Raw genomic sequence first — 126,835 nt, forward strand, 5'->3', positions numbered from 1 at the left:
CATCTGTATTAGAACCTTCTTCTTGGATTGATGGATTAGTGCATGGTAAATGGTGCCACTCCTCCTTTGGCTCCGAAATCTGCAGCTCAAACCTGCAAAGATGGAAATAAGCAATTTTACATGAGTTGGTTGCCTCGCTGCAGGTTCTGTTGGCAGCAAGAGGAGTTATTTGGGGAAAGCTATACATCAGGGGGTCCAGGACTCTGCTGGGTGCTGAAGGATGTCCTGCAGCCCCTGAACCCAAGCTGGCAGCTCCACACCCTGGTGCAGAGCATCTCTTCCAGGAGAGCAGCATCCCACAGTCCTGGGCAGGGTATGTGGTGGCACTGCCCAGCCTGGTGCCATGCCAGGGGGGTGCTCCTGCTGTTCCCACTGCACAGAGGGACCAGGACTGGGCTCCAGATGGGGCTAAAAGGGGAAGTTCAACATCAGCTGAGCTATCCCAAATTCTGCTGTTTCGGGGTGAAACTTCAGTTATCCAGCTACAGCCTCTCCAAACACTGGGCCTACAGGTGCCCCTGGGAGGCTGTCACCTCCTGGGCTCCATAACAGGAGAGATGAGCTCTGACCACAGATCCTGATCCACAGGGACACCTCCCAGCACTGTTGGCTTGGGCTGCTGGGGGAGCATAACCTCCCACAATACAGTCCAGATCTCTGCTAAAAAGCCATTATTGATGTTTTTACCTGTCACAAATAAGGATCACCTGGTTCTCCCATCACCATATGAGGGACCATCCTGGTTCCCTCTAGGCTGTGTGTGTGCTGGGGTCTTGTCTGTGTGTCTGTGCATAGTTTATAATGCCTCCTAGAGGAACAATGGCAAAGCCAGGAGGCTTTGAGGAACAGTGGCAAAAGCCAGGAGGGCACGGATGACAAAGCCATTTCTCTCTCAAAAGGATGCACCTAAGCAGATGATTCAGCTCCCATCCAGAATCCATGAGCTCAAAGCCAGCTGTTCCTCAGGATTGCTGGCACGTGGCAGGAGGGTGGGAGGTAACACCAGCTGTGATGGGCTGGCACTGGCGCTGCTCCCCTTCAGCCCTGGCATGTTCTCAGGGTGAGAGCCAGCCTAGTGGAGGCACAAAGATGTAAATGTGGGGACAGGTTTTGCTGCGTGAAGTCACAGCTGAGAGGGGATTGTTCAGGCACCCATGGATCCCAGTGTCATCGTCCCAGTGATGCTCCCAGGGGCACTCTTCTATGTTGTGCAGGGGAAAGGATAAAAGGGCAGCAATGGGAGCAGGTTCAGCCTGCTGGAAATGATCCCTGCCCAATGTGTTCTTGTCCCCCAGTGAGCAGGGGGGACTGAGCATCCCTGTCCCAGAGCCTCCATGAGTACTGGAGCAGGAGGGGGCAGCCAACACCCACCTTGCTCAGAGAGCAGTCCTGAGCCCCCACAATAACTGTGTGGGATCTGCCAGCCCATTTGGCCATGGCCTGGCCCTCTTGGTGTTCATGGGTGTCACTTGTTTGGCCAACCAGAGGCCATGGGGTGAACCTGGCTTGCCATGGCCAACATCCCCCAGGACTGATGGCTCCTCATGCATGCAGTGCTGGTCCAAGTCCAAACATCAGCACGGGGCTCTGGGTGAGCGTGTGAGCCCGAGGGGCTGCTGGGGACACGGCAGAGGCCTTGTCCCCATTGCCTGCAGGCAGAGCTGCTGTGGCCACATGCCAGTGACCAAGCACGCACAGTGTGAGAAAAAGCCTGGGAAAATCCCTCAGACAAGCAAATGAAGATGGGCAGAAACACTTTCTGCACTAATTGAACTGCTGTAACAAGCAAATAGAGCACCAGGAGAGGAGGGCAGTAGCTGGACAGTGCCTGGCACATTGCCCTTTTGGGGGCATGCTCTGGTTCTGATGGTGGTGAGGAAGGAGACAGATGGTCCGTGCAGCTCTTGTGAGTCCCTGTGTCCCCTCTCCTCTCAGTTTTGTTTTTACTTCCAATATTGAAAGTTCTTGTGATTTTTCACATGTCCACCAGCGTCTGCCACTTCCCACAACATCACAGGGCCAACATCAGGTGACCACACAGGGATGAAAACCCTTCCTTCTTTCATTCTTTATTTCGCTACCAAGCCTGCAGCCCTCGTGATTTCCGAGCTAACCCAAAGCCGTGACCCCAGAGCGTTGGCCAGAGCTGTGTTCTGAAGACACCGTGAGCAGGGAAGAGGGAGGGAGGCTTTGGCTGGAGCTCATTTCTGCGCTCTTTATTGAATGCAGCGGTGGGATGGGAGCTGTGCAGCGCAGGGCGGTGCAGAGCAGCGTGAGGCCAGTGCAGGGGAGGCGCAGGGGCAGTAAAGGGGCAGTACAGGGGCAGCGAAGGGACAGTGCAGGGACAGTCCGGTCCGGTCCGGTCCGGTCCAGTCCACTCCGGTCCGGTCCGGCGCTCTCCGGCCTCGCACGCGCCTTCCCGCGGCCGGTGCGTGAAGGTCCCGCAGGTGGCCCGGGGCGCTCTCGCACGTGACCGCGTCACACGCCGGGGCCCTGCCCCGCCCCCTCCGCGGGATCCCGCCCAATGAGCTGGCGGGCGCGCGGCGTGTCTGCATCGTGATTGGTCAGAGCGGGCGTCAGTCCGCTGGAGGGGCGTGGCGTGGCGGAGGACCCGAGTTCGGGGGGCCGGAGGTGGGAGAGTGACGGGACAGTGACGGGACGGGACTGGACAGAGCTGGACTGGACTGAACTGGACTGGACTGGACTAGACTAGGTTAGACCAGACCGAACTAAACTTAACTAAACTAAACTAAGCTAAACTAAGCCAAGCCGTTTCAGCACGGTGGGGGTCCTGGGGCGGCGGGCGGCCGGGGCTGCGCTCAGGGGAGCGGGCGGTGCGCACCGCGGGGCTGGAGCCGGCGGGGACCCGCACACGGCAGCGGCGGTGCCGCACCGGGAGCCCCTCGCGGTGCGGGTGGGTGCTGGCAGCCCTCGGGCCCGGTGGGGACACAAGGCTGGGCCCTGTCAGACGCACTGAGTTTCACAGTTTTGGTGAAGCGACGGGAAATTGAAAGTTGTTACTCCATAGGGAGTGACCTTCGGCCGGGGCTGCTCTGTAACTCGGGGCTTTCCAGCCCCGCACACACCCGCGGTACAGCTGGACAGGCCCTGTCTGGTAACCAAGGTCTGGTAACCAAGCCCTGCCCCAGAGCGGCAGAGCTTCGGCCTCCAGAGGGCTGGGGACCTGTGAGGGAGCTCAGGGTGGCACCGTGTGCCCGCAGGCATGGCCGGCAGCAGCCAGGAGCGCAGCCTGCGGGAGGAGCTGACCTGTGCCATCTGCTGCGAGCTGTTCAGCGAGCCCGTCATGCTGGACTGCATGCACCACTACTGCCGGGGCTGCATCGTGCGCTACTGGGACAGCTGCGCCCGCGGCCCCTCGTGCCCGCAGTGCCGCCGCAGCTGCCCCGGCCGCGCCTTCCGCACCCACTACCTGCTGGCCGGCCTGGTGGACAAGGTGCGGCGCTGCGGCTCCCGGGAGCACCGGCACAGGATGCAGGTGAGTGTCTCCTGCCAGGAAGTGCAAGTGAGTGCCTCCTGCCTGAAGGTGCAGGTGAGTGCCTCCTGCCAGGAGATGCAGGTGAGTGCCTCCTGCCAGGAGATGCAGATCAGTGTGTCCTGCCAGGAAGTGCAGGTGAGTGGCTCCTGCCAGGCTGGGGACAAGGGGACAGGTGCCAGATGAGCCCTGTGCAGCCACCACCCCTCCTGTCACAGGCACTTCCCCCAGTGTGAAGCCTCATCTGGCCAAAGTGCACCGATGTTTATGTCTCTTTCCCTCTTTCCTCACAGCTGTCTGTCTTATTTTTCTTTATTTTTCTTTATTTTTCTTTATTTTTCTTTATTTTTCTTTATTTTTTTTCTTTCTTTTCTTTTGCATTTGTTTCCCTCACTGCTATGTCTGATTCCGACCACAGCTTTGTGATTTCTCATTTAAGGATGTGTTCCCTAAGTGAGAGGGGGCTGAGGGCTGCTTGTGCCAGGTGCTGTGCTTGAGGGGACAGTCCCTTCACAGCACACAGCATTTAAAGCTTGTGCAAACAGATATCCCAGGCTGGAGCTCCCAGTCTTAAAAATAAATTGGATTCATCACATGCACAGATGCTTAATTTTCAAGGCTGTGCATCAGGTGCTTGCTTCTCCTTACAGCCCTTATATGAGATCCTGTTGTATTCTCCTCCTGATGCTGACCGTAGGAATTGGGACTCTCCTGAATCAGAGGAGAGTGCTGAAATGGCCTCCTTACCTTCTTCTCCTTGTTCCTGCAGAAGCACCTGGAAGATGCTTTGCAGGCCCGTCAGAAGGAGCTGGAGAAGTTGCTGCAGAGGAAGCGTGTGGTGCAGGAGGACATCTGCAGCCTGACGGTAACACCCTGTGGGAGCTGCTCCTCAGGCAGCTTCTGGGCAGAGTTCACAGAGGATGTGTGTGTCTTCAGCTGAGGTCTAGCTCAGCTTCCTGTAAAAATCTAGATGAGTAACAGTGGGGATCTGCACAAGCTCCTTTGCATGAAGGCCCAAGCTCATCACTGCTGGATATGCAGCAGAGGTTTTGGGAGGAGCATTAGCACTCATTAAATGCAATGTTTGCAAAGTACATTGGTGCAGCAGAGCTGAGACATGGTGAGTGGTGAGAGCTGTGGGCAGCCTGCTCTGGCCCTACTGTGCTGCCTCTTTGGGACAGCATTAACTCCTGGCAGATCTAAAATCCTCTCATGTCAGAAGGGATGGCAGCAAAGCTGAAGGAACTGGGTCACTGGCAGGGGTGGCACTGCAAGAGGGTGGCCTTGTCACAAGGGCAGTGTTGGGATTCTCTGCAAAGCTCTGAGGTGAATGAGGAGCCTCAGTGCTCTCCATGGGCACTTTGAGAGGGACCAGGCTCCCTGTTGGTACAGATCCATGAAGTGAGAGCAGCCACAGGCTGACTGTGCTGCTTTCTTGGGTGGCATAATAGTGTTAAAACCAAGGAAGGGGAGTTAAAGGAAAATGGAAGTAGTTCAAAGATGAGTTAAAACTGAGAGGGGAAAAAACCCCTGTCTTCTGACTGGAGCCTCTGGTCCCTCAGCCTGCTCCATTTCAAACCTCTGTCTTCTTGCCAGATGTGGAATAGACCTTTGAGATTAATGAAGAAGTATTAGCACATAAGCATGTGTTTTCCTGTTGCTGTGCAAGAGCCAAGAGGTGTCTCAAGAGTAAAGGAGCAAATCACTGATATGAACAGGGAGGCCCTGCACCTTCTCTGTGCCTCTGGTGTGTCAGCACAAACACCTGCTAGAGCAAGAGGAGGCTGGTGAAGCTTCAGATCCCTTAAGGAGATGGGTTTCCTGTGAGGAGAAAGGGATGTGCACTTCAGGAAGCACTCCTCGAGAAAGTAATGAGGGCTAAGGTTGCACTTGGAGATTAAAAGCTTAAAAATCTAAGGAAAACAAAAAGTCGTTGGCTGTCTCTTGTAAACAGGCAGGAAGGCAGTGAGAACACAACAAGGTTGGCTGGTGAGTAAACAACTGGAAAAAGTGACCTCTGGATAGAGCTGAATGGGATTTTATCAGCCTTAATGACAGAGATTAGGTTGTGCAGCTTGCCCATCAGGCAGCTCTGCTCAGGGCCTGGAATGATGTGAAATAAATGCAAACTGACCCGAACAGCTGAGTCTGCAGCTCCACAAAATTTAAAGAGCACCAGTCTTGCCCACAGGCAAATTCCTGGTGATGTGGGAGAAGGCTGTGGCTACATGTGGGGATTTGTAGTTACAGTGACCACACCTTTGGTGGAGCTGTTTTTTTGTGTTTGTTGGTTTATTTTCCTTTGGCTCTGCAGCCTTGCAGGTTGTCCTTGTGTCCTGTTCTCCATCCAAAAACTCATTGCTATGTCTAAACCTCAAATTTCCAGGGCTCTGTAAGCAGAGGAACAGGCACAGCCATCCTGTGCCCCTCTTTGTGTATTCTATCTGTTGGCCTCACATTCTGTCTCTTCCCTCTGCTCAGAAAGTGTCTGGGGAGCTGAACTTCAAGATTCGGGCTGAGTTTGCTCGCCTTCATCAGATCCTGGAGGAAGAGGAGAGAGCTGTGCTGGCAGGGCTGGGTGAGCAGGAGGAGCAGTCCCTGGCCCAGCTGCACAGGCAGGTTGGCCAGCTGGAGGAGGGGATGGCAGTGCTGCAGAGGGACATCGAGCACGTCAGGCAGACCCTGAGCAAGATGGAAGATGTGTCACTGCTGGAGGTGAGGTGCTTTGCTGACTCTGGCAGGGGGCTGAGAGATATTTCAGGAGCTCAAATTGGGATGGGGGTGTCTTAAATGACAGCGCTAGGCTGTACCACACAGTTATTCTCACTGCCATCCCTCTGGATTATCTACCCCATCCCCTGGATACTGGAGATTTTAGCCACAAGGGATACAGTGACATCAGATGTGGTGGGTCTTAGGAGCCTTCCTCATTCTCCATCCAAGTGCCCAAACAGTTTTCTCCAGGCTGCAGTTTCTGGTAGCTTGGTTTCCTCTCTCTGTGCTGTGTGGCAGCAGGAGGCAGGACAAGGAACTTATTTGTGCAGCTGCATGAATTAGAGTGACTGCTAATTCTCTCTGCTTTCCCTGCAGGTGGAGAGCCTGGATATCAGGTACGTGTGTGGCATGAAAGAAGCTGATTCCCTTTTCAGGAGCTTATCTTAGTCCCTGGCTGGGACCACATGGGAGAGGCACTTTATCTCAAGTTTTAAAAACCACAAAGTGTTCAGGAAGTTGCTGGTGCTGTGCAAGGTGGAGGTTGGTCCCCAGCACACACTGGATGCTCTTCCTGGGGAGCCTCCTATGTGTTGGCATGGCTAGAAGTGTGGGTAGATGAGAGAGTGGAATGGGTGCAAGAGCCATGTGTGCTGCAAAAGGGAACAGACTTTGGGTGCTTCATCTTCCCCCTGCCCTTCCTCAGCTTCTTACTACTCATGAGGTTGCCAAAGTGACCCTGAGGTGCAGGTTTGTCTGAAGTGGGAGTAGTTGAGGGCCAGAACTGCCATAGGGGGGTGTGTCCCTGTCCCCTCCCTCCCTGGGATGCAGCCTGACTCCACAGGCCTGGCCAGGAGTCCTGTTGGGTGTGCTGGATGTGAGTTTGCCAGGAATCACTGCTCCACAAGCAGTGCTGCTGCCTCTGTCTTGGACACCTCTGCCCTGAGCCACTCACTGCACTGGGGGCAGAGCAAGCAGAGACATTTGTGTCCTGTCTTTACCGAATCTGTCACCTGCAGCACTGTCCTGCAGCCCTGCCCGTGCTTTCCCTGCCTGCACTGGCAGTGCCTCAGCAGAGGGATGACCCTGCCTGCCTCTCTCTGCCCCAGGCCCTCGGTGAGTGTTGAGACCCAGCCTGCCCTGGACCTGCAGCACTACAGGGACAGCCACAGTGGCCCCTTGCAGTACATCTTCTGGAGGCAGATGCTGCGTTCCATCTGCCCTGGTGAGCACGTCCTGGGAGGGATGGCTGTAGTGGGACAGGGATGCTCTGCACAGGGAGTGTACAGCTGGTAACATGTCACACTTGATGTCTCTGCAGCTCCTGCCCCGCTCACCTTTGACCCTGAGTCAGCCCACCCCAACCTGGTCCTGTCCAGGGATCTGACAGCAGTGACAGAGAGGGACCGAGCCCAGCCTGTCCCCGCCAGCCCTCGGCGCTTCCGCCAGTGCGTCAACGTGCTGGGCTCGCAGGCCTTCGACCGTGGCCAGCACTACTGGGAGGTCTGGGTGGGCAGCAAAACCAAGTGGGACCTGGGGGTGGCTGCTGAGGCCGTGGACAGGGCAGCCAAGGTCAGGCTGTGCCCAGAGAACGGCTACTGGACGCTGCGCCTGCGGAACAGGACCGAGTACTGGGCCAGCGCCAGCCCCTGGGTGCGCCTGGCTCCCCGCCGGCCCCCGCGCAAAGTGGGCGTCTTCCTGGACTGCCAGGAGGGCACCGTGGCCTTCTTTGATGCTGGGGACATGTCCCACCTCTTCACCTTCCACCAGGTCTCTGCAGAGAGATACTGCCCCTTCTTCAGCACCTGCTTCAGTGACGGGAGGGACAACGGGGAGCCCATGCGCCTCTGTCACCTGGCGCTGTGAGGGACGAGGGTGGGCTGGGGACACCAACCTGGCTCCTGCCCAGGGCTGTGCTGAGGGCCAGCTCTGCACACACAAGCCTGAGGGTGTTGGAGGAGCTATTTTGGTTTGGTTTGGGAGGAAGGAGGGGATGAGTCTTTTCCCAGGTCCTGTCTGCCTTCCTTTCCCTGTGCCGTGGCTGTGGTTGCCACAAGGCATTCACAGGGGTTCCTGGCACCCCTAGCAGAACAACCTCCCCTTCCTGAGCCCAGCACAGTTCAGTAACAGCAGCCATGGGGCTGCAGGGCAGGGGGCTGTGAGTTGCTGGCACCTTCTGTCTCTCTGTGCTCCCACCCATCAGCCCCTGGAGGAGGGCAGCGGTCCCGGGCACCATTGGGTGCCTCTCAACCCCGCATCCCGACCATCCATCCATGCTCTGCTGGAAGGGCTTCCCGGGGCAGGGCTGCGGGCCGGCAGCAGAGGGAGCTCGGTGCACAGCCTGGGGACTGCAGCGCGGCTCCTACACCTCGCTTGCTATTAAAGCTCATTAGAAAGCCTCTGGTGCCTGCTGGGGCTGCTCAGGGCTTGTCTGCTGGGGGTTTCTGCTGCCCTGGGGGGTGGCACAGCCTGGGGCACCCAGAGCCCTGCTCCAGCCCTGGCTCTCCTGTGCCTGCAGCACAGGAGGCTCAAGCAGCCGCTGCTCCCATACATCTCCTTGGAGTGCTCCCTGCACATCTCACAGTGGCTTTTCACCATTTGCTGTTTGAGAACAGGGGAGAAAGGCTCTGAGCCTAGCCCTGATCTTGGGCTACAGCGTTTTAAGATTTGGCCATTTCTGGCCTGGCTGGGTCTTAAGGATTTTTACATGTGGAAAATGCCAAGTCCCAATTCTTCCCAAATTCAGCAGGAATGTGGCTCTTTTTTCCTGTCAGCCCCCTGTGGCCCTGCTGGCAGTGCTGCTCCTGCAGGAGGGAGGGCAGGGTCCCTGGGGGGGCAGGTCCAGGGGTTTGGCTGCTGTGGTTGTGGCCAGGAGGTGCTGGCAGTGTCTCTGCCTCACGAGTCAGCAGAGGTGCTGGGATGGATCCAAGCCTGGCTGGTGGAATGGTGGGTGGGAGGGAGGATGGCAGTGCCTGGGATGGGTGGAAATGTCATGTTTTTCTCACCCAAATCCATTCCAGGCTCAAAGCAGAGGCCAGAGCTCCCCAATACTGTGCAGTCCCAGTGCTGGCTGGAGCCAGACACCTCTGGCAGAGGCTCAGTTTTCTGTGGCATGGGAAGGGCCAAGGTGTGAGGCTTTCCAGCTCCCACAGCTGGCCACAGGGACACTCCCTTCACTGGCCATCTGCCTGCCCAGCAGGGATGGCACAGGGGCCCTGTGGTGTCACAAGGGCTGTTTCCTCTCCTGCACAGCCCTGCTGCAGTGTGCCAGGGCTGGGGGTGCCTGCGGCCTGTGCCAGGGCAGGAGAGGAAGGCAGAGGTGAGGATGTCCTGTGCAGGACTCAGGCAGATGTGTCCTGTGCAGGAGGGCTGAGCACAGCCCAGGGCTGCTCCCAGTGCTTGGGAAACCTCTGCTCTGCAGCCTTGCTCATGGGTCGGGTGTGGAGGGGATGCTGGGGGTTTGTGCTCCCTCCTGGCCCCTGGCTGGCCTTTAGCCAGTGAGTGCTGAGCCCATAGGCTGGACTCAGCCTCCTCCCAGCTCTCATCTCCTCCTCTCACTGCCCCACAGCCTCAGCTGCAATGAGAGTGGAGAAGAAAGAGCTGTTGGCTTGGAAATGATGCTGCAAGCAGGGCTGTGTTACCCCCTGCAAGGGAGCCTCTGGAAAGGCGAGGCTGGTCCCTTCACAGCACGGAAAGCTGAAACCCATCAGCTCCCCAGCCTGCCCCAAGCTGCAGCCAGGTCTGGCTGGGCAGCAGCAGGCAGTGTCCCTGAGCTGTGACAGGCACTGCCAGGGTGAGCACAGCCAGGCTTTGCTGTGTGCCAGCTCCCACTGCCCAGTGCTGCTGTATGCTCTGTGCTGCATGGGCCAGCGTTATGGCACTGCCAGCCTGTGCCACTGCCCTGTGCTGCATGGGCCAGTGTGTGCCACTGCCAATGGGTGCCACTGCCCTGTGCTGCATGGGCCAGTGTGATGGCACTGCCATCATGTGCCACTGCCACTGCTGACGCCTCCCACACCATCCCCGTGCCCAAGGCCGAGCTGGAGAGCAGCCAAACCCACTTGTCCCAAATGCTCCTGAGGGAGCACATCCCTTCTTCTCCTGCTGGGCTGTGTGTGGTGGCCGTGATGTGGCTGCTCCCAGGCAGAGCCACATTTTGGGGTGTAATGTCCTCGCCTGGCCCTGCTGGTGCGGCAGGGCTGGGGAGGCAGAGCAGCTCCTACATGCAGGGAAAATGCTGCTCTGGGCTGCCAGTGTTAGCCCAGCGAGGAAATGCAGTCTAGATGCTGCCTGAAAAACACATTTCTCTGACAAATCAGAGCACTGTGGAGTAGGAACCATAGGCATGAATGCAGTGACTACCTGAGCTTGGCCTGGGTTCAGGCAGGAGGGGATAGGGATGGGAGAGTGGTCATGATGGGGTTAAAGCACCTCTCACCCCAGCATCCAGACTCTGCACCTGCCAGGACTGGCTCACACCCATCTTCTCCCAGGTTCAGGCTGTGTTTTTCTTGTGGGTTACCTCATTGCTTTGTCCCTGGGTGTTCCCAGAGCCACCCCAGTGTCCCTTTCCCATAGTTATGCTAGGGCTGGGCAGTGTCCAGCAGCTCCTGCCTTGGCAGCCTTCTGTGATCTGTGTGTGTCTTTATCCAGTGCTTTGGGGAAGCCTTTGCTTCCTCGGGTCCCCCTACGTGCTGGAATGGGGACAAGATTTTAAATTAAGATCCTTTTGTTTCCCAGGGCCACAACAATGGAAAGGTCCCATCGGTCCCACAGTCGCCCTGCGTTTGTGATGGAAAATTCCCCGCCGTGGCGGGGCTCGCCGTGCCCGCTGTCCTCCTGCCTTCACTGCCGTTAGATGGCAGCATGGACGGGCTGGCCCGCGCCGTGCCGCCTTCGGGCTGCGGAGGATGCAGGGTGCCAAAATCCCTTGATTTTGGGGTGTCAGGAGATGTCTTTCCCCTCAACCGCGGGTCAGACCCTCTGCTCCTCCCGCACTCAGCGTCTCCAGGCACTCTCTGGCTGTGCACTTCGGCCAGCAGCTCAGTGGTGCCATGTGATTCATTCACTGTCCACCCCCAGCTCCTCACCGCTCCCCTCTCAGGGGCACTGACCCCGGTGCTGTCCCCAGCGTGGGGCACTGCGTGGCTGCACCTCTGATCACAGCGCCTGACACTGGGGAGGGGTCTGATCACACAACTTCAGCTCTTCACTCCTTGGTGCTGGACAGTGACACCCTTCTGTGACATTCCAGCTCTCCCTTGTCATGGCAAATGTTGGAAGTTCTCCCCAAACTTGTAGGGCTTGTACACCCACCTGGGATGAAGGGACATGGCCACTTTCTGCTCTGCTGAGATCCAGGAGAGATGTGATCCAAGATGAGTGTGCTGAAGAATGATGGAGCTGGCACTCTGGGTTTAAAGCTCACTAATCAGGATGGGGAGAGTCGGGTAAAATAAATTCTGTGACTTAGAGTCCCTCTGAGGGTTCCAGGAGAGGGACAGGGTGATTTCTTCTGCAGGTTTGGCAACGTGAGCAGTTGAGTACACCAGAATTTTTCCTGCCTTTTTGAAGCCATGAGCACATGGCTTTCATTCAGGTTCTTTCTTCACTGCCTACAAGTGAGCCTAATGAACAATCCTCGGGGCGCAGCGCAGGGCTGTGTTAATGTATCCGTCCAGCGCTCGTTGGGTGCACGGGCAGCAGGCCAGGGCTGAGCCGGCTGTGCCCCTGCGCTCCCAGAGCTCTGCCATCGCCTCCGTCTGTGCCGCGTTCGCAGCCGGTTCGCTCCGAGCCAGCGCCGCTGTCGCTGGCGGTGGCAGCGCTGTGGGGGCAGCGCCGCTCGTCTGCCAGCGCCACGGGCGGGGGGGGTTCGGTGGGTACCCCAGAGAACCGTGCGGGGTTCGGTGGGTACCCCCAGGGAACCATGCGGGGTTCGGTGTGTACCCCGGAGAACCGTGCGGGGTTCAGTGTGTACCCCCAGAGCACCATGCGGGTGCAGGGTTTAGTGTGCACCCCCAGAGCACCGTGCGGGGTTCGGTGTGTACCCCCAGAGCACTGAGCGGGGGCCGCACCGAGCGGTGCCGAGGGACAGCGTGGCTGCTCCACGCTGCTGGCACTGCACACGCATGGACGGCGTGAGTGGGGGACTCTGCTGCACCCCCGCTGAACAAGGGTGCGAGTGTGAGCACACCCAAGTCCGTGTGTGTCTCTGTGTGCCCCGGGGAGTGCGGGAGGAGGGGGTTCAAGGGGTGTGTGCGGGATTGTGTGCCGGGGTGTGTGCGTACAGGTGTGAGGTGTGGAGCTGAGGGGGTGCACAGGCATGAAGGGGTGCGTGCAGGCAGGTGCGAGATGCGTTCCATCGCATGAGGCGCGTGTGTGCTGTTGTTGAGAGCGTGTTCGTGTGCATTCCCTCTGCTCCGAGAGGCCGGGATGTGCCCCCAGGCACAGACAAGAAACAGGCGGTGTGTGGGCATTCTCACACAAGTGCAGGGGGACACACGGAGTGCACACAGGTGTGAAAATACACGCAGGTGTGGGGGTGTCTATGTGCCCATTGGTCAGGGATGATGCAGAGCCACGCACACGGGTGGGGAACACACTTTTCCCCTTGATGCAGGGGGTGCAGACTCACACACACAGGTGGAGACACCCAGGTGCGAAGGGATGCGCGCACCCCCTCTGGTGCGGGGAGCGCGGATTGCCCGTCGGTGCCCGGAGCCGCAGGTGCGCTCCCCCCAGCCCCCTCTGCCTCCCCGCCCGCCCCTCCCCGTCCCGCCCCGCCCGCCCGGCGCCCCGAGGCTCGGCGGAGGGCGGCGGGCGGCCCGGGCGGGCGGAGGAAAAGGAAGCGGCCCCGGTGCTCCCCGCCCGCCGCCGCCGCGCATCGCCGCAGCTGGGGCGCGGCGGGAGCAGAGCTCGGGCGCGGGGCGCTCGCACCGCTCCGCATCGCACGGACCTGCCGGCAGCCCCGGAGATGAGGAGAGTTTGCACGCTGCCCCTCTGGCTCTGGCTCGGCATTGTCTCGGAGGCAGGTGAGCTGCCGGGGCTGCGGGCTGCCCTGCCCGCTCTGATGCCCGCTCCGCACCTGCGGCCGCGCCGGGCACGGGGCTGCTCCGGCGGGACGGGACGGAACGGGACGGGACCGGGACTCGGCGCCTCCGCCCGCGTGTTCCCCAGACCCCGCAGGGACCCGCTGTGCCCGCCGCGGCTTCCCTCGCCCAGGACCGGGATGTGCCGTGCCCTGGCGCTGCCCGTCCCGGGCTCCCCCATCCCCGGCGGGGACCGGCGCTCCCGGTCCCGGCGACCCCAATCCCCGACGGGGAGCGGCTCAGTCCGCCCCGGGGTGCCCGGTCTCCCACCGGCCCTGCCCGCGCCATCCCCAGCCCGGGACGCACCGCGGTGCCCGCCTGGGTGTCCCCGACGGCGGTGACAGCGTACCCGCAGCGACGGGACGGGGCGGGGGGACCCTGCCGCGGTCCCTGGGGTGCGCGGCCGCGGGGAGCCCACGCCGTGCTCCTGCCGCGGATGTCGCGCTGCGAGCGGGGAGAAGCCCCACGGGACCCTCGCGGGAGGGATGCCGCTGAGCGGGGACGCGCCCGGCTGGAGGGCAGGCTGGAGGCCAGTCCCGGCTCTGTTTATTTATTGTTTCACCCACCGAACCATTAATTTGTGTGTGCCGGGGAGGAAGGCGCGAGGAGGAGGCGGGGGTCCGTGCGAGGCTGTCCAGCCTGCCTGTCCCTGCTCTGGTCCGCCTCGGAAGTCACCGAGGCAGACCCCAGTGAAATGCTTTCCCTTCCCATTGCACTTCTGTGGCAAAAGGCTGTTGGGGAGGGAGTGCAGAACCGCGGCAGACATGAGGCTGCAATGCCCTTCTAGCAAGCAGAGCCCGTGAGATGGGGCAGAGCTGGGTGGGCACTGCCAGGGCAGTGGGGACAGGACACCCCACCAGATACCCCCAGAGGAGCTCTTGCTTGCACAATTAAAGCATTTATAGCCCAGATCAGAGCAAGACTGAAAGAAAGTTAATAATGGTGGAAGGTTGCAACGTGGGGATGAATTTTGGGAGCATAAGTAGAATTTTCTGTAGCATCAGCTCAGTGACTCGCTATCACCAGTGGCATTTGCTGCTCTCGTTGAAGTGAGCTCACAGGAGAGCGGCAGGTGTGGCATGAATAGCATCACCAGCAGTGCCACTGTCAACCTGCTCTGCCCAAAACGCTGCTGATGGCTCTGGTGTCCTGGGGCCAAAGGACACAACGGGTGGCCGGAGCTCAGGGGATGCTCACAGAGGCTGGGCAGAAAGGAACCTGCTGCTGGTGGCATTGCAGCAGGAGCAACTGTTCAAAGCTCTCTTGTTAGCAATTTGTAAAGCACAGTGTAGCTGCTCTTGGGTTCTTTCATCTCCTGGAGGTGCAGGAGCAGTGCCTGGGAGGCTCTGGCCAGCGCAGCTGTGCGGCCTCGTCAGCGCAGGGCTGAGCAGAGCTTTGAAGCTCTCGGTGCTGCCTGATTAGTGCAGCGATGAAGGGCGATGTGGAGCTCAACTGGGGGATGGTACCATGGGGATTTTCTTCCCCTCCTTCCATCCTATCAGTGATGGAATTTGTCAGTGTGTAAAGGACCCACAAATTTCTCATTAACCATAATCCCAATGGGCTGCAAATATTTGCTCCCCTTGGAAGCAGGGATGTGTGTGTGAGACTGCTCCACCTGTGAAGGATGAAATAATCATCTCAGGATCATGAAAGGTCTGCTCTGGCACCACTGTTCTGGTGCCTGTTTAAATGGGCCAGCATTAGAGACTGCTGTGTGTAAGAGCACAAAGCTCTTACACATTCCAGCTCCATGGTGCTCCCAGGATGGAGTGGAGCTGGGGAGCTGCCCTGTGCAGGCAGTGAGATGGGGACAGAGGGTCAGCCCCAGCATTCTAGATCATCTTGGCCTCTCAGGTAACCCTTTGTGAATGGTGAGGAGACCATGTGCTCCATGAGCCACCATCTTCTGGACACAGAGCAGTGCTGAGCCCCACACAGCCAAACAACCCCGCTGGGGACACTTCCAAGGGTGTCTGGCCGTGGTGTGAGGGAGGGGCCCGTGCTTGTGTAGGACCGGAGCCCATTGCCTTGGCTGCTGCTGCCTGCTCCCCTCCCGGGTCACACCGAGTCCGGCCGGGGCTCGGACAGCCCCCGCTGGCCGTGCCAGCAGCAACAGTTGCCTGTGCAGCTGGGATTTGAAGCAGTTGCTTTATTGCAAGTAATAAACGTGGGCCATTTCAGCAACACCCTCTCATTCAACAGCCCTGACTGCACAGCAGCCCCAGCAGGCTCAGCCACGGCGATGAGCCAGGGCCTCCGAGGGCAGTGGGTGTGTGCAGGGATGCAGCCTGCGGTCCCTGGGGGCTGCCAGGGAGGGGACAGCCACGGCTCCTGTGCCCTGCTGTCTGCTTAAGGATGATTTCGCATGAGTGAGCTGCAGCTACCGCCCTGGGATTTGGCTTGGGCACGTGAGGCCGCGGCTCAGTGCCTGCACAAACACCCACCAGGGCGTCACTGAGCTCACACTGACGTCTGGTCAGAGGGACACTCCTCCAGCAGCACAGTGTCCCCAGCCAGCGCAGGCAGGGTGGCCGGGGTTTCCTCCAGTGTATCCCGTTCCACTCCGCTGCCTGTGTCCCATGGGCTGCTCCCTGCAGGATCGCTGTCCCCAGGGTTTCTCTTGGCCCTGCGTTGCTGCGGTGCTTTCCGGGGCAGGCGTGGGAAGGGCAGGTGCTCCCAGCCAGCCAGGAGGGAACAGGCTGTTCCCAGCATCCCGAGGCAGTTCCTGGAGAAAGAAGGGGAGAGCGGGATCCCACGGGAACGGCAGCAGGAGGGAGGGGACTGTGGCCAGGGAGCAGTTTCTCTAAAACCATAGGGGACACCCACCATGCTCAGGAGGTTGCCTTGCAGAGCAGGAGGGGGCTCTTGGTGGGTCCCCAGGTCTGTCCAGCTCTCAGCAGCCTTGGGGAGCAAGCTGAGCCCTGGGGATAGCACCTATCTCACCCACCTTTCTCTCAGCCACTCCAGCTGGCACATCAGAGGTGACTTTGCCATTCAACGTGCTGGACTGAAACAGCCCAAAAGGATGGGTGCAAGGCAGGGGACTCCTCACTCCCAGTTTGGGGGGGGGGCTGTACATTTAAACCAGGTCGGGGGGGAAAGCTGCAACAAGCTGGGGGTGATGGGGAGGTCCTGCAGATGCAGGGAGAAGCAGAAAGCCCTGTGATGGCCGGAGCGCACAGGCTGCACTGCCCAGGGAAGGTGAGGAGCCAGCAGGGCTGGTGGTTTCCATGTGAGGAACGACTAAAGCTGCAGGGTTCTTCCGCTGGAATTGACAGGCTGGGGCATAGTGCCTGAGGGCTGCAAAATCACAGCTTGCCTGGAGAAGGCAGCTCCTGGTGGATTCCTGTGTTGGGAGGCTGGTGGATTGTTGTGTGCTGCTGAGCAGCAGTGGAGCTCACCTTCACAGGGCCTTGTGGCTGTGAGATGTTTGCCTGGGTCTGCAGGCAGTTGTGCAGGGAAAAATATGGCTTTGCAGTGGGTTTGCAAGGAGAAAATCCATGGTTCAAGCTGAAAGCCCCCCTTTCCCACCTTGGACTGTGAGCCAGAGGTGCCCAGTGCCGTGTTTTGCCTTGATCTGCCCCAGCTTCTCCTGCAGCTCCCGCAAATCTCCAGCTGGGCGAGGGGCAGCAGCCAGGTACATGTCCCACTCCTGCTGTGTGCTGTGGGGGGATCATGACCTCCTGGTGCATGCCACGGTTTTCCAGGGAGACCAGAGCCGAGCCTTGCCCTGGGCCAGAGCTTTTGTCCTTCATTAGGAAAAGAAATACTGCTGCAGCTGCACTGGCATCTAGTGACTGGTTAAATGAATTCCAGGGGTTTTATTGCCTCTGGCTGTCCCAGACCTTTGTTTCTCATTTCACGTTGTTAAAAGAGGGGGTTAGCCAGGTCCCAGGGGGGCTTTTTCTCTTTGGTCAGAACAGTTCTGATGTTTTCGGCGCAGCGTTATTGCCCATCTGCGGTGCCTCATTGTTAAGGCAGAATAGTGGAAGCGGAGGTGGCCTGTGGTCAAGTCGGCGAGGAGGCACAAGCCCTGAGCCCAGCGTGGCCGCTCCTTTTGTCCAGCAAATCGCTCCATCTCTAGGTGCAAGTTCAGCAGAAGGAGGGTGAAAAACCCGGCCCTGCAGCAGCCGGTGCTGAAACTCCCACTAAGTTTTATAAGCTGAGGATATTAAGTGGGGAGTCTTGGAGTCTCTCCTGGAGTCGTTTCCCTGCTGAGGTAGCAGAAACAGGTCTCAGCCAGTGACTTGTATTTCACCTTACAAGTTCTCCCACGAGTGAATTGTTTTTCTTGCTGTGTTTCTGCCCCCTCCTTCCAGGGCGAGGATTCCTTGCACGGCCTCTGCGGCCAAACCTGGAGGTGCCGTGGGACGGACGTCATGTGCTAATGAGGGAGGATCGGTTTAGGGGGTCAGGAAAGGCTCTTTCTGGGCAAACAGGGAGGACACAGTGATGGGGGAAGGCAAACTTAAGTGCTATGGTCTCCTGTATCTGAGCACATAATAACAAGGCAGATGCTGCTCCCCTGCCTGGGTTCTATGCAGTGAAAGACAGCAAAGACTCCAGAGCTGTTGACAGGAAAGACCAGGAGAAAGGGGCAAGTGGATTGCAGACTGTCCTGGTCCCTGTTAGTGATGGGCACAGCCCTGGAGCGAGCAGAGAGAAAAATGAGATAAAATTTTACCTGTGCACTGGTTACAACTCCTGGTGGAGCCTGGAAAACTCCAGTTCTGTTTCAGAGGAATTGGTGAAAGAATAAGCTTGACTCTTCTCCTGGTGTAGGTGCAGGCAAAGAGGGAAGTGATGGAGCAGCTCACCGATGTTTCTGGGACCCGTTGTCTCTGTGTGAGGTGTAGCTGCCCACCCATGTGCAGGTGTGGAGGGGTTAAGCCTTCTCCTGGCTGGGAAAATGCCAGCCAGTGCACCGAGTGTGCCCGCCATGGTCTGCAGTGCCAGCAACAGTGACACAGCGCCCAGGCTCCGTCCCACCATGGCCACACCGCCCTGCCTGGTGAGACCACCTGCTCAGCAGGCTCTGGGGGCCAGGGTATCCCCAGGGAAGGGTTAAGCAAAGAGGAGCTGTGCCAATGCCAGGCTGGGTGTCCAGGTTCTCCCTTGGTGGAGGTCAGTGGTGGTTCATGGGAAAGGAAAAATTGGCAGCTGGGCCGGATGTCCCTGCATTTCCCCTCTTCCTGCAGCCGCCTGAACGATGTTCCTTATTTAGCTTTCCTGACGGACAGGAGGAATCTGATGGCGGAAACTGTCACTGCCTGATAACAGTTCAGGGACCCCTTTATGATGGGCGGCACGGCAGGGAACAGGGCAGCGCTGCCCTGGCTGGGAGGGGACAGCCAGGGCTGCCCTTTGCTCCGGGTTCTTGGGGACGGCCAGGCAGGGTGGGAAGGGCACTCACAGCCTTTCCCTTTATGCTGCTCTGTGTACAAACCTTCCCAGGGCTACCAAAAAGACTCTCAAGACCAAGAAGTGATGGTGTGTGTCTATACATCTGTAATATTGGCTATTTTATCTCTTTTTGGTGAGGCATCTGAGCTGGTGGAAAGGGCCATGGATGGGCAGAGGGGAGGCATGGAGGAAAGCCACCCTGCCAAGGTCTGAGGTCAGGTACTTTGTACTCACTGGCAATGAGGATGTGAAGGGCAGCCAGGGCTGGGATGCTCCAGCAGGAGCTGGGAATGATGACCAGTGCCACAAGCTGAGCACCCACATCAGTACTGGGCGCAGAGCCCATAAGGAGTGTGCAGCAGAAGCAGATGAACACAGCAAAGGAGATGCTCCTCCATATTTTGTCCCCAGCTTTTTCTCCATGGAAGATGGCATCTTCTCAGTGTCTGAGCCATTCTCTCATATGTGCCCATGGTGACCAGCCTCAAAACCACAAAAGTCCTGAAACACATCTTGTATGTCAATGAATCCATTGATTTTTGCCTTGCATCTGTGGGGGCCACCAGGCTGCTGCCATACCAGTAGCAGCATTGTTTCCATGGCAATTAATGTACTTTAAAAGGGCAGAATGTACAGCAAGACTATTTACTCAAAAGCACACCCTAAGCACAGCAGCCCTTGCCACTGGCCAGGGCATTGTGCTCTCAGTCTGTGGAATGCCCAGGTTGGCATTGCTGTGTTTTGCCTTGGGATGCAGGACATGGTGAGCTGGTTCAGCCAAGGCTGGATGGCACAGAGCTCCCACAGACCTGTCCAAAGGCTGTGCCACAGCCTGGCACCTTGACACCACCATTCCTCTGCTGCTCAGAGTTCTGTGTTCCCTACAGTGGTTAGAGCTGCACACTCCAAAGTGAGCCTCTGTTTCACTCTTAGCTGAGGAATGCTAAAAATCTCACTGCAAGATGCAAAACCTCAGCAGGAACTCACAGGGGTTGTGTCAGTTCTCCCTGAGCCATCTGCTGTCTGACCAGGTCACCCACATGAGCATCCATGAGTTCAAGACTGAGGTTTGGATCATCAAGCCATGGTGGTACCTCAGCACCAAATGCTTCTCACTTCAGCTGAGCTCAAATCCCTTTTGTGGTTGTTTTCTGTCACCAGCAGCACAGGCAGGGAGACTGGTGCAAAGGGAATTGCTGTATCTGACCCTGTGTGCTCCTGCGCTGCTCTGCCAGTGTCACACGTGTGTGCAAGGCTGGTGGACATGGCAAGGAAGCAGGAGCTCCTGCTCCAAACCCCAGTGCACATTTCAGAGGGTGATGCCGAAGATGGAATACCCTTGGGGAATGACAAGGATTTGCATCCTCCTGGCTGTTTCGAGGCAGAAAAAGCAGCAAAACTCATTTTGCAAGTTATTTGTTTAAAGTTATATGTGTTTCTTATGGTGTCACTTTCTAGCATGTGTCATTGCAGTGAGATGAGTTAACTTCCTGCTGCACTTTCCTGGGCAGGAGTCATCTCACCCATTCCCTCATATAAAAGTTTGGTGCAGAGCCCAAGGCATTTGCTCTATGCTCAGCAGGGGGAAGAAAGACTTTTTTGGAGATGCTCCAGCCTGTCCTCAAGGTGGCATTGAAAGAATTGGGGAGGTGATGGCACAGCCAGCTCCTACCCTGCACAATGTCTGCCTGCATCCATGGTCCCAAGACTGGCTCTGTGCCTCAGCCAGGTTGTATTTAACCCCACAATTTCTCCCTCTTCCTCACTGGCCAGCCCAGCTCCCTCCACCTCAGCTGCATGAGGGGACTGGCATGGTCTGGCTGAGGGTAAAATGAAAGAGCAACAGCAAAACAACTGACAGCCCCAGCCTCTAGAGACAAGGCCAGGAGGAGACTGGGAGGCAGTGGGATCGTGTGGAGGGAGCAGTAGACAAAGGAAGGAAGTTTTTATTACTGGGCCAAATCCTGAACTCCTTCAGTTGTATTTAGGCCAATATCTCAGTGACTTCAGTGGAGCTTGGTCTGAGTAAAGAGAGAAGGAAGAGCTTTAGAATCTGGCCCCTGAGTTATTGTGTCACGTGGGAAGTTTATAAAGAATTTGCAAGCTCACGGTGCCTTTGCTGAGCAGCTGGTGGTAGGCAGCGAGCAGTGCCCCTGGCAGCTTCCCCTGGTCACTGTCCCCTTCCTCTCTGGGTCCTTCCCCATCCTGCAGCAGGTTCTCCATGCCAGCTGCTGGCAGGGCAAGTTGGGTTTTGGCAAACCTTGCAGGGCACAATGAGGCGCCCCGAGCTGGGCAGTGGCTCCACAGCTTTATGAAGGGCTGTCTGCACCTTCACAAGACTCACAAGTCCCATGGAGGGTTTTGGAGTCATCATCCTTCTGAGTTACAGAGGCACTTGAGCTCTCCATGTAGCAGGGAAATCTGTAAAAGGTTTACTGGTTTTATTTATTCCACAAAAAACCACAGGGCCATGTAGCAGAACCAGGAAATTCCTCCACAAATTTCTCAAATTGTTTGGGGGCACCATGTATGTGTCTGCACAGACACATGTGTGTGCTGACAGTGAGGTTTGGCTCCAGGTTTAACTCCCCATCTGTAACTTGTTTTCCCCATTTCTGAAGTACTGATGTCCACTGAGATGGATGTTAGATATAGTGACCTAAAAAAATAAATACTGACATAAGTGCGGGTCAAGCCAGTAGTTTCCATGAATGACAGTAAATCTTGACATTTACTGAGGCAGGAAAGCTGGGCACAAACAGTGGATTATACTCAGATTTGGAAACTGCCAGCTCAGAGTGATGGCAGCAAGTGAAATGGCACCCAGCAGAGGTGACGGCATCCAGCGCCCACAGAAATCCATCACTCACACCCTGCCTCGTCCCAGCCCCAGCAGAGTCCCCAGAGGGGCATAACTGGGTCTGAGTGGCCATCAATCCCCTCCCCACACTGCAGCCTGGCCCTCCCTCGGGAAGCAAAGGGCAGAGGTTTAACAGCATGTCTGAGAGTGTGGCAGCCAGCTGCACAGTGGGATGCTCCCACAGGAGGGGCACACATCCACACCAAGGAGATCACTCACCCCTGGGCAAGCAGTGCATGGTCCTTGTGCTGGGATGAAGCACAGGGGAAGAAACTGCCTTGCTTCCAAAAGGAGTTACCTGGCCATGCCTTGTGAAGCAGTTTAGTTAGGAGTGTGCATCTGGGCCTGGTGCCTCCTCACGGGGTTTGTTGGCTGTTGCCAAACTGTCAGACTTGGCAGATGCTGGGCTGTAAGTGCTGGCTCTGGCAGTACTGCTGATGCTGGGATGGGATCAGGGCATATCCTGGTCTTTCATCTCCTCTCTGTGCCATGGCATCCCAGAGTGCAAGGGAAGGGCAGCTGCAGCACATCCTGCAGTGCCCTGTTCAGACCCAGGATGTGTCCCCTTGCGTGACAGTGTTGAAGCTGCATTCTCCTGACCATGTCTGCTCACTCCTGTGCTACAAGGACTGACAGGGGCACCACTGTTAGTGCTGCACTGGGTGTAGCATGGTGTTCACAGTCTAAACATGGGGATGGAGTCTGATGTTCCTCAAAGCCCCTGTATTGCAGGGATCCAGGAACCTTTCCAATGACACCAGTCACACCAGGATTGCGTCCAGCCCAAGATGAAATCCCTGCTGCCAAGGTGCCTGTGCTGCCCAATCATGCCCCTCCACAACATCCAGCATTTCACAATATTTATGGCTGTTCCTCACCCTTGGCTGCTTAGACAAATAAAGCTTGATGTAGTCTGAGGCTGTTAATCCCTGGCTCTCCAGCCTCCCAGCAATAACAAGGAGTGGGTGGCATTTGAAAGAATGCACTGGGGGAGAGGGGGAGAGCTGGGATCTATTTTTTATATGGAGGGGGAAATCCAAGCCTGCCTTCATTGAAGATAAGAGACGTGGCTGGGCTGAGCTCTGGCTCAGAGGTTTTAGTGGTGATAGAAGGCAGGAGACTTCGCACAGTGTTGGCCCCACCGTAACCTTTGCCAAAAGAAAAACACTTCTTAATACAATAGTGATTAAAAAAAAAAAAAAGAAAAATAAACAGGACCCCACATGAACTTAGGAAACCTGTTCTGGCATAAAGAGAGATGTGTATGATGAAATAAACCTGAGTGGCACTTGGAAGGACTCTGGCCTCCAGACACACATTTCTGGGAGTGGGGAAGGGCCAGTGTCTGTCCTGGCCCCTTTGTTCCAGTATGGTGCCAAAAACAACCCTACTCCCAAACAGCTTCTCCTGCATTTGTGGACCAAGCCAATGTGTCTTTCCTTCATCCACACTTTGAATTCCCAGGGGGGCTGGAGAGGCCATCACCAGCCTCACCCCACGGCTCTGAGCATCAAGTGCCTCACGGTGACCAAAGAGGGAGAGCCGAGGAAGTGGCGTGTTGTTTCCTTAGCACCATTTCCCTGTTGGTGCTGGTGCTCCTTGGCTGGAAGTCATTAGCATGTGTAAACGCTTCCTCCCCAGCGCGTCCGCTTGCGTGCTCTTCCCACTGCGCTGCGTGGCAAGGGAAGCACCTTGGAGCAGGAAAACAACAGTCAGCCTCTGCCACTAACAGAGAGTAACTGCATGTTTATGCAACTTGGTCACCCTGGGTGTGAGCTATTTTTAAAAAGCAGAAGAAGGAGGTTTAGCTCATTGGCCTTCAAAGAGCGTCAGAGTCCTCTAGTGCCATTTAGGCTGGGCCTTTCATTGTAGGAATTGTGCTGTGATATACAAAGTGTGACATTTCCAGCTCAGCCTTTCTTGGAAGGGAATTAAGTTAGTTTCATAGCTGCACAAGGGGTGTTATGTGGAGGTGGAGAGAGAAATCTGTGCAGATGTTAAACAGCCAGCTAATCTCAAGTGACGCGAATGCCCCAATGCACTTTGGCTCTCAGAGATGATGATTATCATCTCCTGCTGCAGCGGGTCCTGGCTTGTGGTCACAGCTCTGTGCCAAGAGAAACTGAGAGCGTGTGCATCTGTGACTTGCCATCAACGCCCTGGACAGCCCCACAGGGCCAGGCTTTCTTCCACTGCCCCGAGTCTCTGCATCTTCAAGTCTCTTTGCCCAGCAAGGAGCAGATGGGATCACTGACCCAGGGCTGAGGTGTAGCCCAGCAAAGTCCTGTGTGTGTTGAGAGCTTTGCTGTGCTCTTTAGAGCCCATCCCTCCTGGGGATTCTGCAGAGAACAGAGTAAGATTTCATTAGCCACATCAGGAAAAACTCTGGGTTTGGGCAGCTCTGACTGCTTTCAGGAATGGCAGAAAGCCAAGCTGAGCTGTGCAGCAGAGGGTTGAAATTTCTTATCTCCAGCGTGCTGTAGGTGCTTTTACCCCAGGGATCCCACCTCCCGTCCTGCTCGCACCGAGGGCTCTCAGATCTGCAGCGAGCGCTCAGAACTCCTCCGTCAGCGCTCACTGCTTGTGTCTGACCTCGTACCTGAGCCTTCCTTCCTCTGCCGCTACCTCTGATGACTAATTCTGCTTTGAAGAGTGTGTGCTGTGATCTTCCTGGCCCTCCTCGTGCCCACCCCACCCAGGGTCGTGCCGATGCTCATGTGTGCGTGTGCAGGTGTGCACGGAGAGGCTGCGCAGGGAGGAGGGCTCGTGCTCCCCAGGCAGCAACTCTCTCTATGCTCCTGATCACTCTTCCTTTTGCTTTATTATTATTATTTTTAGATTATACTCTGTGCTTGAAGCCCCCTCTTTGATAACCAGGAAGTTTAAATTCCTCCTGCATTTTGCTTGTGCTTCCTACTTTCTACACCCATCCTCATCTAACGTAGATTTTTCATGTTGCATTGACTCTGGGCTAAATTAATTTTCTTTGTTCCTTGTGTACCTTTAATTAGAAAGAATAAGGATTCCTCATTTCTTGCACCAGTAAACATTTTTCCAAGCCAGAGCAGTCCAGTTTCTGCTGCCCTTCCCTCGGTGGCTCAGGCAGGGATGGAGGTACATGGAAGCTGTATGACAGCCTTCCAGGGAGCCTAGAGCAGATGGGGAGTTGAATGCAGGTTTTCCAAGGCCAAGATAATAATCTAATTGCAAAATTATTTTTTCCCCCACTTACCCTGTTTATCAATCAGCTTCACTTGCACCTCACAGCTGCAGATCAGCTTGAGGGTGGGTTGTGCTGCAGAGGACAGGCACTGCCAGCTCCAGGGCAGCTGTTTGGTTTGAGGGCTCTGAGTTGATTTCAGTTCACAGCTAAGCAGCAAACACCTGGATGCAGACTCCAGGGACATGAAGATAGAGGAGCAGGTCTTTTCCACTTGGTACATTGTCTCCTAGCACAGCTGCAGGGTTTGCAGACCCCTGAAAGAGCCCAGCACAGTCAGTCTGGCACAGCAGGCTGGGCATGAGGCAGGCTGGGCACAAGGCAGGCAGGCCATCCAAGGCTTTGCTCACATGGGGGAAACCTGCCCTGGGTGGCACACAGGGTTTTTTCAGTGTCCTGCTTAGTTTGTCCATAATCCAACAGTCTTGGGAAGAGTTAAACTTCAAAGGCCAGCAATTAGGCCCACACACATCAAGGAAAAAGCGAACCTGTGACTTGTTTTTTTCTTTCCAAATGCTACTGCCCTTTTCTCTCCGTGCTCAGTGCCGACCCTCGGGCTCTGTCTGACTTCCCGGTCAGCTGCCTCTGCCTCCCCATCTCCCAGCGAGAGTTGGATGCTGAGGCCTCGCATCGCTTGAACTCCATCTTCCCCCAACAGCACACCTGCAGTTTGCTTCAGCAGGAGTTCACCTGAGCCTCTGGAAATGACTCATGATGGAGCTGTAGTTGATGATGTTGAATCTAAAGGTCTCTCTTTCTCAGGCTTTTCCCTTTGCGCTCATGCAGCAAAGTCCAGGTGCTGTGGGTAGAAGCCTTTTCCCAGGGGCTGAAACTGGTCTTGGCTTTGCCTGGACTGCCAGTAGCACCAGCATGGGCAGCTGGAGCTGTGGAAAAGGGGATGTTGCCCTGGCATGGACAGGAAGATCCTGGATGTACCCACTCTGTTGTGGCAGTGGGTGGTTTAGAGACTGCTGGACCTGGATGTCCAGGATCATGGTGTATAAGAGCTGGTAGTGACTTCTCTTCTGGGAGCTATCTCTCTTTGGGAATCTCTCTGTGGAGATTCTAGTGGAAAAATCTACAATTTAACTGAATTGCATGGAGAGGCGCTTGGTCATCTGCCTCATAACTCCACAGGTACAGTGTAAGAAGCAGTGGATTGTAATTTCATTCGATCTTTTCCCTTTAGTCATTGATGGGCTGCCATTTCTTCTCTATGACCAAAGATGTGTCCTTAGGGTTCCATGGGTTTGTACCCACTGCTGCCAGAGGTACCTCAGCCCAGCAAAGCCCCTGGGCTTGCACTTGATAGTCACAGGGTGGGATTAATCTGCAATGGTCAGGCAACTCCTGAGCAATCCCAAAGAGATGAACTGGAGGGAGCAGCAGTACCAGCCTTTCCCAAGGCACTCACACAAAGATCCCAGACCCCCAGGGCCCCCAGGGGATGTTTCTAGCCCACCTTGGCCATGCTTTTGTGCTGGCATTACCTTATGCCAAGTAGTGGACTTCGACCAACACTTGCTTCACGCAAGCTGTGGACCATCCTTTGCATCCCTTCAAGTCAGAGATGTAATGAACAGTGTTAATTGCTGATATCAGTCCCCTAAAGCCATCTGATCCCTCTGCTCCTTCTACACCACGTTAATCACACCCTGCTGGGGCAGAGAATGTGAGCAGGGCGAGATTTTGAAAGAAGTAAATTAAAACAGGAAGAGAAGCAACCTGACAGTCCTTAAGATGTGGGAGGATAATTTTAATTGAGTTTTGCAAGGGTTTAGCCGTGCAGTTAATAGGGGCCACTGGAAGAGGGCTGGTTATGTATGCAAAGCAGGACAGCTCGCCCAGCGCTCCTGCAGAGACACGGCGGTGGCAGAGTGGGAGCTGCCACAGGCTTTTGGGTAGGTCTGAGGATTTCTGCCCCTTAGGGAGTGAATCCTGCGGACAGAATAGGTCCTGTTCCTGTCCGAAGGCGCTGGGCTCCCCCTCCCCTCCCTGCGCATCCCGCTGAGCCGGAGCTGCCCTCTGTAATGTCAGGGAGAGGAAGCAATCCTTGGCTTGTTAGTTTCTACAAGGAAATAAAACACACAGATGGCTCGAGCATCCTCTATCTCAAAGGCAGGAAAAGGATTCTCCAGGCAGGAGCAGGCAGCCAACAAACGCGCAGCGATCCAGGGAATGGAGGACCAAACAAAGCAGCGCCTGGCCAGGCCTGGCCGCAGCAGAAAGGGTGGGCCGGCGGCCACCGGGGGGAAGCCAGCCCTCTGATGTGCCGGAGCATCCCTCGCCGGAGCGAGGGCAGCAAACAGGCGCTCCCCTGGGGCCCGGGGAGGCTGCTGACAGCAGAGATCCTGGAGGAGGTCTGCAGGGTGGCCCCGGCTGACCCGCTGCCCCCGGCCGGACATGTGGCTACCTGACACGGGCTAACTTTGGCTCAGGACGGAGCCTCTCGGGGAGGATGGAGTGGGGAGCGAGCGCGGGGGGGCGCGGGCAGGGAGAGGAAAGACGGCAGGAGACAGAAATGCAAACATGGCCTGACAGCCGTGGGGCAGGGGGAGGGGAGGAGGAAAAAGCAGGGTAAACCTGGCAGGATGGAGCAGGAAACCGGGCTGGAGCGAGCAGGGCGATGGTGAGATAGTGCTTCCTGCCAGGGAGAGCGGCAGACAGATAAACGCTCCCAGACAGGCGCTCGCTGACCCCGCTTTGGGATGCTGTGGGATGACGTGGGGCAGGGCCCTGGGGCACTGCAGAGTCCAAAACCAGGTGAGAGCATGGTCAAGCACTGGGTGTAGCCGTGCTCTGCTGCCCAGGGCAGCTGGCTCGGAAATGCCCTGATATAAATCTCTGCCTGGAGGCACCAAGGGACGGGGGATACACGGGTAACTGCTCCTCAGGACAGCCCATCTCTCCTGAAAGTGGTTTCTGCTTTTGAGCTGCTCTGTTTCCCTTCCCTGACGGACACCCAGCTTGGAAGATGAAATGTTGAAGGAGCCCAGAGACCATGTGCCTTTTTTTGCCTCATTACCCATTAGTGCAGGTGGTTACAAGATACCAGAAAAGAACCAATTAATTAAAGTTTATCACTCATGAGAGGCTAAAGAGACCTGTTGGGGTGCATGCAGTGAGGCCAAACAGATTTTCAGACTGAGGCCTCTTTGGCCAGAGCCACAGGCCCTGGGTGTGCAGCTGTGCCAGGGGCTGGGGAAGCAGGGAATGCCCAGCCTCAGGGTGTTGCTGCTCTGGCTGTGGCTTCTGAGATGATGTCTCACACTTCTGGTGGTGGACAGGAAGGATCAGACACCCTGTAATGATGGTCACCTCTGTGTTTGTACTGACTGAGTTTCTATAATTATTTTTCCTTTCTGTTCCTTGAGAAAGGACACTGGTGCTTTGGGAACGTCCCCACAAAATGTTACGGTTACAATTCTACCCCACTTTGATTTGGTGGTGTTGCAGGGCTTTGAGGTCCATGGACAAAAATTTGTAGACCAAAGGACCAATGCCTTGCCATTGGCACTGCCCACTGTGAGAAGGGAAAGGAGCTGCCCAAGGCCTGAGGGAGCCCCTGGTATGTGGGTTCAGCTGTGGGGTGTGTGGGACTGTGATGGTGCTGTGGGATCAGAGGGGCTGGTCCTGCACTGAGAATCACAGCCCCTCTGTGTAACCCTTCTGAGCCAGGTCTGAACTGAGGGTCAACCCTGAGTTATGGGACAGGGAACATGAACCCATAAAAGAAGGAGTCTGCTCTCCTTGTCCTTGTGCACACGCATAGTTTGGGGGCGATTTTCAGCTTTCTATCATTATCTTTTTTCATTTGTTCATTTGCCTGTTTCCATCTCTGTTTTCCTCCCATTTTCACTGTGGGCCTGGGTGGCTGTCACCCTACCCTGGCAGTCTTTGGGCACAGGCTGCTGGGCAGAACCTGCTCTATTTTGGTGTCAGTTCCCCCCATTGTCTGGGGCTCACTTTGCCCGCTGTGAGTTTGGAGAAAAGACACCTGGTGTTTCATCCCTACATCGGCTGGAGCCTGACATTTATTTCTCAGCCTCGTGTGATATCTCACCTCTCTGCAAAACAAGCCTTCCTCCCTGCTGGAAAGCACTGGGAGGAGGAAGAGGAGGAGCTGACAGCCCTACTTCAAATTTCCCCTGCTGCTCTGCCAGCTGCCTGCTCCTTGTGTGACGTGACACTCACGCTTTGCCGCTCCAACCCACAGTTGGATGCTTGCCCTGTGCATGAGAACGAGCTGCTCTATGGGGGAACTTCAGCCCTGTAGGTGGGAATTGGCCTGGCTCTGCCTCCAGCACGTGGACTTCCCACATGTCTGTGGGCAACCACAGGTCCTCCAGAACAAGGGCAGTGAGTTGTACCAGCACAGGGCAAGTGGGAATTGTAACTGGAGTGGCGAGAAAATGGTACCTGAGGTGCTGGAGTTAGTTCTTGTGGGGCACATGCAGTTTTGCCAGAAAATGCTGCTAATTCAAACAAGTCCAGCTTGGAAAGCAGGAGAAGAAGTCTGCAGAAAGAGCAGAGCAAACCTTCTCCTCCTTCTGTCCCAGTGCTATCTACTGCTGCTCTTTTGAATAGTCCCGCTTGGCTGGAGAGGTACTAGAATTTTACTGTTGCCTGTTCAGGAGCAGAGTTTTACTCACATAGTAACTGGCACAAACAAAATTTCCCTTGTTAGAAAGTGTCCAAATCTTGAGTTCCTGCGTTGCTTTCTTGGACAGATGCTCATTGACTGGGAGTTTTTTTCTGGAAACAGCAAAGTAGAGGTGAGGCAATAGCAGGGTCAGAGGAGCTTTTTGGGGGAAAGGACGTTCTTTTCCCTTTCAGCCTCTCTTTTGCCCCAGTACAGCACTGGGGTGGGCAGGCTGGGCTGGGCAAGGTGCAGGGAGACAGGTTTCACCTGTAGCAGCTTTGCTTTGTGCATGTCATCCTGCAGCTCTTGTCACAGGACCCCAAGGTGGGGTGGCAGGAGCATGAGCTGGGGCCATGTGATGGCTGTGAGCAGAGTGATGCAGCCCAGTGCCAGGGAAGGAAGTCAGAGAGAAGGACAGAGTGTGAACAAAATCCCTGTCCGGAAAGGCCCCGTTAATCAGTCAGCGGGGCCGACTCAGCAGAGAGGGAGGGAAGGGGAAGCAGAGAGGGGCTGAGGTGGTGTGTGGGGGCTTGGGGAAGAATCCGGTGCAGGGCTTCCTGTGAGTGGAAGCAGATGGAGAGCAGGAGCTGTGATGTGCCATTCTGCACCACACCATGCTGTACCTTGTCCCACACACAGCCTTTGCTCTGTTCCCAAAGCCACAGCACGCTGTGGCAGTGCTGGCTCTGTCACCGATGCTGCTCTGCAGGGATTTAGCATCTGCAGCCATTGCAAGGCAAAACCAGATCCCGTGCAGGACTTTCCCACATGCCCAAGGGTGCAGAGAAGAGGTCAGGCTGTGAGATGCCCTGGGATGGATAGTACTTTCCAGGGTGAACGTGGCTTCCCCACGAGGCACAGAGAGCCCTGGATGCAGGATGCAACTGAGAGCAGCAGTGGTGACAAGGTGCAGAAAGAGGTAGAGGGGCCTGAGAATGAAGCAGCCATCAGTGATAAGAAGGCCCTCAGTGCAGCCTGCCCCTTTCAGAGCTGTGCTCTGCAAGATCAAGGCTAAGAAAACTGCTGGGAAATGTGCTTCTCTGGAAATAGACAAGGTGTGACTGGCTGTGGGATCCTGCTTCCTCTCACCGCATCCCATCAATCCCCCTCTGTTTATTTTAATATCCTGCTGCCAACTTGCTTGAAAAAAGCTGCAACCATCTTGAAAAAACAAAGCCAGAGCTGCTGCATGCCTTTTTAATTACATTAATGCTCTCCCTGCGCAAGGGCACAATTGGGTGTAGGGGAGAAAGCGAGAGCTGCTTGGAGGGCTGAGGAGATAAAGCATCACAGGGGTTGGAGGTGGGGAAGGAGGGACTCAGAGGAGAGGAGACAATCCATGCTCTGGAGACATCTCCCTCGCACCCTGGGATTTGCCAGAGACACAAACCATCTGTGTGTCGGTTAGCAGAGATTTTATGGCCAAACCCAGCACCAAGTTCAGTGCTGGGGAGAGTGAAATGCAGGAGAGCCACGGCAGGGCACACGCTCCCTTGGGGAGGGAAAGGGCAAGGCCAGCAATGGGGTGGATCCATCTGGCAAGCACAGAGTGATAGAGAATCAGCAGGGAAAGCTGATGGCTTTGAAGATGATTTTGCAGTCTGGGAATGGGTCTGTGCATCCCTTTGCCTGTCCTGGATGTCATGGATGCCTCTGGGCATCAGCATCCCAAGATACCAGGTATCAGTGTGAGTAGTGGGTCCCCAGCATGACCCAGTGCAGGGAGTTCCCAAAGCAATGTGGGGCCAGTGAAGAGGCTGGGTGGCCAGGAGAGCTGGCCCAGCAGTGCTGCCAGCAGCAGGAGTGTCCCCAGCCCTGCGCCACGGTGCTTTCGGAGTGAGCAGTGGTTCCTTTTCCTGTTGTACTCACGGAGGGCCATGGACAGGATGCATCTGCAGGAATCCCACAGCCCCAACCTGCACAGATCGTACTTTTCCTTTCTTCCCCTCCACCCCCTGGTGTTGTTTGCTAACAGGTCACCAGGCAGCACGTGAAGGGAGGCAGGGGGTTATTTCTGCCACCATCCTGCTGCCCCCAGCCCCGGTGGTGAGGCACAGCATCAGCCAAGAGACTTCTGTCACCTTGGCACTTATTTAGTGGTTCAAGCAGAGGGACCATGCCAGTTTTAAGATCTAATTCAGTGCCTGCTGCAGCCAGCCCAGAGCTGGCCATGCCAGAGTTTTGGGGATTATCTTTCTGCTTGCTGCCCCAGAGCACAGACAGGATGAGAGGTTTTGCTGTCCCCAGCCAGCCCTGTGCAAGCCAATATCTTCAGCATTTTGGGCTGAGCACTGTGGGGGGACAGGCACCCCCAGCTGCTCCCTGGGACGATGGGCAGGGGAGCTGTGGCCATCTGGAGAGCAGTGTTTGCACTGGGATAAGTGTGTCCGGCATTAATAGGAAACGCAGCTTAGCCGACAGATTCCTTCCCCCGCCTCCTTTTTTTAATAAACCTTGTTACATTTTGAAGGGATTTTACAAAAAATGCGGTCATTTATTTTCACAGCCCCAGGGCACATTTTTTCTGTGTGACATCTGACGTCCCCTCCTCAGGGGAAGAGGAGGTTGGAGGCACATGGCGGGGTGTCCTCCATGGTGGCCGAGCACCACGCAGCCCAGGGACCACAGTGACCCGTGTGTTGAGTGACAAGTGATGGCTGTGCTGCTGCTGCTGTTGTTGTTGTTGAGGGAGAGGTGTCTGTAGGACAGGCCGTGGCAGGGGGACACATACACAGGAGGTGGCCAGGATTGCCCCTGGGCTGACGTTCCTTCGTGTGGGTGAGTGGAGGCGAGGCGGGAAATGGCGTGGGGGGGGAGATGGCTGTTGCCATGGGGGCAGCCATGGGGACACCACCTCCGGGGGGAGATGGCTGTCACCCTGCTGTTGCCATGGGGGCAGCCATGGGGACACCGAGCCGGCGCAGGCGGGAAGGAAGTGGAGAACAATTGGGGAGAAGGAGGCCGGCAGGCCGGGCCTGGCAGGGCTGGCGGTGCCGCTCCGCACGTCCCTCACTGCCCTGTCCCTCACAGCAGCCTCTCCTGGTAGCACTCTGGCTTCTCCCTCACAGCCCTGTCCCCCCAGCAGCCTCTCCTGGTGGCACTCTGGCTTCTCCACCAGCCTGGAACCCATCCATGCCACCCCTGTGGCTGAGAAGCTGATGGCCATTTGTTGTCTCCTGGGCCAGGGTTCCCCATAGAGAATCATTCCTAGAATCATTGGATGATTAGAGTTGGAAAAGACTTCTAAGTTCATTACGTCCAGTCATTAACACAGCACCACTGTGATCACCACTCAATCATGTCCCCAAGTGCCACATCCACATGTTTTTTGAACACTTCCAGGGATGGTGGCTCTACCACTACCCTGGGAAGCCTGTTCCAATGCCTGACTGCCTTTTCGGTGTAGAAATTTTTCCTAATATCCAGTATTAACCCTCCCTTGTGCAACCTAAGACCATTTCCTCTCATCCTGAGGCTCTCAACCTGTAGTCCTCAGGTCACAGCTCTGGAGGAAAGGTGTTAGTTATAGCTGCTTGTGAAACATGTGGAGACACCACATCCCTGAGACCTCTCCAACCCTGCCAGATCTCTCTGATACCTGGGTTTGAATGTTACAAGGCAAGGAAACAGACATACACAGAACACAGTTGCAAAAACCTCATGTTTTTGTAGAAAGTCAAGCCAGCAGCATATTTTTGCATTCTTTTCTTCCTTAGCATTTAGCACCTACCTGAGTCACAGCCTCACATTCCATAGCATTTTTCCCCCTCTCTATTTCTGGTTAGTTTGCTTGTTTTTGCAGTCAACAAGACTTCTTTTGAATTATCTCACATCTCCAGAAGCTGGAGTTTTAAGATAAAGATCATGAAGTAATGACAGTTGGCAACACTGTGCTGACAAAAAACAACAGCAGTCTCTGAGGGTAACCGGTACTTCGAGATGTTTTGTCCATGAGGAGCTCACTCAGGTTGCATGTCTGGCATGCCAGAGATGCAAACACACAAAAAGTGGGACTCTCCCTGAAAAAAGCTGGAAGAAGAGCATGAAAATGTTTAACTGCCTGTCCCTGAGCCTGGATAATTTCACTCCTGGAATGCCTGTTTGGTGGTACAGGGAAGGGGCTGCTGCAATGCACTAAGGTTGGTCCTGCTTAGGTGACTGCACCTGAGAGTGAGCCACAGGAGAAGGGCATTCCATGAATGCCTCTTTGCTCTGGAGAGCATCTCATACAAACACATTTGTGGTATCTGGGCATCCCTGATTTGTCCCCCTCATTACAGAAAGCTACATGTGTATGGAAAATCTCCTGCCTGATTCCCTCTGGTTAGCAGAGAGGATCATTTCACAGCCCTAATCCAAGCAAGGCGAGTATCATTCACCTGGTGAGGAATGGCTACAGTTGAATTCCCCAATTTCTGGTCTTCCATTCTTTTTCTGGCTCTCATCCGTGCTAGGCTGTCTATCAAAGCCCAGGGGCTGTCTGGCCCTGGCCCAAGATCTGCTCACTGGAGCCAGAGGGCTGCAGGCAAATCTCTTGTGTCCCACTGAACCAGCATTAGCTACCCTGTGGGAGCAGACCCCAGGGAGATGTTGGCTTCAGGAGCCTCTGCCCCTCTCTGGGCTCATGGCACCAGGATCCCTGCTGCCCACAGCACTGGGCCCAGGCTTGGGCATCCCTGCATCATCCCCTGTCTCCTTTCTCTCCACAGATCTGGTGAGCAGCTATTCTATGACCCCTCCTACTCTGAGCATCACCGAGGAGGAGCACGTCATCAACGCCAAGGACACGCTGACCATCACCTGCAGGTAGGCACCAGCAAGTGGGGCCCTGTCTACTCTTACCTGGTGAGGGTTGGAGCACCAGGCAAGGAGAGCCCACCAGGGACACCATGGCTGCAGTACTCCAGCAAATTAGCATGTCTGACTACAAACCTTCCACATGCCCCAAGTGTGAATTCATCTAATTAATTGAAAAAGAAGCAAAAGATGTCTCAGAGGATTCAGTGATAACCTCTGCTCTAGTCTTTCGGAGAAGAAGAAAGATAAAGAAACATTTTGTGTGATTTGATAACTTTGCTATAAGCTCTTTGGGGAAACTGATCTTCTGACTCTCCTTGTCTTTCTCTGATGTTGCTTATTCTCACCTCACTGGGGCCACTGAGATTCAAGTTCTGGTTTCTAAATCTAGTGGGACATTTGGGGGACACTGAGAAATATCCACGGGAGAAGGCAAGGCTGCAGTTAGGGGTGGCTATGAGAGGCCTCCAGCTTTTTCAGGAAGAAGGGATTTAATGCTTTCCCTTCATATATGTGGGTGAAAAGAAGCCCCAGCTAGGCCAGGTGAATAGCTGTGAGAGGAGCTGGAGAATCTCTGGTTGCTTTGGACACTGTGGCTCTGAGAAGGTGGTGTGTCTGAACTGATTTATCTATGCTGGGACGCTTGGCTGTGCATGTTTTCTGGACTGTCCCCTGTCTCAGAAAGCAGAAAAAAAACCCCATAAACAAGTGGGAGAATTGCCCAAGGTCAATTTTCCTGGAGTTTCCCTTCAGCTGCTGAAAACAGATCCATGCTTGGGATCTGAATGCTGGGTCCAGTGGGGATTAAATTCAGCGTGGGCCTCAGATGGGTGTTTCTCAGTGTTATATATAACCACAGAGCAATTACTGCAAACACTTGGTTGGCATTGTGCTCATGTCTTGTCACAAACATATTTAACTTTTCCTGGAACAGATGGCATTGCTTTTCCTTTGTGAATCACTTCATAACCAAGGGAGAAGGACAGAGGAAAGGTTGTTGATATTAATTACTGAACTGCTTTCACTTGGTCTGGGAATCTGAGTGGTTGTGGGCTTGTTTTAATCCGGTGACTTGAGGAGCCATCATGAGTGCTGAGGTGTAGGAAATGTGTGAGTTGGAGATCTGTCCCTGACTGTCCTGGGGGGCTGTGGTCAGCCGTAGAGCCACTGTGGGAGCATAGAGGAAGAGAAGGGAGTTTGGGGATTCCAATGCTCTGCCATGGTACTTTTCCCCACAGAGGGATGTGGAAACTGACATTTTCTATTAAAACCTTGGAAGAGGTGAGACTCTCTGAGGATATTCTGAATGAGCTTAGAATCAGGACAGACCCTTTCTCAACAGGAGTCCAGAAGGGGACACAGAAAGCACTTTCAAGACTGTTGTCTGTAGATTGAGCCAAGTTTAAAGGACATGCTGAAGTTAGAGGTGTGGTAAAAGAAAGCTTCTTCTGCATCTGTGACAGACTGAACTGGCCAGCTGAAGATCCCAGGACCATCTGCAAACAGCACTAAAACCCACGTACCTTCTGCCCATATTGCTCTTTGGTTGTTCCTTGCCCCTGCTTCCTGCTGTCCCAGATGTGCTCCCTGGGGCTGTGCAGTGTCCTTCACACCATCTGCAGATAAGTCTCAGTATCTCCTGATGGCTCAGAGCATTCCTCTTTTCCTTCTGAGCTCTCAGTCCTGTGTTTGTCTGTAGGAGAGGACTTAGACTGCAGGACACTTATTCATTTGAATGAAGAGTAAATCTTTCCTGGTCCCTGGATCTCTAATTACACCCAGCTGCTTCTCCAACCTCCTCTAGACCATGGCCCACCCTGGGAAGACCTGGCTTGTGTTAATGGGAGCTGAAGGGAAAAACATGCAGACCACCAAGAGAACAGGCAAAGGAGAGGGTGGTGGGGCAGGGTAGGGCAGAAACAAATACAAAATCAAATCCAGGATTCAGGGATTTCCTGCTGAGCATCATGTTGGAGGTGACTTCAGTTTGACCCTGGTCTTCCCTTGAGAGCAATGTCCTCTGGCTGCTCTTCGAGCTGCCCTGGAGCCAGGAGCACAGGCTGGCTTGAAGCAGTGCTCCAGCAGAAAGATGAGCTCAAAACCCCCGTGTGAGACTCCCTGGAGACCTTTCAAGCTTCACCCACCGAGCGTGAGAGCCATGCAGCCAACTGTGCTCTCAGGCCCCCTCGCAGCAGCCTGGATCTCAGACACCCCCAGCTCTGCTGCCCTGCTCCTGCTCCACAGCCCACCAAGCCTCACTGGTGACCAGAGCCAGGCCATGGGACAAGCAATGCCTCTGGAGCTGGGCATGCTTAGCAGATACACAAAGGCACAACACACACAAGGAGCCTCCAGATGCTTGGGCTCTGCTTTTGCAAATGCCATCCCGTGCAGTCCTGTTCCCTTGTCACCCAGCACAAGGCACCCTTGAGAGGCCCAGACACAGCAGGGGACCAGTGCAGGAGCATTCCCCAAAATAGAGATTCTGCCAGGGCTGGCTGAGAGCCCATGGGATGTTTTGATCCAAGCATGTGGTAGAACAGGGGGAAAGGGCTGATGCCCAAATGGACAGTGCAGCTTTTATTAGCTCCCATTCCTAGAAGGAAGGAAAGAATATTGTGAATCTCTGCATTCATGCCCTCAGCAGCCTGCGTGGGGGGAAAGCAGAGAGCTTGTGCTGTTCCAGCTCATGAGCATTGGAGTAAATCCCACAGGAGCCAGCTGCACAACAGCAAAAACCTCTAGAGGAATCAACTTGGTCCTGTCTGTGCCATCCCGTCCCATCCCATCCCATCCCATCCCATCCCATCCCATCCCATCCCATCCCATCCCATCCTGCAGGTGCTGGGCACACAGGTGGGGAGCAAACCAGGAAAAAGAAGGGCAAGGATGTCAGAACAGTGACCTGTTCCCAGAGCTGCCTCACAGATGTGCAAACCCATCTGTGGCAGAGAGGAAATATTTGACCCCGGAGCCCTCTTGGCTCCCATGGAGGAAATGAGCAGTGTGGCAGGGCTGAAGGAGCCTGAGGATTATGTGAAGCCCCACAACCGCTGCTCCAGAGCAGTGTCCAGGAACACACAACACCTGCTGATCTCTCCTACATGTGTTTGGCTGCTCTGAACATCCTCCATGGTGCTGAGGGGAATCTGGTTTATCCCAGCTGAGCCACAAAGCCACAACCAGCTTTGCCCATCATACCACACATGGGAGTTTCAAAGAAGATTGAAGAAGAGTGGTGCCAACTCCAACATCTTCCTTGAAGTGCATCTATCCTGAAAAGATTGAGAAAAACAGTTGTGGAGAAGACTACAGTGCATTTTTTTTTCCAGCTGGCATCAGCAGGCTCCATTGCCAAGAGGCAAATTACCACCGAGCTGAAAGAAAACAGCTTGGGAGTAAATCTTGGAAGGTGGCAGATAGGAGAGAGGGAACTGTCCAAAACTGCTGCTTGGACCCTTCCCCAAATGCAGGGAGTAGATTCAGAAATAAATCCACGTGAGCCTGACCTACCCTCATTCCTGCCTTCTTCTGGTGCTCTTAACACACCAGTGACACTAACTTGGACTCACAGTAATGCCCACACCTTCTGTGTCCCCCCAAGCCTAAGGACATATGAAAGGAAATGAAAGCACATCTGAAAGGAATGCCTGGGCTGAGCTGCCCACGGGCTGGTTGGCATTGGCCCATCCATGTTTATATAAATATGTGTCACTCAGCTACTGCAGGCCTTGATGGTTAATGGAACAAGTGGATCTGATAATGTGTGAAAATCCCAGTGGGTAAACAAACAGAAAGAGGAAACACTGGAGACTTTCACAATTACCCTCCTGCAAGTGGAGTGCCAAAAATGCCTGGTCTGAAGCTCTCAGCTCTGGACTGAAAGAGGGGATAGCCCCATGGTCTGTGCCAGTGCTGTGGGGCTGTGGACACAGCAGCAACAGCTGTGGCAGAGGCCACCAGGTGGTTTAGTGATCAGTTTCACTGTTATTTTCTGTGTGCATGAATAGGATGGGAAAAACTCAAAATTCAGTTCTTATTTTTATTGAAGTGTTCATGAGACTGGTACTTGGGAGAAGCTTGCCTCTGCTTCATGAACACAAGCTGCCAGAGCTGTACTTACAGTTCTGCCTCAGGCACTGATGGCATTTTTAGTGAAAGCAGAAGTTTGAGCTGGGTAAGAGGGGCTGTGTGTCTGTCCCCAGGGGCTTGTCACTGCCTCCAGAGCCCTTGTGCTTGGCAACACGGAAAGAGTGCAGCACACTCTCTCCAAACTCATCTGCAGCAAACTGGAAGAGAGCAAAGTCTGCTCTATCCAGGGAAGATAAATCAGCTGCTGAAGACAAACACAAAGGGGCAGGTCTTTCCCCCATGCTTGGACAGAAATCCTGTCCTCATTGCATCTGAGCCATTGTGCCCTCTGTTCCTCCTCACTGTCCCTTTCTGTCTAGTGATGGTCACAGTCTGCCTTTGCTTAAAAGCATCTGCCCACGGAGCTGCCCTGGCAGAGGTGCTGCATGTGCCAACACGTCTATTCCCAACTTGCATAATAGATGAACCCAGTTTCCCCTCACAGAGTTGGTGCTGACAAAAGGCCTTTTTTACCCCACAGCTGTCTCTTATGATGGCTTCTTTTCTCCCCCCGTTTCTTTTTCTTTTTTTTTTTTTTTTGCACGTGCTTAAGTGACTTTCAGCTATTTGGCAAACTTTCAAGTGGGGGTTAGGCCTTCCTCTGAAAGGGGCTCTGATTTGACAGAAGGAAACTTCCAGTGTAGAATAAAAGCTTGTTTTGTTTGTAGTAAACAAGTGCAGTTATAACAAGCTACGGTGGCACGTGTGTGCACATGCAAGGTCCCTCTCTGGAGATCCTCAGCTATATATAAATACACACGTGCGTGTTCTGTCTGGGGCTTTCTGGAGTTCCTGGACTTTTCTGTCTGTCTTTGAGCTGCTGGTGAGCAAGCTTTGTGGTCATGCCATCAGAGAGGTGTCTGCAGCCCAGGGTCTCTGCAAAGGTGGGAAGGGGAGGCAGCCCCAGGCCAGCTGGGGATTTGAGGGGCTGCAGGGTGCAGAGCAAGGGGAACCCCCTCCCACAGCAACGGGGAAAGGAAACAGCTGGCAGCTGGCCAGAAGGCAGTCAGCTGAGCCTCCTCTTGTTTTCCCCTTGCTGTCTTTTATCCCCGACTCCCTCCTGCTTTTCTCTTTCTCGCTTTCTTTCCAGTCTGCTCTCCTTCCCCCATTCTTCTTCCCACTCCATTCATCACACAATGAGCCCCAGCCAGCAGCTACGCTGAGCCAAGGGAAATCATCACATCCATGTGTTTCCCTAATAGCTCTGGACCCTTTTAATAACGAGAGGGAATAGAAAATAAATGGAGCCTTTCCCCCAGGGCCCTGTGTGTTTTTCTGTCCTGGCATTCATACCAGTAGGACAGTGCCACGGGACAGAGGGGCCTGCTTGTGAGTGGGCTGATACCTTACACCTTAGCATGGCCAGAGAGGTGGCCTGGGGAAGGGATGAGCCTTTGCTTGCCCAGCACTTAGGGAAGCTGGTTGCCATTTCATTGTGCCTGTTTTTTTCCCTTGGAGGATGGCCATTTCTCCAGCCCCAGGCCCAGCCTGGTGGCTGGCTGGGTGCAGGTGTGCAGAGAGTCACACAGAGCAATAAAAGAACACCACCTTCACCACGCTCAGCCCAAAGCTAATGCTGCTTTTCTTTTTCTGCCCCATGTCTAGAGGCCAGCACCCTTTGGAGTGGTCGTGGCCAGGAGGCAAGGTGGATCCTGCTGGGAAGGAGGAGACTGAGCTGGTGGCCTCAGCAGCCCCCAGCAGCGGCCGGGCAATCCAAGAGGAAGAGTGCGAGGGGACCGGCACCAAGCCCTACTGCAAAGTGCTGCTGCTGCCGGAGGCACAGGCGAACCACACGGGTTACTACCGCTGCTACTACAAGTACATTGAGGCCAAAATCGAGGGCACCACAGCAGTCAGCACCTACGTGTTTGTGAGAGGTAAGAGCTATCACTGCTGTGCACCTGCAGGCTGCGGGCCTTGGGGCAGCCAATGTACCAACGTAATATCTGAAAGATTCAACATCTCACTGTGCCTCCCAGGGCAGAGTGGCTGCTGCAGCCTGGGGAGGGGCCTGAGGGCTGGTTCCCCTGCAAGTGCAGGGGACCAATATCCGTCCGTGGCGGCAGCGCCTGGGATTCAATTATGTCCCATCCCGGGGGCATCGATCCAGCCAGGCTGGAATGCAGGAATTCAAGGAGTGAGAGCCTGGCCTCAGAGGCACTCCAGCACTAAAAAAAGCACAGGAGTTATCTTCTGGGCAGCTTGGGGCTCCCTGAGGTGCTGGTGGCCAGGGGTGGTAGTGTTTCATAAAGCTGAGACTGAGAGGGAGAGGATGAGTGGTACAAACACTCCATGTGCAGCCTGTTCCCAGACTTGCTGCTGGCCTGAGCTGCTCCACAGTGACAGATCCAGATGCCCCTCTCCACATTGTGCAGGGGCAGCCTGTGCAGGCAGGGTTATGAGGTGTATTTTGGCAGAGCAGGGATGTTCACCAGGCTTGGGGCTGGACCCTCAGCTTAGGGAGTGGCTGCGGGGCCAATACTCAGCATCTCCGTGTCCCAGGGGTTCCTCCTCTGTCCTCTCCCCCACTGCTCACAGCAGGCTCCACCAAGATAAATGAACTCTGTCCCCTGGAAACAGTTGGCTGAGCTATTTCTCTTTCCGCCCCCATTTATTAGTTGGTGCAGTTGTCATGAGCCAGGCAGGTCATGACATATAAGATGCATTTTTCAGAAGTCCCAGGGCAAAGCCAATTTTGCCTCTGCAGCTATACAGAGAAAAATGCAGGGGCAAATCAGAAAAGCTGGGCAGCTGTTGGAGAGGAATTGAAGTCTGTTTAGCAATTGCTTCCTCTTTCTGTGGGCTATGCTGCCCACCCTAAAACAGGACAGAGCCTGCCTGGATTTCAGACATCTGTGAGTTGGACCGGGGTGTTCAGACACTCTAGAGGGCTATATCAGAACAGAGGCAGAGAGCTTCTTAAATACACTGAAAATGAGTACAACCCCACCAACTCACATGCAGGAAGTGCTTTTGCAAGAACTGATTTTCTTTGTGATCCAACAAACATCACTTTGCCCCCTGATCCACCATCTCTCACCTCCAGCCTCTGCAGCTCAGGAGCTGCCCTACTGTTTACCAAAGAGTGCACATGGTGCAGGCCAGGGTCAATAAATCCCACACTGTCAGGGCCCATGGGACTCACAGTGCCTGTGGACAGTGAGTGGGCAGCAGGTCCTGCCAACAGCTCACAGCACTGCTGTGCACATGGCTGCACAGCACATGTTCATACTCAGTCCAATCAGGCTGTCCCCTCTTAGGGTTATCAAACACCTAGAAAACCTCAGAATCTGCCCTTCCAGACAGGCTTTCAGGCAAGAGAAGGGACATGTCAGGAAAATTCAGGCATATGGTAAGCACAGCCATTGCAGAACATTCAGATAAAGCCTGTTCCTGCTGAACTGGGCTGCAATGTGAGACTGTCCCTGGAGAGCTTGGAAGGGCTGATGTAAGTGTTGGGGATGTTTGGAGACAGGATGATCAGACCACAGGTTTATCCATCAAGCTCATTTCTCATGTTAAGGGCTTGGTGAAATTGCCAGGAACAGAATATCTGTGCTTGCCTGGAAAAATGGGTTCTTCTGTATTTTACCTGCAATTCAGTGGTGAAATGAACTCTCCATGCATGTGTCTCTCTCCCATGTGTCTGGTTAGGTGTGTATTTTATTACAACTACAGATAGCTCTGTAGACACAGAATGCCTCCTCAGGGTAGGACAGGCTAGGCACAGCCCACATCTCATAAGGCTTAGCCTGTATTAATGAAGAAGATGCTAAATTATTCCCATCCGACTCATTAAGGCAGTCTTAAGGAAATTTGTGATGTTGTCAGAGAGGGGAGTTAGTGCATGAATCACAAGCTCACTGGCAGCAGGACCAGCCCAGTAAATCAGTTCTTGGCTGCCATCTGAGCTTGAAGGGGACCTCATAGTCTCTCACCTCTGATAGCTGTGCAGCTCCTCCTTCTCACATGCCCAGGGTTTGGGAGAGGAATGAGGAACTTCTTCACACTGGGAAACAAATCTGTGGTTTCAGAAGTCAGCAATCCTGTGGCAGCAAAAAAACCCCAGAAGATAAAGAAGAACTCGCTGGGCAATCCATGTTTTCTGAAGAGGTGACCCATACAGTTTCTTGAGTGTGGGTTGCTTCACCTACTCTGTAGAAAAAGTGCTCCACACACAGGAGAGGCCTTTGCAGCATGACTATCACTGAAGCAGCAGCTTTACAGATCAAAAATGAAAGGTTTATGCACTTAACAGTGGGAACACTGGGTTGGATTGGGTTGAACACAATGTGATGTGAACAACAGAATCCTCAAGTGAGGATCATTTCCAAATTCATCTTTGACTTGTCCCTTTAGATTGGTCTCTTTAGGGGTTGGGTATCAGAGGGAAAGAATCTCAGGTTGTACAAATGGTTGCGCTCGTGCTACACTCCCTTGAAATCAATGGTTTAGCTGAAACACGGATGAATAAAACTAAATGTAGGCCATTGGGATAATTTGGTCTGATTTCAGTGTACCAAGAGCTATAAAATCTCCCCTAACAGGACGCTGAGGCAGCCCAGTGTCTCCCAGATGCAGACCCAGCACCCCCTTATAAAGCTCCCATCTCCCACAGGGAAATTTCCATTAATAAAGCCAATTATGACCATGTGCTGGGCATTTGCAGAGGAGAGATGCTGGCAACACCATGCCTTTGAGACACCAGGAACCAGTCTCTATTCAGAGCATCCTGTGAGAGCAGGAATCCTGTGGAAAAGGGCAGGCAGGGGCTGATAGTAAAGAATAAATCATCTGTCACTGAGGCCACCAAGCAGTCTCACAATTCCCTGTGTCTTCCAATTTTGTCTTCATCCCATTTACTCAGCCTGGGTCACTGCTCCGCACAGAGTTTGGTGTAACATCCCTGGCCTTGCCAAGTCATTTGATATTGGTTATTTCTGGGTGGTTTTGCTCTTCCTGTCAATATTTGTGCTTGCAGCAGTTGGGGGGCAGTGGGGTGGCAGCCCTGGAAAGCTCAGCTCATGTGTTTATCTGCCGGCCGGGATTCTGCAGGATGACATCTGCATTCCAGCGCGCCGCGGATCACTTCCTCGCCCGGCAAGGTCGCGCTGCCAGCCCTGCGCGGGGACACAGCCACCAGCTGGGCAGGCGCCGAGCCCAGGACACCACACACTGCTCTCACAAAGGGTCAGGCTCAGGCACAGACCTCGAGGGCTGCAGGAAAGGGGAGGTCATTTCCCGCGCTGCCCAAATGTCACACAAGTGTCGCTGCACTGGTGCCGTGTTTGGTGCGGAGGAGCTGGCTGGCTTTGCATTCCCATCTCCAGATGTCTCCTCTGACTGTCACATGTGGCAGAAAAGCTCAACACCACTCCCTCTGAAATGCTTGTGCTGTGTTAAGGAAATTCAGGAAGCCTCCTTTTCTACTGGTGGTTGCCTTTTCCCTGTTTTTTTCTTCTTTGTTAGTAGTTGTTCTCCTTGTATCTTTTCTACAGATTTTGAACAGCCATTTATCAACAAGCCAGAGACCCTCCTCATCAGCAACAAGAACACCTGGGTACCATGTCTCGTGTCCATCCCAGACCTTAACGTCACACTGACCTCGGTGAGAGCTCAGCTGCTGGGAGGCTCTGCACTGAGATGTATTGCATTTGTTCTGCATTTGTAATTGCCTGAGTGGAAGCATGACAGGCACTGCCAGGAAAGGAAAATGCATGGGATACATTTTCCATGGAAAGTACAAGCCACTGGCTTCCTCGTTTTATTTGCTGGTTGTCCAGTTCCCTTGGGCAGATCCCACGGGTTTCCTGCCAACCTTGCTTCTCTTCCCTGGAGCTCTATGAAACAAAACAAAACTTTGTTTTAAACCCGTTTCCCCACAGCATCCCCTGTTTGCCTCATCTCTGTGATCTACACCCCTCTAGGTGGTCAGCATCCCCACAAGGGAGGAGGCTGCAGCCCTGGGGCTCATGACTAAAAACAGCTCTCTTATCAGTTTGCTTTTGCTTTTGCTTTCCCCCCTCCTCTTTTTTTTTTTTTTTTTTTTTTTTTTTTTTTTTTTTTTTTACAATGCAAATACATCCTTCCAGGATGAGTGTTACTATTGTACAAAGGCCTCCAGGGACGCTCTGGGGGCCAGGGGCCTTTCCCTTGCCCGGGAAGGACACTACCCAAGGTCAGCACTCATCCCAGTGGGGCTGATGTTTGGGACATCAGCATCAGTTTCCTTAGCTATCTCTAGAAATTTCCATTCCTGGAAGTCTCTGGCCCACTCTGCAGATGGAGAGGCTCATGGTGCAGGATGCAGCTCCTTGGGGTAGAGGGGAGGCCACGATTCCTAGATGGCAAAGCCTTGGGGGGAGAGGGCAGGAGGCCAGCACAGCATGGGGCTGTATCATTTCTTCCCACAAAAGGGATGTGTTAGCCAGCATAAAGCCTGGGAGGGGTGGAGTGAAAATGTTGTTACCCTCTGATTTCAGTTGGCAAAATGTTGATTTTTCCAGCAAAATTTCTTCATCCACCCTGACGGGAAAAGCACTTTCTGGGACAACAAGAAGGGAATGCAGGTACCCACACACTTGATCAGGGACTTATTGTATGTCCACTGTGAGACTGTAATCGACAAGAAGGTCTTCAAATCCAATTTCTTCATCATCCATATAACAGGTGAATATTTGGGAAGGTTCAGGGGAGCAGTTTGGGTGGCTCTGAAGTCCACCAGTGTGGCTCATGGGATTGTTATGGTCCTCTCTAGCTACACAGACTCTGCATGGTGCTTATATCTCTTCTACTGTGTATTGGACAGAGATACACCATGCAGCAGGAGGTCATTCCCAAACCTCCTGTAACTGCACAGTCTGAGTCAAAGAGTTAACTAGATCAGAAATCTCTTTTCATTCCCTCTTCTGCATCAGGGAGTGAGCTGTATGACATCCAGCTGTATCCCAAGAAAGCCATGGAGCTGCTAGTGGGAGAGAAGCTGGTCTTGAACTGCACAGTGCAGGCTGAGTTCAACTCTGCCGTCCAATTCCACTGGACTTACCCTGGCAAACAGGTACCAGCAAGCCAAGCAGCTCCCCATGCACTGAACTGTGACCCTCCGAGTCACCCCCTCGTGACCCTTCATTGTTCCTCTTCACATCATTGGCACATCATACTCCTAACCATGCTGTGCCCTGGACCTCTTGTCAGAGTGTTCTCCCATTTTTTTTTCTCCTGCAGCAGAAGGCAGACAGAATGAAGACCCCTTTTCCTCACAGAAAGCTCCCTTCCTGCCAAGGTGTTACTGCTCTGGGGTTCTTGAGAAAACACTGGCTTCACTTTCACTAGTGCAAATCCAGAGCAAATTTGATAGGTTTAAAATGCACTATTCCAATCATAGAGCCCTTGTTACCAAGAGCCTGCAAAGTGGTCCCTTCCCCACTGTGTTTTCCCCCTTTTGTATCTTCTGGCTTTTTTGAATGGTGTGACAGGGGAGTCCCTTGAGAACACCACTCAGTTCATGGGGCTCCCAGCCTGGTTCCTGGGCTACAAGAGCAAACCATGCTAAGATCTGAGCCCAGCCTCAGGCAGTCAGTATGCAGAACATGTGCCCTCCCACCCCTGAGGATGGCAGTGAGTTGTGCAGAAACCTGTCCAGGTAGAGGCAGGCACTGAGCATCAGGAACCACAGCTGTGAAGGGCCCATCCTCACAGCCTCATCCCATTGCTGTCTTTCATCCCCTTCTCTCTGTCACCTCCCACAGACGCAGCGAGCAGTGATCGACTCTGAGCGCCGGTCCCTGCAGACATACACAGAGCTCTTCAGCAGCCTGACCCTTCACAATGTCAGCAAACAGGACCTGGGGAAGTACACCTGCACTGCCACCAGTAGTGCCCAGATGCTGGAGGAGAGCACTGATGTCATTGTGCATGGTATGGCACTGCCAGTGCCCTGCAGAGCCACAGCCAGAGCCCAGCTGCAGCAGAGCAAACCCCTCACTGCTTGGGCAGAGTGGCTCCTGAACCTCCCTCCACTCTGCTTTAGTGAAACCCAGCCCTCCTCCAGCCCCTCAGCCTCCTGTGTCCCAGCACCACGCTGGGAGCAGAGTCACATTCAGCAAGGTCCCAAAAGGGAGGGAGAGAGATGCCAACACCAAACTGGCCCAAATGCAGTAGAATGGCAGGACACACTCATCTTGCAGCCCTATGGCAAATGCAGTGCCCCTGTGGCATGCCTGGCCTGACTGACACCAGCTGCTTTGGGTGGTCGTTTCTTGGCAGCAGAAACTCTCAGGGCAGCCCAGCCTTCCTGCATTCCCAATGGTTCCCATGAAGGAGACAGGAGCTGCCAGGATCTCAGCTGCATTGTCATAACACCCTCATGTCCTTGGTCGTTTCTGTTGGGTCCTGTGGAGAGCAGCAGAGCTTTGTGACACCCTCTCTCTTTGAGTTCTCCTCCATGGTCCCTTTTTTCCTTCCAGAAAAGCCCTTCATCACTGTGGAGTGGAGGAAGGGCCCAGTGATAGAAGCCACTGCAGGAGACGAAGCTGTGAAGCTGCCAGTGAAAGTTGTGGCTTACCCCACACCAGACTTCCAGTGGTAACTCACCTTTCTTAGCTTCAGCCACCTTCTTTCCTCCTTTCCTCTGTCAAATGGGGAAGCTTAGCCTGGCTTCCTTGCTGGTCCCTCTGTCACCAAGGTTGTCACAAATGTCACTTTTTTCCACCCATGGGGGCCATTTCTCCCATATCCTGGCTCTCAGCTGCACAGCCTGGCTTGGCAGCTCTGCACAGCTGGAAGGGCCAAGTGGGGTTCCCACAGGAGCTGTCCCTCTTGCCCCTCTGCTGTGGCAATCACAGCTGCCTAGAGGAACAAGGTAGTGGGATGGGTTGTGCACCTCATCATGCTGCACTTCCATCAGAGCTGACTGGAGATGGGAGCTTTGCACCCACTCACTGCTCAGGCAGAGCTACAACACCCCCAGCCCCACACACATCCATAGCACACAATGTGCAGACCCATCACCTGGTCCAGGGAAGGCCCAGGGGTCTCTCCAGAGAGGTCCTCAGTGCTAGCAAGGGGCACCTTGGCTGCACTCTTGTGGGGACCAGCAAACCCTTTGCCCAGCTGCCAGTGGGACACTTCCTCCCCATGGCTGCATTTTCTCTCTGCCTCCCTGCAGGTACAAGGATGGAAAGCTAATTCCCAAGCAATCTCAATCTTCAATGCAGATCAAGGATGTGTCGGAGCAGCATGCTGGGACTTACACGCTGGTTCTGAGGAACAGGCTGGCAGGGCTGGAGAAGCACATCAGCCTCCAGTTAATTGTCAATGGTAAGGGGGGGCTGGAGCTGGGGGTAGAGTGCTGAGCCCGTGGTCCCAGCCTTTGGGCTGCTCCAAGACCAAGTCCCCACTGCTGTCCTAAAGCAGTTGGTACCTACATCACCTCTTCCTCCTCCATGGCACAATTTTGTTCCTGGCTCCCTCACTTTGGGCAGGATATGTCATTGCTCAGGGGCCACTTCCCAACTGCAGTTGGAGATGCTGCTGAGGGTGACCCTGACTGATGTGGACTTGAGAGCAGGGCAGCTGCCACACAGATAAAGTCTTGACTGGAGTAGTTCCTCTGGGTGGGAAGTCCCTATGGAGTTTTCCCACAGTTGGTCCCAGTCATGCAGGAAACAGATGCCAGCTAAAAAAGTGCTAGAAGGGCACTGCTGCCTGGAGATGTGTCTCCAGCAGGCTCTGTGGCCCTGTGCTTTGAGCCCTGCAGCATCCAGACAGTTCCACTCACCAGAGAAGGGAGAAACGATGTCACTTGAATCTGCTTAGGTATGACCTGCTGTGCCTTGCAGGCCTGAGCTGCCCTGAGAGCCAGAGCTGTAGTGCCCAGGCTGTCCATAAACAGGCCTGGGGAGGGCTGTGCCAGGCCTGGGGATGCAGTGCCTGAGCCTGCAGCTGCTCACAATGTCACTCTGATCCTTGCAGTTCCTCCACGCATCCATGAGAAGGAGGCCTCTTCCCCAAGCATCTACTCCAAGAGGAGCCCCCAGGCCCTCACCTGCACTGTCTATGGCATCCCAGCACCAGAGGTGATCCAGTGGCAGTGGAGGCCATGGATGCCCTGTCGGATGTTCTCCCGCCGCAGCCTGTAAGTGCCATTTCTTACAACACTTGTGTCTTGTCAGGCCACCCTTGTGGTGCTATGGGCTTCTTGTGACCATGGCTGTGCTCCCAACCATGTCTCACTTTTGCTCTCCCACCCACAACATGGCACCTGGTGGGAAGGCAGAGTGGAGACACTTGTTGTCCATGTGGCAGTTTTGCCCAGGCTGGCTGGTCCCAGACACCCACAGCTTGCACAGCATCCTCTGCATCCTCAGTCACCTGCATCTGTCAGTGGATGTCCATGGCCCAGCCACACCTCACAGCACCTTCAATGAAACCACTGATCACTGTGCTAATGGGGAAACTGAGGCAGATTGCAGGAGGAATTCTCACAGCCCCTTGTAAGACCTCAGGACAGCAGCTGGGGCTCACACCATTCCTGACCTGAGGTCCCTGTGGTTTTTCTGTCCTTTCTCTTCTTCTGGGAAGCAAAAGTGCTCATAGGCAGCTGCTGCTTGTGGGGAAGAATTGCTGAATCCTGGGGCAGTGCCAGATCTCTGCCAGCTGCTGGGATGATTTGCCAGCAGGGCAATAGGCAGGCAGGAAGGGTGCATGCCCACTGCCTGTGCCTGGGAAGCTGAGGCAGCATCAGGCAGGGCTGCAGTGGCATTTTTAATGACAGTCTCACTGAAAGAAGGAAAAGGATGCTGGGGAGTCGTAGTCAGAGCAGTAAGGGTGGAGGATATCAGGGTGCCTGGAGGAAGCCAGGTCCTGCAGCTCTGTGCAGGCTTTTGCCAAGCCAGGGACACCAGATTTTCCATTGCATGCAAGTGCACTGTGGCCCTCTCAGGAAGCAGAGGGGCCCATGAATTATGAGCACTGTCTCCCAAGGCCACCATATTTCTGCCTAGCACAACTCCAGAGGATGCAGGAAGCTTCTTTCTAGCTTCCTGTTGTTTACACAGTTCACCAGTGTGTTTGCCCCGCCAAGTGCTCTGTCCCACACTGCCAGCACACACCTTTGCTACAGCTCCTGGGACCTCAGCTCCCCTCCGCTTCCCTGTCACTCAAAGCCTCTCCCTTCTATCCCAACACACACTTTTGGGCAGACCCTCCCACATTCCACCCCAACTCACATTTCAAAAGCACCCTGCAGGCTGCAGCACCCCTGGTCCCTGACAGATTTGGCCACTTCTCCCCACCCATCTGTCTCAGCCTGAAGAGGTGCCATCATTCCCCTATGAGACACCAGCAGCACCTCTTCCTGGGGAGGTCTCTCTCCTGGCTTTTGTTAAATTGGGGGCAGCAGGGGCACCCCTGGGTGCTGTGCCCTTGGGTGTTGCCCCACCTGCTCTCCAGGCCAGCACCAGCCAGTCAGTGACACCCCTGACTCTCAGTCCCAGCGGGGCTGTAAGGCCTTGGTGCTGAGCAAAATGACATCAAGAGTTGTTCATGGCACACATTAATCAATTTCACCCCTGCCTTTCTCCACCCTTAGCAAGGAAAGATGAAGTCCCAGGATTGCAGGTGAAGACATTGCTCATGACACCTGTATCTGTTCCCTGCCTCAGTTTTCACACCTACAAATTTCTGCCTCACTGGTGGTTGCAAGGCACCCTTATAAAGCACCTCAGAATTGTATAACTGAAAGACCCTGAAATTTTGCAGAGTTATAGGACGGGGCCATCAGTTCTCAGACACAAAGCTGCTTTTGCTGTATTTTTCCCAGCTAACCTTCTCTCTGTCTCTCTCCTCTTTCCCCTGCTCATCCCTGGCTGCTGGATTAGCAACAGCAGGCACCGGGCAGCAAGGCGCCACCAGAGGGACCGGATGCCCGAGTGCAAGGACTGGAAAGATGTGTCACAGCAGGACGCCGTGAACCCCATCGAGAGCATTGACACCTGGGTGGAGTTCGTGGAGGGGCGGAACAAGGTGAGGCTGCATCCCAAACCCATCCTGGGACAGGGAGCTGGAGACTGGCATGGGACTCCTTTGCAATCAGCCAGGAAAAGTGGCCTGGAAAGGGGCCTGGCACAGACAGATTTGGGGAGGGCTTCACACCTCTGCTTCTAAAGTAAACCATCAGTGGCAGTTCCCAGCCCTGGGGCTCCACAGTACCAGGCAGCTCCAGGGCGAAGGAGAGCTGTCATCTTTGAGAAATTACCCTGTGTCCAGAGAGGCCCCCACTGGGGCTGGCTGCACAGGAGGGATTTCATGGATTGCTACTGGACACAGGGCATCCAGCTAGGAAAGATGTGGGACAGGTGCTGTGGGGGCTCCCATGGCCATTTCTGAGCATTTTGCATGAGCCGTTCTGTTAGCTCTGCAGAGCATCCTGGGCAAGAGAGCAGGAGTCACAAACTGCCCAGGAAATCTCTGGCCTTGGGAAGGTGCCTGTGTCTGGTGGGGCATTTCATCCAGCTGTGCCCATCGTGGTGGGGTGAGGGTGGTTTGGAGAGGCTGGCATCCATCCGCTGCAGCTTTGTGAGTGGGAGCAATGTGTGCTCCACAAAGCCACTTCTCCATCACAGCATTTCCTCTCTGGAAGGAACATCTCTCCCTCACTGCAGTGTGTGACCTGCTTGCTGCCTGCTTCTCTCAGTCTCCCGGGTAGCCAGGAGTGTGAGGTCTGTGCCATGACGAGGTTCCTGTCCCCACTGGTGTCGGGCACCAGCCGCTCACAGAGGGATGCAGAACAAACAAATGGGCCCCTGCTTCCGAAAGTCACTTCCTGTTTTCCTACACACCTCTAAAGGCACTTCCCGTCCCCTGGCCTGGCCGGGAGTTCATCACTCTGCCAAAAGGGTGGCAGGGGCAGATGATTCTCCTCCCAGAGCAGCTGAAGGGAGGTTGAGGGATTGGTGTTCCCCAGAGACGCAAGCAGGGGTGGGGGGAGCTCTTGGGTAAGAAGCCCCCACTATGGATGTGACACTTTTATTGGTCCTTTCTGATCTTCCCCTATTTTCCCCATTTTCTTCCTTCTATTCCTCAGCTGTGTCCTTCTCATTCCCTCTGTTTGGTTGTAACTGTCCTTAGGTTGTGCATCCCCACAGATGTGCAAGACCTTTGGGAGAAAAGAGCTGTTCCATTCACAGTGGGATGCTACATCCTAAAATCTGCTTTCTCTCTCTCTCCTTGTCCTTTCTGCCTGTCTTCTCTCACCATCCTCCTGGTTTTTATTCCATCTGTAAAGGCCAGAATGAGCCACAGGATACGCAGTGCACAGTCATGCACTGCAGGCAGCAGGATGATGTCAGATCAAGAAACCCCAAGTCAAACATAACACTGCAGATTAGAAGGAAAATCCCCAAGAAACAGGAAAGGCAGCACACAAAAGTGCCAGCAATAGGGTCACTCTGGTTGTATGAATAACCCCAAGAAACGGAAAAGGCAATGGACAAAAGTACCAGTAATAAAGTCACTTCAGCTGTGTTGAGTATGCACTGAATGAACGGCTGTTCCTTCTGGTTAACACAACCTCAATACATTGCCCCTCAGAACGGAAATGCTTCCCAGTCTATGGGATTATGGGATGTAAAGGCAAAGAAATTTGCCTGTAGGAGCACGTTAATTTTGCATTTTAAACACCATCTCATTAGAGGGATTTTTTAACTTGTTGTTTAAACTGGAGCCTCAAACTGCAAGTCTCCTCTAAGGGGAGTGCTTGCAACACTTTTGGTAGCTCACACATGTGCAGTGTGAGCCAGGAGGAGAGCAGCCTTATTCCCCAGCTGCTTTTCTTGGCTAATTTGGGGGCAGCATCCTCTGGGTCCATGCTCCCAGGATGGCAGCCTGGCTGTTTGCCCAACCTTAGTCATGTCTTGCTGGAGGGAGAGAGGAGGAAGCTTTTAGGACAGTGTCTATGTACACTTGGAATTCAATGAAAGATGACAGCTCTTTCTGAAGGGATGAGAGCTGGGATATTTTCACAGGTTTGATTTCTCCTTATGAATAAAAGGAGTGCTTGCAAGTCTGTAAGTACCGGTAAATTCCACTGAACGCTGTGGGACACTAAGTAGTCACTTAACTGCAGAGGGCTCAGGGAATCAAAGCCCTGGTGTCCTTTCCCTTTATTCCCACTGTTATAAATAAAGCTTGGCAGGAGCTTAACCATCCCCTCAGCTCTGTATCCTGTTACTGTCCCCCTTGCTGACCACTGTCCCCATTGTGACCCCAGGGGCTTAATAAGAAATTTGCTCCTATGGAGAGGCATCTATGCTGACTGGGCTCTGTAAAAAGATGCAGAGATTGGGAATAAAAGAATGTTATTATTGGTAGAGCCAACAGATAAAGCTTGAAATGCACAAAGGGCTGTAGGATAAGGGTCTTGTTTTGCATAACCCTTTCCTAGGGTTATGCAACAACAGCTACTGGGGGCTTTGCTACCTGCCAGAGAGCAGCAGTGATTCTACTTCTCTTCCCTGTTCTCTTCCTAACTCTTCCTTATGTTCTGTTCCCCCATCAGACAGTCAGCAAACTGGCCATCCAGGAGGCCAATGTCTCAGCCATGTACAAGTGTATTGCCTCTAATAAAGTGGGTCGAGACGAGCGGCTGATCTACTTCTATGTGACCAGTGAGTACTGTAAAATGCTCCCCACCTGCACCAGCCCAGCTCTCTGCTTGAAATGGGCAGGTCCCTAGAGCTGTCAGGTCCTGCCATTCACAGTTAGGATCTTCAACAATCCAGCAGGAAAGAAGGGCTCACCCAGAGCTCTGCTGGGTGGCAAAAGCCTGAAGCTCTGGCAGCAAATAGCACAGGCAGAGTTTGGCAGGCAGACCTGGGAATGAGCCAGCGCTGCCTGTGCCTGGGTCTTGAAGTAGCCCTGGCAGGTCCTGGGCAGGTCCTGGGCTGGGGACATCCCGCTGGCTCAGGCCCACGGGGCTCCCTGGGCTGGGGATGTGTCTGGTCCAAGAGCATCCTCTAGTGGCACCGCTCGACCTATCCCAGGCCAGGTCCCGCTGCCTCAGCCCCCGGCAGTGATCCCACGGGATTCTGGTGATGGCAGGAAGCTGAGTTTGTAGAAACCAGAGCCCCGCAGTGCTGGAGTCATGGCCCATAGGGGGCTGCATGAGCCTCCTGCCAGTGGTACCCAGTCCTGGCGGGAGCCTGTCCCTGTCTGCTGACAAAGGGAGCCCAGCAAGGGCACTGCAAAACCTTAACCTATAGAATGAGAATTCTATAATAAAATTTCCAGCCTAGAAGGAATAGCCCTTGTGATAGTACCTGTGCTGTCAGGGACACCAGCTGTTGTGAAGCAAGATGAACACCTTCAGTCACTGCTTCAGTAATGCTCTCTGCATTGCTGTGCAGGCTGCTGTGTCACTGCCTGCACATGTGAAGGTGGGCATGAGTGCAAACCAGAATGCTTCAGCTGAGCTAGGAGCAGTAACAGCCTAATTCAGACCTCCCTGCCTTGTTTCATTTGTGACCCCATCTTAATTTCACTCTGGGACTTGAGCATATCCCCTGGCACTCGCTGGGCTTAAGCTGTGATTGCCAGCAGTTTGCACGTCACAGTTCTGGGCTACAGTGGTTTCCTTTACCCTGAGGACAGGCGGATCTCTGAGAGCTGAGCCCAAGAAGACAATTTCATTGTGTCTGGCAGCTCAGCCATGAAAACTCATTCACATGTTCATTTCCTTCCTGAAAGCCATTCCAGACGGGTTCGAGATTGAGTCCCAGCCCTCGGAAGAGCCCATAGAGGGGCAGGACCTACAGCTGAGCTGCAATGCAGACAACTACACCTATGAGAACCTGCAGTGGTATCGGCTGAACCTCTCCAAGCTCCACGATGAAGAGGGCAACCCCCTGGTGCTGGATTGTAAGAACGTCCACCACTATGCCACCAAGATGCAGGGGGAGCTGCGCTTCCAGCCCGACTCCAACGATGCGACCTTGCTGCTCACCATCCCCAACATCTCCCTGGATGAGGAGGGGGATTATGTGTGTGAGGTGCAGAACAGGAAGACCCGGGAGAAACATTGCCACAAGAAATACATCTCTGTGCAGGGTGAGGGTCCACAGGGCTGGTGGGAGTGACACAGGAGAGCTGGTGCTCTTGCTGCCATCAGCTTCCCAGGCCATCCCCAGGGGAAGCCACACAAGCAAGCTAAACTCAAGGCGGCAAAGGCAGGGCACATGGGTTCTCAAGACACCCTTCAGCAGGGGTCAGAGACCCAAAGGCCCCCAGGAACACAGATATTCTCTTGATCAATCAGTTTCCCGTTTTCCCCTCCTCCTCTTTGTGCTGCTCCTCCAGCCCTGGAGATCCCCCGCCTCAAGCAGAACCTGACAGACATTTGGGTGAACGTCAGCGACTCCATTGAGATGCGCTGTAAAGTGGACGGCAACCACGTTCCTGAAATCAGCTGGTACAAAGACGAGAAACTGGTGCAAGAAGTATCAGGTACAGTGGGCTGGGGGTGGATCACAGGCAGGGCAGTTTGTACAGCAGCTGGAGAGCTGAACACTGCTGGGTTCTGGGACTTGCTGTCCCCAGATAAAGGCACCCGTACTCTGAATCAGCCAGAGCCTGGTTTTAATCACATTCTGTCCTAATTTGATGCAGTCTCACTGGCCAAGTCTATGCCCTAGGGCCCAGCTCAACACTGTCTGTGCTTGTGCACATTCAGCTGGAGAGCAGGGAGAGAGAAATCATTCATGTTCTTACTCTCAGCCCAGTGCCTGGTGTCTCTGATTATGCAGGGACTGACCCAGATCTCATGGAAGGGACATGCGAAAGATCCAGGCACACTGCAGAGGGAAAGGAACAGGTTCTGAGGGTGAAGCAGAACTTGACACACCAGCTGGAACTGCCTGGGCACTGTCCCTGTTCAGCATGTTCAGTGGGGGATTTGTAACCCCCATACACTGCCTGGGGAGGGGCCCTCCAGGGTTTTTCTGGGGCCATCGAGAGAAGAGTCTCTACCAGCTGGTGTGATGTCATTCTGCCATCTGAAATGAATCAGCCAAAAAATGCTCATGGACTTGAGCCTGAGTCCAGTGTACTAATCTTCCCTCCCTGTCAGTGACCATGACAACCCTCTGTGCCTTACAGGGATCGACCTGGCAGACTTCAACCAGAGGCTAAGCATCCAGAGGGTGAGGGAGGAGGATGCTGGGCTCTACCTGTGCAGCGTCTGCAACGCTAAGGGCTGTGTGAACTCCTCAGCCAGTGTCTCCGTGGAAGGTACCAGCAGCCACAGCACCCCTGGGGATGTGAAGGGGTGGAACAGGAATTATGGCCAAGCTCCCATACCTCTTCCCTGTGACAGTGGGAGGCAGTGAAAGCCCCTTGGCCTTGCTGGTGGCATGATGCTCTCATAGGAGAGCATAGTGCAGAGCATGTTTAGCTCAGGGAAACATGTCTCCAGTCACCCCACATCCTGCTGCAGGCCATAAGGAATGGCTGAGTTGGGGCATAGAATGGGAATCTCTGAAGCTGTGATTGCCTTTCCATCCCACAGGCTCTGATGACAGGACCAATGTAGAGATTGTCATCCTGATTGGCACTGGAGTTATTGCTGTTTTCTTCTGGATCTTACTTATTCTCATCTTCTGCAACATCAAAAGGGTACGTGACTGTCACTGCCCCAGGCAGGGAGGGTGGCATATCAGGACTTGGGGCAACACCAGTGCTGTGATGTGGGGCTGCATGAGAGCACCTGGTAAAAGGAGGTGATTGAGTGATGCTTCCAGTGCTCTCACTGCCAAGGACAGGGTGAGTAAGGGCTGAGGTAAAGGAGGTGATGGGGAGTGGCCTTTGCTTGAGGGGGTAGGAGGTCAAGGCAGGCAAGGAATCCAAATCCCATCTGGGAGTCAGCACCCAGGGCAAGGAGGGCACCTCCTCACCCTTGGTGTTGGCTGGTTTCCTGCAGCCAGCCCACGCAGACATCAAGACAGGCTACCTGTCCATCATCATGGACCCTGGCGAGGTGCCCTTGGAGGAGCAGTGCGAGTACCTGCCCTATGATTCCAGCAAGTGGGAATTCCCCCGAGACCGCCTGCGCCTGGGTGAGCCAGACCCTTCCCTCCCCCTGCATGCTGCAGCCAGGGCTTCCCACCAGCCCTACAAACTCCCCCTTCTTAACACACCTCTGTGCATTTCATGCCTTCTCTCTGCCTCAGGCTTCCCATCCTTTTCCCAAGGCTGTCCCTAAAGCCCAGCTGTGCCTGGGAAATCTCTTTAGGACTGGCTGTAGACAGGTCTGAACCAACTGTTATCCCAGACTTCCTTAGTGTGTCCACACAGATATTAGTGAAAACAGGAGACCCTTGGGCATCGTTTAAAACACATCCCCATATTTTCCAAGTGGGAGTCTGGACAGAACAGCCCAGTTTACAGCAGGTACCCCAAGTTCAGGACCAGGATTGCATCCATTATTGTCCTCGTGTTGGGACACCTACCTGCAGCCTCTTCCCTTTAAAGGGCAGCAGGCTACCTTTGAGGCACAGAGCAGTGACATTAGTCCTGGCTGCTGTGCTGCAAGGGGTCATTTACCTTTCCCACACACAACAACTTGTTGCTCGAGGGCAACAAACAGCCCCACTTCCTTCCTCTGCTTTGTCCATGCCAGCTCTGTCTCAGTTCCTCCCATCGTCCTTTCTCTTATTCTCACCAACACAGCAAGCAGCCACCTGAAAGGGCACATGTTCCACTCCTTCCTTTTCCTTTATGACATTTTTTTCTTTCTTCTTCCCATGATTTCCTGTTGAGATTTTTGTTTTCCTTCATTCTATTCTCCCTTTTCTGCACCTGCCTTTCTTCACATTTATTCTCCTTGTCCATAGGTAAAGTCCTGGGTCATGGTGCCTTTGGGAAGGTGGTGGAAGCATCTGCATTTGGGATCAATAAAAGTAACAGCTGTGAGACTGTAGCAGTCAAAATGCTGAAAGGTATGTGAACAGTGAAGCAAAACAGGCAATGTGTGTAGACATCAATTAATGAGGCACCTGCCATGGAACATTCGCCCTGTAAATGCCTGTAGTTTAATTAACGGCTTCTTGGCCTCAACACAGTTGATCCTCTTTAGCTCCATTTAGCTGAGGGGCTGAAGTGGCAGAACTGACAGCAAGGCCTTGTGGAACTCAGCTTTCAAGGAAATTTAGCTGTCTGCAGAGGCAAAGAATGAAATCTGTCTCAAAGGCCTAACAAGAATCAGAGTCCCTCTTTGGCATACCACTGAAAGAAGTGTTGCTCCCAATTGCCTTCTTCCAAATTTGCCTGTATTTTTTGTTTATGGGCCAGATGAAGAGCTGGGTAAGGAAGCAGGTTGCAGCTCTTATCCAGCTCTGGGGGCTTAATTGGCTTTGAACCCAAAGCCTGGTTTATCTAGAGTGAGATTTTAAACTTTTATAGCCACACTTTCAAACAGGCATCCAAAACATTATTCTGTAATCTGGCACCAAATAAAATACTGAGGCAATCTCGGGCCAGAAGTAGCCTGTACATGGAAATCATGTAATGGTTCATCTGAGCAGTATTTGCTGTTGTAAGTGTACAGATCATCTGCACAGCAGTGGGGAGCCTGGGGAGCAAGGTTGCTTTATAATTCTTTTGAGGCAAGGCTCTCACCTGGCCCATCAGCTGCAGCTCAAGAGGATACTTCTGTCTTCCAGGCTAAATTTACAAACCCTCAAGTAAGACAAAATGCACATAGGGAGGGTAAGAAGTATGAAAAAGGCACACAAAACCAGAGAACACACCCTGTGTAAAACAGAGGGTCAAGAACTGATGTGAATTGGACACTTTAGAGAAGATGCAGTACAGAGAGATGGCAGGAGCATGACACTGTGTTTGCTACTGAAGAGGAATCATCAAAAGATATCTGGGTTTGAGTTGAGACAGCTCCTATCTTCAATTGTGATAAAAAGAATCAGATATCTTTTGTTCCTAATTTTCTTTCAAATTGTTTCATGGCTCGTTATCTCTGTTTGGAGGCCAAAAGGGCAGAGATTCAAACGGGTGCATCCCAATGAAAGTCTCAAGTGGTGTTTTTCACTGCACAACTATCATAAAGAAAAATTTGTTGGGCACAGATTGTGTTGTTCTTTGTTCTGGGGCCCTGCATTTACAGAGAGCACCCTATGTGTTACAGGGATCCTGGGATCTCCATACAAGGCTCAACATTTCACGTGGGAACATGCAATAACAAAATGTTCCGAGGTTTTGAGGTCACAGCCTCCTCAGCAAGACTCACATTAACATACTGCTAGAGGAGGGTGGTGAGGGGGAGTGAAAAGTCTGAGGAGGTGTCATGACATGGTCTGTGTGTTTCCAGAGGGAGCTACTGCAAGCGAGCACAAGGCTCTGATGTCAGAGCTGAAGATCCTCATTCACATTGGGAATCACCTCAACGTGGTGAATTTGCTGGGTGCCTGTACCAAACCCAATGGTAAATATCCCAAGGCAGCAGGCTGTGCTGCTCCCAAAAATCAGAGCTTGTCCCGAGTGGTTTTGCTGTCCACGTGTGTAACCACAGGGACCTGGGGGAAGTTATTGGTGTGTTTGTGTGCTGTGACTTAGAGATGTCACAGCTCAGCAGGGCTGCACATAACACAAGTTGTGGCAAATTCTGACCAATTGAAGCCCTCACTTGTAGCCTTAACCTTTGATCTCTTCTTACCAGGTCCACTGATGGTTATTGTTGAGTTCTGCAAGTATGGAAACCTCTCCAACTACCTGCGGACCAAGAGGGAAGGATTCAGTCCTTACAGGGTGAGTAGCCTCCTTTGCCCCTAAGGACCTGTCCCATGTCTGGGGAAGGAAGGCATGCAGCCTAATAGATGATCTGACAAGGTGACAAAGAAAGGCTCTGTCCTTCTTTCTGCAATGGTAGATGCTTCCAGGCCAGAATTACAGTTTCAGAGCAGGAAGAGACTGTGCAGCTCATGGGGTTACAGTGTACATTGCCTGCTGAGGGTTTTGGTTTGTCCCCTGCCAGGAGAAGTCTCCCAGGCTGCGTATTCAGGTGCAGTCCATCGTGGAGGCAGTGAGAGCAGACAGGAGGAGCCGCTCGGGGACCAGCGACAGCGCCATCTTCCACCGCTTCCTGCTGCACAAGAGCCGCCCAGCGCTGCCCATCCAGGAAGGTAACACTGCAGCCTTGGCACCAGCTCCCCACCTGGACCACCAAAACCATGCCAGACTTGGCCAGCTTGGGGAATGGGCAGGGAATATCAGTGGGGAGCAGGGCCCCAGCCTTGGAACTGATCACTGTTGGATGGAAATTCCCCAAACAGGGCTATTGTGTCATCTGTTGTGTCTTCTGGTGTCAAACTCAGAAGGGAGAATTAAATCCCTTTGGGTATTTTAGTCTGAAGAAAGGAGAACTGAGGGGGATCTTATTGAGTCCTCCCTAGGACAGAAATACTGAGCTGACCTTCAAAGCCCCTTCCAGTCCTGTTCCCCACAACTCTGTCTCACTGACATGTGCTGGAAGCTGGACTCTTTCTCCTCACACTTGAACAGGTTCCTTTGTGCCTTCTGCCACAAAAGCAGAAAATCTTAGAGTGGAGCTGATTACTCCAGTTAGGACTGAGGACTAACTGTGTTTCACTGAGAAACTGGCTGTATCATGCCGTCCCAGAGAGAGGCAAGGAGGACAACAGATTGCCAATTGTCTAATCATTTTCTATTACTTCTGAACAGTGGATGACTTGTGGCAAAGTCCCTTGACAATGGAAGACCTCATCTGCTACAGCTTCCAGGTAGCACGTGGCATGGAATTCCTGGCATCCCGAAAGGTGAGTTCAGTTCAGCCTTTCCTTTGCTCACTTGATCTCTTGTGCATGCCTGATGAGAGAGACCTTACCACAGCCACCTTTTAGGTGACACACAGAGAGATTCAGTGATCTGCCTCACACTCCTCAAGAAATCCGAGACAGATGTGTGTGTACAAAGTTGCATTTCAACCTCTTCTTAACCAGCCCTTTTTGAAATTTTATCTTTAGCTTCTTTCCATTTCCACCATTCTCCCATTACAGCTCAGGCTTATGAGGAAGGGAGGTGCTGGGCACTTTCTGATTGTGGTTTCTCTCTTTCTTATTTTGCCCCTTCCTCTTTGTGTTCCCTCAGTGCATCCACAGAGACCTGGCAGCTCGCAATATCCTGCTGTCAGAAAACAACGTGGTAAAGATCTGTGACTTCGGCCTGGCCAGAGACATCTACAAGGACCCTGACTATGTCAGGAAAGGCAGTGTGAGTGCCATTTTCTCAAACCCTTTACAGTTTAGGCCCCCTTGATGAAGAAATGAAAAAGCAGGAGTAGAATTACTTGCATAGCTGGGGCCAGAAGCCATTGGACCAATGACACAAGTCCTGTCCTCCTTCATCATCAGATCTCTGTCTCCTTCCTTCTACCTCTCAGCCTGTCATTAACTTACTCTTCCTTATACTCTTTCAACTACTTTTCAGTGTCTCTGCCCCTCTCTCTGACCAACCAATTCCTCCATGGAGAGAGGAGCAGGGCTATTTGCTGTAATTTTTTTATCCATTTCATCCCTTTGCTACCAGAAGGGCTGTCCTGGGACATGTTCCCAACTGAGCCTTTGTGCCTTGCCTCTCCCTCCTGCAGGCCCGTCTCCCACTGAAGTGGATGGCTCCAGAAAGCATCTTTGACAAGGTCTACACTACCCAGAGTGATGTCTGGTCTTTTGGGGTCCTCCTCTGGGAAATCTTCTCACTAGGTGAGTGCTAATGAGGGTCTTGTGCTGCTCAGGAAGACACCTCTACCCACGTAGCAGTTTGTGGGTGAGTCTGTTCTGAAGCACATCTGAGGACTGATGGGAAGTGACACAATGTAGGCAAAAAAAATGTGGAGCTATGTCCACCCATGAACAGAGTGATGGGGACACAAGGATGCAGAAGTGGCCTCCAGCTCACTGAGGCAGAGAAGCCTGACTCAGGCAGCACCAAGGATTGGGCTGTGTATGAGTAGTGACCACACCTCTCAGTGTTCTGGGGTGAAGGGCAGTCTCAAAAGGACTGGTTTCTGATGGCACATTTCATGTTCCCACCCTTCTTTGAACCTTTTTTAGGGGCATCTCCATATCCTGGAGTCCAGATCAATGAGGAGTTCTGCCAGAGGCTCAAAGATGGTACCAGGATGAGAGCCCCAGAGTATGCCACAGCAGAAATGTGAGTCAGAAACCTCAAGGATTCCAGCATTGGCCAGAGCAGAGGCCTCTGTGGGAGGGCAGAAACCTATCACATCCCAGCATAGAGAGAACAGGCCCCTCTCTGGGATGCCTGACCTTTAGCCAGGGTAGAGGATGAGCCAACACATCCTTCCCTCTAGGCCATTCCCTGGAGAGCAAGGCAGGTGGGTTCTGATCAGGGGTCTAGTGTCCTTGCATGCCCGTGCTGGGATGGGTCTGTCAGTGTGCACTGTGCTTTCCTGCTCTGAAGGGCATCAGAGGGGTCTGAATTAGCTCCTTGTTCCCTGTTATAAGTGCATAACAAACCAACACCCTGCCAGTAATTCCACCTGGCCAGTGTGCTGGGGGTCAAGCTTTCCCTCACAGTGCAGGAACTGGCAGTGCCAGTGGGCACCCCATGTGGGTGGGAGCTGTGGAGTGGGGCAGGAGGGGATTTCTGTGGTGCAAAACCAGCATCTCTTCTTGGCAGCTACCGTATAATGCTGAGCTGCTGGCACGGTGATCCCAAGGAGAGACCGACTTTCTCCGACCTTGTGGAGATACTGGGGAACCTTCTGCAGGAAAATGTCCAGCAGGTGAAAACCTCTCTGTGCCCCTGATTTGCTCCAGGCAGCTCTTTCTTCTGTCATCACCAGCTCCCTCACTGTGCCCTCAGCTGACTCCATGGTCAATGCAACACATTTGTGTAGGCCAACAATAACACAGAGATTCCAGGGTCAGAGGTCTGTTTCCCAGAGCTGTTAGAGAAGTCATTTCTGCAACAGCCTTTTAGCTGCATCCTCATAAAACTCTGCTCCTTGCAGGGCAGAAGTCCTCTCAGTCGTCATTCTAGTGACTTCCATCCTAATCCCCAGATGATTATTTGAAATTCTTCAGCTGAGTCAAGGCCCTCCCACATGCCTGCATAATGAAAACCAGGACTTGACCAGGGTTTCTGAAACTCTGTCCTCAGATGGAAATGTCAGGGCCATGTGAAGCAAGCAACTGTTACATTACGGCAGTCAGAAATACAGATTTCTTTGAATGCATTACTAATCACTTCCATGTGGTAACTCAACAGGACATTTAACTGTGATGAGCGTGCAGCTCTGATTTTAACTTTTTCTTGATGTTCTCTTTCAGAAAATGATAGCTAAATGCTTGTCTCATCCTGATGTTCCTGACTTTAACCTTTCAGCACTCGTTCCCAGCACAGACATGACTAAGCCACAAATGACATTGCCCTGGAGCACAGTACTCTGTCCATGTAAACTGGAGAATTATGGGATTATTAAGGCTGTTGTTCTCCTGCTTACACACACCTCCATGCATCACTCACAGCTACTTAACACAAAGGTCATAGAAATCTTCAGCCAGATATTTTGTCCTAGAGAAATAAAATTTATAAACCAGAAATTTTCCTTCCCAGCTCTTACAGCTTCTGCCTGTGAAGCCTTTTCTTGTGGGAAAGTCTTCCCCTTCTAGTAAGGCCATTTACTGTTCTTCCTACCAGGAAGGGAAAGATTACATCCCGCTGAACGACTCTCACAGCTCAGAAGATGATGGTTTCTCCCAGGTGCCTTCCTCTGCCCAGCAAAACTCAGATGAAGAGGACTTTGACATGAGGATACACTGCCACAGCCTAGCAGCAAGGTGAATCCCCTGCAAAAAGGGCAGAGAGAGCCCAGCAGGCAGCAAGCAGCCTGGCCTGTAAGGGAGCCCGGGGGGATATGGGGAGAACCCAGATGTTTGGAAAATCCCAGGTGGTAAGGTGTGATCCAAGAATTTAGGCCATAGCTTCTTGCTTATAGAAGCAAATTTACTTTATTTTGCTCATGAGGAAGTGCTGGTTTGTAAGCCTATCACATTCCTTCTTCTCTTCCAGCAATGCTGCCAGAGTATCATGTAAGGAGCTTCATCCTATCTGTTCCTAACTGACCCAAACAATTAGTCCCAGGCCTCTCCTCTCTGATGAACTATGATGATGTGATGCCTGGGATCTATATGACATTTTCTGCTTATCTCATGTGGAGAGGTCATTGGGGCCTGATTCAGTCAGTCTAGTCTTCACTGCAGAAGTAGTATGGGGTTAAGAGGTCTAAGGTGACCTCATTACCCTCCCCACATCCACCATTTGGGTCATCCTCCTCCCTGCATACTTTGGTTGCCCAGTGAGGAGGTTGAGTTCAGGTTCTGTTCATTTAGGACATTGACTCTTGCCTTTACTGAGTCCTGTGTGCTTCTATTGGTAGATACTACAACTGTGTCTCGTTCCCTGGTTGTTTGACGGGAGGAAATCAGATCAGGTGTCCATCCAGGATAAAGACATTTGAAGAGTTTCCCATGACACACACAATGTACAAGGCACACCCGGTGAGTAGGTGTGGGGATTTGAGCGGGGGGCAGTCTTTTCTGACACCTTTACTGTTAGGACTGTGGAGGGAAGATCACTTCTATTTTATGTCAGTCTGTGTGTCATTCCTGTTCGGTCCATCCAGTCCTATGCACGTTCATTTCTTCATCTGGCACACAGGGGTTTCTCTTAGTGGGGAATAGGGATGTTAGATATGCAAATGGGGGGACTATAAAGGACCTCAGGGAAGAGCCTGCTCTTCACCCTCTCAAATCTGTGAACACAGCCTGTTTAAGCACACTTAAATCCTGCCAGGACTAGGAAACCGAGTGTTTATCTGCAGCTCCTGTATCTTGATCCATATGGCAGTGAGCAGTAGGGACCCTCCAGGTCTCTCTGGACTGGACTGGTACTGATATCCCTCTAGCAGCAGAACAGAAGTCATAGCTTTAGTCTCAGAGGAAAATATCACCTCTCACAGATTTGATGGTAATGCATCTTCCAGCCAGGGAGCACTCTTTTTTTATTCCCCAAAAATGGCACTGAACTATGCACACAAATCTTACCTTTTTATGTTCTGCTTTTAAGAAGGTACCTAAGAAAATCAGATACAGCAAAACTATGGAGCATGCTGGTAAAGTGCTCCTACCCCTTCTTCCCCATCACACATACACAGGATCTCATCTCCTGAATGATTTCTTCTCCCTTCCCACTCTGATCAGTTGACAGGGATGTTACTGATAACTCCTGTTGCTTCCTTCCAGGACAATCAGACAGACAGTGGGATGGTTCTGGCATCTGAGGAATTTGAGAGGATAGAAAACCGACACAGAAAAGAAGGTGGATTCAGGTACTCCTTAAGCCTAGCCACTGCTGCCAAAGGCAGTGAGACCAGGAGGCAGCTCCTGGTATCTCCCCATAGGCTGCACTGCTTGGAACTTTCAGCTGTGGGCCCTGAGCCAGATAAGTCCATGCACTCCTTAATGAGAGGCAAAACACAGGAAGAGCAGACAAGCCTGCTGTTTTCTAGGGTTTAAAAATATAAACTGTGCCCATCAATGAGAATGTGCCTGTTAAGATAATGAGGCACAGCAGAGTGATGGTGTTAATGAGACTGTTAATGCTTATTGACATTTTCTGGTGAAATGTGTCAGGGCTTGCTCAAGCAGTGGCAGATGGGATGGGCAGAAACCCTCCTCCCTCAGCCCTGACCCATGGGGTACAGGGCCATGACGTGGTGGTGCAAGGATGGGGCAGGCCTTAGGAATTCCCACATGCTGACATAGAGTCTGGCAGGTTGAGCTGGCACTCTCAGGGCTGAGGATGTTATGGATGGTTATGTCCTTGACCCAGGCTTTGAAACTGGGTGAGAACCTGTACAGCTCATCTCTGCCAGAGCAGGCTGAGACCTTGTCTCTGTGACAATGTGTTGAGCAAGCCATGTCACCTCATATGTAGACAAGGCCAGTCCCAAGACTCTTCCTCACCTCCTCTGCCTCCCAACATCAGATTGGACTGGTCATTGTCTTTTCTCTTAGCCATAGCCCTGTGGCCTGTCTGCTCTTGTATCAAACAGTCTCCTGCTTCTTGTCCTTGTCCTCTTTTCCCTAAGGCATGTTCCTGTTGTTTCCTACACTTGGTGTCCCATCTCCTGGAAAACATTACCCTTAAACATCTCCAGTGTGTCCCCGCCCCTGCTCTTGTGATTTCTTGACAGTCACCTGGTATTGGCAGGCACTGAGATGGGACATAAGACTTTCATCCACATCTTCGTCATCTTCCTTTGTTTCCTTTCCCCCATCCTGGCAGTTGGTTTGTATCAATTTCTGTTGTTCCTGCCAGGTCTACAAGCAATTAATGTAATGTCTCTTGTCTCTCCTTACTCATTGGGATCCCAACCCTTCCCTGTATCTAGAAGGTATCACAAAGGTATCTGGGACAGCTGAAGTAAGTGTTCCGGGATATGTGTAGATTTGTCACAAAACAAACAGGCTGTGCTTATTGGAGCAAGGCCTTGTTTTATGCTTTGAAATGGAGGTGCAAGTCCATTCCCGACCCTGTCTCTGCTGCATGCATTAGAAGATGAGATTTTCTGAAGCTGGGATTTCTCTAAGCAGGACAGAGGCTTTCTGGGAGTGCCCAGGTTAATTCTGTGTCTCTCTCTCTCACAGCAGTAAAGGGCCCAGTCGGACCATGGAGCTGTCAGGGGAGCAGTCAGACCTGCGGGGCAGATGTCGGCCATCGTACGGATCCCAAGTCGGAGGCCAGACTTTTTACAACAGTGAATACGGGGAGCTGTCGGAACACTCTGAGGATGGCAGCTGCACCCCGCCTGGAGAGGGGGCCAGTCCCCCCACTCTCCACGCTTCCTTCTTCTCCGAGCAGTACTAATGGCACCAGGCCCTGGAGGCAACTGCAAGGCCCTCCAGGCATGTCATCAGGGTCACCCAAAGCTTCTCCTTCAACCTATGCCCAAACCCAACCGGGAACCTACCCCAAACAGACGGGGAGCACCGATGTCCTTGGAACCGCAGCATGAACTGTGCAGCACCTCCAGCTGCAGCTTCCCTGTGCCACGACTGGAGAGAGCACATCACTGATTCCTCATATTTCTTTTACTGCTGCACCTCAGACAGATGCATTCTGCCCGAGAGTGGGTGCCTGTGTTCAGCACTATGGCACCTTCTGCCTAACATCCAGCCTCCGCTCAGATCAGCTTCCCATTCAGAAAGCCCATTTCAGGTCAGATATAAATAGATCTGTCTTAGTCTCAAGTTTCTTCCTGGTGTGCAGCCTGAATGTTTTTCCTTGGATTGCTTCCTCCTCCCCTCATCATGATGTCAGCTGCTGAGCTGTGGAGCAGAATCAAAGGGAAGAAATCCCTAGTGGTATTAGCAGCAAGAGCAGGACATTTTACAGAGGTGTACAGAAAGATCCCGAGGGATCTTTGTAAATGTTCATGCATGCTGCTCATCCTGAGTAGGTGTCAGCCTCTCCATCTCCTCTGCAAGCAACACCCACACCCCTCTCATATCTGCTGGGGGGAAACCTGTCAATCTGCCTTATCACTCGGATTATTTTAGACATCTCAACACAGCTAGTGCTGAGTAGGTCATCACAGATGGCTAGAGTGCTGCAGGTGAGATAAACAGCAATTTTTTTGCAGGCTGTGTGCAAAACAGGTTCTTTTATGATCTCTGCTGGGAGCAGGTTACTCACAGGTCTGCTGCTCTTGCCTTCCCCTTCTCCCAGAATGGTGTTGAGATCATTTGTTGCTCAAGTGAGAAATTAAAGCAAAGCTAGGTTAATTTGAGCTGGCTTCTAAACATAGAGTTTGCTGGGAGGAAAAAGATCAAAAGGGCAGGGAGTGAAATGTTTATTTTCAAGCTGCTGCAAAGCATTTTGGAAACAATGGAAGGAACAGTGCTCCAGCAATAAGGTGCTCTGTGTTGCATCCCCTTGTGTGTTGACATCACTGAACACATGGAGCCCAGCACCTTGCCAGGGTTCAAGCCCTGATTCTCCTGGATGGACAGTTTGCACCAAGACTTTTCCTGTCTCCCAAGTTCCCTGACTCAAAAGAGGCACTCTCTGCCTAGCGGGCTCCTCTCCAGTTTCTTTTGCAGAGCTTCCAGCAGAGCATACCTGACTCCAGAGGATTAAGAAACAGTTATTTGCTGAGGAAACATCTCCTTACTTTGGTCTTCTATTTCTAAGAGTGAATTCAGAGCTCTGGGGAACCTCCAGCCCCTCTCTATAGATTTCTGTACTGCTGCCTCACCACTTCCCACCTACTTCTTTCCATGCTGCTCCCAATCCAAGAGCTCAGCCACACAGCAGGGTTACATCACCGCCTCAGGAGTCTGGGTGAAAAGACTCCTTGGAACAGCTTGTCATCATCTCTTCTCCCACATGCCCGTGGCTGGCAGAGCTCTGTGCACCAGGGCATCTCAGCACCAGGGAATTACTGCTTGTGGGCCACACCTCTGTCACAGAGCCAAGGGTTTGGACTTGTAAAACTGTGTTTCCTGTCAGATGCACAGCTTTCCCAAACTGTATTTCTTTCCCAGCAGAGGGTTTTACGCGTTTCCCGACGTAAGCCTGAGAGTCCTTGTGGATGAAGTTGCCAAGTCTTAATTATAGCTCTCCACACAAGTGTAATGGGGAGATTTATTTAGCACATGGGAAAAGCATGCCTGTCATTCAGGTTCTCTAAGCCTGTGCAGCTTGTTCAATGTTCCACTCCCTTTTTGTGTCAGAAGGATGACATGGCTGCAATTTCCATGGCAAAAAAGAGGCACAAAACCAGACCAGCTTGAGCCAAACTGGCTCAGGATGTGGAATTGGAAACTGCATATTACAATGAATTCCCTGACTTCTACTGGTGTCCCCTGAAGCTGCCAGGAATTTAAGCATCTTTAAGTAATTGTTACGACTCAGTAAGAATCCTCTGGCAGGAGCTGCTGGAGAGCCAGGACAAGGAAGTAGGACAGCCAACAGGGTGTAGACCAGATCAAATTCTCCTGCCCTCATCTTGGCCTGCTTTTTGAACTGGGGGTTCCCTTGGCTGAAGGAAGGCTGCATGCAACTCGTGCTGCTCCTAACTGGCATTGGCAGGGGTAGAAGGTGACCAGCTGAGCTAAATTCAGGCTACTCACTGGGTGATGTGCATCCACAGGACCCAGAATCTCTTGTTGCAAGTACTCCATGAAGAATTCTCTGCCTAGAAACAGCCCCATCTGAGAGAGAGCCCAAGAACAATATAATAGTTCAAAAACAGAATTTCAAAGTAGCTGTTAGTCCCTGTCCATATGTAAGGGATAGGTATGTGCCAGCAAAGCATGACATTTGCTGGGCATGGCAGGATTCCTCAGCAGAAAGGGAACAGAGGCATCTTAGTGCCCAGGCTGGTCATCAGCATGGACATCCAGCCAGTACAGCTGCACTTTTTCTCTAGGTTTAGCTGTAAATTGCTCACAAGTATCCTTGTGGAGAAGGGTTATGTTGATAGAACCATTGCTAATGATCCCCTGCATCACCCTGGAGAAAGCACTTCTGTGTCATCTGATTTTTGAACATTCAACTCCACAGAAGTTTATTTTCCTCTCTCTTGTACCACCTAGATGGGGGGTGGAATCAGATCCTATTGTGTCTGTGTCAACAGTATTGCATGAACAATGCAGCCTGATAGGAGCAAAATCTGGCTCCTCTTCAGACACTCCTGCTGATGAAGAACAACTGAAGGGTGGGATATTGAAGAGCTGTTGAGACAATTGTACTTTTGCTCTCTAAAGGCATAGTAAAATTAGATGTGCAAAGTTGATAGCCCTTCCCATTCTCTTGAATTATTTCTGGCTTTTTATTTTTACAGTCTCCAGATAAGCATGAAGTGAAGCTGGTCTGTTTTGGTTTTAAGATGTGAGAAAGAATGTCTTGTGTTGTCTCTCTTTCCACAGCAGCAAGGGAGTATTTCAATGTTTAAAACCCAGGGTTTGATATTTGTGCCTGCTCCGTTCAAAATGCACTCTCTGTTTCATTTTGTTTGGGCTTCTTACTGGAACTCAACGTTGAAGCTAAGCTATTTATCATCATCACCTCCCTTTAAAATGGCTCCTTCCACTCTGTGTTCAGTCTCACTTTTCCTTACAAAGTGCTGGTGTTGAGAGGACATTCCTCTCTCCTGAAAACAAAGCGTGGGGTCCCCTACTTGCAAATACACATGTGTCTCTGAAGAAAAACTTGTGTATTAAGTAACACTACATTTATATTGCAATATTTTAACCTGGTACCTGTTGTTGCTCTAGCAGCATTCAATGTTTCAGTGGGCTGCCTTTGAAGCAAGTAGGCTAAAACAGGGGTTATGTGTGAGTACAAAGCATGGTCTGTGTGTGTGTGAGTGTGCTGTGGGTGAGTGTGTGGGTATTTGCACGTGAGATTTCCTACCAGTGAGCGTTATGTGAGTGATTGTAACTCACGTTGAGTCCTGTCTCTGGAAGTTCACAGTTATATATCAAACCAGTTAGAACACTGCTTCCTTTCCTCTTCTCCTATAGTACTTGTTATCCTTTGTCATTAAGAGTTTTGTTGTAATATCTAAATGTGAAAATGAATAAAGTCATAACTGGCAGCTGCTCTCTGGTTCCTGGGGCCACCTCTGCCCCTGGGGCAGCCCAGCCCTGGCCCAAACCTTCAGCACATTTTGGGTTTATTACTTTTACTTTTGTGTCCGTTTGCATTTCCCTGTGTCCTCTCAGAAACAGCTGGATCTTGTGGCGTTTCCATCCAGGATGAAAGTCTGTATTTTCTCATGGTGAAGTCAGATTCTCTTTGGTGCAGCTCGCTGGCAGAAGGAAACACAGCACCCAGCCCTGTGCCCAAAGCATCCACGACCCTCTCCTGTCCCCTTGGCCCTGGGGGTCTCAGCCCTGGAGGTCTCCAGCCTTCCTGTCCTCATTCACCACACCAGGGGAACTGGACACTCCCTGAGCCCCCTTCTCCTCAGGGAATCGAACCCTTTCTGGACGCCTTTTCTCAAGGCACCAACACCCGCCGATCCCTCTCCTTCTCCTCATGATACCAAAACCCCGCAGACCCCCCCTTCTCAGCGTATCAACACCTCCTCCCCAGGACCCCTCTCCTTCTCAGGGCACCCAACACCGCCTCGGTCGGTTCTCCTTATGGCACCGACCCCCCGCACCGGACCCCCTTGTCATCATTGCACCAAACTCCTTCCCAGTCCCCTTCCCCTCACGGCACCGACCCCCTTGCGCCCCGCGCGGGCCCCTGGCGGTGCGGCCGGCGGCCCGCAGGTGGCGCCCTGCCCCGGCGGCCGCGGGCGCCGCGGGAAGATGGCGGCGCGGCTGTGGCTGTGTCACAGCCGAGCCGAGGGCGGCACCGCGGCTGAACGAGGCTTTCGCTGTGAAATGGGACACGAGTGGATTCATGAGCGTTCCCCTAAAAAACAAATCTCCAGGAGTTCAAGGAACGCTCAGGCACAGCTCCCGCGTTAGCTGTGAAGGCATCAGCACCATTTGTCTGAGTAAAACAATGTCCCCTGAGGAGCCGTCAGTGGCAGAGACACAGCTGAGGGGACAGAAGGGGGACATCTCCACTCCTCTCCATCATCACCCCTTCTTCCAGCTCCACCATGGGGTGAAAGCATCCAAAAGGACCTTTTAATTTTCCTTTCCCCATCCAGGGGCCTGCCCATCTGGGGTATAAGGAGATTGAAGCTGTTCTACTGATGAAATATCCTATTTTGGTGCATCCTGGAGCGGTGCTTGGCTGCTCCTCTTCCGGGGCCATGAGCGGTCCCCTTGGCTGCTCCTCACCTTCTTTCCAGCCCGTCCATAGGACAGGCTGGGAGGCAAGTGAGGAACAGCTTCCCAACCGTGGGGATGGGGATGGGGATGGGGATGGGGATGGGGATGGGGACAGGGACAGGGATGGGGATGGAGATCAGGATGGAACCAAGGAAGCAGCCTTCACACAGGCATCGGAACACCTCTCTCCATCAGAAGCACAGCCCACAGGAAATCAGACAGGGCAAAATAAAAACCAGCCATTTCATGCGGTTAGTAAAGAACTGGGGATGCTCTGGCTGGGGTCCTTGTTTTGCTTCTAACATGGCCAGTGAATCTTTCCTCAAAAGTGCTTTTCAAAAGTGCTTTGAGATCCTTCTCTGAAGGTCAGCACAGTGATGGCAAAAGCTCCTAGGCTCCTGGGACTTCTTGGCCCCTTCTGAGGACATTTCAGCAATAAAGCACATGAGTTTGCATCAGAATGATGCAGAGCTCTTAGTGCTGAGAAATCAAAGCAAGAACAGCTCCAAAACATGTTCTGCACACTGCAGTGTGTCAGCCCTCTGGCTGGGGTGAAAGTTTGGGTGAAATGAGGAGACAGTCAATAGCATGTGGTTCCTCACCCAGCATGTACCAAGAATGGCAAAATTAAATTTAAAAAAAATGTAAGCAGAACATTCAGTTGCTGCTTCAGAATAATTTCCTGGGTTGTATTGACTTTTCTACAGAGCTTTGCAGAAACAGCTTCTCAGAGGATTTTACAGAGCCACACATGTCTTTAGCACAGCTTGTACATCCCTTCTGCTCCAAGATGCAGGTTTGAAAGCATGCTGCTTTCCTTGCAGAAGGAATAGGTTTCTCCAAGAGCAGGATAAAATTACTTGTATCTCAATGAAATAAACAGACTGTGCTTCAACAGTGTTATCTTATGTGTGTGTGAGAGCAGGTGCATCACAAATGAATAAAATACAAAAGCTCTCAGAAGAAAACAAGTTAATAAGATGCATAGGTTAAACACCAAACTTATCTGAGGGCCTTCCCGTGCAGCTGGGGAAGTCACCAAGGAGACCATATCTCAAAAGAACAGCTCCACAGCTATTTTTGAAGAACTTAGAAAATATCCTAACAGTCTTGCAGTAATTGTTCTCTTTGCTGTAACTAATTCTCAGTTAGTTTGTCTTCCAAAATCCAAGGAGGCCATTACACTATTTTGTTACATCTCCCAAGAGGCTGAAATCCTTAAAACTATGTTAGTTGATCATTCATCAAACCCTGTTTTACAGTATTTCTGGGGATTAATATTTATTAACAACACTTGAGTGTTTGTACAATTTCCCATTTTAGTACGTCAGAAGCGAGTAACACCAAATAGGGTAAGAATGAACTGACACAGAGGCTCTGCTGTTCCTGCCCCAAAATTCCATGCAGTTCTACCTGGACAGACTGAATACATCCCACCTGGTTTTCACACACACAGCTCTTTCACCCTCTATTTCTGACGTGCTTTAAAACTCTGCATCTTTTTGGCCATCAGCATTCCTGAACTGGAAATATTTTTCTGAGAAGATGCTGAGGAGCCATGGGAGCCTGTATGTCTGTGTGTCCCAACATCTTAAACTGCCCCAGGGAAGGTTTAGGTTGAATATTAGGAAGACTTTCTTCACGGAAAGGTGATTAGAATGGACTGCCCAAGGAGGTTTTGGAGTCGCCGTCCCGTAGATGTTTAAGGACAGACTGTATTGCCATGGTCTAGTTGACATGGTGGTGTTTGGTCACAGGTTGGACTCGATGAGGTCTTTTCCAGACGGTGGTTCTGGACGCTGTGATCGAACTCCTCGGGAGCCGCGGGTGGCTGCAGCCCGGTGCCGCCACAGCCCGGTGTCGCTCAGTCCGGTGTCGCTCAGCCCGGTGTCACCGCAGCCCGGTGTCGCTCAGCCCAGTGCCACCGCAGCCCGGCATCACCGCAGCCCGGTGTCACTCAGCCCAGTGCCACCGCAGCCCGGTGTCACCGCAGCCCGGTGTCACTCAGCCCAGTGCCACCGCAGCCCGGTGTCACCGCAGCCACCCCCGCGCCAGCTCCCACCGCCGTCTGGCCACGCCCACAATGACATCATACACTATTGCCCCGCCCTTTGTTCGGGCTCCGCCTTCAGAGGGCGTGGTCGATGCCCAAGCCCCGCCTGTCGCCCTCGTGGCGCGGGGCGGGGCGTGCGGCGCCTGCGCAGAGCGCGGAGCTGCAGTCGAGGCGCGGGCGCGGAGCCGCGGGACGGTGCGGGGCCCCCGCCGCCCTCAGGGCGAACCGGGCATGAAGCGGCGGCTGCCGGCTGCAAACGCCGGGCTGGGCACTGACCTGCGCTGCCTGCCGCACTAAGGCGGCGACGAGCCCCGAGGCGAACCGAGGCGGCGCGGCGGGCCGAGTCCGAGGCGAGCCCCGCGGCTGTTCGCGAGCGCGACTGAGGCGGCAGCGGCGGCTTCTGCCGGCAGCCTCCCCTGAGCTGGCGAGGGGCTGCGCGGGGAGGGAGCCACGGCACCGCCCCCGCCTCCTCCCCTCCCCTCGCCCGGCCGGAGCTCCCCCGCGGCGGCGGGCGGGCGGTATGAGCGCGGCGCTCTAAGGGACCGGCCGAGCTCGGCTTCTCCCGAGCAGCCTTCCCTGGGAGCCGCGGCGGCGGATCGGACTCGTTTGGGACCTGCCATGACTCCCCTGGCTCCTCCCATGGCATGAGCCCGAGCTCTCCTCCCCGCTCCGCCTGCTTTTGGTCTCTCTCCGCTCCCGGGCTGTCAGATGGGATAGGACACACCCGGGCGTGCGGGCTCGACGCTGCCGGGGGGGAGCGGCGGAGGCAACCGGTGACGGCCGTCGGCTCGCCTGGGGTCGAAGATGAGCTGGCGGTGGGCTCGCCAGCACTGGAACGGCGGCTCCTCCGTGCTGCTGCTGCTGCCGCTGCTGCTGTGGCACGGCCGGGTCCGGCCGGCCGGCGCCGACAACGCCAGCCAGGCGTACTACACCGCGCTCATCAACGTGACCGTGCTGAGCCCCGAGCGCGGCGGCCCCACGCTGCTGCGGATCGACCGCGGCCGCTACGGGCAGGACTCCCCGAAGGTGGAGGTCAAGGGGCTGCTGGTGACTCCCGTCCCTATCAACGGAGGTAACGCTTCCCTCGCTCGCTGCCGGGTGGTTGGTCCTTGCCTGGGCTGGGCAGGCTTTCCTAGAGAGCTCTGACAGACGAGGAGGAAGAGCTTGCCCAGAGGGAAATAAAATAAATCCGTGATCTGAGAGTGTTGGCTTGAATATCGGCTCAGCAAAGCATAATGTGCTTTCCAGCATGGATCCCAGTAGATTGGGTGTATTGAGCGGTGAAGGTGTTATTCCTGAACTAATTACAGAGAGTGTAGCGATAGTTGACAGTATTTGGTTACAGCGTTGCCTTGAATCTCAGAACAGCTGCATGGCCATCTCGCTCTGCATCTGGATGGCTTTGCAACTGCATGAAATCACAGGTTTTCAGTGTGCAATTCATAAAAACACTGTTTAAGCTGCCCATCAAGACTTGGAAGGACTGAAGCTACCAAGCTGTTGCTCTTACATAGCCAGCCCGAAATGTGGTTGCTTGGAGTACTGAACACTGGCTAGAGTGTCCAGATCAGTTTTCTTTTAATTAAACAAAGCCATTGTCCATCAGTTTTTCTTTTGGTATATGCTGGGGTTTATAGAGAACAGTAATTTGAACAGCTTAGAGTATTGTCATTATTTTTGCCTGAAGTGAAACCAGTATCTTCAGTAATAGTGATGTAGTTTTAATAGAATCTTATTTTGAAAATCATTCTTGACATTATCTAAACTGCCATCTTGAAGAAATGGACCACTTGATGGAATACAGTGGTCCCTGCCTCCCGGACAGTAAACATCTGAATAATGTATTAAGTGAAATATTGTAGTCAGTTAAAACTAGAGTCTTAAGTGGTGAATACTAAGAGTGTTTTAAAAGAATTGATAGCACAAAACTACTGTGTTATTAGAAGCTTTAGAGAATTTGCCAAATCTTAAGATCAGGAAAATACTTTGATGCTTCTTCAGAGCAAATGCATTCTGCTAGGCAGCCTCTGTCAGCTTCTGGTCAGGATGGATCAGGTTGTGCATCAGCAGGTGCTTGCCAGTCTCAATGAAGCTCTGCAAAATATAACTAGAATATATTAATGGGGTACATTTTGGGGAGGAAGGGTGAGGAAGCAGAAGTTGTTGAGGAAGTCTGCTCTAAAATGATTTTTATTTGTACTTCAAACCCTATCCATCAGCTAACATTAAATATGTTGCAGTTGTTGTGCTTCCTGATATTCTTCACATCCTCACACAGCCCCCTTGAAATCAGGAGTCTGTCCTGAAAGTTTTAGGCATGTAAACACACTGCAAGTAGTATTTTAACAGGTTTTTAAATACTGCCTTTTGATACATGCAAGGTATCAAAGCACTTTATTTTTTTTTTTGAGCTGTGTTATTTGTCAGGAAAAACTTTTGATACTAATTTCTTTTAATCTGCCTCTGTAACTTTTTCTGCTTTCTTTTGATATGCTTTCACTAAGGTTCAATTTAAACACTGAGGGAGGCTTTGACAGCTTTTTCACAGGCAGCTGATAATGAGAAGAGCTAAATAAAATTATGAGCAGTCTATAAACAGTATTTTTATACCTACTGCTAAATACTGTGATGAATAGCTTTCTTGAGAAAGCACAGCAGGAAGTGTGAAAATGTCAGACCTGACATGGTTTGACATAGTGCAGTGGTTAAAACTGTTATCAGTTTTGGGGGAAATTCAGTTTTACCCTTCTGTTTCCTAACAGACAGCTTAAAGCAAGCACAACAGCAGTTGTTTTCCTTATTCTTAGATACTCTGAATTGTTCTGTGTAGATTGTTATATATTTACATTTTATTTAAATTTTGCTGATGTGCCTGTGGTTTAAAAGCGTTTCATTTAGTAAGGAGGATTGGAATATTTTATGCTTTTACTTAAGCTGCTTTTTTTATATTCAGATTTGATAAACGATGATGCAGTCTTACTGAAAGTAATTGCTTTCATGTTTTTTTAATCAGCCTGTTAATATTGCTGGTGAACTTGTTTGCAAAATTTTTTTCTAATAGCTCTAAACATGAGTAGCTGCCAGCCACTGCTTAGAGCAGTAAATGCTGTACCCCAGTTTTTATGTATTCTCAGAAGAAAATGACTCTACAATTGTTAGCAACTTTGTTTGAAGGTACCTTGAATTTGAAACTGCTGTGATGTCAAGCATTCACCCATTTATGGGCTATCTTTGAAATTTTCACAAATGTGGGTGATGTGTTAGCACCTTGATGGCATGGACTGTTTTAGAGCTGAAGTGTCCTTAATTTCACATTTTTGCATGCTCTGTGAAGAATCACAGAATCACAGAATGGTTTGGTTTGGAAGGGACTTTGAAGATGATAAAGTTCCAACTCCCCTGCTGTGGGCAGAGATGCTTTTCACTGGACCAGGCTGCCCAAAGCCCTGTTCAGCCTGGCCTTGAACACTTCCAGGAATGGGGCATCTTATCACATCCCTTACTCATTGCCTGCAGGGAAAGAAATGAGTTTACTAATTCAAGATTCAGGGCCAATGATCTGCTGCTGACCACACAAAATTTGTAATTTTAAGCGTTTTGTGGTGGTTTTGACTTCTATTCTTGAATGCCTAATATTTTATGTACTGCTTTTTGAAGATGCCAGCTCCATGTGGTCACCCATCCTTTAAATCTCTGTGCAGCATGATAGTCAATCACTTCTCCTGTTTCTTTAGCAGGATTTCTCTAATGGAATTCAACCTTGTCATGTTAATACATGTATTAAAACCCTTTCTGTGTTCTTTTTATAGGGCTTGCATGAAATTGATAGGGGCTTTCAAAGGCAGTGCTCCCCTGGGAGTGGGGTGGCAGTAACTGGCGTGACCGCCTGTGAATGTCACTTGTGAAAGTGCAGCTCCAGCGAGCTCTTGGTCACAGTTGGCTGCTGCCTGTACATTCAGCAGCTGTGTGGGGTTTTTTTTCCAAGCACATTAAATGCATGGTAGCAGCATAGTTTCTTTATTAATCTCTCTTCCGTTCTTCTGCTTTGAGTTGCTTTTCTTACCTCCTCTAACTTGTTAATCTCTTGTCATGACTTAATTTTTTATTAGAAGAGCATTTTAAACCACTGCTGCGCATGAATGCTTGCAGATTCCAAAAAAAAACCTCCTTTTGTTGTTCATGGAAGGATAAAAGTGAAATGAGTCTTCACAGCTTGATGCAGATTTTCTATAGTTTAGTTCAGGTTTATAGTATTCCTTTAGTGAGGTTCCAGAATACTTCTCAGTCCTTTACTCTGTTATTTGTGACTTTGTGCAACCAGACATTTTCAGAGACTCGTAGAGTGGTTTGGGTTGGAAAGGACATTAAAGATTGTCTAGTTCCAAGCCCCTTGCCTTGAGAAGGGACACCCTCCTCAACCAGTTTGGTCAAAGCCTTATTCATCCTGGCCTTGAACACTTCCAGGTCTTTTCAGCCCAGTCCTCTCCCAGCAGCTGCCTGAGTGCTCCTGGATGTCTGTACATGCACCCTGCAAGTGTTCAGCCCTGTGCCACTCCAGTGACCAGTGCTTTTACTCTTCTCTGGTACTGGGTGCCTGACCCCAGTTGTGGTGCAGACCTTTAGGTGTCAGGCATATTCCCCTTGCCATGGCAAGCCAAGCTAGAAGCCACTGAATACTCACCTTAATGGTACTTGGGAGAACCTGCAGTGCTTTGTGGCTTAATTCCCTCAAAAACATTCTCCATGGGGAGCAGGACTCTTTGTGGCTGTTGAATCTGGGTTATTGCCTTTAGATTCCAGAAATTGAGTTTTGTGTGCTCTGAAGAGTCCCCTTGCAGGACTTGCTGGGAGGGAAGGTTTTGTGCACCTTGGTTGGCTGGGGAAGCAGGCAGGATGACCAGGACTGGCAATGGAGCTGATAGGAAGGGAGATTGCAGCAGAGTCAAACTTGAAATGTTAAATTCACTGAGCCAGTAGGTCAGGAATGAGTGGGTGAGGAGGGGTGGAAAGGGATGGAGCCTAAAGGGCCTGTAGGGAGGTGGTGGTTGTACAAAAGCTGCTTTGGAGAAAGGGCTCACAGAAAGGAGAGCTCTCCAAAGGGATTTAAGGGTTGGGGCTTGGCGAGGAGACTGAGAATGTGAGGAAAAACACATGATAGGAAAAGGTGAAAGTGTGGAAGAAACAATATTGGCTCAGTGTTAGGAAGGAGGTATATCTTGTGCATAGTGCTATAACTACAGCATTCTGTAGCATCTGGCACTTCATAAACATGTTGTGTGAACAAGTTTTAGCTACAGAAGGTTTGAAATGCCAGTTTCCTGGTAACTGTGGCGCTTCAGGCAGCATTCAGACAGAAATTCTGGCCCAGAATCCAAACCAGTACGGCTTATGAAAATGCAGCAAGCAAATATATCAGTAGAGTAGGGGAAGAAGGATCTTGTGTCATGCTTGTCCTTCATGATTGATCTTTGTATTCAGCTTAATTAGCAGTCATTAATTGATAGCAAAAGTGGAGGGTATATATTGGAGTATATAGCCATAATTGTAGAATACTTACTGAGCTAACAAGATTAAATCTGAACTACTATAGGACTCTTCTAAGCTTCAGTGATTTTCTTTTGTTTAACTTCCTCCTGAAACCAGATTACCTCTTGTTCAAAGAGTTTCTTTTCATGCTAAAGCCAGCTTTAGTCAAAGCAATTACCTGAAAGAGCTGTTGAAAAGGAAATGTTGCTGTACATAACTCATTGATTCAATGGCACCACCTTATAAAGTAGAAATTATGACTGGCATGAATAAGGGTTATATTGATAGTAACACCAGTAGTAATGCATGGAAAGAAAATATGTCCATTGCATGTATTAAGCCCTAATGGGATAGAAAATAACTAGTACCATTCCTTGAAATAATCCATCAGCACTGCTGAGTTGCCTCTGTGAATTTCCCAGGTGAATTCTTTTTCTGGAAATTTTATCACAGGATTATAATTAATGTGTTGCACAAAGCTGTCTTGTTTTACCAGTCAGGTGTTCCACATAGCACTTACCTGAGCAGCAGACCTGTAGGGAGGGAATGCTTTGGGGTGCAGCCTGCATGGCCCTGCACCTTCCTGTGTTCCTCTGTGGTTTCTGTACCAAAAGCCTCTTGATCTGCTGTCCCTCAAAATACTGGTGGTGTCTCTCCAGCTATTGTATTACAGTGATTGAAGGTCAGACATTAAAATGATTTCTGTATGGGTAGCTGAGACAGACCAGCTCTGGCAACTGGTGCTGGATTTACAGAGTACAGTATTAGCTAAGATGAAATCAATAGCAAGATATCTGACCTTTAGAGGGGAAAAAAAAAGAAAGAAAAAAAGCCCTGTATGGAATCAAATGGTTAATGCACAGAGAGTGGGATATTTCTGTGAAAAGGGAACAAAGTCTGATAACAGCCAGTGCAGCAACCTTGGCTGAAGTGGGGGTGTCACAGTTGTGTTCAAAGCTGTGCAAGAGCAGCAGGAACACAGCGTGAGAAAGAGCAAACCCAGGCACAGGTCAGAACTAGGGGACAGTCTGCATTCAGACAGGTGTGCACTTGTGACAAAGCTGCTGGGAGCTGCCCTTTTTGTTTCATTTTTGCTCCACAAAATGGCTCCCCTTCCTATAGGGAGAAGGCTAAAACATGGTCAAGCAATTGGAAAAGGAAGGTACTGTGAGCTTGCCACTACTTCTTCAGTAGCTGAGGAACCTTGGTTGGATCTAATGCATCATTAACTATTTTTTCCCATGAATCCCTAAAATGCTTTCACAAGCCTTGGTCCTTCAGCAGAAAGGGGTCTTGAATTATAAAAAATGCTCAAAGAAAAACAGTTCTACAAATTGAGCAGCCCTGTGTATTTTGCAAAAGGAAACTGAAGCTCTCCTAAAGCAAAAACAAACATGAGCCTAATGGTAGGTACTTAAATCACAGCTGATTCTTCTGTAAAGAGGCTCTTCTGAGGTGTTGGGACTTATGTTAGGAAGGGAGATATTTACAACAACATTGTACATAGCTCTTTAACCCAGCAGGCTGCCACTTCTAAACCTTCTAAACCAGAATATTGGGGTTTTGCCAACACATGATGCATAGATAAACACAGAGACAGGCAGGGTAAATAGTTTATATTTCAAACAAGCCAGAACAGTAGCACACCTTTAAGGAAACTTACTTAAATGGCTTTCTGCATGCTTATATCTTCTGAACTTCCATGAGTAGCTTCTGATCGTATCTTTCTCTGTGTAAGTGATTTATTTTAGAATAATTTAATGTGAAGTTGCTTTTCATTCTTGCAAGTAACATCAGTTTTGGGCCTCTCACTACAAGAAAAACACTGAGATAGTGGAACATGTCCAGAGAAGGACAAAGGAGCTGGGGAAGGGGCTGAAGCACAGGTCTGATGAGGAGAGGCTGAGGGAGATGCAGAAAAGGAGATTCAGAGAGGATCTTGCTGTCTAAAGCTCCCTGACAGGAGGGTGGAGCCAGGTGGTGTTCAGGCTCTTCTCCCAGGTAGCACAGTGAGAGGAAACTGCCTCAAGCTGTGCCTGGAGGGAGTTAGATTCAATGTTGGGAAAAATTTCATCACTAAAAGAATTGTCAAGTGCTGAACCAGACTGCCCAGGGCAGTGGTGGAGTCACCATACCTGGAGGGATTTAAAAGTCTTGTAGATGTGGTACTCAGGAACGTGGTTTAGTGGTGAACACAACAGTGCCAGATTACTGGTTGGACTCGATGATCTAAAGGACTTTTCCAACCCAAACAATTCTGTGATCATCCAGGCAATGCTTGCAGCCCATGTGTTGTTGATTCCAGCTGAACTTTGGATAGCAGATCATCAAGGGCAGGGTAGTGGGGAGTGGCAGAGGTGATTCTGGCTGACCCTGTTTGTGTGTGTCCCCTTCAGTGCCCACTGATGTCCCTGACACCTGAACTAATCAGAGGATATTTCATTGTAACCATCTCACTCTTCTAGAAGGGTGACTGTGATTTTAAGACTTCCACGCTTTTTGGAGTATCTTCAGTCTATTGAAAGACAAGCAGAACACCCCACATTTTTCACTATTGTTTCTGAATTTTATTTAGTTAAAAGTGGAAAGATTACTTAACATTTGTGTGGTGTAATAGAATGCTAATGCAAAGAAAAGTGGGTTGTGACTTTTTATTAAATCTCAAGTGACTTGCAGACAGTTCAGATTTATCTAAACCAACCAGATTTTCCTCAATGTTTTTGCATTACTTAAATAGGACTGAGCTAATGTTGTCAGCTGTTAAATTTTCATCAGGGTATACTGAAGACACCTCGTCAGGAATAACATGCTGTAAGCATTTGAATGGTGTTTGTTGGTCTATATCTGGAAAGCTTTAATCTCTTAATATCTTGTTTCCTAATTCTTTTCCTTTATCCAGTAACATTTCATAGCTCTGTCCACAGCTGAGAGAGACTTTGATCTCTACTGTGGTAGAAAATTTTGTACTGCTTTTCCCACCAATGCAGTTTCTGTTATCTCTCACTGCTTTCTCTGTTGCTTTTTAAGCTAAAAATTTTCAAGCATACAAATTTCAAGGTGCTGCATGAATTTGCAGAATGCTTCTTCCTCATTCAAGGTGCTCTTTGTTGTTTTATGGTTTTTCCACTGTAATAACCCAACTGTGACCATTTTTGTTTTCACTTCATATTTTAGTTTTGATCATGATTGTACTGAAGGAAACAGTACATAATTGTGGGATTGGTGTTTTTAATAATCTCATATATTTTAGGTAAATTTATGTTTGCCTTAGTGTCTACTTTCAGAGTTATTTTTGGCTGCTTGAGGGGATTCTGTGGAATTGTAGCCATTTAGAAAATGGTATTTTCCAACAGATGTATCATACCTGAGATTCTTGAATGTGATTTCATGGGAGAAGGGTGGGATTTTTCACTTTCAAGGCTTGAAGAACTTCTTATCCCAGTCTGCTGGTGCTTTCCCCCTTCCATGTTTCTGAGTGGAAATGTTCAGAGCAAGGGGGAATCGTGCATTAAACAGCTTTTGTCTTAACAGAGGGCAAAAAGGTTGATGGCACACGTGCTGTGTCGTGATTCTTTGTTTTCAAAAAGGGCTGTAATTCCTTTCAAAAATACATACTGTTCTCAAGTTTAAGATTATGGAGACAAGCTGCAAAAGTGCAGTGGGCATGAATTTGCGCTTATGTGATTGTTGGTGTTTGTGATGCCATCACCAGTGCTGCAAAACACGTGTGGATCAGTGCTAGCTAGCAGTTTCCACAAGGATTTGAGTCATGATGTCAGGGTAATGGAAGAAAACACTCTATAAAACTTGGCTTCAGGCATCTGTATTTCAGATTTTCCCTGATGCCTGGATGAAACAAAAATACAGCAAATAGCCCTTCGTGTCTGAGATGTCTAATACAGGCTTGAAAAACAATTGTGAAAAGGATGTGCTGGTATCTGGCTCCCCACCCTCCTTCCAGGGGAACAGGGAGAGGCACTTCTTGTCCAAATTAAGAGATGCAATGACTTCCTGGATGTCTGCACAGTATAGATTCATCTGCACTAGCTTTCTTCAGGCAGGCAGGCAGAAGATTTTCTTTGTTTCAGAAAACATCTTTAGCTCTTTGAATCTCCTTTGTTACAGAGTTTAACCTCAGCTATGTTAGACTGAGAGTGTTTAAAAAGACCTTTTGTTTTCAGCTAATATATTAAACTGGATATTTTTTGCTGGTAAATTATTTTGCTGAAATCTCATAGTTGTGCTGAACTCACTTCTTGAAAAGGAAAAAAATTATGGGAGACTTAATTTGATTTGCTCTTACACTGCAGAACTGTAATGTTTTCTGAGCTATTATGCAAATAGATTGGTTTTTTGTCTTGGAAAAAATCACTGTTTATCCCAACTATTTTTAGTAGCCAAAGATTATTATACTCTTGGCATTCAAAAGGATAAATATATTTGCATTATAAACTATTGTTGGCTCTAAATGAAAATCCTTTAATGATATGACCAGTGTATCAGACTAAACTGTGTTTGCAGTTGTGCAAACAGATCTGTCTTTCATTGGTTTCAGCTGCTGGGAAGTTCCTTCTGCCTTGGGTTTTGTGTCTTTTGTACACAGCTCTGTGGCTTTGGGTTGTTCCAGGATATGTTACACCATCAGAAGGGACAAAGGAGCTTTGCACACTGTTGAATTCAGACATCTGGCATTTGCCATTTCTGTTACTCTTCCTTTATACCATCCATACCTGTTTAGCTGACAAGTGCATTGTGTTTGCAAACCCATTTGTTTCTCTATGAATTTGAATACATTTCCTTGTAGACAAAATGTGCATATGTAAAAAGCTGATGTTGGCAGCTGGGGTTTTACAAGATCAGCTTTTAATATTGTCCTTTCTTACAGTAGCCTGCACATGGCAGATAACTCTGAAATCTTGTTTTCACAACCTGCTTTGTTTGGTTGTACTTCCCACTGCAGTGATCTTTGTGGCTGCATTAGGAAGGAAAAAAAAGACTTGTACTCCCCAGAATGAGTGATAAACAGCTGTTTTGTAAATGCCTATAGCAGATGAACCATATTCTAATGTTTTTCAGCCTCTAGGCAGGTATTGATTTGAATGTGAATTCATTATTCTAGCTGCACTGGAGTTAAAAATAGCTTGTGTTAGTGAGCCTAATTCTTGGGCACATAGTCACAGCTTTCAATGCGTGAGACTTCTTTTTTTAAAATCTTATTTTCATAAGAATATGGTTATCTTTAGACTTTCTTCACAAGAGAATAGTGACTTCCTAGTGCATAACATTTAAGTACTTCAGCAACTTGAAATTACGATTTTTCTTTTTTCCTTTGTTATGCCTGTGTAAATTTGTTTCCCATTTCAGTTGCAGATCGTCTGGGCTGTGACCCTCGAACACGTTTCCAGGTGCCACCAAACACCAAGCAGTGGATTGCTTTACTACAGAGAGGAAATTGTACATTTAAAGAGAAAATACTTCGAGCAGCTTCACATAATGCCACAGCTGTGGTCATTTACAACAATGTATCCAGTGAAGAACCTGTCACAATGACTCATCAAGGTAAATAAAATGTAATCTCCTTCACTATAATACTTTTGCCATATAAACTATTGCCAAAGAGCTCTTGGCATTGGAGAGATGGTATTGGAAGTAGCCACTCACTAATGATATTTGCATATATGCAATATAGTGAAATAAGCCAATAATTCTGCAAAGTTATTTTCCTTTAGCATTCATTTATCCAGTGAGGAACACTTTCCTCTGCAGTGGGGATGTGGGTGTGTTGGAGTGAGGAAATGCCTGTAAGAGCTGAGGAGCAATCTTTCAAACCTTTCTGCAGAAGTGAAGCTAACATACAGATATAGTGGGAGAGCTAGAATTTTACAAATCTGAGCCTGAAGAATCCTTAGCAGCATGTCTTCAACTCACTGCTCTGATGGGGACCTTCAAATGTTAACAGCTGTATTTTGGGATCTGAGCTTGCATGCTTTTTTGATGACAGTTTACAGAGGATTCTCTTTCTACAGTGGAAGTCTGAGTGCCATACAGGAATCAACAAAACAATGATTTGGATTTGCCTCTGTAAATTGTCCAGATTAATGCTGGAAGTCTGTTTTTCTGGAGAATGCTCTTGTTTTACAGATGCCTATGTGTAAAATCTTACTGTTCCTTGTGACTTACTTTTGTTGCTGGAATCCTCATATGTAAACATTTTCCTTGGTTAAAATTATTTTTGCAATTCTGATAACTACCTTTTTCATTTTCCAGAAGATTTCCTCCTTTTGAAACTATTTAGCTTAATCAGAAAAGGCATTTCTCTATATTTGGTGGTGGAACTGCTGGCTGATTTTTTTTTTTTTAGGATATTTTCAGTCTCTTTTAGCATAGGGGGTTGCTTGGAAACTAGAATTTCTTAATTATTGCTCTGCATATTGTCACACAACTAGAACTGAATTCCTTGACTGAAGAAATGCTATGATTGTTTCTTTCTTTTTTTAACAAGGCAAATGTTAAAGAGCTTTGACCTTCCCAACTCTCTGTATCACAGGAATTTTGCAGGAGGGTTTTGACCTCCATGAAGCAATTCAAAGCCTATTGAAAATTGATTTTTATCTCAGGTACCTTGCTTAGACATTTTTATAAGCAATCTACAGGTGAGAAGTTCCATATTGTAATGAAACATTTTTTGCCAACTTCCTGGTTTTTGTTTTGGGGTTTGTTTTTTTTTTTTAATATCCCCTATTTCTCTCTACAGTTATAGTGCTCTCTTAAGCCTTCTACTCTGGACTCTGAACTACCTCTAAGAATATTTATATAAATCTGCTCTATTTAGCAATGATTGTAGTTTTCCTGTGATCTGGAATACATCAGTGTGTGAGGAAAAAGGCTACTGCTACTGATACAGCTTTAGCATTGTTAGCTCTATTACATGTTCAATCATATCATGAGTTTGATTAGAACTTTAATACCCTCTTTCTCATAATGCTGTGCAGATTTGGCAGTTGCTTTACAGCAGTAAGATGGGGTCTGTCTTTTATTAGGAAATCCTTGTTCACTCCCTGTTTCAGCTAAGAGGATCAGTGTGTTGCCTTTGAAACTTTATCAATAGGACCAGTAGTTCTGGTTGGTTGAAATACCATCTAAGATGTAAAATCTGAGAACTGCAGCAGGTAAAAGAGTGTCTTGTAAGGTAGCCAGGCAGCTGTTTGGGTAGTTGATATTTGGGAAAAAGACCAGTACTGTCTTCAGCATGTTGAGTTCCAAATATTTATTCTTACTTATGGCAAGCTTTGAAAAAAATGCAGTTGCTGGAGATGATGCATATTTTAGCTTAGTATTTGAAATATTGGGGTTTAGGTGCATGTGCTCAGTATACTCTGGGATCTGCCCTGGTTTGGGCTGAAGGCTCTATCTCAAAATTAATGTTGGACTTGAAGTGTTCAAACTACGTGACAGGCTAAAAGTCATTTTTTAGAGCTGAGATAGCACCTGGAATGAAGAGAAATGTTGCTCCACTGCCTTTGTTTTGATTGTTATGGACATGTGAGGGATTTCCTCAACAATCACTTTGCAGAGCTTCCTGCAGATAATTTCCTGGTGGGCTGATGGAGGAACTGTAATTGTGTGTAATTGAGATGTAGCCTAGACCTTTGGTGTTAGCCTCAGCACAGGGAGCATTTGGAATCCAGCATTCCCCTTCTTGAGAGTTATTCCAGGGGGGAGAGCAGATTCCTGAACCTGTGCTTACAGGATGAGTCTTTTCTAACACTGTAAAGCAGATTTGCACACATTCACGCCATTCCCTGGTGTTCCTTTTTCTGCCTTTTCAACTACAGACTGCTTGTGTGCTTTTTAGGTGGTGAACAGTCATCTCAGAGGTCTCTTCCAACCTAATTGATTCTGTGTGATCAGCTAATTAGATATTCCAGTGCACTACATCACTTCTCTTTAGTGTTTTCTGTCCCTAAAGGTTGGGAGGAGCTGACCCTGTGTATTTGAGAGCTGTTCTGCACTGATTAAGTTCATGTGATGGAGCTGATAGCAGGTGAGGATGGAGGTGAGCCACCAAGCTGGTGTTAGCTCCATATGATGTCTATTGCTGTGCAGTATTCCTCTTTTCTTTAAAAATAGTCTTCACAAAACAATTTGGCAGCTGTGTTGATGACCAAGTTGATGACTCTATATTTTCTTTCCATAGACCAAGGAGAAAGTAGACCTTGTGTTATTTTATATTTTATATATGTAACATAATCTTTGTACTGCTCTATATTAAGCTTTAGAAATATTCTGTCTTCCTGGTGAAGCAGAGAGGAAAGCAGCAACTGCTTATAATGCACACTATGAGCTGCAAGCTTTCCTGCTTGGATATTTCCATGAATTCCAATCACCCTCTTAGACAGTGTCTGTGGTAAAAATAAATAACACATTACACAGATTTTTGTGTGTTGCCCACCTGCAGAGAGGTGATTCCCTGTGAAAAGAGCTTAGGAAGCACTTTTCACCTGTAGGATTAATATTTTATCCAAGCTATTTTATGCTTGAATACACATTTGAAAATTTTATTCTTATGGAAATTTGTTCATACTGAAAATGTTACTTAGCAGAATGGCAATTCCTTCTGGTGGCTGGATAACAGCTGTCACTCTGCAATCAGTCTATCATCACTGTGTCAAATGAACACTTTCTGCTCTAATAGCAGAATTTGCTTTCTCTTGTGTCATAGTCCACCAAGTCTGTGCCCCTCCATTTTCACCTTTGAGTTTTAAAGTAGGTAATGACCTTCAGGAATTGCTCAGCTTTTTTTTATAAATACCTGTACTTCTGTTGATGTTATTTGCAAGATTATTTTCTTTTCTTTGTGCATATCCTTGTATATATCAGTGTATACTTATTTTGCACAATCCTGTAGATGTCTTCTATCAGCCTAAGCAAAGGACACCCTTCCCAGCACAGGTTATGTTAGACCATGATGTCACTGGCAGGAAGGCAGTTTTATGAGTGGTTTTGCTTGCTGCTTCTGTTAAAGCAAAACTGATGCTGTCTAATGTAAAAAAGAGCCTGTGTGGTGAAGAAAATATGTGGTAGCTGTCTCTTTTATAAGCAGTTATGGGAAAAGGAAGAAAATCCAGGTTAAATAACGTTTTAATTCTTTTTTTTGTTGTATGTGTGTGGTGGAGACAACCCTGTTAAGTACAAAATAGTTAAACATGGGAAGGTTGGAACTGGGTAATTTTTAAGACCCCTTCCAAGCCATTCTATAATTTTATGATACTGAATTTCTGTCTTAAAATATAGACTTTTATTTTGATTTATAGAGAAGAATATATGCCAAACAAGCCTTTAAAGTTCAAATTTCCTACTAAGAATTTATGGACAAAATATAGACAGAAAAAGAGAAACAAATATAAAGGAAATATAAAGGAAATGAAATATAAAAGAAATGAAGTTGCTGGATTCCAGTAATCATGGTTTATCAGCATGTAAAAAATTCCAGAAGTTTATAAACAGCTTTACCTGATACAGGTAAATCTTTTAAGGTCTTTTGAACCAAGATGCAGACATAGCATCAAGATCAGTCCTCATTGCTCTTCTGAAGAATCACCTCATTAATTTTCTGGAGGAAGGTGTTTCTGTTCCATGGTGAGCACAGGTGACATTCCCCTGCCGTGGCACTGTGCAAGAGCTGTCCAACATGGGCTCCCAGACACAGGTCCCTTCCAAGGGAAGGATTTTCCATGGCCCTCTGTTTGCTTGAAAAGCACACTGGTGTGGGAAGGAAGGGCTGTGCTTGCTTTGAACTGTGCTAAATCGGCCTGAGTGTTCTGTGGATTGTTTTAGGTCAGTGGGTCAGAGGCAGGAGGGACAGGAAGCAATTTGAAGTTGTTGCCACCTAATGGCTGTTCCCCGTTCTTGCCCTCATTCCTAGTGGGTACAATAGAGCTGGCAGCCGAGGTGTCACTGTCCTCTGTTGTGGCACTGATCCCTGAGCACCTCATCTTTTAACTCTGCTGCTTGCCTTTTTCTCACAAATGTCTCTTTATGTAACTCTCAGCTGAAGTGATGCATGAAAGCTCTGGTGGGGTGCACTGCAGATTATCTTGCACAAATGTGTGCTGATGAATGTTTTAGCTCTACACCAAATCCACTGCAAAACTTGCCCTGGATTACTGAGACCTACTTATAATCCACAGGTCCAAACTAATTTTATTTTATATTACCATATTGTTATTAAATTGTATTATTAGTAATTTATCTTAGACTATTAGTGAAAAAGAAAGAGCTGAGCCATTAAAGCTGAAACCTTTATAAAAGGCAAAGTAATTAATAGTTTAAGCATTGTTTACATCTATTTGATCATTTTTTGTTTATGTTTGCTAATTGAAAATATGGAGGATGAGTGTCAACAGCTTTGTTGTTGATCCCATTTCCCACTAGATTCCTTGGAGGTGTATCAATCAGGAAAATCTGTCACACAGTAGATGGAGGTGTCTGACACTGGGGACGTGGACAGGAGTGTTTGGTGTGCTGATTGTGGACCATAAGGAAGCCCTTGTCTCTTCAAGGCAATCCAGGGAAACCCCTTTACAGAGCCATCATAGCCTTGGTGCCTTGCAGAACTGCCTACCAGTGTTTCTGTGTCATACATGCCTCATCCACAACTGAAATAACAGCAGTCAGGCTCATTTTAACTCAGGCAGCTGAAAGGGTAATTAGTTCTGTGACTGTGAAAAGGCCCAAGGGACTGTTAGTGACTGTAAGTAATTACATTCTTCTTCTTATCCAAAGTCTGAGCTCCAGCAGCAGAGTAATTCTCCATATCTGTGGACTCAGTAGAACCAAATTTATGATATTAATCTATGAATATGCTATTTATAAATCTCTCAAAGTATTTTGTAGTGTCCTTGGGTAAGGCTGTCTTGCCATTGCTCTTTGGTGCTTTGCTGAATTTTTTTGGAATGACTGTCCATGTCCAGATTGAGAGATGTGTACAGAAGTCTATAGAAGAAAATACATGAGCATGACAAATTGCCATTTTTCAGAAATCCCTGGGTTTTTTAGCTGCACCATCCATTAGTGGGAATACAAACTGCTATCCAGAAATGGCAAAATGTAAGCCACCTGCTAGCACTGGTCACACTATGGAATGCAAGAGACAATTACCAAAATCCAAGTGTGTCTTACGTTGATGAATGGGTCAGTGAGGTCTACACTGCATTAATACTATTGAGGAATCAAAAATGTAACACTGTAACAGATTTTGGACATTGTTCTGAAGTATAGAAAGTGAAGAAAAGCTGTTTTCAAATCAGCAAAAATATCTTCTGAAGATAGGCAGACATGGATATTTCAGAAATGTGCTAAGCTGTGACACATTTTTTTTTCAGTGGTGTGTAATGTGTCAGGATTACCCCATTTCCCTAGTCAAAACTTAAAGTGATCCTTCAGCTTTTTATTCATTTGCATTTGTTCAAGGTTTGAATATAAAATTGGGTCTCCTTTGCTAGCATACTAATACCTTAACAATACAAGTATTAATGCCTTGAAAGAGACTGTAAATCAGTTTACTTGCCATAAACATGGTTAAATGCCATGTAAAAATGTGAGTAAAAGAAAATCTGTGCACAGATTGTGTAAAGGGGATGATCAAGTGATACATTTCTTGTGCCAAGCTTTTTTTATTCTTCCAGCATTATTTAGGTGGAATGTCCATTTCCTTTAAAAAAGATAAAACTGTAGTGCAAGCAGATGCAAAGAAGCATTGCTAAGAAAATGTGAAATGTCTGTAAAGTCTCTGCAACATCTGTCTGCTTTTCCCATTCCTAGGCTTGGTTTTTCCTAATGTAAAGAACCGAAAAGGTCACATGCACAAAAAGATAGGTATCTATGTATTAATGTAATTCCCAGGAGATAAAAGTCCTTGTACAGAAAGGGAATATGTGATATACGTGGAATTATCACGGTGATTCAAAGGAGGGGAGCACAAGAAGCCCCAGGTCCCCAAACCCAGTGTCCCTGCTATTCTAAGGGAACTCTGCTGCAGTTCAAATTCCAGGAGTGTATAAAGTCTCTCCCCTTCTTGGCCCAGCCATGGGTCTGTCCTCCTGCTGCCCATCAGAAGCATTGAAGCAGCATGTTTGAAGACTGGGCAGAGATTCTGGAACTTGAGGGACTCTAACAATAAAGAGGTGGGTGCATCTTGTCGCTTTATAGAGGATCCTAATTTTTCTAGCAGTGCTTAGTGTCATATGACTTGGGATGGAAGGTAGAGGAGCTCCTTGGGTGAGGAGGAAATGATCTGCAGAGAAGCCAAAGCCCAACAGCTTTTGTACATTCCGATGTTGTGTTGATCTTTGAGAGGCTGTGAGTGTTGGTTTTCTGGAGTGGGTTGGGTGTAGGACAGAGACAGCTTGACCTTGACAAGGCTGAGGAAATCAGGGGTGTGGCTCCCCAGCTCACGTGTATCAGCAGGATTTGGACTTGTGAATGAATCAGGATGTGGCTGTGACTACCTGTTTTGATTGCATGCAAATTCCTCCTTAAGAAACGTTTCCCTGAGTGTCAGAACAGAGCAATTGGGTTATGAAATAATGTGTCAGCAGTTGTCATCTAAATACAGCTCAACCGTTTTCTCAATTGATTTTGCTATTTGGTTCTCCTTTTAGGAACTCTTGGTCAGAGTAGATTATAAAGCTGATCAAAAATACAGCAAGGATATTATACTGAGGCATTGCTTCTTGTTTAATGAAGGAGGATGGGCTTATAAGTTTATTGTTTATCACTTATGAACTTAATGTGCTACAGACTAGCACAACATGAATCTGATTAAGCTTTAATATTTGTTTTGAATTTAACTGTGTCACACCCATCTTTGCAAAGCTGCTCTTGCTGTTTCTGGTTTTCTAACCATAAGCCTCAATCAATGCCTGCTCTTCTTAAAGGAGCAGAGCTTTGTGATCCATCTTGTCTGCAGTACAGCAGTGCCTGGCATGTTGCAAACACTGAAATGTGTGTAATCATGTTTAGAGGGCACAGAGCAGGACCCTCGCTACCTGACAGAGTGAAATCTCTTGAAATTCTTCTTGCTACAGAGAAGAGTTTTGAGTGTTCTTCAGATTCACATTGACAGTATTTCATAGAAGCCTTTTCCTCGCTGAACTTGAAATATCTACTTCTTTGCCCTCTTGAGTTGAGAGAATTCAAGTTTTAATTTTAGAAGCTTTTTTATTTAGGTTGTTTTGCATAGGTTTGTGCAGCAAAGAGACTTGTGATTTCTGAAAATACCTGCTCAGTGTTTTGGGAGAGAAGGTTGTTCCACTGGTTCTATTTAACTGAGGCACCTTGTGAAAGCCTGACTTTTGGGTAATAGTTTCAAATGCTGCTGCCCTTCATGATTTTTCTCATGGTAATTTAGTAAAATCTGTTCTGGTGTCTGAAACTACATAAAATAGGCATCCTAAACTAAATGCTTACATACAGGGAATAATTAAACATTTTCAGTATTATTAAGCCAACAGGAAGACAAATGTTTTAAAATGCTACTAGTCTCATTTTAAAATTAATGTATATTCTTGGTGTTAAATTCTTGTCTTGTTTAGAATGCAATAACTGTCAAATATTATGGTCTTTTTCTGTTTTCAGAAGTATTTGATTTGGGACATCTCAAATACCATATTCTACTCTTGAGATTGCTCATGTGTTGACAGCTTGGATATGCTCTTGTTTACTTTCTGATTAGATCAAAATAAAAATATGTGCAGCTAGACTGGTTTTAATGGCTCTGAAGATATGCCAAGGCTCGTCCTCTTGGTGTCTGCTTTCCCATAAATCTGTTTAGAATGCAAGAGTTATTCTTCACAACAAATTTCTTTCTTTTGCATCAGACAAAAATGTTAAGGTACCTGATAAATGTGTGGGTTTCCCCACTGTTGTGCCATGGAATTTTTGTTTGAAAACAATTCTCCCCAAGCCTGCTTTTTCTAGCAGCACAGCTTTGCACACAGGTCAGATGCCTTTCCCTTACCCTTTATCTCATGGGTTCCATGGATTTTATCCTCTCTGGCTGAATTCCTTCCCTTGTAGAGGTGATCTTGATTCCACCTCTGCTCTCATGGAGCTCAGATGTCTTCTGGTGTCTTCCCAGACCTCACAATTGGTCTCAAAATTTCCTACACAGCCAGAGCTTTCATTAATGTTTTCCTGCTTTCTTTGTCATTTTCTGGGATCCCAAATTCTGTTGGAATGGTTTCATTGTTGATGTTATTCCAAGAAATCTGTCACTCACAGTAATAGGACTGATCCCTTTCCTGGGTACTGAATAGTAGGTGTTGCTGTCATTTCATTTCTGATATAATTTGCTCAGAAATGCTTAGCACACAGCTGCAGGATTTTAACAGAAGAATTGGAAGTAATAGAAGAATAGGGAAGTCTGGCTTTTGAGGATGGGCAGTTCTATTTCCAATTATATGATGATGATGATGCTCCTATTGCTGTACTCAGAAAGGCAGTAGCATTTCACATCCATCTTTTAAGTGACTGTCTGGACCAATCTTTACCTTTATCAGGGAATGGGAAATTTGTGTTTTCTAAGGAAGTACTCTGAAATTTTCACCCACAGAATTATTCAGGTAAATGTGCTATGTTTAGGTTTTTCAAAAAGAAGTGATGAAAGGACTCAGTTGCAGTTAAATTTTCTCTGCTATTTAAAGAGAGGACAGTATTCTTTTACAAGCATGAGATTAGTGCAGTCTGTGTGCTTCATGCTGTGTCTGCAGCATCAGCAGCCACTATCAGAGACTTATTGCAAGGACTTTAGCTTAAAATATCAGCCATTAGCAAATCACTGACCTTTGTTATGAGTATCTGACTTAATCCTCAGTTCTCTGCAAACCTTGTTGCATCAAATCACAGCAGTTCAGTGCTTCTTACAGGTGGTCTGACACTTTGAACACTCGAGGTGGGATCCAAGGTTTTGCCCTCCCCATGTACAGAAGGCAGCTGGAGCATTTCAGCCCTGGTTGGCAGCTGCATTTTGCCAGGCTGCCATTCCCTGCACCTCCATGGATGCTGGGAGGATTGAAGGTGTCTGAATTCTGCTCTTTGAACCATGCCTATCTTCAGCTTCAGCCTGGTATCCTGGACATAGTTAACCATATTTTGACCTTCAGATAAACATTTGGTAGTCAAGGATTGACAGCAACAAGACGATAAAAAAACCTACCAAAAATCCCAATGCCAGAAAAGCACCACAAATATTTGCCTGTGATGACACTTGTAACATTTCTTTGAGATGACTTTTTATTGACTTTCTGAGCATGCTCTTTTAGAATTGCTAGGGGATGTGAATAGGTCAGTGAGAGAGCAAAGCAGTTTCCTTATGAGCTCTACAGGAAACTCCTGGATGTTGCTGTTTTTCCCATTGTCCTGTTTTTACTGTCTTCTAAGCTTTTAATTTCTTCTGACTTCTGCTCTCACAATGTAACATTACACAGATTTAATGATTAGTCACAACTTCATCCCTTTTCATACACAGAGTTGTGTAACTATCCTAATTAAACATGCACATGGTAAAATTGCAAGCTAGAAAGAGCTGCCTGGGCTTGGATGATAGCAATTAAATGATTTATGTTTACAGACATCAATATTTATCTTATGCCTACCGTCTGTCCTAGCTTGTCGTCTGTGGTTCCATGTATAGTTCATTGGCTTTAGTAAGCAATCCAGATTCTTTTCTCTGGACACTGTGTTCTTGGCTGAGGAGAATATTGCTTTTCATAAGATCATGGAGTAAGACCATATTCTGAGTTTCACAAACACTCTTAGTCTTTCTGTCTTCACCTGAGGATTTTTTCTGCTAAAGTTTCAGAAATACAAGGTTTCAAGGTGCTTAAAATAAATGAGTCACTGTCTCCTCCTGCCCCCAATTGTTCTCAAACAGGGAGTTCTTGCTAAAATTATTTAGGGTGATGCCCCTGACAAAAATACGGATGAACCAAATCCCAATTTCCACTGAGCTTCAGTATGTTAAACAGACACAATTTATTTTTCTTTTCTGCAGTTCTCCTTGGCTCTGGTGGGGTCAGAAGCAGCAGTAGCACTTTGGCTGTTCCCAGTTGAGTCATTTGGAATGCAAATCACTTTGCAGTGATGCCAGAGGTTCCCATTGTGCTGGGCTTTATATAAAACGCGTGACAGATTGTCAGCTTTGTCACATTCCCTGGGCAGCAGGGAATAGGTAGAGGCTTCAGCTTTGGATTCAGATAGAGCTGGACTAGTATCAGAAGATCTTTGTCGTCTTTGCTTTGCAGATAACTATAAATCATGTTACAATATTACACTGAGTGCTTTAGCTTGATATTTTGATACTAACATAATTTCTCAGTGCAAATAAATTCCTACTGGGGAAGCTTAGCAGAACATGTGCTCTGGGGAATGCAGTCTTCCTGTACCCTTCCCTGCTTTTCTTCCCTGTCTGAACTAGATATGAAGAACAGAAGTGAAGTCTGGGGAAAATATCAAGCAATATAAATTATCTGCTCTTGATGGATCTTGCACTATCTGAGCTGCAGGGATTTGGGGTTGCAGGAGCATGTGCTGCATCTAAAAACAGGATCTTGCAGGAAGGATATCTCTTGTGCTGTAAAAATGTGCTGCAAGTCTGGGCAGGAACTATCTTCCCAACCAGACAAATATGAATCTGGGTAGATGTCCATGAAAATAAAGCTAGTGATGGACTTTTACTCTAAGATTTGCTGGCTATTAAATATCTTGGTTGCTTTTGCATGAAACCAAACTTGGTACTGAAGTGTCTCTTGAGAGCTGGATTAAAGTTGATCTTGTGTGAATCTGTGCTATACTAGAGATTAAATGCATTGTGTTGAGTTCTCATTGCTATTCAAAGCTTTTGAATTACTGTGGCACTATTTCAAAAATATTCAGAAGGAAACACTTTCTTTTCCTATTCAGTCCCATGTTAGCAGGACAAGGCCTGAATGACTTTGTCATTTCAATTTTAAATAAAGTTTAAATTTCTGGAGGAAAGCAATTTGAGGGCTGTGGAAGGTTGTTTTTTTTTTCAATTATTGTGAAAATTTTAATTTCTGATATTATCAGTTTTGATTCTTTTGAGTAGTTCTGTCAGCACAATCCACATCACCAACTTAATAGGAAAACTGATGATAGTGACTCTTAATGTTACTATTTAACATGGTAAATTCAAAGAGTAACAAGGGAGCATTTAAGGCTCTTGCACAACTCTATTATAAGTCCCCATTTTGGAAAATTATGTAGCTGTCAGCCTGAGTTATTGTGCCCAGGGTTTCAAAGGTGCTGCTCTTTTGGCTCTTGAACATCATTTTGTGGGTACAGTAGCTTCTTAAAAATTAAGTTGTGATTAAAACACTTTGAACAAATGCCTTGTGTTAAAATAGGACCTCATGTTCTCTGTTGTCACACTAGGTTCTCTGTAGCTTAAATCCACTCTAAATCCAGAATCTTGGTGCTGAAGTCGTTTGCCTTATGCAGTTCCTCTCTGAGGGAATGTGAGTTGGAGCAAGCAGATGGAACAAGCAGATGAACAGATTTTGCAAGCATTTTGAAAATAGGTCTTGAAAGGGTTTTTCGTATTGGAAGCAAATAAGTCTGGATGAATAAGAATGAAACTTCACAAGTTTTTTTTCTTTCTGGCTTTGGTTTTTCTAAAACTTTTCTTTCTTTTAACTTAGAATTACCCTGTGTTCAAGATCCTCTTTTTTTAATGAGGTCTTTGCTTTAAAACATAGGTGCTCGCTCTGCTCTATAGGTGATTTTTGTTCTTTTTCAGCAAGGCTTATGGTTTTCCTATTATGCTTGTACCAATAATTTTCCCTTTGGGACAGGAAATAGTCTAGAGGCAAGACACTATGAAAACAGATGGGCTGCACATTGAAAATGGAGCTGATGAAGCTGACAGCCTCTTTGAGATCCTACCAAGCGTGTCTTTGTATGGGTGATAAAATCAGCAGCCAAACTTCTGCCAAGTTTTTTCAATTCTCTTCTACTTTGCAGCCACATAACCACACAGGGAACTTGCATAACTCTCCCCAGCAACATCCACAGCACTGCCTATGCTGAGGGTGCTCAAGCAACATTCTCACTCATTCCTGAATGTTTTTCTGAGAGTTGCCTGTTTAGGTATTCGCAGCTTCAGATCTGGAACAAATGTACTTTTGAAAGCTTGTTCAGACTGCACACAGTAATTACAATGTGGGAAGTACTGTGTACCAGCAGTAGAGATCTGTTACTGTGTGTGGAGCTGCAGAGACTTTAGGGCAAATGTTAATGCCCTAATTTGAAAATCTGGGTTTGAAGGACAAGGCATGAGTAGAGTGCCCAGTAGCGTGTTCATGTGCCACAGATGGCTTAGATTGAAACCTCTTGAGTTGTCACATGGCTTTGTATTTGGAAAATCTTGTGAGCAGCATGCCATTAATTTAAAATAGAAATTAACCTTTTCCCCCTTTTTATAGGAACTGGAGACATTGTTGCTGTCATGATTACAGAGTCGAAGGTTAAGGAGATCCTGAATTACTTGGAAAAGAACATCTCTGTGCTGATGGCCATAGCAGTGGGGTCCCGTGTTCCTCCAAAGAACTTCAGCCGGGGCTCTCTAGTCTTTGTGTCAATATCATTCATTGTTTTGATGATCATTTCTTCAGCATGGTTAATATTTTACTTCATCCAGAAGATCAGGTACACAAGTGCACGTGACAGGAATCAGGTAAGAGGTGTCTTCTTTTCTCTTAAGTTATGGAGATAATATTTCAGTATACAATAATCAATAGAGAACAAATAAGAAATGCCCATCAAACTACTGTTCAGAATCTCTTTGTTCCAAGGCAGAGCGTGTTGCCAGAAAAGGATTTTTATACAGCAAAGTGTTTTCATCCTGAGCAGCACTGGTATAGATCCTATTACATGACAGGAAAGAATCAAACTGAAGCAAAATACTTAAGTTTTGGTTTGTCTAAGGCCAAAAGTCAGAAGGATTCTGTGTTGGCTGAGTAATACATACTGGATGTATGTTGGGAATGAGGAGGAAAGTTAAATTGTGAATCAACTCGTGTAGTTTAAACACCGAGCAAATGTTACAAATTCTCCCCATGCTCTTAAGGATATGTTCTGTAATAGTTAACGTAGTTCAGAAATTGTACAAAAGTATTCCCATACCATAATCCGTTATGAATATTAGGGTAAAAAATCTAAGGTGTAGAGCTGCTTAGTGATCTGTGTTAACTTTCAACTTTGTTTAAGATCACCCTTGGTAAGAAGTGCCTAATTCTCCTGGTCATGTATTTTAACAAAAATTTTGTCCAATATGCCTTTCTTACATTTTTTTTCAATTCTTAATTTGTTTAAGTACTATGTTATATATGGCCATACTCAGAGATCTAGACTAAATCAAGCTGTCAACTCAAACACAAATAAACTTTAGAAGTAAATGTTTTACTAGTGTGGACTTAATGACCTTCCACAGTGTGCCTTGGCTTTTATTGAGAAGGGTCAGTAAACCTCAGGAAATCCACAGTGCCCTCTTTGCCCTGTCTCTCTGTCAAGGCTAACTTAGAAACCTCCTGACCTCTAGTCACTGTTACCCCTTCCCCCAAATTACAGCTGATACACAGCAGCTGACTGTGGGCCAGGTTTTTTTTGTGTTCTGTCAGACCTAAAATAAATCCAAACTTACAAAACCTCGGCTGTGGCACAGGATTTCCTTTTCACTTACTATAAATAGTGTCTGATGCTGCAGGTCCCATGGGCATCCTGTAGATTTTCTTAAGGATGTCATTCTTAAATGACCACACTGTAGCCAGTACTTAGTGTGGTCCCTTGGGATGGTGAAGTTTAAATATAACTCTAACTTAATGAATGTCTGTGGAATACTAAATTGTGCCTTCTCTATCCCCTACATGGCTTTAGGCTCCTTCCCAATGTCCACGTTTCAAAACAGTTGCTCCATTGGGAAAGGGCTCTTATGACCTTTTTTCTTTCTTTAGATTTTTACAAAGGTCAGGAGAAACTTGATGAAAATTTTATGTGGTTTAAAAAGCTGAGCTTATTAAATTTTAATAAGAAGGTGGCGACAGCTACAGCTTATTTTTAAAGAGCTTTGAGAGCTTTCACAAAGACTGTACTGTTAGTGATGAAATAACTTGGTTTAGGCTATGATCTTGTTTTTAAGTTATGTCAAGGCACAAGTTTTTCTGGTTTTGAAATCAAAGCCATCAAAAACTTGCTGTGTTTTGTAGATAGCACAAGCAGATATTGGTATTTCACATTGTCGTTCTTGCGCGCTTCCGCCGGAGGTGTGAAACTCTGCTGCATGTGGAAGTGCCCTTTTCCATCCAGACAGTTGTGGGCTTTAAAAGCAAGCATATGCTGTGTGCCTGTGCCCTAACTTAGCAAAATGGCAAATCCTGAGCATTTCCAGTGTTAGCATGAAAGAGTATTTGTTAAAATTAGAAAATGGAAGAGGTTGACCTCTCAAACGGAAGAGATGGAAGTTATTATTTAGCAAATCTATTTACGTAAAAGAACTTCAATATGTTGGAAGAGTTCTGCTGAAATACTATGCTTTCAATGGGAAAGTAATCTTTAAAATTTCTTGTAGTGCATATACAGTCACATGCATATACAGTAGAAGGAAATATAGATACTACCCACATTTACTTAGCTGGTGGAGTTGAGCATTTAAGTTAAATGCCATTTCAGCCTCGTTCCTCTCTTAGTAATCATGCTTTTGGTTATGCAATGGTTATCTACTCCAGCAGTGTGCCCAGTGTGTTCTGTGTCATTCAGTACTCAGGCCAATATGCTGGTTCTGGAGCATGTAATTTAGATCGGCTTAAATTGACCAAATTCTTGCATATTGAAGTTAGGATGAGATTTCTGACTGTAGCAAGCATATAATTTCCCATCCCAGCTCTGCTTCTGATGCTGTGCTTCCTACATGGATGTACTTCAGTAGCTGAGACTGTATATCTGATTTTTTCAAATCCTTGTTCTAAAAAATATAAAATAAGAGCTGCTCTTCTGTGAAAATCACAAGGAAGAAAAGTGCTTATGTAATTCTAGAATAAGTGGTACAGTCAGTTGTGATACAGAGTTCTGAGGTCACTGTTTCACAAATACAAGCAACTTTCATTGCAGTTTGTGTGTGGGGAAATGTGTGATACAGGAGGTACACCCTGTGAAGGATTTGGGTTTCAGTTTTATAGAAGGTGGGCACAAACCTCCACACATTCATTGCAGGCTGCAGGAGAGGTTTTGAGGGCTGCATTCTGAGAAGCAGCCCATCTCTTTCAAGGGCAGAGTACTTAGTACAGGTTGGAGGGGAAAGAGAAAATACATCACTTCTGCTTTTTAAGTCAGTTGTAAACCAAGTCTGATGTCTCATGTCCCTGAAGGAAGCTGATGGGATCTTTGTTTCAATCAGTGCCCATCCCTGGGACCCCAGTGGGAAAACAGTGACAAACTGCTGTTTTTTATGAGCTGGGCATTTCAGTAGGAATCAGCACTTGGATGTCAGTAAAAACTCCTTCCATCCAGCTGTGATGGTCATAAAGCAGCATAAACAGCAAAAAATTTGGCCTCTGCATTCAGATTGAGGTTATCTTCAGTATTAATTTCAACTTTATTTAAGTCTGTGTTGGCTTATTTAGATTTCATGACCTATCATTTTTTTCTTTTATGAGATCCTGGTGGTTTTGGGTAATAGCAAGAGAGAAACTAGGTTACACTGGGAGGATCTTTTGCATCTCAGAGTAAGATCAGCCTGCTCAGAGTGGAATACAAAAATAATTCAAGCTTAAGAGAACAAGCAGTATATTACAGCACACTGAACAAAAACCAGTATGAACAGAATATAATGGAAATAACTGGGAGGGGACATTGCTTCAGCGTTTGTCCTGCAGCCTGGGTTTGATTAAGTTTGCACATCACTGTTGATTCACTTCTGTGGATTTCTATACAATCCATGAGTTTAATGCCCATGCTTGTGGGAGAGCATTTGAGGATTCAACTGTTGGCTATTTTTCCCTCTCAACAAATCTCTGTGCTTTGCTGTGTTTGCATTTTGTTTTATGTGTTGGCCTGCTGCCATAGTGGGTATTGCAGTGGTATTATTGAGTCCAAATAAGTCATTGTAAAGGACACTAATGAAGCTTGTTTATCAGGGTTAATTTGTGTTCTCTTCTTTATCACTTTATTAGCGTCGTCTTGGAGATGCTGCCAAGAAAGCCATTGGTAAATTGACAACCAGGACAGTAAAGAAGGGTGATAAGGTATAATAATAAGATCTCAACATGATAAACTTGAACATCATGTTTATTTTTTTACTGGGGAAACAATCTCATTTTTTTCTTTGTGTTTCTGATTTATGACATTGCCTTTCTTGTTGGAGGCTTACTTTGTCCTGTGGCACAATATTTTGTGTAACTGTTAGTATTGATGTGTGCTGTATATTTCAAAGAAGGTTTTCATGCTTAAATACTATTTACACTCCATCTGGCAACTGTGACTGAGGGTGGTTCTATGTGCTGGCTGACTGGGAGGGTGTCCTGGCATGAGCAGATAGGACTGGCAATGTTTATGTGGAATTTTAAAGCTTAGAATCTTATCATATATAAGTTCTGTAAAGGAAAAATAAATTTAAAAGGCATGTAATTGAAGATACTATCTTAAGTAAAATGCAACTATTCAGTAAGTTAAGGGGGAGAGTAAAGAGGTATTTCAGTCAAAGTTACTCCAAGAATATTTCTTGCTAGGATACACACTAAAATATATGGTATGTTATGTCCTAAACTTTTTCCACTTTTGAGAGCAGTATTGCTTTATTTTTGATTCTGAAAGGAAAAAAATAATCATTTAATCTTGCTCAATTTTTAGCTTTACTTTTCAAAAGACAGGGGAATTCTGGCTATGATTCGATTTTTAAAATATTATTTCTTAGGGCCTTTTTATTGTGCTTCCCTTTTTTCTATCTTATCAACACTATCAGCAGTGGGATATTAGAAAGTGATAGGAAAATTTGTTTCCAGAGAGAAGGCAGAGCAAATGTCTTTCTGTTCTTCCTTCCTCCTTATGCAGTTCTATTTCAAAACAGCCCACTGCACTAAATCTTTTGTGGAATGGGAGAACATAAAAATTAGAGGAACCTTTCCATGTAAAACAGTGCTGTTGTCTTGACAGCATAAATTCAGAGCTGGCAAGCGCTGTGTGGGTTGCAGTACAGACAGCATGAGGTGCACATGCAGGTGAACAGAGTGGGAAAAACCTTTTCTTCCTCAGAGGAGCCATCAGGATTCTCTGTGTGCAGCCCTGGCTGGTGCTGACCAGGGGTGGCTGGGGCTTTGCTCTGGTCCCTGCCTTGGTGTCTGGCTTGTAGCTGGTTGGCATCAAAAAGAATAATGAAGTTGAGCTAAGAGAAGGCACAGCCTGTTTTGTGTCACAGGCACAAACATTTTAAATATGTGTTGTTGATGCCATATCTATATATAAATGAAGTACCCCGTTTTTTTCATTTGAGATTTTAAAATCTCATATTTTAAAATATGATTTTAAAAAATCATAACTTCTGGAAAACAGCAAAGAAAGGAGCTGGTCAATCAGTGATCCTCATTTTCATGTCTTGATAAGAATGATGATAATTCTGCAAATAAGCAGCAGACATAAATATGGGACTACTCTGTACTAAGTAAAATATGCTCCTTCTAGCTGTAAAAATGAGCCCCAGAATTTTTATTCTGCCAAAACAAACAAAACAAAAACAAAAAAAAAAAAAAAAACCTGGATAAAATAGAAATGTTTGCTGTAAACTGGATGGAAAAAAAAAATGAAATCTAGGAAGGTCTGTACTATATTTTATAATGATTTCACTGAACATTAGAATCATCTTAGGCCTGAGCTTGTGTATGAAATGATGATTTACCAGCTCCAAGAAAGGGCAGTTTTGCATGTATGAGATGCTTTTCTTGCTTAAGTCATGTTGGAATATAATTATCCAGTCACTGGGTTTATGGTTTAATAACAGCCACTTGGCACAGTGCTGTTCATGTACCAGTCACAACTGCTTTGACATTTGTCATAGCCTCAACTCTTGACTTGAATTCTCATTCTATTCATTTTAGGAAACAGACCCAGACTTTGATCATTGTGCTGTCTGCATTGAGAGTTACAAGCAGAATGATGTTGTTCGCATTTTGCCGTGCAAGTAAGAGAATAAAGTTGCTTTGTTTGGAAACTGTTCTCTTTTGCTTCATTTCATGGAATGGGTGCATTGTAATTCACAAATGCATTTGTTGGATGTTTCCAGTCCTAATTACAGACACTTTATTTTAGACTGTGGTGCCAGAAGGTGTGAAGGTGGGTGCTGGCACTGTTAGGACAATGGATATTAAACAGAATTATATTAAAGATATTGGTGATGGAGCTATTGAGATTGCAGTGAGGTGGAGGGGTGCAGGTTTAGGGACCAAGTGATGGGCTGACTCAAAAAACTTCAGTATAATGAGCCAGGTACAGCTGCAGCATTCTGCACTGTAGATGTGCAACAACTGGCTGCTGATTTTGGAAACTGTAGGGAATGGAAATGCAACCTTCATACCTCCTGACATTAGTCAGCCACTGTGCTGTCATCTGTCTTTGGTCTCTTCAATGCAGTGTGATCTTGGCTTGTGTCTGACGATTTGTACTTGCTGGTGATTCTGCATTACTGCTTAAAATGTAACAACTTCCTCCCCTTTTTATAGCATTGTGTTGACATTTACAGGTTTTTAGTTTGCTTCCATTCTTGAGTTGTTTTGGGACATTTTCTCTTTGAGATGCTTTTAAATACTTTTCCACCTGGTGGTTGATTTTGATGAATCATACATTTTGGTAGCATTAAGCATTACCAAGGACATCTTTCCCTTGTGTTCTGAAGTGCAAAGCTTTCTCCTCATCCCCAGGCACAAAACCCACATGTAAATTAGGTTGTAGATATGCAGCAAGATCCAATAACTTGGCTTGTTCTTGGTACATAAATGGTTCTGCATGATACTCCAGAAGCAGCAAAGTCATGTGTTGGAGTTGATCTCCAGTCAGGCAGTAGCAGCACATAAGGGCTCATTATTAGTCTTCTAAATCCTCCTGCAGGCTGTTCTGAATAGCTTGAGTATCTTCTAATGTGCAGGGTATTTCCATAATCATAAAAGGAAAACAGTATTATTTTCTGTCTTACTGATCAAAAAATGTGTGCATTATACTTCTGTAGCCAAAAATCTAATTTGATTTGCTGTTCTGTGTTCCTTACCTCTTGGACAGCAGGAAACAATGACCTGTTTTAGATTCTCAGTGTTGTTTAGCTAAAATCCGCTACAACTGATTATTTAGAAGCTCTCACTAAAATATTTAGGAATAGAAGGTCTCATATTGGAAAGATTTAGGAGCCTTTGGTCATGTGGATGTATGTGCATTTCTTTTTTACAATTCAGTCATTTTTACTCAAAGTTGATGTCCTCTTGCCCTGAAAAATGTACTCCCAAGTGTAAAGTAAATATTTCAGAGTTACATCATTTATTGCAATCTCAAGTGAAGTTTGTATAGGTGAATTAAGCCCTGCTCTTTTGATATGTTATGCAGAAGGTTATTCAGAAATTAGAGGAGGAACTTCTGGAAACTGCCCACCAGTTTTGGACCACTGAGATGATTGTTTTGTAAACTGCCTCTTAAGAAAGCTTCTCTTGTGTAGTTCTACTGTGAGGCTCAAGGACATGGAATGAAAGGTCACAAGTCCCACTCTTCTGTGCCTTTCTCTTGGTACTGAACAGAGGGCAGGAGGAGCCCTTGCCAGTGAGAGAGAATGACTCTTCCCTGATAGGAAAACAGCTGTTCCCACTGAGCACAAGGCAGAGTTGGGATTAAATGCCAATTTAATGCAGCTGCCCCTTTGCAAGCAGTGGGTATGTTGCTGATATCCACAGATACAATACAGACCCTTTGAACAAGGTGATCATTGATTTATTTTTTTAATTATAAAAAAAAAAAGTAAGAAAAGTTCTTTTTCTTCAGACACCTTTGTTGAGCTGCAGTCCTGCAGGCAGAAGCTCTGGGCTCTCAGGGGTGCTTGGAGCTGCTCAGGGAGCTGCATGCAGGTGCACCTGGCTGCCACCTCAGCACAACCTGCCCCAGTGCAGTTTCCCATGTAAAGGAGAGATCAAGGCTCTGGTGTAGATCATTTTCTGTTCTGTTTTTCACAAGAAGGTAAGGTCAGCAAAGGCTCAGATTACATTGCTGCCAAAGGCTGTATGACAACTTTTATGTTCGCTTTCTTCTTCATTTTTACATCTCACTTTTCATTTGCTGCAGCCCAGCTTTTAAGTTAAATGCAAAACCATCTAGGTTAGACACAGTGAGATGGATGCTTTCCACAAGACATTTTGATATTTGTAGATGAAAAGCCAACTAGTACCTTCAAAGAGGGGCCCAATAAATTTCAGATTCCATGGGAGATTTTTCAATCTTCAGTAACTGAGATGCTTCTCCCCAAATCTTGTTATGGAGGTTTAACTCCTTTCTGCTTCCTCATATTTCAGCCTTCTATTTTAGTGCACCATGCAATGTTAGTTAAAAAAAAAAAAAAAAAGAAAAAAACAGCACACAGACAATAAAACAAAGCCTACAAGAGAGTTTCTAAGCCAGATGATAAAATAGATTGCAAGGAAACCATGGAGAAAATCACTTGACCAAGAGGAAGCAAATAAAAGGCTAGAAGTTCTCACTGTGCCTGTTGTAATCATTAGACAGTAGGAATCACTGACATGTGACATCTTTGCTGCTTTCATCAATTTAAAAGTAGCCTTTCTCTTTAGTAGCACAGTTGTTCTCTGCAGTTAAGTGTGGTCTGTCACACTGTGCTTCAGCAGAGGAATCTGCTCTGGTCAGACACACAGCAGGCAAAATCTACCAGCAGCTGAGCAAGTTGCACCTAAAATTCTGTAGTGAAAACTCCACATTTGTGATGTAAAGGTTAGTGACATGTGGGAAATTGTGGCAAATTTAAAAATAAAGTGAAATGGTAGAAATCCAACTGCATTGTTTGCAGTAATTCATTTTTGCTTCAGAGAGAGATGTTCAGTACCAGCAGCCTGTGGACATACCTATAGCTTTAGTGCATAGAGGGACAAGCAGCCATCTGTTTTAGGCTTCCAGGCTTGAGGAATGTGTCTTTTGTGAATGTCATTATGTAAGTGAAAAGTGAGTAGAGGAAGCAAATGTGAGAGGGATCCTAGCAAAAGACAAACCTCCTGGACAATTTTCCTTATTCAGATAACTTTATTCTACCATCACACTGTTGCACCTAGGGGCTGAACAGGCACTAGGTGAAAAGTGATCAGGAGTGGGTAGTGTGAAGGATTAGTGAGAGATAAGGGAAGGGGAGAGCAAAGTGACAGGATAGAGAAGAACAAAAAATGACATTGGAAGGGGCAGAAAGACGGCCAAGGAAGGAAGCAATGAATTAAAAAGATAGGAAAATAATTAAAAGAGTAGCAAATACTATAAGATAAATGGTTTTTGAGCCCAAGTTTTAATTCCTGTCCTGGGCAAGAAGGAGGAAAGTGACAAAAGCAACTAAACTGGATTTTCAGATTTTCATGTTAGATTCTCTGCTGCTGCAAATAGCTGCCTTTTTAAGACCAAATTAACACAGAGTTTTGATGGCATCCTCTCTGCTTCCTGCAGTGCCTTGGGCCCCAGGGCCAGGACAGCAGCTGCCTGCAGCAGTAGCCAAAGAACCTGCTTTGTTTGCAGCAGCAAAAGTCCCTTTGGTGGGATGCTGCACTGAGAGCAGGGAAGGGTAGTGAGCTCTAGGGAAACAGAACTTGTGAATCATTCAACCCTTCTCCTTTTCTGATGTGTGGATTTGGAGGCCTTACACCACCAAAAGAGATTCCTAAGTCACTTTTTCCCCTATGAAATGCTGCAAAGAAGCTGTGTTGTACAAGAGTCAGTGTTCTGGTGTTTATTACCAGCTGGAGGGCAGCTGGATTGGGTGTGCTGACAGAGTGGAAAAATACCTGCAGGTCACCTGCCTGGAGCTGTGCCAACATGGGAGACTCCGTCAGTGCTGCCAGCCTGGCTGCTGGCCCTGCTTCCTCCAGCCCCAGGCAGTGTCACCCCTGGCTCCCAACGTGTGCCTCCCCAGGCAGTGTCACCCCTGGCTCCCAACGTGTGCCTCCCCAGGCAGTGTCACCCCTGGCTCCCACCGTGTGCCTCCCCAGGCGGTGTCACCCCTGGCTCCCAACGTGTGCCTCCCCAGGCAGTGTCACCCCTGGCTCCCATCCTCCAGCCCCAGACTGTGTCACACCTGGCTCCCAACTATGACTCCCCAGGCTTTGTCACACCTGGCTCCCAGCGTGAGGCTCCTGGGGAACGTCAGCAGCTGTCGTGACCAAGAGCAGCTGGCTGGGAACTCGTCACGTTTATGGTCTTGGAATACCAATTACAGAAGTAGGAAGATGGAGGAGGTTTATTACAGCAGAAATTGCAAGGGCTTACTTTGTCAGGGTGAGGTTTTGAAATAATTCTTGTTTGCTGTCGTCATTGCTGTATAACTGCTTTTTAACTCTTGCAAACAGAGAAATCCAGACAGAGGCTGAGCCACAATGATGCTATCAGCAAACTTTTTAAGAGGTAGAGAAACTGTAAGTTGTAGGCAGAGCCATGCTTTCTAAATCAATAACCTTTGGAGAACTGCACTTCTTTGAAACACATTAATAAACGTCCTTGAAGATTTAGGAACTAAAAGCAAAGAATTAGGAGGTCATAAAAACAATTGGGCTGTGTATATAAATATATCAAAGTGCTAATGACTTTTTAAAATAACTCATAATATTTAGTGGATACATGTTGGCATCTATATCAGTCTTGATCTGAGTGCTTCTACAGCACTCATTAGCCAATAATGATGTAATGAAGCTGTTTTCATATTTCTGTGGAGTCTTGATGTCTGCTCTTGCCCAAAATACTAGATTTTCAGGTTTGTTCTACTTTAAAAAATAGACTCGGGAGACTTCAAACATAAGTAAATAAAAGTAATAATTTACCTAACTTAGAAAAATAGGATCTCTGTATGTTTCAGAATATTTCAAGCCTTTATGTATCACCCAGAGTTTCTAAACATTGTTTCCTGTAGTTTTGTGAGTGATAAAGGGAATGCATTAAGACTTAATAATAATAGAAGTGAGTCTGTTTAGGGTGATGATTAAACAGAAGGCCCTGTACATACCCTGGTTTTTGTGACTGCCAGCTTGCTAGAGGACACAGGCCAGCCAAGTGGCTAACTGAGGTCCTCTTAAGTTTCTATTCCTGCATTATCTGGGATAGAGATAAGCAAAATTATTTTCCTACCTGTCCATCTTCTGTTAATTATTTTACACCCTAATTCTGCATCTTTAGTTAGTACAGGTAGGACATACAGCTGTAGCTGCTTAGAACTTCATTCTATGTTCTTTAGTCTTTCCATCAGCCTGAGTAGACATAGACTGTTATATAATTATATACTGTCTTTTGTCATGTTTAACAGGTTCAGAAGGCCTTTCAGGTTGCTTTCCTGAGATTTTAGAGAGAATTATCTGGTAACATGCCTTATTTGGTCTTAAAATCCCAAGGGCTAGGGAGCAAAAAACTCCCAGATTCCATGATGAGCTTTCTCAGGCACAGAGCATAAGTGTAACCCGAGCAAGGAGGGGACAGAGAGAGTATCTCAGCTTTGTGCTGCCTTGGGGCACACGTGGCCACCTCTTCCAGACCCTGCTGATGCCTCAAATAGATGCCAAGACCTGCTTGTTCTGCCCCTGCCCTTTCCCTGCTGGCTGCAGAGTACAGCTCTTTGCTGACTAAGCAGCCCTTGTAATTGCTGATCTTTGTCATGATCACCAGTCTGTCGTGTTTGGGTGTGCCTGCTCTTACTGGCTTCTTGCTCTGCAGTCAGCACCACTGGAAATGAAGGATCAGGGCTCTTATCATAGGAATTAATATAGGCAGTTACTCAGACTGGGTTATTATGAGTATTTGCTAAAGCTATATTGGGTAGACAGTCTTGTGATACCCATTCCTACCATGAATATGCTCTGTTGAAAAGTTGAAATATGAAAAGTTCTTTGCCTTTTGAAAAGCTATGAGGGCATTTCCTTTACTTCCTTTAATTTGTATACCTTGTTTTGGTCTTTGCATAGTCCTTTCTTGTTATACTGGTTTATATCAATCCCAACATTTACGTTTATATCCATGGATGTGATTAAGATTTTGAATGCAATGTAGGAGGCAATCCAGACTGTTGCCTATTGCAGAGTTCCCTGCTTTGCAAGTAGGAGCCCAATTTGCCTTTCCATCTCTGAAAGCCCAGTTTGCCTTTCCTTTTATTTTTATGACAACCATGTGGTGATGGACATGTTTTCCCTCTTGATATCGAGAAATACGGATGGCAGGGAAAGGCTTCTTTCTGCTTCAATGTGATAATTATAAAAGCCTTTTCAAAGTCAAACAGGAGTGTGTTTGGGTTGGTTCCACTGACTTGTGAACAAAATTGACAGCTGATGGGTCTGTGCTCTTCCTACCAAGTTTATGCTCAAGATTCTGCATCAGAACTGAGACAGGACTGTAGGCAAGGTTATGGTGGAAATGGCATTACCTTCATTCTTCTACTTTACATCCACTACTCATATCCACAATAAAATGGGGAGAGGGGTGAAGGGGGAATGAAAATCAAGTGTTTCCTCCTATTAATAAAGAGAGAGACAACAACAAACAATATTTTTAATTTATTCTTTAAATTACTGCAATTAGCACAGAATACTGGCAATTCTAAGAATTGCATGTATTTTAAAATAAGAAAAAAAAAACAACTGTCCAACAGTTTGAGTAGTTTTCTTTGTATTAAATAGAATTGTTTGCAAATTATGTGTGTGCCTTCTCTGTTCTAGGCACGTATTCCACAAAGTCTGTGTGGATCCATGGCTCAGTGAGCACTGTACATGTCCAATGTGTAAACTGAACATTCTGAAGGCACTGGGAATTGTGGTAAGTTGTTTGGTTGTGAGCTCTTCCTCTTCCTCCCATGTCTGAGACCCAAAATAGAAAGAATAATTGTATGGAGAGTGGGGGAAGGGTCATCCATTAGCCTTACTCAGAAAATATTTGGGGGTTTTTACACATTTCTTTGGTGCCGATTTGTTGTTTTTCCTTCTTTCCTCGGTTGGTAGTTGAGAATATATTGTTATATTTGCATTTATGACAAGTATCTACCGGAAGTATGTTAGATTCTTTGTAATCTTCCTTTTTCTCAAGTCCTTTCAACTTTTCTTTTTAAATTTACTCTCTGAAGTTCTTGTTCTTGTGGCTTCCTGTAGGCAGTCTTAAATTTGCACATTAAAAGCCCTGCCCTAGCCAACGCCGGTGAGTTTTCCTCAAGCAGCTCATGTCGTTAGGGATCCCCGAGGACTTCTTTCATTGACCAGTTCACAAAGGGATAGCAGTAAAACCTCAAAGCAGATATTTTTAATCTTTCCTGCATGAAGAAAAAATTACGAAGTGGGAGTGATGCTCTTTTCAAAGTAAGAGAAGACCATATGGAGAGACTGTCTAAAGTGGCTTTTGATTCAAGACAGTGAGAATAATCAGGCCTCCATTTTTAGCTGTGTCAGTCGCAAGTTTGCACATTTCCTAAGAAATAGTAGCAGATATTTTGTGGATGACCTGTTTTTGCAGTTAATAGCATCCCTGGGTTTTTAGAAGACGATACAGAATTCAGAGTTTTCATAGTTGTGGTGAACCATACAGGCACAGGCTATGATATAGGTGTATTTGAGTCCCTTCCTTGTATCACAGTCCTTTTTTCTGCTTCTTCCTTCTCCTCTTTAAGAGGTAGTATTGTATATGCTGGGAATGCCCTGACAAAGGCAGGAATGATGAATCTGACTCCATGTCCTCAGAAGGCAAATTTATTTCTTTATAATACTATATTTTATTAAAGAATACTACACTAAACTATACTAAAGAATACAGAAAAGATACTTACTAAATGCTAAAAAAATAATAATGAAAACTCCTGACTCTTCCCAGAGTCTCAGCACAGCTTGGCACTGATTGGCCAATGAGTCAAAACAACTCACACCCGAATCCAATTAAACAATCTCCAAACACATTCCACATGAGCAAAACAGAGGAGAAGCAAATGAGATAAGAATTGTTTTCCTTTTCTCTGAGGCTTCTCAGCTTCCCAGGAGAAAAATCCTGGGCAAAGGAATTATTTCAGAGCAAGTGAATGCCACAAGATAGAAGTTGTTCATTCATGTGTTTCTCACCTGTGTGACCTCAGAACAGCCAGAGCAGCTGAACAAAGTGTGTGTGTGTGGTTCCATTCAGTGTGTGGGAGTGCTGCAGGTGGAACATTCCCCAGTGTAACGTGGAGCTGTGTTTTTCCCAGCCCAACGTGCCGTGCACAGATAACGTCGCCTTTGACATGGAGAGGCTGACGCGGGGGCAGCCGGCGAGCAGGCGCTCGGCGCTGGGCGACTTCGGCACCGACAGCTCCCTCAGCCTGGAGCCCCTGCGCACCTCGGGCATGTCACAGCTGCCACAGGACGGGGAGCTGACACCAAGGTCAGGAGAGATCAACATTGCAGTGACAAGTAAGTGTCCTTTGGCTCCTGCACCGTCTACGGCATCCGTGGTGTGTGGGGGTGTGTGTGTGTGGGTGTGTGTGTGTGTGTGTGTCCCTCTGTGCTGCAGGGCCCTGGTGATGGATGTCCCTGCAGGGACAAAGGTGACCTCTGTGTCTCTGCAAGAGGCATATGCTCCTTATTGGAACCAATAACTCTGGGTATGACAGTGCCAACACTTCCATTATTAATGGGATATCCATTTAGATCCACGGACAAAGAACCCTGGATGAACTGAAATGGCACCAAAATAACCTTCCTGAATTCGGTAACCAGCACAAGAAACTGGATTGCCAAAACTGTTATTTATCCCTTCAGAATACTTTACATGCAATAATTTATTAAATATAAATATTTTAGCTGATAGCTATTTCTGCAGACATTTTTTCCCCTGAGAACATTGCTACTGGAATTCTGACGTCACTTAGCAGGTGTTTTTTCTTACAAAATTTGTGACTTAAAGAAGCGTTTGATGTGCCAACATTTGAATATTGTCCAAGTGTTTTATAACATCAGAAAACTGTTCCTGCACTGCTTGAAAGCTCTTATGTATTAGAGTAGCATGGAAAATTTCCACTTACTGGAATTTACCTAAGGTTTTTAATGTACAATAGCACTATAATAAATTCCACAAAGATTGGGTGGAATTGCATCAGTTTTCCATATGCTGTACAGTCTCAACTTGATGCATGAATGGTTGCTTTTCTGGCTGAATTGAAAAATAGAATCCTTGCAGTACAGTAGTCTAATTTTCTGCTTGTGTTTTGTTTATGTGCATCTGTGATCTAGATTTTGAACTTAGTGACACTGGTTGCCACTGATACATGTATACAAGGCAGTGAAACCAATGCAGTTCATAAAAGTGTTTCTTTAGGTGATGTAGCTAAGTAAATGTCTCATTTAAAAAAAAATCTCACATCATAAAAAACATAGTCCATATCTAGAAATGCCCTGATCTGAGAGGGAAAAATCCACATACAAAATCTGGATTCTCCACAAAGCCAGTAAGTCACTTTGCCATCCAGTGTTCACCTTGCACTCAGTTGTGTTGAGGAAGAACAGATCTGTTGCTGTGCTGCTTCCTTGTCATGGGTGGGAGAACTGTAGTTTTCACTTTTTACTAATTGCCTTTTCAGAAGGTGTTTTTTACTGTCTGTTCCCAGCTGTAGTGCTGCTTGTGCACAGATGGGATGCCAGGGTAAAACAAGAAATAACCACCAACAGTTCATTCTGACAATGTTTATAAAGTAAAGCCTTAGAAAGGGCTCTTCAAATGTTTGTATTTATGGATGACACAATGCATTCTTTGGTGCATCAGAGTTAAACCAAAAGCTGTTCAACAACAGTGTTTGTATTCTGAACTGTTACTGTATGCCAGGTTGATCCTGGAGAGAATTTGGAATAGTGAACACTCTTTAATAGACTTCTTTGTATTACTTTTTATTTAATTTGTGCTTGTGTCTACCCTAGTATTGAAATTATTTTTCCTTGTATATCTGTCTATTAAGTAGAAAACTGTAGTCATGTTTTGCTGTTGAGCAATCTATCCTGATTTTTGTTGGGTTTTAAATAACACTGTAACATAAATCCAGGAGGGAGGGGGCAAAGACACAGCTGAGGTGTGACAGTACTTGGGGTGTGCTTGTGTGAAACACTGCATCTCACCAAACCTAACCCAACCTGACAGTTGTCTTTCTGACCTGGGGATGGACAGAGTTCTCATTACACCTCCCCTTGATCCTGCATTTCACTTTACATTCTTAAGTAACTTCTTTATCGCTAACCCTTGGGCTCAGGCAGGAAATACTGTTTGTGCCATGCTTTTTTTCTGCACCTGTCTCCACTTCTTCTTTGCTAGCCTTCTCCAGTCAGTAACTCTGTGGCTTAACCTCCTTCTGCTTCACCTCCTGGGGCCAGTCATGGCTTAGAAGCCTCTTGCCTTCCGCCAGTGGTGTTTGAGGGAAATATTGGCATCGCTTTCTCCCACGAGTGATTTCCTCCCTTTCCTTTGTCAACAGAAGAATGGTTTATTATTGCCAGTTTTGGCCTCCTCAGTGCCCTTACACTCTGCTACATGATCATCAAAGCCACAGCTAGCTTGAATGCTAATGAGTAAGTAAATACTCAGATGTTTCTGTGCATTTCTGGTGGGTGTGTGTCATGGACAACGTTGGGAATAAAAACCAGCAGAAGGGGGAATATGGAGTTTTCAAGGAATCAAATTCATTTCCTGCTTTTCTCAAACAGAGTGTCCCTGTTAACAGCAGGTTTCAGGGTGACATGTAAAGCTCCTCTTAATTTATATTTAGCTGGGTTGTCTGAGGAAATCTCTTTGCTAAATAGAGACATGAAAAGGGGAAAACAGAATATTTATGATCTATGTTCTAGGTAAACATTAGATTTCTGCCATTAAATTCCTATGTTCAAAATTCACCTGCCAGAGCCAAAACTTACTACCAGCAGTTACATTTTACAGTTTCCACCTCAATTTTATTGTCAAATTTCATATTAAAAAAAAATAATCCTGTATTCCTAGTTTGCACATTTTCAACCTGGAACCCCCAGCCTCCCTTCAGGCAGGCTGGACAAGAAATTACCCTAGCAGATGACTTTCAGTCTTCTTTTTATAATTCTGTGTGTGGCCAAGTATAAATCTGTTTTGCAGATCTGTTGACCAGGTACATCTAGTTATTTTCATGTAGGTGTACAGAATACATGGGCTCAAGATGTATGTTTAATCTTAATTTAATTTTTTATTTGGGAAGGCAAAGTGTCAACATCTTTCTTTGTCTCTGAACATCTTGACACAGCTGAGTTTCTATTAAAGTGCTGATCTCTCTACCAGAAGTGGGGTGAGATCCAAAGAAATGCAGCTGGGAAATGCAGCTTTATAAACATTTTCTTTGGTTTTTTTTTTTTTTCTTTGAGATAAGAGAAGGGGCTTGGAATTTTATTTTTTTTTCCTTTTTCTATTTGGAAAGTATAAGGTGTCCTCAATAAGATAGAAACATGTCTAATAGTCTCCAGTGTAAAATTTTAGGTATCAAAGAGTCTCCAATGTAAAATTTCAGGCAATCTCAAGCTAATGATCTTCAGGAGAGTCCATAATACTGGTCATCATGAATTTTTGATTACCACTAATTTGCAAATCTTCCTCCTCTTTTCATATGCTGATTCCAGAAGGGCTTCATGAAGAAAATTTTAGAACTTCAAAAATCCCTATCAAGTCTACTGATTTTTTTTCCATTTGTCAAAATCTTGAAGTTGCAGCCATCAATCAGCAGCTTGGTGACAGATCTGCAACTGAACATAGTTAATCTTTAATCTGCCTGGAAAAGCAGCTTGGGAAAGCATGGGGCAAGATGAGGTACAGAACAGGAATGTCTGCATTGCTGGGCACTTGCACATGCTTGGGAAGGAGGAGGAGCTGGAGCCCATGAAGTCTCATCCAGATGTGGGCACTGATAGCAGTTGCATTTCTGCCTTTCCTTGCAACTCTTCCTTTTGTTGCTCAGTGGGATCTGGGACTGTTTTTACTGCAAGGACAAGCTGCTGCACATTGGCAGGGACTTTGGGCCTCCAGCAAAGTGTTTTCACAGTGATGTTCCCTCAGTACAAACAAAGGGTGTGCTGATACAAGGAGAGCTCCTGTTCTCAGTGCTAGGAATTGAAATGCAAGCACATCAAGTGTGTGCTTGAGACAGACTTGAGAAAACTCACAACCCAGCAGCCAGAGCTTCAAAAATCACTTATTTGTGTAACTGAGGTTCTTGGCTATGGCCTTTAACCTCAGCAGCTCTTCATCTGAATCCTTTGGGATCTGAGCAGCCTCCACAAGTGCTTCTGGGTTCAATTACTCATTTTAGACTCTTTAAAATGACACTAATGCTAAGATTTATTGTTTCACTGACACCTTCCCAGTGCCAGACAAAGAATTTCCTGTGCTGATTATCATGCCAGATATATGGCAGCTCCTTCTCATTGCATTTTCTATTAAACAGCATACCTGCATTTTATGCTGCTCTCCATGTAAAAAGCAATGCTGGCATATCCTGCCTTTCTTATAGTAGTGTTTCAAGAGGACTCTGAGAGGGTTTTCTTATTGAAAAACAACAGTAGCAAGAATGAGGCCATGTAATATGCTGATGCAAGTAAAAGACCGGAAATTCTGCTTTAAAACTCACCTAAAAACATATCCTGTACCTTTTCTTTACTGTGTCCTTCCCACAGCTTAAACAGTTATTTAGAGCATTAGTTCTGGAGTTGTGAATATATACATATTTAACTGTGAATATGTATGTTTATGTGTGTGTATAAATATGCACACATGCATTTTTAAATAGTTGTCATAAAAGTAAATATTGTCTAAGTGATAAAATAAGGAACCAGCTGCTTTCTCTTGGTCTCAAAATACCCTTCAGTACCAGTATAAAAAGGTTTAGGCAGTATTTGAAAGGAACAGAAGCAGCACAGTTTGCTTTGCTTCCTAGGGAATATCAGAAATTACTGTGTGAGTGTGGGTGTGGGTTCAAGCACAAAAAGCCCAAATGTTGGATAGCACCACTTAGAGAAAGTTTTCAGTAGCAAATGGAGTGTCCTCAAAAGCTTAGAAGTGCTCAGACCTCTTGACAGATGCAGGCATCTCTTAATGCTCTGGCTTTGTATTATTAGTCATTTTTCACTAACTTACTTTTACAGGATTTTTTTTTTAGTATTGGCACTATTAACTTTAACATAAATATTTTTGTTCCTTTTTTTCTGCCCTGCAGAGCAGAATGCTATTGAAGAAACGCTTTCCGGCCGATTGCCTTGGAGAGAGACACCTATTTTTATGCATCATTTATCGATCATGCAGCACAAGCAATTATTTAGTACATTCTATTTTTTCATAAAATTTGCTGATGCCAAAGCTTTGTATTAAAGAAAAAGTGAAGAAATAAAAAAAACCTTTAATTATGAAATCTTACTCTGTGAGAATTTCATTTTTCTTGGGCTTTCTGTGTTAGTACTCAAGTCTGAGAGTATTTTGTAAATTTTATGAGGTGCTTTATTTCCTTTGAATGATTTTGACTGTGCAGATCTCTATTATTCTCCATTCATTTGGGACACAAGCTAAGTAGTGGAAATCTCACGCAGTGCCCTTGTTATGATGCCAGTCAAGTGACTTAACTGCCACTGAAGTGACTAAAAAGTGTTGTTAGCAATCATTTGACATCAACTTGTTCAGGAAAAAGCTGGGTCAAGCTGTCAATTCTGCTATAATGGACTTACCTTGACTCCAGCTGAGAATTAATTTGAAATAACATTTTCTCAGTTTCTCCTCCTGTAACACTCCTGGTTGCCCTGGGAGCACTGCAGTATGATTTTTGCCTTGAGGCCAGGCATTGCTGGAGATTTGCAATGCTGTGGTCTCAAAACACAAATCGTAAACCGTTTCTGTATTTTACTTTCACCCTGCCCTCCTTTTGATAAAAGTGAAGCCGCTCTAAACCGCTTCTTCCTTCCAAATAACAAGTGAAAATGCAGCATTTCCCCTGCTGCCACGTGTGAAGCCTCCTTTCCTATCATTGGCAGGGGTTAGTTTTGGTTCAAATTCAGATCATGGAAGATTGATAACACTCTTAATGTAGAAGCTCTGTGCAAGCATGTCCTTTCTTGCCACAGCTTCTGTACTGATGAGGAGACAGAGGGAAAACATCTCCCCTCACTGTCCTCACTCTGGCTGTTTCATGCAAGTTATGCAAGCGCTGTGTGAGTAATTTCACAACAGTCAGTTAAAACACAGGCCTGAGTCGCAGCCAAATGCTAATGCTTGGCTTAATGAAATGGGTAAATGAGGTTAACAAGTAGGGAAGGAAAAAGTAATTGACAGAAGTTAAAAACTGTTCTGCATTCAGTTGTTTTTGTTGTGCTCGAATCAAGATGTAGAAAGTGAATGCTTTCTAATTTAATTAAATGAACAGAGAGAAGCAATTTTGCTGTGAGATTTAATTTTTTTATGTACTGGGAACTAGAGGATTTAATTTAATTTTATTTTTATGTATAGGCACTTTTAGAATTTAGGAACACAGCCAGATGCTACATTAAAATAGTTTCTTAATTCTTATTTGTCCATCAGGCTTCAGCTGAGAAGGCAGCTTTTATAATAAGCAGTGAAGAATGTGATAGCTTCAGTGCATTTAATAGAATTCTTCTTCAGTGTGTCCTTGTGAAATTCTGAAAGAAATATGGAAACAAATCAATAGAGCAGTAAGTGCATTTTGAAAGACTGGAAAACCCCATTGGACTTACTCATGAGAAGAAAAAAACCCTCAAACCTTCTGTGTTTGAGGGCTGTGTGCCTCTAACGTACTGCATGTGTCAAGTGAGTGTTGTTGCCAAAAGTGGAGGAATGTGGTTAGAGCATGATTTAGGGAACAAGCTATGATACATGTTTTCTTCACTCATCTCTCAACAGCAGTAGTAAAACTGATAAGTTTGTGCTTGTCTCCTGAAGCAAAATTCCATAAGTGCTATTTAATGCTGTTGGGCAGGGACCACATGAGCAGTGCAGTGACCCAGATGCAAAAGGCACCATAATAGTTCCAGTTCATGTTTCTGCTTCAGAACAGCAGCAGAAGGAGAAGTTGAGTGATATTTGGAACAAAAGAGTTGACAGGACTTTTTAGTGCATTTCCCTTCATGGAAGATTTAAATAACTCAGCATTATCCTTTGCAGTTTTTCTTTTGAGCCTCTAACAATTGTCTCAACAAAGTGTTAATAATGATACAACTTTGGATAGGTTACTTAGAGGTCAGGCAATCAGTGCATGTTTATTTGTTAATGAAATAAATATGTTCAAAGATAGACTCTATATCATCCCAGAAACTTTTGGTTTTTTACTCTCGATAGAGAGAAGGAAATCCCCAAAGTTTTTCAAAGAATCATAAAACCACTTAGGTTGGAAAAGCCCTCTAAGATCATCAAGATCATAAAGTCCAGTCATTAACCCAGCACTGCCAAGCCCACTACTAAACCCCAAGTGCCACATCTGTATCTTTTAAATACCTTGATCCAGTCTATCCAGATCCATTTGTGGAGCCTTCCTGCCCTCCAGAAGATCAACCCAGCTTGGTGTTGGCTGCAGAGTGACTGAGGGTGCACTCAATCTCCTCATCCAGATCATTGATAAAGACATTAAACTGAGCTGGCCCCAGTTCTGAGCCCTGTAGATGTAACTCCATTCCCCTTGCTCTCTGGGCTGAGCCATCCAGCCTGTTCTTACCCCATGTATGGTGCACCTGTCCAAGCCATGGCAGCCAGCTTCCAAGAGAGTGCTGTGGGACACAGTGTCAAACTCTACCAAACTGCAGGTAGACACATCCACAGCCTTTCCTTCATCCACTGAGTGGGTCACTTTGTCACAGAAGACAGGCTGGTCAAGAGGACCTGTTTTTCCTAAACCCACACTGGCTGAATGTGACCCCCCGCTTGTCCTGGATGTGCCATGTGATGGCACTAAAATGATCTGTTCCATGGCCTTCCCTGGCACCAAGGTCAGGCTGACAGGCCTGTGGTTGCCCAGACCCCCCTTCCAGCTCCTCTTGTAGCTGGGTGTCACATCTGCTGACCTCCAGTCAACTGGGACTTCCCCAGGGAGCTGGGACTGCTGGTAAATCATGGGAAATGGCTTTGTGAGCACCACAGGGCTACCCCAAGGAGCCTCCTCCCTTGCATGTCCCTTCTGAAGAGTTTTTAGCCATCTGTTGCAGCACTCCAGTTGTGCCACCCATCCCACCATGTCTTTCAGGGTCTTCTGAGGAAGCACATCCTTGCTTTACAAGGCTGTAAATCAACAGCCAGCACCAAGTGCAAAAATCTGGCCTCCCCCAGCCTTGCTCAGACTTGACCTCATTTATCTGAAAGGGCCATTTGAGTGTGACTGTTCATGCACATGGAAAACAGTGCTTTAAAGTCTTCCTGCGAAGCTGGCTTTGAGGAAAGGGCACTTTATGAAATAGTTCCATTCTGTTCCTTAACTGAGAGGGTGTCTAAAACAGAGTAAGGCAGGGAGTGCTCTGATCAGATTTCCACAGTAAGGAGTCTTTGCTGGAGATCTGTAGAAGGGACTGCAGCTTGTGGCAGAAGATGGCCCTGATTAATGACTAAGGGCATTAAGATACTTTCAGATGGAAAAGGAACACCAGGTGATGCTTAATCCTGGTGCACCTGCAGTGCTGTGCCTCTCTGAGTTTTTGGCCTTGGTCTTGTCCTCACTTTGGTGGCATTCTATGGTAGATATAAATATCAATTCCAGGGTAGTATGTTTACTTTCACACTCAATGCAAGTTATCTGAAAAGTTCTTTTAAAGCATTTAATGAAGAATAGTGGCAGAGAGCACTGAAGGATTCATCTTCATGTATTAAAACTGCATGCAGCTTTCCCATTTGTTTTCTGTACCTAAGGGATAAATCTTGATCTTTCTTGGTAAGTGCAAAAGAGGAAGAACAGATTCATAAACTGAATTTGGAACTGCGGATGTTTTTACTTGTCCTTAAAATACATTTATTCAGTAAATTTATCAGTTGGACCAATGCCACATTTTTAAACAAACAGTAGCAATTTTCTGCATTAAGAGGAGCATGGCTGGGTCACTGTGCCCTGCTGCTCCAGCCATAAGCTGTGGGCAATGCTCCTGACCTGGTTAATGGAGCACCTGAAGATTGAGTGGTGGAAAACACTGAGCAGCAGCTGGAGTCTCAGCTCTGGGCTGGCTGCACTGGATGGGAGAGGAGACAATTAGGAAAAGAATGAACGATGTGTCTCAGAAATGGTATGGAAGCCAAGAGATGTCTATCTGTCTATGGAAACATGCAGCCTTCCTGGAAGTGGGTGGTTAAAATTTCCTTTGCCAAGAAGGACAAAAATGTCACAGTAAAGAATTTTAGAGGTGTTTGACATACACTGTCTATTTCCAGATTTATATTAAATACTTGTTGTCAGATGACCTGCTCTGCCTGTTGATTAAATCTCTCCCTCCAACCTGCTAGAGTGGAAGTCTGGGTGCACACAGAGGAAATGACAGCCTGGGCTGTCTGCTTCCTAATCCCATATTAGATTTCTGTGTAATAAAAACAAAAGCAGCACCAAGCTTTTAGAATCCCTTTGCTTTATTTGAGCATTGGTTGTGTGTAACATTGCAGCAGGTGGAGGAAGGGGGGATGAAATATCCAATATTCACAGCTTATTTCAACTGCAAAATGAGACTCACTCATCAAAAAGTAAATGATCCTGACCCATAACACAATCTTGAAGCCAGTTTTTTCTGGTATTATTTCATTGCAGGTTCAGGGTTTGGGGGTTTTTTGCTGGGATCATAGAATCCTTAAGCTTGGAAAGGATCTCTAAGGTCATCAAATCCAGCTTTTGGAGACAGACCATGATAATCTGGAATTCACAGTTCCAGCTTTATGTTTCCTTAAACACTCAACCTTTATTTATTTGTTTGTTTATTTATTTATTTATTGGCTTTTATTTTAAACATTGCCCAGTTTTAGAAACCTGTAAATTTGGGGGACAGTTCAGATCCAGATTTATCATTCCCCACCAATTGCTTCTGGAAAAATATTCCAAGACATCCCACTTGTTCCAAGTACCTGAATACAAGTTCCTGGCAGAGTCAACAATCCACTGCAGTGTAACCACTAATTTCACTCTTGTTTTGGTTAACTACAAGATCAAAAATTAATTTGCTTATGACAACTTCCCATTCTCATTGTAAATGGTGGAATGAGTGTGTGCACTGACTTTTGCTTGTGAAAGAGGAGCAGATCCATTGCCCAACTCCATTTTCCTGCTGGGCCCTTGTTAGCAAAGGGCACACAAAGTCTATCTTTTGAATGAGTGGGAAAAGAAAAAAGGAATTTTGGACAGTAGCAGCTGAATTCTTATTTCGTTATGTCTTCTTTAAGGTCTTTATTTCAGAATGGGATAGGCTGGGCTCAAAATTTGGCAAAGGAAGGGGGATTTAAGCCGCTAAAATCTGCCAGGGCTAAAACTACAATTCCCTAAGCATTTTACTTCACTGATGCCTGAAACTGGAGGCACCTTAGTTTCTTGAATGCCTTTTTGATGTACTTGGAAGCTTTTCAGTTGCCTCCAGTTTGGCTCATGTAGCTGTTGTAATCTAAGCAGCCTTGCTCCCAGCTAATCCCCCCTGGGATCGAGAGACCAGGTAATGAAGTGTTTTGGCCAAGGGCCTGATCTGATGATAGATGCTTTCAGAGAGAATCATTTGTACAGCAGGAGGGCTGGGCTCCTTGCAAAAACACATCTGTGGATTCAGAGATCCACAGGAATGCCAGGCCACCAAGGAAAAAAAACAGACTTCCATTCCCCAGTTTATCAACAGCCACGTGGTGCTTGTCTCGGTTATTGCCAGTGAAAAGAGGGTTGGGTCTCCTTGGTTATGTGTAAGGAAATCCATAGGTGGCTGTTTCTAGAAGGTGACTCTTGTGCATGGAGTTTGCTGAGCTCTGGAGGAGGTCAGGCTTCCAACAGCATTGGTGGAATGATCCCTGGGGGATCCCTCATTCTGCCTGATCCTTCCTTTTGACCCCGAGCTGAAGCACTTTGTGCTGGTGCAGGGCACAGCGCTTTGATGCTGACCACAGATTTCAGGGTCTTCTGAGGAAGCACATCCCTGCTTTACAAGGCTGCAAATCAACAGCCAGCACCAAGTGCAAAACTCTGGCCTGCCCCAGCCTTGCTCAGACTTGACCTCTTATCTGAAAGAGCCATTTGAGGTGTGACTGTTCATGCATATGGAAAGCAGTTGCTTTAAATTGGCTGGGGAGCAGAGGAATGGAGGTGAAATGTTTCATATGTTTGTAACTGCTTTGTGTTGAAGGGTGGCTGTCTTTTCCATGTGTACTGTGTTTGTATCCATCACACAGGTATGAGGATGCTTCACTCAGTTCTTCCATTGTTCATGTGTGTTGCTAACGTGGTTTTGTTCTACCTCTTGCAGGCAGTCACTTCTTCCATCGTAACTCTCTGTCCCCTCGAAGCCTGGTCTACGAGAGCGAGTTCTCAACCATCGAGCCTGCCTTGGACATGTACGACGAGAACAAAACCTGAAAGGAATCCATGCTCCTTCCTGGCCCTTTTTCCGTTTTTTTCATTTCTCATTCCTATTGTTGTGTACTCTTTCCATGGATCTCCTTTGTCTGAAGAAGAGCTGCTTTTTCCAGAACACGAACCCGCCTTCTCGTTTGCACAGACGAAGACCAGCTGTGGTGGATTCTGAGGGTGGCATCTTTGAGGTGACAAAGAGCTGTGACAAGCAAGGTTGTCTGATGGAAATTGCTGAGTAACAGCATGGGGAGCTGTGTTGGCCCAGCCGCGGCGATGCAGGAGAGGTTTTACGGTGGCCCTAAGAGTTTGTGCTGAACTGCAAATGCGTCTCTTACACAGGCATCTGCTGTTTCCGATTTTTTAGTTGTCCGGATGGTTGGGCAATGTCAGAAAAGGAACTGGTTGTAGAGGAGATGGCCAGTGACTGGTAAAAGCACTCGTATATCTCGGTCAATCCATAACCTTACTGTGAAATAACCCCTTCTGGGAGGGACCTTTATAAGTGCATTGAGTTTCCTACAACCCACTTAACCCCGGACAGTGGCAAGCCAGTCTGATGTTCAAGCTGCAGAGAGGACCTGCATTTGCAGAAAGATTTCAAGGAACTTGATGCTTGGATTTTTTTTCTCCAATTTGATTGAAGCAGGAGAAAAATGGTATACACAGAATATACTTTTGGTCCTTCTGTGTGCTGAAGTCAAGTGAGTCTTTTTCTGTAGAGAGGACATTCACAGAACCAGCACTTGATCTACCTAAAAACCATTAGACTTTTTGAAATATGCAGGAATCAAATTAGCTTTCTTTCTCACATAACTTTTTTTTGGGAGGGTGGGGGGGTAAAGATCCACCAAATTTTTCACTGAGATTTTTTAAAAGCCAGCATGTTGGCATTACACAGAGAAGAAAAGAGGTAAGCTTCTTATCCCACTCTCCTGTTGAGATCTGCAACAGTTATTTAACAAATACGTTCTCTGAGCTGTGCCCTTTCCCACTGACATCATTAACGGGAATGCAGAAAGCAGGAGAAGAAAGGAAAGCAGCTACTGCTTTGACACGCTGCAGGAAAAATCAATTTTTACCAGCATGTGACAAAAGCGGTGGGGAAATGGATATTGTTTGCAAGCTTCTGAGAGAACAATGCAGAAATGGAGAGCGAGAGAGGAGCCTCTGGAGCTAAGTCATCCACAGCGTTCCTCAAATGAGCCGACATGGAGGAGCGAGCGCTTCTGCTCCACTGTTTCCTACCAGACAATGCATAGCTGTTAATGAATGTTTGGATTTTTCTCCATTGCAGTCTAAGTTACTGTAGGTGTAGAAACTCATTTGTGTCCTTGTAATGTGAAACACGGTTTCACCCTCTGTATAGGAATCTTGAGAAATCAGTTAAGCCAAAAAGAAAGGTAAGACTTATCCTGCCATGCTTTAATTTCACCTGCTTTTGCAAGCAGGAGAATTTCCCCTCCTTTATAATGTTTTTAATTGTATAGCAATCTGCTTAACATATATCCTTTTCTGAAGTGTGATTCAACTGTGTATTTAACATGGATGTTCAAGAGAAAAAGAAAAACCCAGCTCTGTAAAATGAGGAAATGAGCCTCTTTGCCAAGCATGCTTTGACTTTTGTTGCTGTGCGTCAGCTTTATTTAATCTGATAATTCAAGAGTGGGTGGCGTGAAGTGTAGGGAGGTTTTTCTCATAATACCCACATTGATATTTACCAAATGCACTTTTATTGCCATTCAGCTCGCTCTGGAAATGCGCTGAAGCCCCAAACTTTTGTAAGAGCACAATTTTGACACCCACTTTCTCCTCCAAAGCAGAAGTGAAGGTCACAGGAAGTGCCACAGGGGCTGGGGCAGCAGCTGGTCATGGTCAGCATCCCTCCTCTGGTGCAGGGCAGGCAGCGATAGCTCCGGGCACCGCCAGCGAGCCCGGGCACAGCTCCCCATCCCAGCCCTGAGCTGCACCCAGGCCCAGGCACAGCTCCCCTGGCTGAGCTGAGCCTGGACAGGGCTCGGGGGGCAGCACAAGGGCTGGTTGAGCAGCCCCTGTGTTTGTGATTACATCTGTGAGAGCAGCAGGGACACGTGGGAGCGGCACCTTGGGAACGCAAACGCCCGACAGAAAAATCACCGTCTCTCAAGGATGTTATGGGGCTTGTTTTTATCCATGAGGGCAGTCAGGTTATGATAATCCCAGATACCTGGGTTACCTGGTTAAATGCCAACATGTCTTAGTGTCTTCCAGCCAGCACAGATCTGCTCCAGTGGGGTTTTGGGTAGGACAGGCTGTTGTAGCAATACGTGGGCTGCTGATGGCCCAAGCAAATCCTTCTAACAGGGGCTGCCCCATCCCAGCACAGGGATTTCCCCTGAGGCCACTGGGAGTGTCACTGGGGCACAGTTTCAGCACAAAACCAAACCTCATGATTTCTCAGCTCCAACTGAGCCAATTTGCACGAGCTGTGTGCCAAAATATGCAGAAAAGCTAGAAGAGGCATGGAAATTAAAAATTAGAAAGCACAAATCCCCTAAAGACAAAATAATAACTAATGTAATTTGTATTTTGCTAAATCTTATTTCTAACTGAATATCTTGGCTTTAAGCAGGGGGAGGACAGGTTTGCCTCAGTGGAGATCAGGGTCTGGCACAGCAATGTAAAAATGGATTTGTGCTGTAGCATCTTGGATAGGGGAGCTGGTATTTGTAATTGACATCCTGGAGTTGGGACATCTTGCAACACTGGAAAAATTAAAAGCTTGTTCAAGCAATCAGTCCCTACGTGCATGCCAGGACGTGCTGGAGCAGGCCTTCCCCAGTTAGTCATATTTAAGATGGGGAAGAGGCACCACAGCAACATGGGTGATTTTTTTCTGGGCTGTGCTGGTAAGTTTGAGGTTTTCCTTTTAATATTAATCAGTATATAAAAAAAGCTTGATGAGCATTGTTGTTCTTGTTCTGCTGCAGTGGTGCTGTGTGTGGTTGAGTCATTTCACAGAAGTAAAATATACAGCAACCTACCAAGCACTGTAAGTGCCAGTAACTTGGAAAATCATTTTCAAGGTTAAAAAAAATGCTTCTTTTAACAGGAAAACATTCAGTTTATGACTTCTACATATAAAAAAAGCTTTTATTCCCAAGTGTTTTCCTAAAGTATTTAAACTCCAACACTTTGCCTTCTTTCTCAGCTTCCTCTTCTATGAAAGTTTTGCATGTTCCCATAAGACATTTGTAAAATCAAGGTTTGCTTGTGTTCTTAGAGGATAATTGTCAGTAAGAAACCAGACTGTAAGTGTGCTTTTTACCTATAATACACAACATTAATTATTAAATTTGAAGCATGTTAAAGTTTATCTAATGACCCTCACAGTTGCTCTCTCCAGTGAGCTCATGTGTTGGAATCTGCATTGTCCCTTTGCTCTAGGATGCTTGCCCTGGCACCTGAGGATGCTATAGGAATAGCCAGGTATCCTGCATTAGCCAAAGAAAAACCAAAACCAGTTTAATAAACATGTCTAGGACTATGTTATGAGATTTTCACACATCTGTTTTCTTTAAACATATTCATGTAAAATACTGCAAAGGCTTGGGAGAGCCAAGAGCTTTTCACCAGCTCCTGGAAAGCAGAGGGAATTCTGCAGGAAACATGGGTCACGCTGAGGCTCCAGGACTTGTTCAGTCCAATTTAGGTTTGAGGTAGTGCCACAGTCAGTTCATGAGCAGAAGGATGAAGGCACCAGGGTTGAGCTGAAGTTCAGGCAGCTCTGCAGCCTGATTACTGGCAAGTGAGTTGACTTAATTATTAAAAATATTTGTTATTTTGCCTAGCTAATAGTAATTTGTTTTTTACAGCACAGGAAATAGCAGAGCAGCTCAGAAGCCAAGGCACAGTGGGGCAAAGGCAAGAGCCACAGGGCTGCTGCCAGCCCTGCAGGGTGGGGAGAGAAGGACAGGAGAGCTCAGGAAACACCTTCAAATTCCCAAGTAAAGCTTTTGCTCCTTTTTCACCCTGTGTTACCCAGACATACTTGACCTAATTTTCCAGCCTGAGCGGTGCAGAAGGGTGTGTGATGTGCCATGACAGCTTGCATATGTGTTGTTATATTTAAAGATATCTTCACTTTTTCCTTTCCCTGCTAGACTCGCTGCACCG

The 126,835-nt window shown here is 48.1% G+C and overlaps 3 protein-coding genes across 6 annotated transcripts; all 3 read left to right on the forward strand.

Annotated features, from left to right (window-relative positions):
- The first annotated feature begins 3,007 nt into the window (after positions 1 to 3,007).
- On the forward strand, positions 3,008 to 8,540 carry LOC128944655 (zinc-binding protein A33-like). Its single transcript, XM_054288010.1, has 6 exons — positions 3,008 to 3,496; positions 4,263 to 4,358; positions 5,975 to 6,208; positions 6,584 to 6,603; positions 7,315 to 7,430; positions 7,527 to 8,540. The coding sequence occupies exons 1-6, from the start codon at positions 3,224 to 3,226 to the stop codon at positions 8,069 to 8,071; spliced, it is 1,284 nt and encodes a 427-aa protein (XP_054143985.1). The 5' UTR covers positions 3,008 to 3,223; the 3' UTR covers positions 8,072 to 8,540.
- Positions 8,541 to 13,178: 4,638 nt separating this feature from the next.
- Positions 13,179 to 67,630, forward strand: FLT4 (fms related receptor tyrosine kinase 4). Its single transcript, XM_054287850.1, has 30 exons — positions 13,179 to 13,236; positions 34,131 to 34,227; positions 39,955 to 40,226; positions 43,848 to 43,957; positions 44,856 to 45,018; positions 45,267 to 45,406; positions 46,098 to 46,266; positions 46,815 to 46,932; positions 47,516 to 47,667; positions 48,322 to 48,484; positions 50,229 to 50,373; positions 52,907 to 53,015; positions 54,094 to 54,453; positions 54,703 to 54,849; positions 55,501 to 55,632; positions 55,910 to 56,016; positions 56,321 to 56,456; positions 57,234 to 57,338; positions 58,724 to 58,837; positions 59,072 to 59,160; positions 59,387 to 59,534; positions 60,094 to 60,188; positions 60,520 to 60,642; positions 61,019 to 61,130; positions 61,482 to 61,581; positions 62,071 to 62,176; positions 63,094 to 63,233; positions 63,833 to 63,953; positions 64,698 to 64,783; positions 66,105 to 67,630. Exons 1-30 carry the CDS (start codon positions 13,179 to 13,181, stop codon positions 66,322 to 66,324), a joined length of 4,137 nt encoding a protein of 1,378 aa, XP_054143825.1. The 3' UTR covers positions 66,325 to 67,630.
- Positions 67,631 to 73,488: 5,858 nt separating this feature from the next.
- On the forward strand, positions 73,489 to 125,129 carry RNF130 (ring finger protein 130). Of its 4 annotated transcripts, none has more exons than XM_054287938.1 (9): positions 73,489 to 74,081; positions 74,113 to 74,380; positions 84,199 to 84,393; positions 97,338 to 97,588; positions 101,079 to 101,150; positions 102,996 to 103,078; positions 109,830 to 109,926; positions 111,332 to 111,536; positions 122,577 to 125,129. In XM_054287938.1, exons 1-9 carry the CDS (start codon positions 73,953 to 73,955, stop codon positions 122,684 to 122,686), a joined length of 1,410 nt encoding a protein of 469 aa, XP_054143913.1. In that variant the 5' UTR covers positions 73,489 to 73,952; the 3' UTR covers positions 122,687 to 125,129. The 4 variants fall into 4 exon arrangements, with proteins under 4 accessions (XP_054143913.1, XP_054143911.1, XP_054143909.1 ...); XM_054287936.1 differs by lacking the exon at positions 122,577 to 125,129 and adding exons at positions 113,585 to 113,678; positions 116,336 to 116,488 and having other exon boundaries at positions 73,489 to 74,380; XM_054287934.1 differs by having other exon boundaries at positions 73,489 to 74,380.
- The last annotated feature ends 1,706 nt before the right edge of the window (positions 125,130 to 126,835 follow it).

Source organism: Melozone crissalis, unplaced genomic scaffold, assembly GCF_028551555.1.
Source record: "Melozone crissalis strain CALT ecotype California unplaced genomic scaffold, PUWL_Pcris_2 ptg000061l_1, whole genome shotgun sequence".
NCBI lineage: Eukaryota > Metazoa > Chordata > Aves > Passeriformes > Passerellidae > Melozone > Melozone crissalis.

Excerpts from the sequence above, each read along its gene's own strand:
- LOC128944655 (XM_054288010.1), top strand. The coding sequence starts at position 3,224 with ATGGCCGGCAGCAGCCAGGAGCGCAGCCTGCGGGAGGAGCTGACCTGT. Across the intron at positions 4,359-5,974 it reads AGGACATCTGCAGCCTGACG|AAAGTGTCTGGGGAGCTGAA; the intron begins GTAACACCCTGT and ends CCCTCTGCTCAG. Across the intron at positions 6,209-6,583 it reads AAGATGTGTCACTGCTGGAG|GTGGAGAGCCTGGATATCAG; the intron begins GTGAGGTGCTTT and ends CTTTCCCTGCAG.
- FLT4 (XM_054287850.1), top strand. The coding sequence starts at position 13,179 with ATGAGGAGAGTTTGCACGCTGCCCCTCTGGCTCTGGCTCGGCATTGTC. Across the intron at positions 34,228-39,954 it reads ACGCTGACCATCACCTGCAG|AGGCCAGCACCCTTTGGAGT; the intron begins GTAGGCACCAGC and ends CCCCATGTCTAG. Across the intron at positions 45,407-46,097 it reads GGACTTACCCTGGCAAACAG|ACGCAGCGAGCAGTGATCGA; the intron begins GTACCAGCAAGC and ends CACCTCCCACAG.
- RNF130 (XM_054287938.1), top strand. The coding sequence starts at position 73,953 with ATGAGCCCGAGCTCTCCTCCCCGCTCCGCCTGCTTTTGGTCTCTCTCC. Across the intron at positions 74,381-84,198 it reads TCCCGTCCCTATCAACGGAG|TTGCAGATCGTCTGGGCTGT; the intron begins GTAACGCTTCCC and ends TTCCCATTTCAG. Across the intron at positions 103,079-109,829 it reads GTTCGCATTTTGCCGTGCAA|GCACGTATTCCACAAAGTCT; the intron begins GTAAGAGAATAA and ends TCTCTGTTCTAG.